Genomic DNA, 144179 nt, shown 5'->3' with positions numbered 1-144179 from the left:
GAAGAGATCATCACACCCCTTCTGTATCCAGAAGGTGCTGTGGCTATGGGCGTCCGCACGGGGGGGCAAGGGGGGCCCCCTCTTGGAATGTTAAGCTCTGCTCTGTACACTGATCACGACGGCTCCTTGCTCTGCCTGTCTTCTCTCCTTCCAACAGCTGCAGGGGGCGGGCCGGACCGAGGATTCCCGCTTGACATCAGTCAAGAGGGGCGGAGCTGCGGCCCGCAGAGGAGAGAGGAGCCTGGTGGAGGAGAGAGTCGGGATACACCAGTGAACAGTGAGTCAGAAGAATTAATTAGAAGTATGATAGGGTAATTGGCGCTGCCAATAATTTTGAAGAATATATATATATATATATATATATATATATATATACAGGGGAGTGGTATATCTAACAAATGCAAGGACGATGTATGAAAATGTGATAACAATAGTATAAATAAAGGTCCTTCTATATACCCAATGGTTTCAATGTAATGCCACAGTATGTATTCTAACCAACACTTGATGAACTTATAGCATTAATAAATAATTAATTAATCATAAACCAATAAAATGAAGCAACATAAATAAATAAAATGTGTGCAGTGCCAACAGGCAATAAATATATCTCAACCGGTGGAAAATAGGTGAATCTTAAAATAAATAAATAATTATGGTGGCTGGTGTAATAAATAATATAAACACTAGGTGGCAGTGTTGATAAAAGATATAAAGTGTGGATATCCAAATAAAACAATTGTAAAGTGATAAACCGTGCCAAGTGGTATATTAATATCAGAAGAAAAATGTCAATGCCAAAAAAGTGAGATAATGGATATCCAAGTGAAAATCAATATGTAAAATAAATATTAAAAATTAAATATCGTGCCAAGTGAAAGTAAAATAGTTTGGGATCTATAAAAACACTTTTAGGAATTCCAAGAATAAATATACACAAATAATTAAATAGTCCGTAATAAAAGTGAAGAAAGTCCACAAATATTGATCAATATAATGATCTTCCAAAGTAGTGCAACAATAGTGTGCTATAAAGTGCCAGAAGAAGTTTTCATGGATGGGGGGGTGCTTCCCAGTGATGGATCAGTTTGTGGGTGTCGGGTGAGGGAATTTCCGTGCTCCCCTTCCTATATAACCCGCACTCACCAGAGAGCGGCACCCCTACAGGGGTAACCAGCGTTGGATTAATGGGGTGTTCCCCGAAAAAACTGCGGTGAGCCTCTCCACTCCTTCTGGGATCAAATGCACTTCCTCCTTCCAGTAATAAGGTAATTAGGCAAGCGATGTGGTATGGGATCTTGGGCAGCGCTCCAGAGTGTTAGGAATGATGTCCGAGATTATATGGATAGAAAACGCTAATATAGTGATGGCCCGTAAAATGTGTCCATTTATTAAACAATTAACATGAAGTACTCACATTTAAAATAAAGATACAGTGTCCGTAAGCAGGTAGGGACCGCGAACCCCTCGTATAGCGGTACTTCCGGACGCCGTGCGTCTCAGCAACCGGATGTGCGTCTCAAAGGGTGGAACTGACGTGCCTACGCTCTACGCGTTTCGTCATCAAGCTGACGTCATCAGGAGCAGCTGAGACGCACGGCGTCCGGAAGTACCGCTATACGAGGGGTTCGCGGTCCCTACCTGCTTACGGACACTGTATCTTTATTTTAAATGTGAGTACTTCATGTTAATTGTTTAATAAATGGACACATTTTACGGTACATCACTATATTAGCGTTTTCTATCCATATAATCTCGGACATCATTCCTAACACTCTGGAGCGCTGCCCAAGATCCCATCCCACATCGCTTGCCTAATTACCTTATGTGTGCAGGAGAGGAGATCCTGCAAGAGAGAGAAAAACTACTAGTTTTTGCTGGACTGTGAAAAATTTATTGTGGAGTTATTGAAGATGGGGCGATCAAAACGCCTGAAAGATGCAAAGATAGCTGAAATGAAAGACCGAATTCTATGGATGGAGGGGATGTTACCGCCTGAACGAGCCCCATCCATGCCTGAACAGAATCTGCTAAAGAGAAAGGTTGTTGTCCCTAGCAACACTGAGGCAAATGCAGCTCAACAGCAGGCAAATGCGGATTTTCAGCGGAGCTTTGCAACTCAACAACAGGCTCACCAAGAGAGCATGGCAGGTTGGAAGCAGAGACGCCAGCAGCAAATGGAGGCCATCGGTTTGGAGGAAACCGAGTATGTGTGCAGAGCTGAGCTGGATGCCTTGAAACGGAAAATGGAAGAAAAGGAACAAGCCCTGGAGTTGCTTAGGATGGAGCATAGAAACTTGCAGGCTCAGGTGTTACAGTAGGAAGAATCCACTGCTCTTCTTTTTTCCGAGTTACAAAAACGTAGAGAGACTATAATGGAGAAAGATACCATCCTCATGGAAAAGCAAAGTGAAATTCAGACTTTGAAGGAGAAATGTGAAATGTTGGAATGTGAAATGTTGGAATTGCGTAATCAGCTGACAAAAAGTCTTCAGTCTTTGGAAGCTACAAAAATAGACCTGCAGGGGGTGCAGGAACAGAATGTCTCTCTGAAAACGACATTGTCTCTCAGCGACAAGGAGAAAACAGAGAGAGGCTAAATTATTGAGTACTGTGTATGAGCTCACCACTTTGAGCAATGTGGTAGATGAATTGCGTACGGACTGTGAAAGTTGGAAAGATGAAGCCCAACGTGTCCAGCAGCAGTTAAAGGAGAAAGAAGCCTGTGTGGTAGAATTACAGTCTCATTCCCAGAAGCTAGCCAATGAGGTGAAAGCTCTTATGCAGGGAAAAGGAGATTCTGAACACAAGAGAAAAAAAGTAGAGGCACAGCTGCAGGAATCGCAAGTCAAGGTGTCAGAAGGTGACCGATTGTGTGCTAAGCTGTCAGAGAAGGCAAACCGACTGCATGTTGAGTTGGACAATGTCACAAATCAGCTTTCTCAAGCAGACAGCAAATCTAGAGAAATTGCCAAAGATTTCTCTATCTTGGAATCGCAGATGCAAGACACTCAGGAACTCTTACAGGAAGAGAGGTGTCAAAGGCTGAGTTTTAGCACAAAGCTCAAACAAATGGAAGATGAGAAAAATAGCTTCCTGGAACAATTAAAAGAGAAGGAGGAAGCAAAGAAAAACCTATCAGAGCAAGTCGCAACATTGCAAGCTCAGATAGCGGATATGAAAAAACGCATGGAAGAAAGCGTTGGTTCATTAGAAAATGTTGAAAATGTGAAAAAGAAGTTGGATCAGATGCTTGGTGAGGAGAAGACTGTGTCTGCAAAATATGCAGAAGAACGCGACCGTGCAGAAGCGGAGGCGCGTGATAAAGAGAGCAAAGCCTTGTTCTTGGCTCGCTCCTTGGAGGAAGCACTAGAGTGTAAGGTTGAACTAGAAAGAGTTAACAAACAGCTGTGTACAGAAATGGAAGATTTGGTCAGCTCCAAGGATGATGTTGTGAAAAGCGTTCAGGAGCTAGAAAAGTCTAAGCGAGCCTTAGAACAGCAAGTAGAAGAGATGAAGATTCAGTTGGAAAAACTTGAAGAGGAATTACAGGCAACAGAGGATCTGTCCCAAAGAGGGGATAGTGTGCCTGATGCAGTTTTTAAAAGGATCAGTGTTTTGGGGTCTGTCCTGAGTGAGCCTCAGAAATGTGATGACATGTGGCTTGAATCACCCCTTTGGAATAAACCGTTCCTTCAAAAACTTCAAGCATTGGAAAATGTATCATTAGAGCTTCAGCAAACAAAGGCGCTGTGTAAGAAATGGGATGATTTCTCAGTTCAGGCTGAAAACCTAGTGGAGAAAACTAAAGCAAGTGATATAAAACTTGGAGAAAAAAGCAAACACCACCTAGTGGAGAAAACTAAGGCTGTTGGTGAAAACGTGAAGCAAATGAATAAGTGCCTTTCAGGGAATATTTCCAAAATGGAACTGGTGAAAGACAGGTGGCAGAAGTTTGATCGTGATCTTGAGATACATTCCATGTGGAGTTCAGATAAAGAAAAGGAGCTACAAGGGAAAAGTAATGCAATAGCAGAAAGTGCAGTGAAGAAACCTGTAATAGACTGTGTTGGTGCCTTTGACCCATATGTTGGTGGAAGGAAAGTTGATGATGTCTCTGGAAAAAGTAACAGGGGTCACTTTGTAGAAATGTGTGACCGCCTGTTGTCGCAAATGGAAGGCCTTCTGCACAGCATCTTAGAGCAAGCTAAGCTCAAGAAGGCATTTCTTGGAACAAAGCCAAGTGAAGCAGAGGTTCTCAAAGTTTTGTGGAAAACATTTATTGATTGCAGAGAAAGGTGGCTCAAGAATGTTGAAGACTTTAAGACTAGCACAATTGAGTTGCCTATGGATCACGGTCCTCCATGGCGGATAGGACAGACGGTTATGAGGGACAAGCTGTCTGACATTTATGAGAAATCTGTCAATGAAGATGACAGAAACGAGAAGGAGCGAAATGATGCCAAAAATGCAGTTGAAGAATGTGTATATGAGATGAGGGACAAGTTGTCTGACATTTATGAGAAATCTGTCAAGGAAGATGACAGAAACAGTTTCACCCTGAAGCTTGAAGATACTAAGAGGCTTATCAGTGAGAGTCAAGAGCAGTGCCTGACACATGCGTGCCTGGAAATCTGTGTCCCAACCCTAGGGTTGAAACAAGAGGGGGGGTATGTGACAGTAAGTCAGGTAAATCTGTGGATGTAGTCACAGACAGGAGATACATTTCCACCTGGTTTAGAAAATTCACCAATTACTATAGGGTGTCGGCTGCAGAGGTGGCCAGAACTGTCTAAGGACGTTGAACAGACTTCAGCTGTTCGGAATGAGGAAGTTAAGGCCTCTATAATTTGTCCAAAGGAAGTCTATTGATTGCTGCCTCCTGACGCTGTGTGAGCTGGGGAGAGGAGGACAGTCAGATGTGTGCCTCCCGACGCTGTGTGGGCATGGGAGAAGGGATGCCCCCTGAAGCTGTGTGAGCATGGGGAAGACCTCCTGGAGCGATGTGCGCTGAGGAGGGTAAAAAGTGTGAAGACTTCTCAAGGTGAGAAAATGAACTATTTCCATGTGAAGAGTGTGAAGAGAAAAACCAATGGATGTTTTCTATGTGAAAAGGAAAGTCCAATGAACATGTGCTGTGTGAAAAGAAACCAAGGGACATTCTCTATGTGAAGAGATAATAAATGGACTATTGATAGTCTGCTGTATGATCAGCCAAGTCTGCCCAACAGTAGGTTGGGGACAGACTTCATTAGATAGGTTCCTGTGTGTGAGAAGGTAGCCGCCCACAGTGGCAAGGATTTATTTTGTGTTTTATTTTATTTTGGATGTTTTTGAGGCTTGCACTTGTGTGAAGAAAATTGCATAAATAAACCAAACTGTTGTTTGCAACCACTTCTTGGCTATCTCCCTGTGTAACGAACCCCCCCAAGGGGTCATCCACGCCCGCCACCGAGCTAATCTCCCACTATATATATATATATATATAAAACATTAGACACACTTAAATTCAAGGTAATTTATATGTTGATATAGTCAGGGTTTTTTTTTCAGCTGAAACCTGGCAGGACCCAGTTTTGGCACCTCTGACAGCCCTCTCCTCTCCAGCCTTGTCACTTAACACAGAAGCCGGTAGAGGAAGTTTTCTCTACTACTCACTTCCTCCACCAGCTTCTGTGGCATTGGCACCCAGGGCAACTGCCCCACCTGCCCCACATCTGTTGATGGGTGCCCCAAGTCCAGAGGGAGCTTCTACCCCAGCCTGGTGCCTGACAGATCTCTAAAGCACGGAGCCGGGTGAAGTGCTATGAAGCTTTTCCTCGGGTCAACGCTACACCAATCTAACAGGCCAAACTGCGGACACAAAAGTGCACTAAGAGCAGAAAAAAAAGCCTGCTCTGCCTAATAGAATGGAGCTGTGGCTGCATAGCTCTAATGCAACTATGAAAAGGTGAGAAAGCTGCAGAGGGAAAGGGTAGGGAAGAGGGGAGCAGTTGTGCAGAGAGACAGCTGTGAAGAAGCTGTGGATGTTATGCAGAGGTCAGAGCTGGGGGAGGAGTGGTAGATTGTTCACAATGAGAGCTGTGGGTGGGGGGATTTGTACAAAGCTAAGACAGCTGTGGGGGGAGCTGAGGTGAAAGTTGGGGGGTTGGGATGAGAAGGTAACATGTTGACTGTCGACAGAAGGTAAAAAGGAGATGCAGGTGGTGCATGCTAAGGTGAACTGTTGATTGTGATGGGAGAAGGTGAGCTGTGGATGGGGGAGGATGACCTGTGGACAGGGAGGGAGACTGGGGTTGGGGGGGGGGGGGGGTTGATTGGGGAGGGCAGGTTCCAGCACATATTGTCTGAGAAAAAAGCCCTGGATATAATACTAATAAATGTAGCAATTAAATATCAGATTAACTAGATGCTAAATAAAAACCATTATTAAGCATCCAAAAAATGTGTAGCTTTTCCTGTTGCAGCAAGGTTTCCAGGCCTATAGCATGATGTGGGTCTGCCATTAGTACCGGTAATCTCTCTGGCCCATGTGAGCTGTGACCCTGGGTTGACAACTGAAGCAGCGACAACGCCCGCATCTTTGTTTGTGGTTTTTATTGGAATAAAGGGGATGGGAGAAGGGAATGAGTGGGATACTCCTTGAGGCTTAAACTAATTACAATTGGGACTTCACTTCTGAAATGCCCGTTGGCACTTCCTTGATGCCAGCCGGCGCCAGCCAACCCTCACTGACACTGAGAACACTCTGTATGACAGAAGAAGTGCTGAATCCTCGACTTATAGTCCAGAATATCCAAGACCTGTAGAACTGTAGAACTCCTGACACTGTTGTACTATGAAAGTCACTGAATACTTTCCCCCGCCTGGCACAGCTTGAGGTAGTATATAGTAGAACTCTGTATAACTGGCACTTTAACTGGCACGCTCTGTGCAATTCAGGGCCCAAACTGCCCAAACTAACCTTGAACTCTTCAGGGTCCACTGACTATGTACCCCCTCTGTAGCTTCAGGGTCCTCAACCTAGGTATCCCCTTTACAGCCAACACTGGATCCCAGAACCTCTTCCAGAGTGGTCCCCTCTAACTTCAGGCAGACCCCCAGGGGCAATCTTCAGTAGTCACGACCTGTGTAGGCTTTCCTAGGACTGGACCCCTCTCTCTCTCTCCGCAGGCTCTCAGCACACCGGATCCCCTCAGCTCAACTCAGCACTCTCTGGACACTCAGGCGACACCCTGAGACATCCAACTTCCTCAGACAGGAGGAGAGACAGCCGCACTCTCCTTCCTGGGACTTTGCTCCCGCCAAAGACACCGTGCCACGCACTTCCCCCCAAACTTATACCCACTCCCAGAATCCTTTGCAGCCTATTCTGCCTTCTGGGGTAGTTACAAGCTGGGATGTGTCCCCTGATTGGGCTTCCAATACTGCCCTATGAGAATCCTCTCACAGGAGCCAGTGGGGATACTTCTCCCCTCAGCAAGCACATCCGGAAGCCCTGACACCCTAACTAAATAAATCACAGCCCTGCTGTTAGGCAGACAAGGCCCACTATACATTTACCTAGCACCTACCTGTAGGGTGCTACATCATATTAAGCATTGCTACAGATGTCACTCATCATCTCCTGTTTAAGATGAAAAAGGTGCTGTCCTTGAGAGCCTATCCTTGCTTTACTACACAGCAAAATCTTTACAAGTATGTATATATAGCAACATATAATTAAAAAATATTAAGGTATCTGTCAATAGTGAAAGGGACATAACACACATCAATCAAGGTACCATACACACACGTGTATATATATATATATATACACACACACTTACAGGACACTTAATTAGGTACACCCATTCAATTGCTTGGTAACACAAATTGCTAATTAGCTAAACTCATGGCAGCAGCTCAACGCATTTAGGCATTTCGACGTTGGGAAGACGACTTGCTGAAGTTCAAACCGAACATCAGAATAGGAAGAAAGGGCATTTAAGTGACTTTGAATGTGGCATGGTTGTTGGTGCAAGATGGGCTGGTCTGAGTATTTCAAAAACTGCTGATCTACTCTGATTTTCATGCACACCCATATCTAGGGTTTACAGAGAATGGTCAGAAAAAGAGAAAATATCCAGTGAGCAGCAGTTGTGTGGATGAAAATAGCTTGTTGATGTCAGAGGTCAGAGGAGAATGGGCAGACTGGTTCCAGATGTTAGAAAGGCAACAGTAGATGAAATAACCAGTCATTACAACCAAGGTATGCAGAATACCATTTCTGAATGCACAAAACATCAAACCTTGAAGCAGATGGGCTACAGCAGCAGAAAACCACACCGGGTACCACTCCTGTCAGCTAAGAACAGGAAACTGAGGCCACAATTCACACAGGCTCACCAAAATTGGACAATAGAAGACTAGAAAAATGTTCCCTGGTCTGATGAGTCTCGATTTCAGATCGTAGGGTCAGAATTCGGTGTAAACAACATGAAAGCATGGAACCATCCTGCCTTATATCAACAGTTCAGGCTGGTGGTGTAATGGTGTGGGATGGGAGATATTTTCTTGGCACACTTTCTTGGCAAGAATTGTTTAAACACCACGGCCTACCTGAGTATTGTTGTTGACCATGTCCATCCCTTTATGAATACAGTGTACCCATTTTCTGATGGCTCCTTCCAGCAGGATAATGCACCATGTCACAAAGCTCAAATCATCTCACCACTGGTTTCTTGAACATGACAATGAGGTCACTGTACTGAAATGGCCTCCACAGTCACCAGATCTCAATCCAATAGAGCACCTTTGGGATGTGGTGGAACAAATCTGCAGCAACTGCATGATGCCATCATATCAATATGAACCAAAATCTCTTAGGAAGGTTTTCAACATCTTGTTGAATCTATGCCACAAAGTATAAAGGCGTTTCTGAAGGCAAAAGGGAGTCCCACCTGGTACCAGCAAGGTGTACCTAATAAAGTGGCCTGTTAGTGTGTATATATATATATATATATATATATATATATATATATATTTTTTTTTTTTTTTTATATAGTATTCTGTTACTATTATGATGCACCTTTGAGGTCTGGTCTCCCTTTTCAGGTTTACACAATGTTGATTCTGGATTGAGTAATTTCTAGGAAAATCATAAATCTACTGTCACCCCTATACAGACACGGAGGATGAATTGACGGTGGCTTATAAGTCTCAGTATGGACCATCAGGGGGTCTAGGTATGACTCATTCTATTAATGCATTATTCTGTATTCTGTAGCAGAATATAAACTATATGGCAGAGATTTTCATTAACCATGCTGCAACATATACTTATTAACTCCCTCTGGGAGAGCCATACCATTCATACTCTGTGCATCTCTACTGCAGGTTCTGGGATGAAACATGTGTTTAACACATGAGCATCATCTTCTCAGCCGTCCCTGGGTCAGGGCAGAGCAGTTAATATCATAAATAAACTGAACATGATCAGTCACTACTTCCTCTCGGCTCTGGCTAAATTAGGGAGCAGTACAGGGGAATTCTTAGACAGTCTTCATTGAGCAGAGGAACAGACAGGATGTCAGTGTAGAGCTCAGGACATGATTCATTAGGGCGATGCAACTCTGATATTGGTGTATCTTTCAGTTATAAGTGAATTAGGGCTCTTTCACACGGGCGTTCCGTATGTCCGTTTTTCATCCCATCCGTTTGCGGATGAAAAACGGACATAATGTATCTCTATGTAAATACGGATGTCATCGGATGATCATCCTCTGACATCCGTTTTTTGTCAGTTCAGTTCAGTTCAGTTTTTTTGAACGGAGGAGAACCCTATTTTTTCTTCCTTTCAAAAAACGGAACTGAAGCAAAAACGGATGTCAGTGGTGTCATTCGCAGACATCCGTATTTACATAGACATGCATTATGTCAGTTTTTCATCCGCAAACGGATGGGATGAAAAACGGACATACGGACACAAGTGTCATCCGTGTCCGTTAGGCTCCTTTCACACGGCCGGCCGCTCCGTGTGAAAGGTCCGCTGCGGGACTTTTTTTTTTTTCTTCCACGGAGCGGATGACATTTCTGTCATCCGCTCCGTGTGCCCGCATATCATCCCATCCGTTTGCGGATGATATGCGGACATAATGTAGGTATATGGCACTGCGGATGTCAGCGGATGACACCGTTGACATCCGATTTTCCTTCCTTTCCGTTTTTTACACGGAAGGAAAAATGGGGTTCTGTTCCATTTGTAAAAACGGAACAGAACTGAAAGGAGGAAAATCGGGTGTCAGCGGATGGTATTCCGCTGACACCCGCAGTGCCATTCACTTACATTATGTCCGCAAATCATCCGCAAACGGATGGGATGATTTGCGGACACACGGAGCGGCCGTGTGAAAGGAGCCTTACAAAAAAAAAAAAAAAAGGACCTGATCGGGCAAAAAAAAAGGAACGCCCGTGTGAAAGAGCCCTAAGTCTTTGTGTTGTACACTAATTCATTAAATCTCAAACACCGAGGGAGTTTAGGGCTCATTTACATTAGTACGGTGACTGGCATTTTCCCTCATCGGACCAATGCCAGTCACTGCAAAATAATTATCTTTGTGCCCTATTTGCACAGCCTGTGTCAGGTACATTGTTGCTGGCATACACTGGTCTGGGGCCACTGGCACTGGTGTGGCAGTGTTTAGGAACACTGTTGCTGGCCTAAACTGGTCTGGTGACACTGGGATTTGTGTAGCAGCCGTCAGGTACATTGCTGCTGGCATACACTGGTCTGGTGACACTTGGATTTGTGTAGCAGCAGTCAGGTACACTGTTGCTGGCATACACTGGTCTGGTGACACTTGGTTTTGTGTAGCAGCAGTCAGGTACACTGTTGCTGGCATACACTGGTCTGGTGACACTTGGTTTTGTGTAGCCGCAGTCAGGTACACTGTTGCTGGCATACACTGGTCTGGTGACACTAGGACTTGTGTAGCAGCAGTCAGGTACACTGTTGCTGGCAGGGCTGGCCCAAGACATTGTGCTGCCTGGGTCCAAGAATGAAATGCTGCCCCCCCCCAAAAAAAATTCACGCCCTCCAAAAGGCCCCCACATTCTATAGGACTATGAAAGCAGTCAGAGGGGTGTGAGTGTGTACGGAGTGATAGCAGGAGCAGAACAGAGCAGTAGACACTGGGCAGATGAGCGCACCAGGCTTTCTACTGTCTATAGTGCCACAGTGCCCTGCAGTGCTGTGGGCATGGTACAGGAGAATGCAGTGCTGCGGGCATAATACAGAAGAATGCAGGGCTGTAAGCATGGTACAGGAAAATGCAGGGGTGCGGGCATGGTACAGGAAAATGCAGGGCTAGGAGCATGGTACAGGAGAATGCAGGGCTGTGGACATGGTACTGGAGAATGCAGAGCTGTGGGCATGGTACAGGAGAATGCAGGGCTGCGGGCATGGTACAGGAGAATGTAGGGCTACGGGCATGGTACAGGAGAATGCAGGGCTGCAGGCATGTACAGGAGAATGCAGGGCTGCGGGCATGGTACAGGAGAATGCAGGGCTGCGGGCATGCAGGGCCGGTGCAAGGATTTTTGGCGCCCTAGGCAAAATAAAAATTGCCGCCCCCCCCCCCCCAAAAGCACAAAAAGCCATAATGTAAAATAATGTCCACCACATATTTACTGCGGGTCTGCGACAGGCTAGCCCTCAAGTGCAAAACGGCGTAGACCTACGATGGTCGCTCACCTGCAGCTATGAGCTGTGAGCGCCTGTAGTCCCGGTTCACATTTGTGTGATGCGGGAATTCTGCGAATATGCAGCGTGATCCCGCATCACATCCGCACCCCTGGCAGTTCACACTGCCATATGCGATACGCAGGGGGGGTGTCAATTAAAAGTTAATGACACCCTCAGATCAGATCGCATCTCGCAGTGCAAACTGCATGGCTGATTTTGCACCGCACAGAGATCGCATGTAATGATGGAGCAGTGCGCTCCGAATTACATGCGATCTCTGTGATCGCACAAATGTGAACCGGCCCTAAGGTCCGGGTCACACTTATGCGATGCGGGAAGGCTGTGAATTCGCAGCCTGTTCCCGCATCGCAAACGCACATCTGGCACTTCACACTGCCATATGTGATATGCTGGGGGTATCAATGAAATGTTAACGACACCCCCAGTTTGATCGCATGTTGCAGTGCGATCTTTACAGTTCGCACAGGCTCGGATTGCACATGTTTGAACCACTGTGCGATCCGATCCTGATGCGGCTGGAAAAAAAGGGTCCTGTGCGTCTTTGCTCTGGGTGCAGTGCGAATTTAGCCATGCAAAGTGTATGGCTGAATTCGCACCGCACAGCCAATCGCATGTAATGAAGGAGCAGTGCGCTCCGATATTACATGCGATCGCCGCAGCCGCAAGAATGTGAACCGGCACTAACAAGCGGTTCACACTGATGCGGCTGCGGCGATCGCATGTAATATTGGAGCGCACTGCTCCTTCATTACATGCGATTGGCTGTGCGGTGCGAATTCAGCCATACACTTTGTATGGCTAAATTCGCACTGCACCCAGAGCAAAGACGCACAGGACCCTTTTTTTCAGCCGCATCAGGATCGGATCACACAGTGGTTCACACTTGTGCGATCCGATCCTGTGCGAACTGCAAGATCGCACTGCGATATGCGATCAAACTGGGGGTGTCGTTAAGATTACATTGACACCCCCAGCGTATCGCATATGGCAGTGTGAAGTTGTGCCAGAAGTGCCAGATGTGCGTTTTGCGATGCGGGAACAGGCTGCGAATTCACAGCCTTCCCGCATCGCATAAGTGTGACCCGGACCTTAGGCAGAATACAAATAGGGAGCACAAGACAAGAGAAGTAGAGAAGATTTTTTTAAAACAGCCACAATAAAACAATTATTCTCCATCCCAGGGATACATGTAATGTTACCCCTCTCCCTCACTGAATATACCAATTTAAAATGCCCATTTTCACTCACGTGAATGGCACCAGCACGGCAGCACCAGGTCGGACATGTCCTCTTCTCCTGGATCTTCTTCCTGGGTCTGGGGGTCTGGGGACTGGTCCTTCTTGCGCTGCTCTGGTTCAAAATCTTCCTTCCCGCTCCTGGATGCGATGCGCCCGCCGGTCTCCTCCCCCCCGCCCGCCCGGTCTCCACCCCCGCCCGGCGTCATCGGCAGGGGGAACCTCCTAGTCCGCATGCGCGGGCAGCGCGGCCACTGATGCAAAGCCTTCAGAGTCAGACGCTGAAGGCTGGAGCCAGCCAGGAGACCTACGCTACGTTACGCGCTGCCTGTCACACACAGTCTGTGTGAGTGACACAGAGACACGATTATTGAGCTGAGCGAGCGAGCCGAGCCGAGGGCGCCGCCGCCCGCCGAGGCCGAGCCGACACAAGTTTTTACAGTGGTGGTTAGCAGCACAGCAAGAGGGGCGCCGCGCCGCCCGGCAGGCAAACAGTCATTGCAGTGCAACAAGTAGGATGCTGGCGCCCCCTGCTGAGTGGCGCCCTAGGCGAGTGCCTGGGTCGCCTTACAGGTGGCGCCGGCCCTGCGGGCATGGTACAGGAGAATGCAGGGCTGTGGGCATTGTACAGAATGCAGGGGCTGGGGGCATGGTACAGAATGCAGGGCTGCAGGCATGGTACAAGAGAATGCAGGGCTGCGGGCATACTACAGGAGATGCAGTGCTGCGGACATTGTACATGGCACTGCATCTTCTGTAGTATGCCCGCAGCCCCGCATAACAGCAGGTAGTGTGGCTGTGGAGGAGTGTCACTTATCTGTTCCTGAGGCTTTAGATTTGAAAATGGCGCCGCCCGGCACCAGCACGTCTCCGCGCATCGTAAAGCCCGTACATGTTCGGCTATTCCCGGAAATAGCCGAACATGTACGGGCTCTCCCGAGCGGCGGCGGCACATGCGCAGTGTGCATGTTGGGCCGGCCGCTGGCCTTTTTTTTTTTTTGACTCGAGCCGAAGAAGAGAAGAGGCGGCGGCCGGGGGCCGCCCCTCTCTAAATGCCGCCTGGGTCCCATGGTCCCACCGGGACCCATGGTAGGGCCAGCCCTGGTTGCTGGCATACACTGGTCTGGTGACACTGGGACTTGTGTAGCAGTGATCAGGCACACTGTTGCTGCAATACACTAGTCTGATGACACTGGGATTTGTGTAGCAGTGATCAGTTACACTGTCGCTGGCATACACTGGTTTGGTGACACTGGGACTGATGTGGTGGTGATCAGGAAAACTGTTTCTGGCATACGCTGGTCTGTTGCCGCTGGCACTTGTGTGGCAGTGATCAGGAACACTATTGCTGGCTTACACTGGTCTGGCGAAACTGGGACTGGTGTGATGGTGATCAGGTGATCAGGAACACTGTTTCTGGCATACGATAGTCTGTTGCCACTGGCACTGATCAGGAACACTATTGCTGGCTTACATTGCTCTGGTGACACTGGGACATGTGTGGCAGTGATAAAGAACACTGTTGCTGGCATAAACGGTTCTGGTTACACCGGGACTGGTTTTGCAGTGATCAGGAACACTGTAGCTGGCTTACACTGGTCTGGTGACACTGGGACATGTGTGATAAAGAACACTGTTGCTGGCTGTACTGTTTGGGCTTGGTCACACGTGAGGTTGGGGGTGGTAAAACCTTACAGTTGAGACGCAGTTTTGTCACCCCCAACCACTAACTTCTTTAGCTGAAGCGGCCAAGGTAGTATACATACGAAGTATCACAGCAATGGCAGAAATTATACCCTTCGTTTCTTTCATTGAGCATATAGTCCGCTCAGTGCAACCCATTCAAGTAAATGTAGGTGCTTGTGCGGGGTCCAAGGAGTTAAAGCAGGCAGTGAGGAGGCGATGCAGAACTTCTTCATCACCACCTGTCATATGCTGTTTGAAGAGTCGTCAGAGAGAACCACACATGTGAAAGAGTCCTTCTACATGTATATGCAGTGATCATAGACCGTCAGCAGAGCAATCAACAATTGTGCTTTTTTTTTTTTTTTTACTGTCATCAGAACAGTGCAGTGTCATAATAGTGACATTATACTGGTGTGGCTATTAATCTGGCATACAGCGTTATTAGTGTAGCTCAATAGACATGACAGTACTATGTCACCATAGTGACACTGTATTGCTGGGGAGGAGTTTTTTTTTTTTTTATACCCTCAGTGCATACTACAGTCCTGATGACTGTAATAGGCACTCAGATTCCTATCACAGATGATCGCTGTGATTGGTCACAGTGATTAAACGGTACAGGGCCATTTTCATTGGCTCAATTCAATTTTGTACAAAGGTTCAAACAATATCCTGCCGATGTTTGGGTTGTCTAACTTTTCCCGATATGTATCAACTTATACAAGAACCACAGTACTCCCCCTGGCAGTGCCTTTATCTGCTTTTACCTCCAGAAAGATAGAACTATCTATATTAAGGTATCATGTGTGTATCGTTTTCAGTCATTTTTTTGGACATTTTTCAGGCGTTTTTTTGGGCGATTTTTGCAGGTGTTTGGAGGCAGGCATTGACATCTAACAAAAACGCTTGTAATCTGCCAAAAAAGAAGCTCATGTACTTTTCTGAGCTGCAGGCATTTTGCTTCAGATGAAAAAACGCTCATATATGAACAGGGCCCATTGAAATGAATAGGATTTTGCTTGTTGGGCGTTTTGAGACTTCAGAGATGAGCATTTTACAACAATGCGCACTCTCACATCCCTCAAATGCTCTACGCATTGCTCAAGCTGTGTTCAGTTTAGTCTACTAAATAACAAAAAACAGGGCAGGTATACATGGGGTTTCTTAGGTCCAGCGACAGGGTCAAACTTGTGTAATAGATGCATTGCGTGTACTCTACTGGGGTGAATGGACAATGAGAGGGGGGGGGGGGGTAATCCAAAGCCTGGAGTTGGGCTTTAATTATCCTTCTGTCAAGGATTGCTCATGCAGTGCTTGTATATTACTGTGGGAAGATTAGGATAGCAAGCTCCTTCATGGGATCAATTAAATCATTTCAATAATCAATATACTCTGCAGTGGCGCCTGGTGCTTGATAATTCAGAGGGGGGGGGAGGGGCAAACCAATTCGGGGGGGGAATTCAGGGGGGGCCCCCCCGTACAGCCAGCCTGCCTGCCTCCTTACCTCCTCCTGTCTGAGCCGGGGAGTGCTGGATGGCTGAGCCGCCTGCTGTGTGTCTCCTCCCTCTTCCTGGACAGTAAGATCGCTTCTCCTTTTGTCCATTCGGGAAAGGGGTCTCACAACCCTCTTCCTGATTGGCTGGGAGGAGAATCAGTGTGACTATAGTTAATATTTATTCGCTATTGCCATACAATTGGGTTGGCTCAGGGCGCAGTGCTCTGCGCCCCGAGCCCATCCTTTTTTGAAGCCTATTAGAGCCTCTGGCTCTAATTGTGTATTTAAAAAAAAAAATAAAAAATCCCCTATTTGAATCCATGCGTCCGGCACCCTGCATGTAGATTAGGGGGGGGGGGGCCCTAATGGACGGGCCGCCACTGATACTCTGTTAAGCCCTGTGGAAAAAGTGTCCATGCTTTAAAAATTTGTTCAGCAGGCCATATATTGTACTAGCCAAATTTAGTTTGAAAATCTTTGTTCTAAGAACAGTCATCCAATTTTCAATCATTAGTGGAGTGAAATCGCCGTTTGTTTTCAAATGCAGTGATGAAAAAATATGAAGGAGCAAGATGGAAGATTTGTTTTCGAAGAAATTTGTAACAATGAATTTGGTTTTTGTCCAGGAAAATCTATTTATTCCTAAAACAATTGTTTAAAGCAAACATATTTTGAAGTACTTTTGAATGACATTTGTCAAGTCATTAAATGTACTGATAAGAATTTTTCCGACAAATGTTCTTTTTCGAAAAACTTTTAGCATGGCTGGCTTTATTATTATAAAGGATTCATATAGCGCCAACAGGTTACGCAGCACTTTACAATATAAAAGGGAGACAGTACAGTTACAATACAATTAAATACAAGAGGGTTAAGAGGGATCTGCTTATAAGAGCTTACAATCTAACAGGGTGGGGCAAGTGGAAGGTTATAACTGTGGGGGATGAGCTGACGGAAGTGATAAAAGATTAGTTGGAGGCATGATATGCTTTAATAAAGAGATGTGTTTTCAGGGATCGCCTAAAGGCAGCCAGAGTAGGAGATAGCAGGACAGATTGAGGTAGAGCGTCCCAGAGGATGGGAGAGGCTCTAGAGAAGTTCTGGAGGTGAGCATGGAAGGAAGTGACTAGGAAGCCTGAAAGCAGGAGGTCTTGAGAGGAGCGGAGAGGACTGTTTGGGTGATATTTGGAGACAAGGGGGGGGGGGGGGGTGCGCAGACACTAAGTAGTTGCATTAGCAGTAAAGCATTCTTGTTATTCTCACTGTGGAATCTAAGGCAATAATCCTCCTCATTGTGTAAAAAGACTGTTTGATCCTGTCTTCTCTGATCCTCCCCTTCTTTTACTGTCCCCAATCTCCTGCCAAATAGCACAGAGCCTTGTAGTGACTCTGCACATGCTCAGTTTGGTGTGTATTGCTAGAGAGTTAATTTTTTTGGGGAGGGTGCATGTGATCAGCACAGGGCCAATGAGCACTGTCCAGACAGAGGGTCAGGGGGTCATGCAGCATCAAAAGACAGTGAGAGGAGAATGGAAACTCCTCCTACAAGCTTTAACCAGTGCTCGGCCGAACACTGGTAGAAGTCACAAGCCTGCTTTTATACTGATAAGAAGAAAAGGTATTTAGCAGTTTATATTTACTAAAATCATTTCAGTTCCATGTTTTGGGTACTGTGGGAGACCAGATATAGTGAATGCAGGGTTCTGGGTTTAGTAACACTTTAAATTAAACACATTTAAGCACAATTAATGAGTTATTTTTTTCGCAGGTATTACAAACGCTTATTTATTAATAAAGAAATCGCCAAATGATAAATATTTACTAGAATGGCTGATTAGAAATAAGATTATAATTACAGCCAGGCTCATTATTCATGAAGACTCTGCTTACATCATACTTTTTGTAATTCTGGTTGTATTTCTTGTTTATTTTTGTATTAGGTTTGCCTAGCTAATTCAGAATACAAAATAATTCTAGAATCTATCTGTTTTGGAAAATTCTTGACTACAGTTTACTTTTCATTTTGTGAAAATCATGTGAACGTTCGGACTCTAAAACCTAAACATGATCCGTCTTTTATTAAACAGATGATAAAAACATTTGGAAATAATAAAAACATATGTGTGTGCCTGTGTTATGGGCCAAATTCATTTTTAGCTTATCAATGTACTAAGTACATCACCATACATCCTCTGGTAGACCTACATATAGATGTATAGGATGTGTTCTTTAATCTATACTTAAATGGTATATGAAACATTAGAATGGTCCAAGGTATACTTTTAGCTTTAGCTCTTTTACCAACAATAACTAATACATTTTATAAAAACCGTCATTTAGCCCCCATTCACAATGGTGCAGTTTGTCATGTTCCAAATCACATGAAAAGTCGTACCCCCATTGTCGACAATGGAACCGTTCAACTTTGAAAAAGGTTTCTGCACTACTTTCCTGTTTTTGTTGTGACTTACATAGACGTCTGTTAAAGTTGCAAGCCGCAATGAAATCGGAGGTGCAAATTGCACTGATCTACATCTTTAAAATCGCGTTGTAGTAGCGCAATTTCAAAGCCACATCAGTGTGAACCAGGGCTTAATCTCCAAATTACAAAAATCAGTCCCTGTTTTAGTGAATCTTACAATCTATTATCTGTATCATAGTCAAACAGTGACAATAGCATCAGCATTTGTAGGTTTTTAAATGTAACGTGGGTTTTAGGTTGCTGTATGGCAACACACATTCTGTGGTTTACTGCTATTCATTTCAAATGGCACCCCACACATATCTGTTGCACTTTCTACACAGCTGCCTTGCAATACATTACAATGAATGATAATGCAATATTGTGCGTGTGTTGTGGTTCACTGTGCCAGAAAAATACATTGTAGAAGGTCTTATACTTGCTGCATTGTGGTGGAAACACAATGCTAATTAACGAGTGGGATAACACCCCACACTGCAGTGTGGACATCTAAATTAGCCCATGAGTGTACAGTTAAGTAGACATTTTCAGGTACTATTGCAGCAGTTACTTATTTTCCCAAATCGTCTTTCAGGACAGGCACCTTGAGAGAACCTGGCTCCTCCCCTCTGAGGAAACACCGCCCCAATTTCTTGGATAGAAGCCCCCTGCCAGCATGCTGCCTCAGTTCTGGTGTTTCCTCCAGAGGGGAGACACCATCCAAGGGACCAAGCTGAGCAGCCAGGGGGCTGAGGCTAAACATCCAAGAGGGAGCCAGGCTCTCTCAAGGCGCAAGCAGGTTACAGGACCAAGCAGCGGAACACTCACCTGCAAAAATTGCCGCATAGCGTCACCACAGGTCCAGCTCAGTGGAGTAGAGGACTGGGGGTCCTGCTCTCCACGCAAAGCTTATTACAGGGAGAAATAATAGTGATCCAGGGTGGCTTCCCAACCTGCCACATTGATGGCTACCTCTGAGATTGGTCAGGCACAGGTTGTGTGTGGAAATCATAGACATGAGATGGTCATATTGCCCAATCAATGACAGCTTGATCCCATGGATATAATCTCATGTCTATGTGGAGGTTAAGGATAGCAAAATAAGATTTCATTGCTGCATGACTGTTCCGTAAAACGATTGTGATCTAAGCAAAACAATTGCATCAGCCAGTGTACGGTCTACTACTGCAATTCTCAAAAAGGAATTGAGCCTTCTGTTAAACAAATACAATGTCAAGTGTAGTTACAGCCTAATTCTAATGAGCATTAATACCCATAGTCGTGCAGGATTTTCCTGTTTTTTGTATGTGGCTTCAGCTGCCAGGTGCTACATTTAGGCAGCCCTTTCATATCTAGGGGGATGCACTGACTGCATGGAAAGTGGTTCCAATTTAACAGGCGTGTGGGTGAGCAGCCCCAAATGCAGACTGTCAACATAAAGTATAAATGTAATAATTATAAATATAAAATATTATAGAAAATATTAATATAACAATTATAAAGTGGAATCGCTGTGCAGAACAAGAAAACACACAAATGTAGAGTGCTAAAAAAAACACTGGCATATGAAGGGTGAATGTAAAACTACCAGACTGGGGAGGGGGAAGGGAAATGGGAGATCTCAAAAAAAAAAAAACAGAAAGGGGACTTCTATATAAAATAAATACCAGTAGATAATGAATAAAAGTCCCAAATCTGTATGTCCAGTGGCACAGCTCCCTGGTGACGTGGTCGCATTCTTCTCTCCATCTCCACACCACAGTTGCCTCCCTGGACGCCCCTAAGAGATAGCTGGCTCTCTTCCTCCCATGTGACAGACAGTGTTTCAGTGTATACTGCCTGTAGTGTGGATAGATGGCACCACCTAGAAGAGCTTCATATCATATTTGATGCAAAAAAGCCTGAATACTGTGGCATCTTGTGAGTCGCTTCAGCTATTGTTCTTATTTTATAATAAATTTGTCTGCACTTAGAGCGCTTTTCTTTTTGTCTTTTTCATTAGCAGGAAGCAGACCTTTATGCAATCATTTGCTTTGCTTATGACTCTATTTTAATATGTTTAATTTTTATTGGTATTTGTGTAGGGGCTGTGTGGGTATACTTTATTGGAAAAAAATGTTAAATCTATTTTGAGATTAATCATTTTTCATTTTTGTACATTAATACATTTTTTCATATGCTTAAGCTCAAGAATCACTATAAGTAAACACTGTGTGAATCCCAGTGTCTTTACCGGGGCTTTCTTTATGCTAGGTTTGTGTGGTTAAAGTGTCCACACTACTATTAATGAGTTGGCAAGAGAATTGGACATTTGTAACCTGTATTGTGTTTTTTACTGTATGCATTTCAGCTATGTGAGTTGTTCCAAGGCACTTCGGTGCCTAGAGTCATATGGCTGTATATCTGCAGTGTGAGATCTAAGACACTGTTGCTACTGACTGTTAGTTATAGGGGATGCATAGTGAGATTTGGTGACATCACTACTTTGCTGCTCAAAGTTGTTTTTGCTGGGGGGGGGGGGGTCTGATATGAAACAAAAGCACTACCTCTACCAAGATGGCTGCCTCCACACAGACAGAATCCAGAATGCAGCATTTTGTGTAATGGCGAAAAGCTCAGCTGCAGGGAGAGTAAAGTCAGTAGTGCTGAGTTGTCATTTGCCTTAAACAGAATGTAGTTCCTCTTTAGAAGGCAGTAAAAGTGTGTGAATCTGTGAGTGTGAAAACACTCACCTGTCTGTATGTGTCGCTCCATCAATGGTTGGATCATCCTCTTCTTTAAAAAAAAAAAAAAAACACTGCAGAATGTAAATCACCAGAAAGACAGCGACACACTGCTTATCCAGCCAACAAAAGCAAGCAAGTTAGTGTTTATCCTCCTTGCTGTGTTCTCTATAGTACTTGCCAACAGGAGAAACTCAAGTGTAACATCAGCCCTACATAAAGCAGTGGATTAGGGCTAGACATTGAGTTAAGATACTGATCTGCACATTTGTTTTGTCTTATGTAGATAGGGAAAAACAGCATGCTTTCTGGTGGAATCAGATTGAGATTCCCCTGGGTTCCTTTATTGCTCCTTCTGACCTTTTAGGCTTACATCAAGCTACTTTGGCATTTCCATTCCAATTCTTTATTTCTGGGGAAAAGCAGCTCTGATGAGAACAAATATTTCTATACACAAGCCTTTAAATTACCTACAGACACTAGATGTTGGATGTCCATGAATGCATGATCTGAACACTGAAACAATGTTTCTTGTTATAGAGTTGCGCAAATTCACATTCTTATTGAGCAAACATGCATGTTTTTGTCTATGGAGAAGGAATAAGTTTTGGAAAGTAGTCATCTGTCAACTGGGACAGTCCATCCAGCTATTCCACTAATTGGTTTATTAATCATCCAAAAATGCTTGGCCGGGAGATGTCAGAAGATATCAGGCAGGGCTTTATGAGGCTGTTCAATATGACCCTCTCTACAAGGTACAGAATACTGTGCTACTCCTCTTTACTTTTCTTGTTTAAATTCAGAATTGATTGAAAGAAATTAAATTGCTTGAAAGTTAAAACAAGATTCATTGAGAAAAGTTTTCTAACCTGTGGAGACTGGATAGGGTCGTGTTGGAGGATCCCATATTGGTAAGGGAAGTAATGTAGAGGATCCTTATTATATTTAGTGGTATTCAGTATGTAAAAAAAGAGACACCTGGAAATGTGCAAAGAAAAAAATGAAAAGAGTGTAATATATAGTTAATATTAGTATATCATTAATATTAGTCAGCTGCAGAAAAACATTAGGCACATTCAGTCAACAAAAATGGTTTATATAAGTCTTTAAGTGGTTAACCATAAGTCTATGGTGCATGTGACCTCATTGTAGCACCTGTCGAGAATTTGGGGTTGATTTACTAAAGGGGAAATAGACTGTCCACTTTGGAAGGGACGTTGTACTGTCCAGGGGATTTTGTCCTCATAGAGTTTATTAAAAGTGAATTTTCACTTTGCAAAGAATACCCAATCACATGACAATTAAAAAAAAATATATATATTACATTATATATGATTTCTTTATGGAAGTCAGAAGAGCTTTACCTCGTTCACTAAGTTCTAGGGAAATTTTCCTTGCAAAGTGAACAGCATATATGCCTTTGGTAAATCAACCCCTATGTTTGTCCCCATGCAGAGGGGGTCAAATCTACTCAAAGGATATCATGATGGTTGATATATATATATATATATATATACACAGGGCTTTTTTTCAGCCGTAATTTGGCGGAACAGAGTTCCGCCACCTCCGGTGCTAGCCCCGTGCTTTCCACTTACTACTGTGACTTCTAAATACAGAAGCCCGGCTTCTGCATTTAGAAATGACAGCACAACTTTCCAAGCGGCTGCCCTGAACCCTCTTTGCCCTGGTGCAGCTGGTGTAATAAGGACATCGCTATTTCCAGGCATCCATCCAGGCTTTGCCAGCTGCAATTGCTGGCACCTGCAGCATCTCCTGCGCAAGCTGTAGCTTGTCAACCCAGTGTAACAATGCTGAGGACGCTTTCCCTAGGCGCTTCCTCGGCTCTGACGTAATTATGACAGACCACACGAGGAGGAGCCAAGGAGAAAAAAAAAATTTTCTGCCCGCATGGATCCTGAGCCTGCGCTGTATCGGAGCTCTGTGTTGGGAGATAAGGAGGAGGAGAGACTCTCCCACTATTTATGCAATTTGGCAACACCCACCATTTGCTGCTGCTTGCTATCCTGCCTCCCTCTTTGGGGAAAGTGGGGGTCGTGGTTGAATTCATGCACCCGTATTCTCTGAGGAAAAAAAGCCCTATATATATATATATATATATATATATATATATATATATATATATACATACACACAGTATGAAAAAGTCCAGAGATTTCTTGTTGTTTAGCAAAAACGTGTAAGAAATATACAAATATAATATGGCTATGTGGGAAGCTAGTAGTCATCTCAACAAAGTATCTTATGTTAACGCATATTAAAAGTCAAGCTTTTTAGTCCAATTGGAGATAAGGAAACCTGTGAGATTAGGTCCTGATCCTATATGGAGTGGACAAGGTAAGATCAAGGAGGAGGAGAGAGTTCATAATGGATAAACTGGAGAGGCAGAGTTGCACCTACTAGGAAGCTCTGCGTGTCATGCAATCAGTGGTGAAGATGTGTGCAAATAGATGAGTAACTGGCATGGCAGCCCAAATAGCTGGCATGTGTTCCATCCATCTTTAGGCAGATACAATTTGCCACCTTGCTGCAGGTGGCGCTGTTCAGATGGCTGCTGTGCAGAAGGGAATCGAGATTGAGAGGAAATTTTTGTTCCTGTGAAGCCTCCGTTGGTGTCATCAGGGGAGCAGTGGTCCCATTGGAAGATGCCAATGCAGTCGCTGTAGATCTGAGGGGAGAATCTGAAATTAGGGGAAGCTCTTCCAATTTCGATCATCCAATCATGTGCAAGAAAAAATGCTGTTTTTTTTTCCTTGTATGTCCCCCTCAGATCTACAGCAACTGCCCTTCCAATTGCACTCGCAGTGCACTTTTAGTTCATAGTGGATTTGCCTTTAGTAAATAAACCCCTATGTCTTGTAGTATATGTCATCATATGATACACTTTGAAGAGATAACTACTGGCTAGCCGCAATGCCATATTGTATTTATATATTACTTACATTTCTTTGGCTCTGCAATGCATTTCTTCAATTATCCCTATAATTTATCAGTATTACTGTGCAACCAATCATTTTATTCTACCAATGTTTATTTACTTCTCAAATCTCCTACATATTAAAAAAAAAAAAAAAAAAAAATCATCATAGAAGATAATGTTAATATAATGACAAGGTTTAACTATACTCACACATTTTTATAGCGATATGTACTGTATATATATATATATATATATTTTTTTTTTTTTAGACATTTATATTTTACATAAATATAATTTTGGGCTTTTTCACTCTACAAAATGTTTTATTTCTGTGTGCTTGTTTAACTATAGAATCTGGGTTACGCCTGTAATTTAACCGGTTGCCGACCGCCGCACGACTATATACTGCGGCGGTCAGCCCCGGCCAGGCAGAGTGACGTATCGATACGTCACTCGCCTGTCACTGACTTGCGAGACCATTGCGGGCGGGCGCCTGCCGAGGCGCGGCCCGCCGCGGCTCGTTCACAGACAAGTCAGTGCGTGTGACCGGCGGACTCGATGTCCGCCAGTCACACTACGATCGCTCCTGTGAAGGGAGAAAGACAGAGCGGCTTGTGTAAACAAGCTGCCTGTCAGTTCTCCCTGTGTAAAAGTGAAGATCTGACCGTTCTACTATGTAGAACTGTTGATCTTTGCTTTTACACCAATAGCAATGTCCCTGCACAGTTAGAATCACGCCCCTAGGACACACTTAACCCCTCCCTGTCCAATAATGTTAACCCCTTCCCTGCCAGTGTCATTTTTGCAGTAACAGTGCATATGTATAGCACTGATTACTGCAGTAATGTCACTGGTACCCCCAAAAGTGTCAAAAATGTCAGTCAGGGGTCCGATCTGTCCACCGCAATGTCGCAGTACTGAAAAAAAAAATCGCAGATCGCCGCCATTACGCGTTAAAAAAAAAAAACACCAAAAATGACAAAAATCTTTCCCTTTGTTAGTAAACGCGATAACTTTTGCGCAAACCAATCAAAATACGCTTTTTGCGATTTTTTTTACCAAACATAGGTAGCATAAAACAAATTGGCCGAAAAATGTTAAAAAATTTTGATTTTTACATTTTTTTTGGGGAATTTCATATAAAAAAATTTTGAAAAATATTGTTATTTTTGCAAAATTTACTCTCTTTTTTTGTTTATAGCGCGTGATCAAAAAATCGCACAGGTGATCAAATACCACCAAAAGAAAGCTCTGTTTGTGGGAAAAAAGGACGTCAAATTCGTTTAGGTACAGCGTCGCACGACCGCGCAATTGTCCGTTAAAGTCACGCAGTAAAAAAATCGCAAAAAAACCCCTGGTCCTTTAGCAGCCAAATCCTCCGGGGCTTAAGTGGTTAAGAAAGGGACAGTTACTCACAAATGGCGTCATTGTTGTTCAATAAATACTACCTTTCAATAGGTACTCTCCATTGGGTCAGAATTGTATTTATGCAAATACCCACAGTTCTCCACATCTGCTACTACACTAACCAAGTGGACACATCTGCTAATGAAGAAATTCTTAGGCTTTTCACACTATCATATCTATTCATGACACCTGATTCCAGTGATATAACCAAAAAATAGTTGTGCCCCATAACAAAGTTTTGATGGCCCTGGAAAGCTTGGCCTTGAATAAAAAAAGAGCCTTGACCTGGAGAGATTGTCATGGACATAATTCCTAACTATCTTTTGTAAAAGTATCTCTGTTTGGAACAAAATCCCTCTGTCCCTCATTCCACCTCAAATGTCAGTTTTTCAGCTCTGCTTTAAAGATCTGTAAAAATACATTTGCTATTTACAGTAACAAAGTTGTTCATGCAATAAAGTTTTCAACCTCAACCATTCTTCACATTATTACATTGGTTACACTAATACAAAACAAAGTAGTGGTGAAAAACCTCCAGAGGGTTTAAGTTTGCATTCTTGCGCTTTAATTTGTAATAGTCCGCATGGGGTGATATGTGTACGTCTTTTACCCAAATATGCTGTGCTAACAGGTGTCCCACTTTCCTGTTTGGAAAGTTAATCTGGCCATAGGGCAGATCCGGTTCTATGACCTCTGGTGTCATTTTATGGAGACCGGATCTCTGCAGGTCAGTATAAATCACTGCAACAATAATGATTTTGTAATTTCATGTTAGTAATGTTAGCCACTCACCTTACATGTACCATTCCCTGCTTGGCCCTCCCACACCTCTGGGGCCATAGCAGCAACATAGGAAGTTAAGGCTATAGTTATTTATTTTCCTAATCTTCACTCTCTTCTCTATCATAAACCTCAACAAAATAAGTTGTCAAAATTAATTATATTTGAAAGATTGACATTTTAAATTTTTTTTACAAATGTTTCGGTATAATAGCATACTGAGGTTTAAAGCGGTAGTATACTCCGCTTTTTAACTTTTACCTACAGGTAAGCCTATAATAAGGCTTACCTGTAGGTAAAATGAATATCTCCTAAACCTACACGGTTTAGGAGACATTCACCCTGCATGCAGCCATTGACACCAGCGGCACATGTGCTCTGAAGGTCCGGCGTATCTTGCCGGACCTTCAGAGCTCCTTGCCGGAAAGTGAACTCCCGCGCGCATGCGTGGGAGTGACATCGCGGCTCCGGCTACTCACAGCGCCGGAGCCGCCGAACCCGGAAGAGACACCGAGGGAACAGGTCAGCTCCCTCAGCGGGTGTCTGGGCGACCGTATGGGGGCTTCATTCCAAGGGAAGTATTTCATAATGTGCTAGTATGCAATGCTTACTAGCACATTATGTCATTGTCCTGCAGGTTTTTGGGTTTTTTTTGGGAATACAACCGCTTTAATGTAACCAATATGAAAGGAATACAAAGAACAAAAAGTGGTCTTATATAGTAGGCACCATAATGTGCCCAATGATACATGCAATAGGCACACCCCCTTCCCCTCTCACAATGCAGTGGTCTGTTATTAGCCCCATCTATGTCACATGGGAGTCTGTAGGCATGCGTGTGGGAGGCCCCTTGGTGTCATGTACATCGCAGAGCTTCTAACCCTGCATTGTATGTGCGGCGATGAGCTTGTGACTGCAGACCAAAGCGCCTTAGAGAGGGGGCTTTGCAGGACCAGTCACACAGCAGGAACCTTGCTGAAATTTATTTTCAATGTACCTTAAACTAAATGAAAATTTAACCTTTGAAGTAATCGGGGGGTTCACTGCAAGGGTAGGTTTTGTCCAGTTCCCAGAGTTCAGCTATAAAAATGTTTAAATGTTCTATATACCATAGCAAATCTTCATTTTTTGAGTTTAGTTCCTCTTTAAGGAGTTAAAGCAACCATTCCTGCACTTCAGCTGCTGACAGTTACTTGAGATTATTCTGATTTTAACAGACATTACAAAGAGCCATATATGAAGAGTGAAGACTTTATTGCAATTATTTCTAATATACAATGCTGATACTATACAGTAGTCAACCATCTCTACAGGCAGGCACAGGTTCACTTAAGGAAAGGAGAACTGATTTTCTCTGCGTCTTAACACTGACAGTGTTTGGCAGTAACCAATTGGTTAAACTTCCTCTTAAGGACGCAAAGAAAAAAAAGAACACAAGAAAAGATACCGTTCCCCTAATTTAACAGAAAGCAGAAGTCTATATTTTTTATTATCTATGACAACATAATGTTATAAATCCAGCTGTTTCCCATTCACAGGTCTATAAATAATAAACATGCTGCCAGTCAGTGGGGCTCTGGAGCAGCAGATAGGACGCCACGCTGGATCACAGCAAAGGCGGCTCACTCATTTGGTTCTGCTTATTCCTCTTCTTCACCAGAGAAATGTGGAACAGACTTCTTGGCTACAACATTGTCCAGTCTCTGTCCCTGCAGGTATGGATTCACCATCTGGAAGTGGGAACAGTGGGTGGTGAGAGGGAAAATAGAAAACACAGTTTAGACTACGTAGATGTTAGGCTTATGATAATATTGTATCTAAATATATAAGATAACAAATATCCAAGAATCCTCAAATAAGTTTCAGAAACAGATATTTCAAGGAGGGGGGGCACATACTAACCCAATAAAAAGTAATGCAGAAGATGTGAGCATTGTTTGTAGATATTAACAAGACAAAAGATAACAAATGATTCTGGGTATTAGATAAAGTAATCATGTGCGCAGATGTTTCCCAGCATACTGGAAAATGTATATTTGTCTCAAAAGTGGCCAATTTTCTCTGGGTTTGGTTTCCAGAGTCAGGGAGAAGATTGCAGTGGGTTTTGGCAGAGCAGTGGCTCCTGTGATGAGAAGATCTCCTAAAAAAAACTCCCTTTAAAGTATCCTTATGGCAGTAGGTGCATAATGTACCCATAAAGAAAAAAATGTATATTTATACTTACCTTATCCCAGAGATGTATAGTAACTAAGTAGAACTACTTCACTACTGTACTTAAGTACCGAAAGGCGGTATCTGTACTTTCCTAGAGTAGAATTGTTTTCTCCTACTTCCACTTTTACTTCACTACATTTTTTCGATGATTTCAATACTTCTACTCCGATATTTTTTTTTTGTGCTGCATAGTTACTCGTTACATTTAAAAAAATTACCACTGCCAGAACAGTAGATGGCAGGTTTCATGAAGCTCAAAACATGTGTATTATCAGCGCATACGAAAATAAATGCTACTGTATGCATAAATAAAAGCTGCATTTGAAATAATAAAAAACAATATGATGTTCAAACTTTTGACTTCTTTCTTTAATAACTACATAACACAGTACTTGTACTTTTACTTTCAGTACTTGAGTAGCAATTTTTTTTCAAAACTACTGGTACTTTTACTTTCAGTACTTGAGTAGTAAAATTTAAAAAAAAAAACTACTTGCAATACTTAAGTACAAAAAATGTTGAATACTTTAGTACTTCTACTCAAGTCACTTTTTGATTGAGCACTTCCACTTCTACTCAAGTCACTTTTTGATCGAGCACTTGTACTTTTACTCAAGTATGGGTTTCGAGTACTTTATACAACTGCCTTATCCCGACCTTTCACCTGCAGTGCCTGAGTGAGAAGGCATCACACTCCACTTGATGAGATCCTGGGGATTACACAGCAGCCAAAATCCCAGAATAGGACATTCTTGCAATAGACTTGAGTGTCTTCTTGCAAGATTTGGCCTGCTCTGCATACCCCAGAAATTTTCCTCGAAGGACAGTGATGAAAGCAGGGTTAAGTATAAATCTAACTTTTTACATTTACAGATACCTCTTACATCAGCTTTTTAGAGAGGGACGGGGTCCAGACATTATATGGGGTGCTTGTGTTGTACCACAGGATCCACTTTAAGCTGCCTATACATGCAGACAATTTTCTAGCAATTTCACCTGTTTTGAACAGGATTTCGACTGCAGTAATGTTTGATTGGATCAAAGCAATCCACAAACACCCATTAATAAAAACAAATACATAACCTGTTAGGAGTCGATCACCATGATTTGTTTGATTATTTTTTTGATTGAAAGCAGGTTGGAAGAGATTGAGATTACATTATTTCCATTATTTCCCATGCTTTCCATTTAGGTTGCTTTCCCTGATCAGTGTTGCCAGCTATAGCCTGTGGCACTAACTGTTCGGGAAAAACCCAACAGGCTGGTTGTACACAAGTCAATCCATCGACTGACTTATGTACAACCAGCATGTCTATATACCTTGTTTACCCCGAAAATAAGCCCGGATCTTATATTAATTTGAGGTACAAAAATGCATTAGGGCTTATTTTCGGGGGATGTCTTATTTGTCCCCTGTCTTCTCTCCCCCTTTCCCTCCCCATCAGCAAAGGAGTCAACATCCCTGTAATCTCCAAAATAAACTAAGTCCTTGTAAAATCATTTAATCTGCTCTATAAATGGATTATATAATGTCCAGTGTGTGTATTTATGTAATGTTATAGAAAATACCTTATTTACAGCGTTGCTGGGCGCTCGCATGACCCGCTGGAGCTCTTCTTTCCCACTCCGAGCACTGACGAGGCAGATGCCAGGATCCCCGCTGACATCAGCCCTGCTCTGAGCACTGCAGGGGGAGGGGCCATTCATGTGGGAGGAGGAGAGCACCAGCGGGTCACACGAGCGCCCAGTGGCGCTGAAAATAAGGTATTATCATGTTCCATATAGCCGGGAGGAGGAGGACTGAACATTATATAATACTTTTACAGCACAGATTACATGATTTTACAAGGATTTTGACTAGGGCTTATTTTTGGGGAAACATGGTATGGATCAAAATTTGTCTGGTCCCTACTGAACCGGCAGAATTCTGATCCAAGTATGGCCAGCTTTAGAGCGCAGCCCTATGCCACAAAGGGCTTCTGATAACATATTTGTACTGTATGTGACCCAGTTATTCTAATATAATGCTACCAACAATATTTTTTATGGTATTTCAGTGATCGTAGAGGGTCCCAGTGCAATATGTGTGAAGATTGTGGTGAAGCCATATTATTAAAGCTGAGCTTTGGGAAAGCAACTTAATACACAGAAGATACACTATACTGTCAAAAGAATTGGGACACCTGCCTTTACACGCACATGAACTCTAATGGCATCCCAGTCTTAGTCCGTAGGATTCAATATTGAGTTGGCCCACCCTTTGCACCTTTGCAGCTATAACAGCTTCAACTCTTCTGGGAAGTCTGTCCGCAAGGTTTAGGAGTGTGTCTATGGGAATGTTTGACCAATCTTCCTAAAGTGCATTTGTGAGGTCAGACCCTGAGGTGGACGAGAAGGCTTGGCTTGCAGTCTTTGCCCTAATTTATCCCAAAGGTGTTCTATCAAGTTGAAGTTAGGACTGTGTGCAAAGCAAGATCCATAAAGACATGGATGAGCGAGTTTGGGGTAGAGGAACTTGACTGGCCTGCACAGAGTCCTGACTTCAACCTGATAGAACATCTTTGGGATGACTTAGTGCGGAGACTGTGAGCCAGGCCTTCTTGTCCACATCAGTGCCTGACCTCACAATTTTACATGTAATTACTGCTGGCAGTATTCATTGTGTTCTTCCAGCTGGGAAGGCTCGCCGAACCCCTCACCTCCTTCTGGCAGAACACAATAGCGCTGTGGGAAGCATTCCCCATCAACACTGGGGGGGGGGGGGGGGATCAAGCGCTATTCTTTCCTTCCACCCATTGTGGAAGGAAAGAAAATGAAGTCATCTAAGGACTGCTTTATAGATTCTGTCCCTCCCCACCCACAAATGGACAGTGAAAGGAAAAGCAGCACATTTAAAGCACATCTTTATGTCTCTCTCATTCTATCAGCATGATTCTTGTTAGCAGATGTGGCACAACTGATTGGCTAATGTACAGCTTCTCCCCTTCATAGCCTGTTCTGCTGTACAGGGACTAAAAGATTGATACCAAGTCAAATTCAGGTACTTCCAATGCTTGCATCTAAAATACATTTCATGGAATAATAATACAGAACTACAAAAATTGTGTCCTTCAGAATAATAAAAAATAGAAAAATATATCCTCTAGGTCTAGGACCTTACATCAGATATTTGACACTATTAACCAGTTCAGCTCTTTGGGCTTACTATGTATGTCCAAAGAGTTAACCTTTGATAAGAAGCTGATGGCTGTGCAAGTTTTTTCGATCTGGCCACTTTCACACAGCCGGCCGCGCGGTGCCCACCTCCCCCTCCCGCTGGCAGCCCACCCATCCCGTAGTTACTGGGCTGTTCCGTGCTTACTAATGCCCAGGAACACATCCGTCGGCAGGAGGAGAGAGACTGCAGTGAGACCGAGGTAAATCTATGCCTCGATCTCAGATGCAAACAATAAAACAGAAAGGGATGTCACTTCCGGTTTCATATGCACACTTTCCATGCCAGTACAGCCTGGGGACACATCTAACCAAGCCAGTCTGTGCTTGGTTAGATGGAGTGAAGGACAGAGGTGACATTGGGGTCTATTAGACCCCTAATGTCTGCAAAAAGAGTACCTGTCATCTGCCCAATGCTACCAAAATAAATGAATAAAATAAAAAAAGTAAAAAGAAAATAAAATGATAATAAAATATATTAAAATAAAAACAATTTGCCAAAACCCCCTGTTGCCCCACATATCTGTGCAAATGCAGCCCAGGGTGTATGAAAAAACATGACATATCGCCGCCAACGTCAGAGTGAAATAAAGTATTCTAGTACAAGTGCTCCTAGTTAGCTCTAAATTGAAAGCATTAAAGCTGTAATGGCTTCTGAAAGAGACACCTATGTCGATTTTTGGGCACAATAGTTTTTCGCGATACGGTGGGCGCACGCAATTTTAAAACATGGAATGTTAGGTTTCTATTTACTCGATGGAACCTCATCTTTTATATTTTAACCATATATGGGTATTATATGGCATGGTTTTTCACTAAAATGTATTTTATTAAATTTTTCCCATAACATTAGCTATTAATAAATAGTTGTGCAAATTTCACGTAAAACAAAAATTTGCAAATATCACCTTTCTACAGGGCTTCTGCATTCAGAAAATATATCATTGTTTATGTAATTTCATTGCCAAAAATTTGGATTTTTACATGTATGCGACAAAGAAAAAAAATTGCTCTGGAGCGGAACTGGTTAGGAAAGGTGCATGTGATAAGTGTCAGTTGCCATTGGCCCCATTTTAAGAAATTGCACCACAAATATTAATTTTGAACTGGCGAACGAGGGGCCACATCATCACCCCAAGAGCTACATTAGTGTCTTTGAAGCTAAAAAAAAGTACTTTTCTTAAAATATTGTTTTTTTTGTCTGTTCCCTACTTCTGTGAGGGTGGAGCTGTCAATGAATTATAGTGCAACAGTTCTATATATTATATTGTTACTAAAAGTATTATATGGGTACTGAAAGCACTACAACCATTTGCATTTTTTTTCACTGCTGGTGTAGATAATATTGCAAAAAAAGTCTGTACTTAGCAATTGTATAATACGTGAATGCAAATTTACAGTGCTGTACCCTTCTGAATATAAAAGGACCATGTCACGAAGAATTCCTTGTATGGTAGAAAATTCCTGGCAAACATATTGATCTTTATCAGTACTAGCATACCAGTGCTTATACAGTAGATTAATGTAAAATAGAGTATTTGACTTTTTTTAAAGGGTAATTTTTATTCACATAGTTATTAGTTATACAAGAAGCAAAGGCACAAATATACACAGTCATGTATACTATATAGTATATATAAAGGAAAAAAAAATCTTCAGTTCACAGCACAATGTATTAAATGACATTTGTGAATCATTGTCCACTACAAATATTGTAACCAGAGCAGGTAATGCGGCTTGTACATCGCATGAAGAAAAAAGAAGAGAGATAAAGAACATATACTAATGATAAGCAGACATCATAAATCACATGTACGTGGTGGCAATCAGCATATAAGCAATACTGCATAAGTGTGAACTCCAATAAGTTGAGAGTGAAAGGACCTTCATAGCACGTGACATGAGAGTTTACTCATAATACAATCAGTTTTAAGGTGTTAATACACATTAAATATATTGTTCCACTATAGCAATGGAAATTGTTGACATCCACCATGACCACATTTTTTTAAATTTCTTTGGGCAACATCTAGACTAATTTTTCACAGGGGTAAGGCCTTGTTTTTTAAGATCTATCCAGAATTGCATGGTGGAAGGATTTACCTCTTTCCATTTCAGAGACAAAGCTTTTTTTTTTTTTTTGCAAAAAGAATAAAAAAACTGTTTGATGTTTTCTGTGAACCACGCAGCTCCTCTTCAGAAAAATCTACTAAAAGACATTGGGTGGGGGTACAAATATCTGGAAGAGACAGCTTCTCCTCCATAAACCTAGTAATATCGAACCAAAAATGTCTCATTTGCAGACATGCCAAAACCATATGGAAGAAACCCCCAGTCATAATGACACCATGGACATTCTGGAGAAGACATTTATCCCATTTTAAATAATCTGCTAGGAGTATAGTAAACGTGATGCAAATATTTGAGTTGGATCAATTTATCTCCAGATGAAATAACTGTTGAAATTTGGTTTTCTATTTTACCAAATATCATCATCTAGTGAGGGCATATTCCTTTGCCACTGGGCCTTTTTTTTTTCTCCATCCTCAAGGAGGACGATGTTAATGAAGCGAAGTAATACAGACCAGTTAGGAGTGATCTTTCCCAATCAAACAATTCTAAAGCTGATGCTGATGTAAGAGAAAACTTCTTGGGCACTCATCAAATTCTCTTGAAGAAAAACACACGTGATGTGAACTCAAGCACTAAAGAGTACAATTAACTATAACAAAGGACATATGTACTGTATATATTGATGCCTATTTGGTTTTTATCGGTCTTTGCTAAAAGTAAAGAAAAAAAATGTTTCTAATGTATAATATATAACAAAGCAAAACAGCCATGGTTGATTAGGATCTTGGAATTAGCAAGGTAAATATTAGTAAAATGTAAATATTTTCTTGCAAATCATGGCATAAGGCTTTGTGCATTAGATGTTTAAAATAACCAGGATGTATTAGAAAAAAATCATTGTTCCAGAAAAGGCTTGTAAGTCTAACCCAGAAAAAAAGACATTGGTTTGTAAAAGAATAGTTTTCACTAACAGCTTTGCTATGTCATTGTTGGATTCCTAAGTACTTAAACAATTTGATTATTCACAAAGTGCTAACAAAAAGATAAATCTTTAATTTGCTCTGCATTTCTGCCCTCGGTAAGTATAGAATATACTGTGACTGCATAAGACACAAATGATAGGAAAGTTTACACTACATCATGGTCCATCTAGCTGACCGCATTGAAAAAAAAGCATAAATGGTCTGTTAACACTATGTTAATGCTCCATGATAATTTACTAAACTAGTTACACCTACAGTGTATGCACTGTATAGCCAAAACATTTTATTTAGTTTTGGATAGATTAGGAAAAGTAAAACCTATACCAGGTGTTTTTTTTACCTATGTCACATTGGCAAGCTTTCTCTTAGCTTCTTGTCCCAGAAATGCAAAAGAAAGTAAGCCTCTACAAACCGAGGGGTGTTCCCCTCCTAAATATTTGTCACAAAAATAGTTGTCCTCATTAGGGATGATCGAACGGTTCGGGTCGACCATTGGTTCGACCCGAACATTGACTGTTCGAGGTTCGGCCGAATTCCAAACTTTTTGCTGAAAAAGTTCGGAATTCGGCAACCAGAACTGACCAAAATGCAATGGGACAGGAACTGGACTTTAAAAGCCCGTGATTGGACCAGAACCAGTAAAAGCCAATTGAGGGGGCAGGAGAATGCTAGGAATGTGATTGGAGTGACTAGGGGGTCCAGAGGCCAATCATTAGTGAATACGCCCCCCAGTATATAGGATAGCCCTGCCAAATCTCTACCATTTTAATACAGGGCTGTGGAAGAGAGTGGAAGCATTTCTGTTACTTCTGCTTCAAAGTGTCATTTAGCAATTATTAGTGTGAGGAAAGGGATATCTAGTGTAGTTAGGGTACTATTTTCCACTATAGTTAGATTTAATAATCTAGTTCACATCATAGGTTGAACTGGATGGACTGATGTCTTTTTTCAACCTCACTAACTATGTAACTATGTAGTTTCTGTAGGGAAAGTGTTAAGTGTAAGGGGATCGTATGTGTATAAATACATAGAAGTGTGTGTTTATATATACCCCTATACAGAAGTTCAGATGTTATGCCTGTCTCCAAAGACCCCCAAAAAATGCCCAAAAAAAACGCCTGCAACAACACACCTGGGCGGTTTTTTTTTTGGCGCAGGCGTTTTTTTTGGGCATTTTTTGGGGGTCTTTGGAGGCAGGCAAAACATCTGAAATTCTTTATAGGGGTATATATACACACACACTTATATGTATTTATACACATACACATATATAGGTGTGATAGGAGCGGAGACATATGCCTGTTAATTATTTCATTAGCGCAAGCATAGGTTTCTGCTGCTTTCACACCTATATATGTGTATGTGTATATATACATACGTGTGTGTGTGTATATACCCCTACACAGAAGTTCTGATGTTATGCCTGCCTCCAAAGACCCCCCCCCCCCCCCAAAATGCCCAAACGCCTGCTACAAAACCGACAAGGTGTAAAAATAGCGGAGCCACTATCCTGTTCTATTGCAATTCTAATACAAACAAACTTTTTTTTCTGGTTCTGGACATGCTACAGTGCTATATACCCCCAGTCATACCCCCAGACACTAAATCCAAAGAAATCTCTTTTTTTTTTTAAATAATTTTTTCAATAATTGGCTCTCTATCAAAAATGACAATTTTTAAGAACTTTTTTTTGTGTGATTAATAGTCCCTGGGGCATGACCCAGAACCCTAGGCACTTTTTAGGGGCATTTATTGGGTTTTAGGGCTTCAAAATTGTGATTTACCGAAGTTCGGGTCCCATTGATTTCAATGGGGTTCTGAAATCCGGGCCGAACTTTCGGGAAGTTTGGGTGTTCTGTCGAACCGAACTTTTCAAAAGTTCGTTAATCCCTAGTCCTCATTGGATAATTAATCCTCACTTCCTGTTCTGGTGACAACAATCCATTTTTGGTTCCTCATACCTCTCTGTTTCAGTAACAGTGGTCAAAAAGACATGGTGGGTTTTTTTATGACAGAAAGAACCCTAATGGGATCCCCCAATCAGAAGACAATAGCACAGAGGGGAGATTTCTGTACTAACATCGCATAGTAGTGTGTACCAGGCTTAAGGCACTGTCTGACCTAAAAGCATTAACGTCCACCAGCTGGTAGACACACACCCTACAGGAGATTGGTGGTCATATGATTGCTTGGAAGAAGATAAAAAAAAAAAAACGGAAAAGGTTTTTTCACTGAGATTTCTTGCTAACTGTATGCAGCATATATAAGAGCAGTGGAGAGGCAACATGGATTATTTTAGCCTTTCCTTCTACAATAGTTTGGCTACATAAAACATTAAGCACATTTTGCTCAGTTTCAGAAATAAGTGTAAATTGTATTACCCTCTTCTTCCTCTGGGATGTCCCTTTAATCTTCTCCAACAATAACTTCTTATTCTGTATAACAAGTAAAAAAATAGCACATTACTAAATTATACAAGGGTGAACACAAAAATAATTAATTCAATAATGCAAAGATTAATCCCATCCAAAAAATGCCATACCATCCTCCCAGGTACTGTTCTGCCCATTCTGATTTTGGCAAACACAGGAGTCACGACTCTTCCCTGTGACTTTTCCATTCAAAACAGTGAAGGAAAGCAATTACCATGTTTGGTTTTAATTTGTTCTTCATAAAGAAGATTTTAGGAAAAATAGCGTGACTGGCAAAGGTGTCAGACCAAACACCATCCAATAATAAATTCTAGTTTTACTTTATTACCGAACTGTGTATTATGTTGTTATGAATAATTTAAATACAAATGCCAGCCCTAGAAAAGGGGAAATTAATGCAACCAGTTCATGAGACTGTGGATGTTTTTTGGGCCATTAAGGTGAAAAGAGCACTGAGTCACTGGTTAGATGTGTCTGTAGTCTTAAAAAGATTTAGAAATGTCTAGCTTACTGTCAAACAATTAAGTATGGTTTACAAGCTTCCAGGAACAGTTCACAATTTCAACAGGAAGAAGTATTGCAGTTATTAATAAATTAGATAACAAATTTCAGAACAAAAATCTAAGTAATGTAACTTATTACACAATTTCTATGACAAGAACACTGTACTAGACAGTAAGCAGACAGGATGGAATTTATATATCCTGCCCCCTAGGCCAACTGTCACCCCATCTTACCCCAGTGGATTAGTTAGATTTCGTATCACATTAACAAGATCAGATATCTTACCCACAATGCTCGCTCTGGCAATACAATTTAAAACAGACAACTAGAGCATTGGTGCTTATTGGCACCCTACTCTGCCAGTAATCTGGCTGTTGCAGAACTCAGAAGGACCCAGAATGTACACAGTACACTATTCCACCAACAAAAATGCATGAATTGCACAGGGGCAGCAACAAAAAAAGACCAGGCTAGATGGCATTGGTGGTTATCTGGAAATGTATTTTTATACATAAGAATACGGTGCTGACCTTCATTTATGTGTTGTGGGGATAATGGTTTGCCACCCTTGGCAGTCCTACCACCTTAGGTCACCACTTATGTTGAAATTTGTCCTCTGAAGTAGAGGTTTATTAAATACATTACAGATTTAAAATTATGCAGTTGCCCTGAAGTCATACAGTGTATTACAAAAGGCAAAGAGTTTCTCTGTAATGATATGCAGAGATCCAAGTATTGGTACTGCTTGTTACACTACTAAATAATGCAAACACTGGAAGAATAAATGAAAACCCCAATGCATGGAATTGTAGGCCACACTCCCGCATAATCTCACTTAACTTAACTAGAATAACTGACCCCAGTTTTGGCAAAGAAAAGGCAGCGGCACTCTTTATTGGTTTAAATAAATAAATTAAATCATAACAATTACTTGAATAGTTGAATCATTCAATTCAATTGAATCATCAATACTTGCTTGTAAAAACACTCAAACTGAAATAACTTATAATTGCTCAGTTATAAAACAACTCGAGCAACAATAAACATAAAATACCATACGAAATACAATGTCCCCCCTAGTATACTAGGGTGACCCAACCACACAAAGGTGCACACGACAAAGGGAGGGGGGGCGGGGAACTTTCTTCTTTGTGCTCTTCGGTGCAAAAGGAAGCACCCCAGCCCAAACCAAGCTTATAAAGCCTCTGCCCCAGCTTACTAGAACCTTCCCTGCACACCGATTGGCCGATACCTGCTGTATGCTCAGGTAAAATTAATCTCCTACTAGCCTAAACCTGTAAACCTATACCCCTATGCTTACCTGACAGAACTGCTAATGGTGGCCACAATCCCACACAAGTGGCCACATAATGTGCCCCCTTTTATATGGAATTGTAGGCCACACTCCCGCATAATCTCACTTAACTTAACTAGAATAATAACACTGACCCCAGTTTTGGCAAAGAAAAGGCCGCGGCACTCTTTATTGGTTTAAATAAATAAATTAAATCATAACAATTACTTGAATAGTTGAATCATTCAATTCAATTGAATCATCAATACTTGCTTGTAAAAACACTCAAACTGAAATAACTTATAATTGCTCAGTTATAAAACAACTCGAGCAACAATAAACATAAAATACCATACGAAATACAATGTCCCCACCAGCCGGGCTTGAGCAACAAGGACGGCCCTACCCCACCACCGCGGCCCTTTCAATGCTACACTGCAGCCCTAGATTCAAAATATCAATCCCCACATCTGAAAGGTGAATGCCATCCTGGCGATAGAGCCCCTGGATGCCACCCTCCAGATCCACATGCCTATAGGACAAGCTGCCAATAGACGGCATAAACTTTTCCATTGCCCTATTTACCCTTTTCCTCATCTTCTCCATGACTTTCCTCTGCGATGAGGAAAGCCAAGGAAGCCGAGGAACTATTTCAGAAAATACCACCACTGTCCCTGGAGACGAGAGGGAAAATAAATGCAAATCTCTCTTAATCTTAAATAGTAAGTCCAAAGTTTTAACATTACCAAGGTCATTACCCCCTGCGTGAATAACCACGATGGACGGAAGAGGCCAAACTTGGAACAATCTAGACAAATGAAAGTACAGCTGGTGCCACTGCAAGCCTCTAATTCCTTTCCAAAATAATTTAAACTCCGGAGGTAGTGCTAAATTTGTACTGTAAATACGCTGTGAAGCTCTTTTCCTCACCCAAAAAATTAATGAGTGGCCCAAGATCCAGACTGTTCGCTGAAAACCTGAAGGATTCAAACAAGTTAGTCCTTACATACACTTTAAAACATTTGGATTTCCACCTTCCCATACTTTGTATTACCCTGTCTGAAAATCCCCTTCTAGCTGCCTCTGATGCTGCCCCTATCCTGAATGAATGTGAGGAAAACCTAAAAATTTTTAAGCCCAGCCGCTCTAAACATTTCCATAAAACAAAATCGAATTGATATTTTGTGAGTGGAGTGGAATCCATGTGGACCAAAAAAACGCCCACCACCAACCGGTCTTACTTCCAAAAATTGATTGACCATGCCCAACGGGCAAACACCCTGATTATGCGGATCCTTAATAGTAATTGCCACACCTCTCCCCAGAGTGTCCGACTTTGAGCGACGTAATCAAATCTGGACATCTTCCCTGCCTACCACTACCTGATCATATAAAAGGCCTCCCTCAGTCTTCTTTGACAAAGGTAGCAGCTCAGAGATGCGGAGCGCCTCAAAAAAGGTCAATACAAAAGCCATTCTGAACAACAGTGCTTCATAGTCAGAATTACACACTAATGAGGTCATACCGCAGATATCACTCCAGAACCAGACATTCCTCCGGTCGACCCTCCATCTTGCCCTTTGCCTCCATGAAAGCCAATCAACTCCTCCAGGCAGCAGAATAACTCGCCCATGTTCTCGGGGCCACTGATCCCTCGATCGACCTCTCGACTAAATCCCAACAACTGTCCAAACTCGGCTCGGAATCTCGGTACCTTTTTCGTCCGCATCCGGCAGCAGCTGGCGAAGACGGTCCATCTGAAACCGAGATAGAGCATCGGCCAGATTATTCAAGACACCCGGTGTGTGTTTCGCCTTAAGCCATACATTGAGCTGTAAACACAAAAGGACAATCCTCCTGAGCACTCTAATCACACAAATGGACTTGGATGAGAGGCAGTTCACCGCGAACAAGACCCCTTTGTTGTCAGTTTCCACCAGAATCCTTCTATTCACGAAACATGCACCCCACAGTTCCAACGCCACTAAGATCGGGAACAGCTCCAACAAAACCACGTTTTTTGTCAGCTTTCCACTTTTCCATGACTCCGGCCATCCTGCACAACACCAATGCGTCTGCCATATGGCCCCAAAGCCTCTAGAGCCCGCTGCATCTATAAACAAATGAAAGTCAGGGGCAAAAATGAAATCCTCCTGAAAAAATGAACGACCATTATACACCTTGAGAAATTCCGCCCAAACAGCCAAATCCTCCCGAATGTCACTAGTCAATCTGATGTGGGAAAAGGGGGCCTTCAAGCCCGAAGTAGACAAGTAAAGGCGCCTTGAAAACACCCTACCCATGGGCATAATTCTGCATGAAACGCTAACAAACCCAAGAAAGACTGCATCTCCTTCAATAGGACCTTCCTCCTCGACAAACAACAGCACCAGAGATTTCAGCTTTGCCACCTTATCCACAGGTAAACAGAACTCCAAACGATCTGTATCAATGTGAATGCCCATAAAAAATATTTTTGTAGTATTCAGGCAAGTTTTTTCCTCCGCCAGAGGAACCCCAAAATCTTCCGCCACTCCCCTAAAGATTTGCAACAAACTAATACAATCCACAGAATCTGGTGGGCCCACGAACAAAAAATCGTCCAGGTAATGCAAAACTCCCACAGTACCCGACTTAGCCGCTACCACCCAGTGCAAAAAAGAAGAGAACGCCTCAAAGTAGGCACATGACACAGAACATCTCATAGGGAGGCTTTTGTCAAAGAAGTACATACCTTCCAGCTTAAAGCCCAAAGAATTAAATGCCACAGGTGATATAGGCAAAAGACGAAACGCGGACTTTATGTCCGCCTTCGCTAACAATGCCCCTTGGCCAAACAGCCTTATCTTAGCAATGGCTTCTTCAAATGTGGCATATGACACTGAAGACAAATCTCCATCAATGTCATTCAGTGAGCTTCCTTTCGGGTAAGAGAGGTGGTGTATGACACGGAATTAATTCAGCTCTTTTTTGGGGACCACTCCAAGTTTAGAAACACGAAAACTATCAAAAGGCGGATGCTCAAAAGGACCTGCCACCCTACCCAGCTTCATTTCCTATAAAAATCTTGTCCCTAACTACCTGTGGGAAGTTTTCCACCGACTTCAGATTGCCAACCTCTGTACATCCTTTCCTTACAAATGGGGGCAAAGGGAAACCCTTCTCAAAACCTTCAATGAGAAAACTGGCCCTCTCCCTGTTTGGGTATCTGTCCAACCACGGAAGCATTCTTTCCAGCCTCACAAGCGTGCAGGCTTTTTGGAAAAAATATCCTTTGGAACTTGCCCCGACCCTACCGTAGCATTTTTTCTAAAGCACTTACTCACTGGATGTGGGCCAGAGCAAAATGAACATTCGTGCTTATAACGGCAAGCCGCATTCCAACGACTGACTTTCGTTGAATGCGAAACAACAACCTTTGCGATAAGCTGCATTTTGAGTGTTCACCACCGGCTGCCTAGCAGGATTCTGCCTCTGCGGGGACATCAAGTTCAGCCAAAGGCCGACATCCTTCATACCCCATCTTAAAGAGGGGTGGACTGACAGCTTCTGAGATTTGTCGTAATAGTACCAGCCCAGCCCCCCAAAGCTCTTGTAAGCTTCCAAGATATAATCGAGGTGCCGAAATAGGCCCCCACACCCCTCAGGGTGCTTCTCAGCCATCACCCCCGCAAATATACAAAACGCCTGCAACCAGTTATGGAATGACCTAGGGGCCCCCCTGCGCTGCTCCTCATCCTGTTTGTCGTCTCTTTTATCAGTCCTAACCGACAGCTCCTTATGGGCAGGTAACAGTGATAAGTCGACAAACTCGCCCTTCCATATTTTTTCCTTAACCCCAACACTCAAGTGGTAGCCCAGAGGTGACATCTCTCATGGCATCGCGCCCTTCATACACACCTCAGGCACACCTCTACCTCCCAGCAATGGTGCATGCACGGACAAAACATTATTTTCCTTAGATAAACTTTGACTAATATTACTATGAGCGAAATCACCACCATAAGGAATGGAGACAGTAGATACTGCAGGTGAGAAATTAAGTTCACAGCTTGGCTGCTGCTGAACAGACACAACAGGCTTAACAGGCACAGGAGAAACAGCAGGGGAGACACGAGAAAAAGATTGCACCAAAGAAGATAAAGAGTTAATTAATATAGACTCTGTACATTGCACAACTCACCAGCTGCTGGGGGGAGAACAAGCTGCTGCTCAGCTTCCTCCAGCAGCACACTGGCAGATGCTCCTGTTGTCTCATGCTGCGCTGTAGCCACTCCCACAGCAGGTGTTCTTGAAACTACAGGGATAATTCTCTGTGGAGATGGCAGACGCCCTCTCTCCCTCTCTGGGTCTGCCTGGCAGTTTTCAGCTCGCCCTCCGCCGCCCCTTCTTGGAGACAGGGAGGCTCGTCTTCTTCTTTTAGATGCTTGGCGCATGTGCGCCTGGGACGTCTTCACCACCATGACAATGCATGGCGGCTCGCCTGCAGGTACACACGCCGGCTTCTCAGGCGTCTTCTCTCTCTCTGCAGGCGCTTCTGCCTGTGAAGGAGCAGGGTGAACTTCAACCGCAACTTGCTCTGTAATTCCAGACAGAAAGACAATGCCGCAGCCAGGCTTCTCCCCCCGCACTCTCTGCCTTCTCAATCAGCTGCTTCAACAAGGCCTCCATGACAGCAGGTAAGAAAAAAACCTCCTGGACTACTTCTGCTCAACTTTCTTCTTTGCGCTCTTCGGTGCAAAAGGAAGCACCCCAGCCCAAACCAAGCTTATGAAGCCTCTGCCCCAGCTTACTAGAACCTTCCCTGCACACCGATTGGCCGATACCTGCTGTATGCTCAGGTAAAATTAACCTCCTACTAGCCTAAACCTGTAAACCTATACCCCTATGCTTACCTGACATAACTGCTAATGGTGGCCACAATCCCACACAAGTGGCCACATAATGTGCCCCCTTTTATATTACTTTGGAAAATGGAAGACTCGGAAACAACTATAACATGAAAAACCCCTTTACAACATTGTGAAAAATGAATGCATATAAAATGTACACCATTTAACCTACAGCTACATCACCTACATAGCAGATAAAACTGCATTTCCAGATAAAAAACAACATATTAACTGAGCACCTCCAAAGGGTGGCTCCACTACTGAAATAAGACATGATTTCTAATTAGTTTCATGAGAATTCCCTTTTGGTAATGGTGTTCACTAACCACCTTCACAAGAGTAAAGAAAGCTAATGATTTACTTTATGTGTGTAGCCATGAGATTGATACTGAATCCCATTGTTGTCCCAATTCTTATACCACATTTCAGATAGATCCACAATGTATTTTTTTTTACAGAAGTTCTTTCTGCAAGTGAGAAACTTTAGCAGCCCAGTTCCAACAATCAGTGGTAATCTAGAGAAGATGGTTGAGGGGGTGGGGGGTCCATTAGGGCAATTATATATTTGAGCATTAGTTCCTAAAGCTGGCCATACAATACATTTGATGACTCGATAAATGTAGTTCGAAAGTACTTCAACATTTCTGATTTTAACATTAGATTTTGGAATTATTGTAGTTTTCTGAATTAAAACCCACATTCACTTATCGAAATGTTTGTTTAGGAAGAATTTTCCATCTTGCACCTTGATTTGACCCCACTAATAATTAGAAAGTCAATAGATGTTCTTAAAACAAAAAAGTTAAGTGAAATTCTACTACTGCATGGCCGACTTTAGTAAAGGGAGTAGGTAATGTACTAGACCAGTGATGGCGAACCTTGGAACCCCAGATGTTTTGGAACTACATTTCCCATGATGCATAAATACACTGCAGAGTGCATAAACATCATGGGAAATGTAGTTCCAAAACATCTGGGGTGCCAAGGTTAACCATCACTGCACTAGACGGTGTGAGACGTCTTGGTAGATTGTAGCGTACATCACAACTTTTTGCAATATGGAAGAGGAGCGACCCTTCAGCATGCCATGCCCTTGCCACACTCTTAAGTCATTATTTAAACATTTCAAATGGACTAGAACAGACGCACCATCAGAAATATCACTAGGTAATATGCAAATTACAATATTGCGAGCAATAATGCACCCACAACATCAGTAATGAAGAGGATACTGCAAAAAAACAGCAATCAATTAAAGAGACCTTGTCACCAGACATTTTTGGGCATGTTATATACCTGTAAAAGCTTCCCCTCTGTAGACATCCAAAAGCCCTGAGCAATGGAACTGCTGAGTGTGATGTCAGCAGTCACAGGAGGCTCAGAGCTGTGAATTAAGTGACACATATAATATTCCCCTTCACTCCTTCCCCAGAAGATACAGTGGGGATTGAAAGTTTGCGCACCCCAGGTAAAAATTTGAATTTATGTGCATAAGAGAAGCCAAGGAAAGATGGAAAAATCTCCAAAAGGCATCAAATTACAGATTAGACATTCTTATAATAGTTCAGCAAAAGTTAGAATTTATTTCCATCATTTACACTTTCAAAATTACAGAAAACAAAAAAAATGGCGTCTGCAAAAGTTTGGGCACCCTGCAGAATTTATAGCATGCACTGCCCCCTTTGCAAGGCCGAGACCTGCCAGTGTCATGGATTGTTTTCAATCATTGTCTGGGAAGACCAGGTGATGTCAATCTCAAAGGTTTTAAATGCCCAGACTCATCTGACCTTGCCCCAACAATCAGCACCATGGGATCTTCTAAGCAGTTGTCTAGAAAACTGAAACTGAAAATAGTTGATGCTCACAAAGCTGGAGAAGGCTATAAGAAGATAGCAAAGTTTTTTTAGATGTCAATATCCTCTGTTCGGAATGTAATTAAGAAATGACAGTCATCAGGAACAGTGAAAGTTAAAGCAAGATCTGGAAGACCAAGAAAAATATCAGACAGAACAGCTCGCAGTATTGTGAGAAAAAATTCAAAACCCACGTTTGACTGCACGATCCCTCCAGAAAGATCTGGCAGACACTGGAATTGTGGTACACTATTCCACTATAAAGAGATACTTGTACAAATATGGTCTTCATGGAAGAGTCATCAGAAGAAAACCTCTTCTACGTCCTCACCACAAAAATCAGTGTTTGAACTTTGAAAATGAACATATAGACAAGCCTGATGCATTTTGGAAACAAGTTCTGTGGACCGATGAGGTTAAAATTTAACTTTTTGGCCGGAATGCGCAAAGGTACGTTTGGAGAAGAGGGGACACAGAATTTAATGAAAAGAACCTCTGTCCAACTGTTAAGCATGGGGGTGGATCAATCATGCTTTGGGGTTGTATTGCAGCCATTGGCACAGGGAACATATCACGAGTAGAAGGAAAAATTGATTCAATAAAATTTCAGCAAATTTTGGATGGTAACTTGATGCAATCTGTGACAAACCTGAAGTTAAAGAGAGGATGGCTTCTACAAATAAATAATGATCCTAAACACACCTCGAAATCCACGGGGGATTACATCAAGAGGAGTAAACTGAAGGTTTTGCCATGGCCTTCACAATCTCCTGATCTCAACATAATTGAAAATCTATGGATAGACCTTAAAAGAGCAGTGTGTGACAGACAGCCCAGAAATCTCAAAGAACTGGAAGACTTTTGTAAGGAAGAATGGGCAAAGATACCTCAAAAAAGAATTGAAAGACTCTTGGCTGGCTACAAAAAGCGTTTACAAGCTGTGATACTTGCCAAAGGGGGCAGTACAAGATATTAACTCTGCAGGGTGCCCAAACTTTTGCAGACCCCATTTTTTTGTTTTCTGTTATTTTGAAAGTGTAAATGATGGAAATAAAATCTAACTTTTGTTGACATATTATAAGAATGTCTAATCTGTAATTTGATGCCTTTTGGAGATTTTTCCATCTTTCCTTGGCTTCTTTATGCACATTAATACAAATTTTTACCTGGGGTGCCCAAACTTTCGATCCCCACTGTACATGAAAGGTAATCTAGGGCGATGAAGGGAGGGGCAGAGGAGCTGGTGCAGCACACTATCTTAAGAGAGGAAGTCTATGATGATCAATGGAGGGAGGAGACAATTTTTTAGAAATCATTTTACCTTTTTTAAGTTGCTAACAGGTTCACTTTATAGTGAACTGGTAATTTCTCTTTACCATGTACAGTGGCCCCAGATCCATAAAGTTGACACCTCCAGGACCAGTGTGCATTGGGCCTTGCCCCCCCCCCCCCCTACATAACCCTATCACTGTATTGACAGACCGTAGTCTGCCAACCTACCACTATGCACTCCCTCTACATCGATTACTAAACAAATGCCAGGAAGTTTTGTGGCAACCTATAAATGAAATGCATGTAGCATCTAGAGGACAGTTTCTCCTACTTCTCAGCAATATGGCAACTAAACTTTCAGGGACCACAAGGGCTGTTCCATTTTATTAAAATATACTGCGTGATTCTGATTAGGAGAGGACAAGGAACCAGCCCATGTCTTTGATAGCTAATAGAAACAATATACAACTGATGTATGTTTAAATAGTTTAATAGCAGTATTTTATCAGGCAAATGGATTTCAGATATTAATTGACAGAGTGTTTTGATGATAGAATTTTCTCTCATTATACCCAAGAGAACAGAATGATCTGGAGACAGTCACACTGATCTCATCGCTCATGTTGTGTCTGATCTCGATCTCGGTCTAAATCTGGGGATACTTTCAATAATTTAGGACCATTAGAAGGGGCTCAAAACAATTTTCCTTTTAAAGATACAAGTATTTTTCTCCTTAGGGATTCCGATCTTTGCAATGCTCTCTGTCATGTCTGGACTGGAAGATTATTGCATAGAAACTAGTAGAAAAATAAGCTCCACACAAGGAATAAATAGAACATTGACATTTATTCTTTTTCAATAAGTAACTGTTACATACTTTTAAGTTATGTTGTGACTATGTGGGGGATTAGTGCTGTGCTTTATTAATTCTAATATTTGTAAAATGCATTTTCATCCACTTAAATCCCAGAGCCCTTTTCTCCCTATACCCCCAGTAAGTACAGGATCATTTTCTTTGTTATAGAGATGTCTTCCTTTCTTGCCTTATACCTTTTATAGCTACCGCCAACATACTGTAAATTATCATTGGGACAGATTGGATTTTAAATAGTTATCAGATTTAAATGTAATAAAATAAAAAAATTAAAAGAAAATTGCATTTTCCTGTAATTTCTTCCACAGATAGTTTACAAAACTTGTTCAACCCCAAATAGCTACCACAAAATACATATGACAATGGTTTTCTTATTACAAGGATATCACATATTGTGTAGGGTTTACATAACGCAGCAGAATGAGAATGCTCACAGTGAATGGCTGAGGTTTATTTAAGAACATCTTTTCCCTCCTGGTGAGACATCATAATGCATGCAGAAAAAAAATTCTTACAATGTTAGCGTAACAATACGGCTGCATTCACAGCATTGCACTGTGGAAACACAACATTAGTGAAGGAGGCCCATTGAAACGTGTAGCCACGCCCACTACTCATCCAGGAGATCCCCTGCAACACACGGTGCCTATTTACAAAGCTCTAGTCTGTCCTCTAGCAGCAGCTATTCATCCATCGGACAGTGCTGCTTTCCAGGACTACAAGTGTGAATTCAGAGAGGTGCCCATGCTGGCAGGGTTGAGCAAATGCTTTTTCTATTTTCATTTTGTGAGAGGCCAGTTTGCATTTGATTTGAACATTAAAGACTTTAAAGTGTTACTATAACCAAGGACCCTGCATTCACTATATCTGGTCTCCTACAGTACACAGAACATGGAAATGCTAAATATCTTTTCTCGGGAGCAGTATATAGCGGTCTTGTGACTTCTATTAGTGTCTGGTAAAGCCTTGTAGGAGTTTTATTCTCCTCTGACTGTCCTTTGAGGCTGCAGGACCCTTGACCCTCTGTCTGGACAGTGCTGATTGGCCCTGTGCTGATCATATGCACCCTTCCAAGAAAAAACAACTCATTAGCAATACACACCACACTGAGCATGTGCAGAGTGACTCCTAAGGCTCTGTCTTATCAGGAGATGGATTGGGGACTGTAGGAGGGGAGGATCAGAGAAGACACAATCAAACAGCCAGATTATCCCCTTAGGTTGCACAGTGAGTATAATAGGCATATATAGACTGATTTCCCCAATCTTGTGAGGAGCAGGGCTAAAGGTAACAAGAGAGGTTTTCTTTTTTTATTATTATTATTTCAGTGCCTTGACTAAGTTCTTTTATTTACATTTTTATAGTCACAAGTATTTTGAGTGCGGTAAAAAAAATATTTTTGGTTTTATTTTAACCCAAAAAAATGGAAGTAAACAGTGTGAATCAGGTGAAAAAAATTCCCCCAAACCCAATTAGTTTTACCTTATACAAAAAAAGCTTTGTGTGTGCAAAAATTGTGTAGTGTCACATAATAAAGTGTCCAGCAAAGCATGCCGTTTTGATGCCATGTGCTTTGCTGAACATTTTATTGTCTCCAATTTTATTTCTAACATCATAACTGCCTTTATATGGTCGTGGCACTGCTCTATAAGGAGTATTGACAGTAATCTAATTTTAATTTGTGATAGGTTTTATTTTTGTAGCACCCTACATGTAGGTGCTAGGTAAACGTATAGTGAGCCTTGTCTGCCTAACAGCAGGGCTGTGATTTATTTAGCTAGGGTGTCAGGGCTTCCAGATGTGCCAGCTGAGGGAAGAAGTATGTCCGCTGGCTCCAGTGAGAGGATTCTCATAGGGCAGTGTGGGAAGCCCAATCAGGGGACACATCCCAGCTTGTAACTACCCCAGAAGGCAGATTAAGCTGCAAATGATTCTGGCAGTGGGTAAAAGTTTGGGGGGAAGTGTGTGGCACAGTGTCTTTGGCGGGAGCAGAGTCCCAGGAAGGAGAGTGCGGCTGTCTCTCCTCCTGTCTGAGGAAGGTGGATGTCTCTGGGTGTCACCTGAGTGTCCAGGGAGAGCTGAGTTGAGGTGAGGGGATCCGGTGTGCCGAGAGCCTGCGGAGGGAGAGAGGGGTCCAGTCCCAGGAAAGCCTACACAGCTTGTGAGTACTGAGGATTGCCCCTGGGGGTCTGCCTAAAGTTAGAGGGGACCACTCCGGAAGAGGTTCTGGGATCCAGTGTCAGCTGTAAAGGGGGTTCCTAGGTTGAGGACCCTGAAGCTACAGAGGGGGTACATAGTCAGTGGACCCTGAAGAGTTCAAGGTTAAAGGGGGCACCTGCAGTTTGGGCCCTGAATTGTACAAAGCGTGCCAGTTAAAGTGACAGTTATACAGAGTTCTACAATATACTACATCAAGCTGTGCCAGGCTGGGGAAAGTATTCAGTGACTTTCATAGTACAACAGTGTCAGGAGTTCTACAGTTCTCAGTGTTGGATCTTCTGAACTATAAGTCGAGGACTCAGCCCTTCTTCTGTTATACAGAGTGTTCTCAGTGTCAGTGAGTGTTGGCTGGCGCCGGCTGGCGTCACAGCAGCGCCAATGGGCATTTCAAGAGTAAAAGTCCCAATTGTAATTAGTTTAAGCCTCAAGGAATATCCCACTCATTCCCTTCCCCCATCCCCTTTATTCCAATAAAAAAAACATAAACAAAGATGCCGGAGTTGTCGCTGCTTCAGTTGTCACACACAGGGACTCAGCTCACATGGGCTGGAGGGATTACCGGTATTAATGGCAGACCCACATCAGGCCACAGGCCTGGAAACCTTGCTACATTTTAAATAAAAGATATATAGATATACAGTGAGGGAAAAATAAGTATTTGATCCACTGCTGATTTTGTACATTTGCCCACTGACAAAGAAATAATCAGTCTATAATTTTAATGGTAGGTTTAGATAGAATAACAAAAAAAAAAAAAATCCAGGAAAAAGCATTTTAAAAAAGTTATAAATTGATTTGCATTTTAATGAGTGAAATATGTATTTGACCCCTCTGCAAAACATGACTTAGTACTTTGTGGCAAAACTCTTGTTGGCAATCACAGAGGTCAGATGTTTCTTTTAGTTGGCCACCAGCTTTGCACACATCACAGGAGGGATTTTGTCCCACTCCTCTTTGCAGATCCTCTCCAAGTCATTAAGGTTTCAAGGCTGACGTTTGGTAACTCGAACCTTCACCCCCCCCCCCATTCCAGGACCTTAATGTGCTTCTCCTTGAGCCTCTTCTTTGCTGCCTTGGCCTTGTGTTTTGGGTCATTGTCATGCTGGAATACCCAGAATTGACCCATTTTCAATGCCCTGGCAGAGGGAAGGAGGTTCTCACCCAAGATTTAATGGTACATGGCCCCGTCCATCGTTCTTTTGATGCTGTGAAGCTGTCCTGTCCCCTTAGCAGAAAAACACCCTCAAAGCATAATGTTATCACCTCCATTTTTGATGGTGGGGATAATGTTCTTGGGGGTTATAGGCAGCATTCATCCTCCTCCAAACACGACGAGTTGAGGAGATTGTTGGTTTTTGGTCTCCTTTGACCAAAACACTTTCACCCAGTTCTCCTCTGAATCATTCAGATGTTCACTAGCAAACTCCAGATAGGTCTGTACATAGGCTTTCTTGAACAGGGGGACCTTGCAGGCACTGCAGGATTTTAGTGCTTTATGGCTTAGTGTGTTACCAATTGTTTTCTTGGCGATTATGGTCCCAGCTGCCTTGAGATCATGGACAGATTCTCCCATGTAGTCCTGGGCTGATTCCTTACCATTCTCATGATCATTGAAACTCCACGAGGTGAGATCTTGCATGGAGCCCCAGACTGAGGGAGATTGACAGTTATTTTGTATTTCTTTCATTTGCGAATAATCGCACAGACTGTTGTCACCCTCTCACCAAGCTGCTTGGCAATGGCTTTGTAGCCCATTCCAGCCCTTGGTAGGTCTATAATCTTGTCCCTGACATCCTTGGACAGCTCTTAGGTCTTGGCCATGGTGGAGAGAATAGAATCTGATTGATTGCAGCTGTGGATAGGTGTCCTTTATACAGGTAACAAGCGGAGATCAGGAGCACTCTCTTAAAGAGGCTGTCAGGGACAAGATTATAGACCCACCAAGGGCTGGAATGGGCTACAAGGCCATCGCCAAGCAGCTTGGTGAGAGGGTGACAACAGTCTGTGTGATTATTCGCAAATGAAAGAAATAAAAAATAACTGTCAATCTTCCTCAGTCTGGGGCTCCATGCAAGATCTCACCTCGTGGAGTCTTTAAGAGAGTGCTCCTGATCTCAGCTTGTTACCTGTATAAAAGACACCTGGAAGCCAGAAATCTTGCTGATTGATAGGGGATCAAATACTTATTTAACTAATTAAAATGCAAATCAATTTATAACTTTTTTGAAATCCGTTTTTCTGCATATTTTTGTTGTTATTCTGTCTCTAACTTAAAATAAACCTACCATTAAAATTATAGACTGATCATTTTTTTGTCAGTGGGCAAACGTACAAAATCAGCAGAGGATCAAATACATTTTTCCCTTACTGTAAATAAAAGTTAAAATTTAGGCCTGAGTGGGTTTTGATGCTTTGCTGCAGCGCATCTTTGTTCTTCAGGAATTTTAAAGTCATGGGCTAACAAGCAATAGCAAACGGATATGCAGCTCAATTTTTTGAAGCAAAGGTATTTGGCTAAATTCACAAAGCTTCAACACAAAATAAAGATCTTTAAGTATAGCTGTGTGACTATTTTTTAAAAGAAAACAAATGTCACTTTAAAAAAAGAAAAAAATAAGGCCCTTTATTCTGGTGTTGTTTGCTTTGTGAATTGGGTTTAGCATACGAGCCCATTTATGCACAGACACAGCATATAACAGACAACACTGTTTAAAATCCTGTCATATCCAACTTTTTAAATGTCTGCATAACATTGCAGTCATCTGTGTAGATATCCACGAGTGTGTGAAGAGCATAGTACATTTATTGGCAGAGACTATGTTCACCTGCTGTGCTACTAAGAAACCTGATATGGCAATCAATGTTCAATATAAAGTACAGATTGTCTCTGAACAGTCTTGTGCCTGGAAATGACACAGCTCTGTTTAACCCTTCAATATTTTAGAACTGTAAATCATATCCATGACATATACTCCCTACTCATGGCTTAAGCCTGTATTGTTTATCTCTACTAAATTTGTGGCTAGCCTTGCTATTTAAAACTGTCCTGCTGGTGGCCAATTTTACACTGCTGTATCCTCTGCAGTATCATATTTTTATATAGTAAAACACCTGCCTGTATTCTTTTTTTCTTGTACAATTTGACCAACCTTTTAATTTGTTAAAACTTGGACAGTAGCTGGATAGTCTTGCATCAGCGAGAACAGGGACAGCGTCAGTAAACTAATGGCCAATTTATGTCCACCGATCAAAATGGGCTATGGCCGTCTGATAGAAAAAGCATGTGCCGGTGACCCCCTCCCACGGTGATTAAACACAGCGGGAGCCAATAAGTGGGCCCGGCAGATGTGACCCCCATCTGGACCCGCTGATCGATCACAGGAGAAGCAGAACGGCGGTCTGCTTATGTAAACAAGGCAGACCGCCATTCTGTCAGAGATGAAGATGGAGATCTTGTGTTTAAGCAGAATCACGAATCTCTGTCTTCCTCCAGTTAAGCCACCTCCCACACAGTTAGCAAGCACTCCCTAGGAGCACACTTAACCCTTTGATCGCCCCTGATGTTAACTCCTTCCCTGTCAGTGTCATTAGTACAATGACAGTGCATTTTTTAGCACTGATCACTGGTATTAGTATCACTGGTCCCCAAAAAAGTGTCACAAGTGTTAGGTGTCTAATTTGTCTGCAGCAATGTTGTAGTCCTGCTAAAAATCACTAATTGCCGCCTTTACTAGTTAAAAAATAAATAAAAATTCCATAAAAATATTCCATAGTTTGTAAAAACTTTTGCGCAAACCAATCAATATACAATTATGGGATTTTTTTTACCAAAAATATGTAGCAGAATACATATTGGCCTAAATTGATGAATAAATGTGATTTTTTTTTTACATTCTTGGGTTCATTTTATAGAGAAAAAGTAAAAAATATTTTTTTTTCCAAAATTGAATTTTTTTTGCTTATAGCACAAAAAGTAAAAACAGCAGAGGTGATCAAATGCCACCAAAAGAAAGCTCTATTTGTGGGTAAAAAAAGGACATACATTTTATTTGGGTAAGTAATGGATATAGAAAAAACTGCGCCGAGATTCCGACTTCCGGGTTCAGCGCGAGTCAGCGGGCACAGCTAGCGTCCTATGTGTTACTCTAGCCGCGAGGCACCATAGGAGCTCTAAGAGCGGCTTCCATTTCACATTGACCCTGCAGTCATTTTTTGGGTCGACCTTGTTTGTTTTTTGCTGTGTCACCTACGTTTACATCTGGAGTGATTTTACCACATTTGGAGTGCTTTTAAAGTCTGCAGTACCGATCGGGGTTTTTTTTTTTATGGATTTGTTCTTTGGATGCTGTATATGAAGATTGATGTGATTTTATGAAGTTGAAGTTTAATAAAAGGAAAACCTTTTACACTATGAGGAGCTTCTACCTTCTTTCTTCCATGCTGAATGCTCATCCATATCCATAAGGAGATTGTATACCCACCTATCCAGACACAGGAGCAGCAGACAAAAGCGTTTTCGATTCCTTTTGGCGTACGCCATTGGAATCCACACCTTCCGGTAAGTGCGCTACCTTACCCCTGGGCACAGAGTGTGAGAACCCAAGGATCACCGGCACGCAGCACTTTACCCTCGCACTGAGAGTCTCTGAGCACGTTTTTGCACCTACTATTTTGTATTCACTTTTTGTATTCACTTTATGGACTCATTTTTACTGGACTTTCACATATTTATTATATTTATCATATTCATTTAATATATTGTAATTTTTGTGTGGTAAATTTATATGTAAAGCAATTTCATATAGTTTATTTATCACTCAAGCACGTGCACTTTTAGAGTCATCACGTTATCCCACAGTCATTATTTATTGATTATTTATTGCTTTATTATTTTGTACATTCAGCAATAAGGTATTACATGAGCATTGTTTACAAGATTGCACTTGCACTTTTATTTTATACTGTCACAGAATATTACCAGGGTAGCGCAGTTTTTTCTATATCCATTACTTACCCATGAGATCACTACTATAGTAGTGTTCTTGAATTACTTGCTGCTTCCCAATATACTATATCAAAAAATTCCTAGGCGCGAGTATATCACCGTTCTTCATTTTATTTGGGTACAGCGTCGCACGTCTGCGCAATTGTCAGTTAAAGTAAGGTAGGGTCATATCACAAAAAATGGCCTGGTCATGAACGGGGGGTAAACCTTCTGGGGCTGAAGTGGTTAAGGAGGAACTCCTTATCTTGGGTACTGCACACATGTAGCTCATCTCTGAGTTGGAAGATCGCCTAAGGGTCCTTTCACACGGGCGATCCGATCCGCCTGTCAGTTTTTCAGGCAGACCAGATTGGATGCTCCATGCATCCCTATGGGGCAGCGGATGTCAGCAGAGACATCTCCGCTGACACCCGCTGCTATCCGATTCCGATCCTGTCCATGAAATCTGGATGGATGTAAACCCTATTTTCCATCTGTCCAGCGGATCAGATGGGATCGGATGAGAACGGACAGGCGGTCCGTTCTCATCCCATCTCCCTATAGAGGACAGCGGAGAATCTGACAGCACACACAGAGATGGAGCTGTCATCCGCCTGCTCAGAGGGGATCGGCGGATCGATCCCCCGCTTAGCAGAGAACGGAACGCACCGTGTGAAAGGACCCTTAATGTTTGAATCCTTACATGTCTCCGGGCAATGGTGAGCATGCCTTTGGGGGAAGTATTACCCCGCATGCAAGGGTTAGTGACTCTGTTCAAAGCCTGGCATAGCCCAAATAACCAACCCAGAGGGGAAGCCTCTCATCTGATCCTCGCTTGGCACCCAGTGAGGGACGGAAACATGGAGTACGTGACGGACAACCTGTTCACCCCCTTACATGCCACTGTTAAAGTACCTGAACAAAAGTTTTTTTTTTTAGCTAGAAATTTATTAAAAGTGGTGTGCTAATGCTGTTTGTAAGCAAAAATAATAATTTAGGAAAAAACAACTCCACAGCCAAATATGTGCTGCCAATGCATGCTTGTTGCTGTGGTTGTCCATGAAAATCCTACTGTTCTGTAACACCACATACAAATTTAAGGCATTCCCAAACACGTTTTTTTAAATAAAATATTTAAATTGCGCTACACTGTGTAAAAATCAATGCATTAATCAGTGGAAACAGCAAATGTGTAAAAATCACACACAGTTTGTGCCTCATAAACTAAATAAGACATTTTGCAATAAAAATATACAATCCAATGAGATTCCCAAATGTTCCAAAAATTTATATAGGTTCACTGTGAAAATATCAGTGAACGCAGCACATGTGTCAGGGTGCCAGGAAACCAGACCACATGGAGATGCAGGTAAAATAAGGCAGTTTATTGGAGCAAACAAGAAATGCACAGCAAGAGAAAGGAGCGAGATCAGGAACAGCCTGGGTCAAGTCCAGAAGCGGGTGGTCATCCAAGCCGGGGTCGAGTTTCGAAGCGGGTAGTCATCCAAGCCGGGGTCGAGTCCAGCAGCAGGTAGTCATCTAAGCCGGGGTCGAGTCCAGCAGTGGGTAGGAGTCTGCCAATGCAGGGTTGAGAGCCAGGAGAGTCATTAGCCAAGCCTGGTCAGACACGGAGGAACGTGGAGCACAGAAGACTGCTAGCAGTAATGCACCTTGGAGCAAAAACGCAAGGGCAAGGACTGCAACCCATCAGGTGGTTGATATAGTCAGGTGTGCATCATCATCACTGTGCGATGCCCAAGCTGCAGACAAGTAATGATGCAATCAGAGTTTATAAGAGGCAGAAGTCCGTACATGTCCAAGATGGCTGCCAACAGGAGGCCAAGGTAAGACCTTGTCAACATAATCGCTGCTTCCTTCCAAAATTTTGTGTCAAACGCAATCCTTTTAACAAAGTGTAAAAACCCACTAATTAGTGCTTTTCACTCCTAAATGCTTACCTCACAGTTAAGACCTCTAAATCATAGGCAGCCTGTAAGCGCCTAATCATAGCCCCATCAATGGTGTCATACATGATAAAATATTCTTGCAATCACAATCTGAGAATTGATTTCTAATTTCCTGGTTTACTTCACAGTTCACCAGATGAATTATCCAGTGAGGAACCAGGGGAAGGTTGGGGCCAACTCCTAGATTAAAGTTGTGCTTTTTGATCCTTTTGTGCTGTTGATCCTTCACACCTTGACAAACCGATTCAACATACCCAACAATCCTGCATTTATTTACAATTGTAACAATTGTTAAAGGATTAATGCATTTTCAAGGTTTCCCTCAAAGCTGCATGGAAAAGACCCTCTTCCCATTGTACAGTACTTAAAAAAACCTTTTGCAATATTAGGTGTCCCTCATAGTAGTGCCCAGCATCCCATACATTGTAATTTGCCGATTAGCCCTAAAAAGGGTAGAATTTAATACCCGCATTTTCCCCTCATACACATTAATTGGATTCGCCAATAGGTTTGGGTTTGCTAAATTTGAAACAGGATTTGCAGCACCCTTGGAGGCTAACAACGGGCTTTACTGTTCTAAACCAAAAATAAATAAATAACTGGCGCACAACGAGGAATAGATATCACCAGGGGCTATACCAATGTCGCTGGACATACAACTAACCAGTTAAATGACAATTAATGACAATCAATAGAAGGGGCAGATTAAAAAATCCATATATGGCAATGTCCATAAAAAAGTCCATAAAAGTCCATAAAAAGCTCAAGGTGCACTCCTGAGGCAGCTCTAGTGACAAGTAGAAGATATGCTTGGGGCCAACTAGAAGAAAACACAGGCGCCACTCTAAGTGCAGTAACTTGAAACTTTTATTGGGATAAATCCCTATATAGGGGGGTACTCACAAAGGGGATGATTAAAACAGCTCATAAAACACACTCCGGTATGGATCAGGATGGCTCGAGCGGTGACAAGTAGACAGGCTGTAGCGGTAGCTGCCGCACTTCCTCGTCCCGGGGACACTCAGATGATCGTCCGTCGTCACTTCCGCAAGCGTGATTACGTCATGGCGCCGGCGACGCGTTCTCGGAGCATGCGCTCCTTCTTCAGGCCGAAGAAGGAGCGCATGCTCCGAGAACGCGTCGCCGGCGCCATGACGTAATCACGCTTGCGGAAGTGACGACGGACGATCATCTGAGTGTCCCCGGGACGAGGAAGTGCGGCAGCTACCGCTACAGCCTGTCTACTTGTCACCGCTCGAGCCATCCTGATCCATACCGGAGTGTGTTTTATGAGCTGTTTTAATCATCCCCTTTGTGAGTACCCCCCTATATAGGGGTTTATCCCAATAAAAGTTTCAAGTTACTGCACTTAGAGTGGCGCCTGTGTTTTCTTCTCTTTACTGTTCTAAGCCTAGGGCTGAGAGCACAGGTGGACTTAAAAATGCCACACAGGTCTGTCTAGAACTTTTTTCGGTTAGGTATAATAAACAGGGTTTTAGAAAGTCACACTTACCCACTTATTTACTCCAGGATAGTTGTGTTCTGGATCATATAGGTTCTGGTGCAGCTGGTATTCTTTGCTGAACTGGGCTGTGTCTGGTGTATTCTCCAAACAACCATCACCTGTTGTCATAAAAGCAATATAAAACAAAATTTCAATACAGCCTATATTCACTGTGCTCCACTCTTTTTTTTTTTTTTTTTGTAAATTCGTTAACTCCACTCTTTTTTAACCACCTCTGACCCGGTCTATAATAATAATATGGCTGGGTGTGCTCACTGTTATCCCAGGTGGATGTCCTATGATATGAACACAAATCGTTGCACCGGGTCAGCCCTTGTACCATGTGATCGCTGTGACTAATCACAGCGATCACGTCAGTTGTACACAATGGCTTTCTTTTACAACCATTTATTGTGTACTAATGTGATCACTGTGATTGATCATAGTGAACCTGTACAATGTGATAGCTGTGGTCAATCACACCTATCACAATGTTTACACATTGGCACATAAATGAATGCCTTTCATAAAGTAGAAATAATTGCTTATACAGTTGATCATCACTGTAATAAGGAATCCTAGTGTAAAAAAACAAAAAAAAAACGTTAAAAAAAAGTAAAAAAAAATTATATATATATGTATATATATATATATATATATCTCCCCGATTACTACCACACCAGTCACAAGGTGATGCTATGCTGCTCTGGTGAAAGTAAAAACAAAATGTGAAAACTTTGTTTTTATTAAATTAAATTTATTAAATTCACCATGGCTCCTAATAAATACCTTGAAGTGTCTGTTTTCCAAAAAAGGGGTTATTTTGGGGGTATTATACTGTCCTGGCATTTTAGGACCTAAAGAATTGAGAAAGGCAGTCAGTACATCAGGACTGATCAATTTTCAAATAGATTTCAAATAGATTGTATATACCATAGTTTGTACACTCTATAACTTTCATACAAACTAAATAATATACACTGATTTGGTTTATTTTTTTTTTAGCAAAGAAATGTAACAGAATACATTTTGGCCTAAATTTATGAAGAAAGATTATTCATATGCACAATTTTATAACAGAAACTAAGAAAAATGTGTTTCAAAACTTTCTGTATTTTTTCATTTATATAGCAAAAAAATAAAAAACCCAATAGTTATTAAAATACTACCAAAAGAAAGCTCGGTTTCAAGAAAGGATACAAAATTTCACCCGGGTACAGTGTTGCATGAGTAATTGGCATTCAAAATGCGACAGCGCTGAAAGCTGAATATTGGCCTGAGAAGGAAGGGGGCGAAGATGTCTAGTACTGAAGTGGTTAAAGAAAAAGGGGTGTAAAATATAAATTTTTAGGCACCTCTCTGTTCATACCTGGGAATGACTTTGAAGATGTCCCAGCAGAGTTAGATACTTAAGCAAACGAGGGAATGTCAAACGTTATCTAGAACTAAATGATATCTATTATAAAATAAATCCTGCGCTATTTGATCTTTGATTTGTTGAAGGCATACCTCTGTAGGTAGCTGTTCAGTAGGTAGACAAGTGGATATAGTCACAGGATGGATGCATTTATCTATGTATGGAGTGATTTCGCTTCTACGGTCCTCTGGTAGAGCTAAAAACTACCCTTTAGATTTAGGACATTTTGCCATATGTATGTTAACAGAAAACACCGGGCACTCAATTATACATACAGTAGACAGAGAGAGAAGTGGGTCAGAGCTTGGTTTTAACCCCATATTTCAGGTTTACTCACTAAAAAAATTGAATGTACCTGCTTTACATTGCTGCTGATAGTTTACAAAGTTTGAGGTTGCCACATATTTACTTTTAGTAATCATAAAAAGGTGAGTGGGTCACCCACTCAGCATATTTATTCTGAGATGAACGGTTTGCATGGTATGAAGTTTTCTTTATAGTGGTACAGTGTCTCTTACACAGAAAAAGTTCCGGGTAACTTATTTACCAGGAACAGTTCCACTTTTGTGCCTTTGGCAAAAAAAAAAAGAAATTACCAGCCAGCCAGGTCCCTAATGACTCGCACTAATTCTCATTTACTTATAGACTGATGGACGCCACTTAATGAGCATGGGAGGAGGCAATCAGCTGGACAGAATTGATGGAACAGGTAGATGCAAGACCAAGAAAAGGTTAATATTTTCTAAAGTATATGCATTTTTGTTAGTAAATGGATTCTATTCACACAGAACTAAGTCAGTATACATCCGTGGATGGTTTTAAAGGATAAGTTCACCTTTCTGCAAGAAATATTAAATGCACATGCAATATTTTTGCAGGCAAAAATAAAAAAGCATTTATGATTTCTTGCACAGAAGCCTGCAGAGCACTGCACCTGAAATCAGTGGATTGCAGATGCAATGTCAGACATATCCTGAAGCTTTCTTGGCGGTACCTCTGTATGGGCTTTCCATTAGAAAGTTGAGGGACAGGTCAATGGACTACAAAGGTTCTCTCATCAGCGTCCTCACAGTCCATTGAGAACTACAAGCAGTCTGCCACGGTGGCAGATGGGACTTGTATTTTTCTTATTCACAGAATCCTGTAAATGACTTGACTATGTGGGGAAAGCAACAAACAGCCACACTGTTTACAAATGTGGCTGTGGGTGTGGGGAGAGGAACCTCCGCCTGCTGTCAGAGGGAGGGGGAGGTCATGGGGTTGCAGGGACTGTTGCTGGAGCATGTCACATGTTAAACCCTAAATACGGGTGTAACATATAACATGCGCCAAAAGGAGCCTTGATTCAAGTTTGTTCCTTAAAGCGGTTGTAAACTGCTGCAGTGAAAAAAAAAAAAAAAAAACTTTCCCCTGTAAGACAATTGCATAATGTGATCGTATGCATTGCATACTAGTACATTATGTAATACTTACCTTAGAACTAAGCACTCCAGCGGCACGCTGTCACTGCTGACAAGGCTTCCATCTTCCCCCAGTCTTCCTCTAGGGTTTCCGGACTCTGGCTGTATGAGTGTCTGGAGCCGCGATGATGTCACTCCCGCTCATGTGCACAGGAGCCCTCAGTTCTGACACGGTGCTCTGAAGTCATGCTGGACTTTCAGAGCGCATGCGCTGGGGACGTCACTGGCTGCATCCAACATGAAAATCTCTTAATCCCTTAAACTGTGCCTGTTCAGGAGATATATATTTTACTTACAGGTAAGGCTTATTATAGGCTTACCTGTAAGTAAAAATAACAAAGCGGACTTTACTACCGCTTTAAAATGTATCTGTTGCTAGTCAAAAAAAAAAAAAAAAAAAAAAACAAAGAATTTCCTGTAAAAGAACGATATTACCTCTTCCACTTTCTATGCCACCAATCTTTGATTTGGTAAAGGCATACCTCTGCCTGAAAGATCTTCTTTATATTCCTCTAGGAATGTCAGATTCCTATTTTCCCCTGTGCTCTGTGGTTTCAACAATAGTGATGTAAGGGGTGGTGGAAGTACCCACAGCATGCAATGAAAAAGCAGGCATCTGACAAACCTGGAGGATGGAAAAGATTCTTTGACAGTGTCAGATAATGTAGATTTGTGGTGTGGGCAGGTGCAGGAGTGTGGAGAGGTTTGTTTTTTTTATGGGTTTTTTTTTTTTTTTACAGGGACATATTTTATCAACGAGCAGAGTGACGAAGTTGATAACCATTCTATATTCAGGGCCGGATTAACATAGGGGCTATTGGAGCTGCAGCACCAGGCCCCCTCCCTTAAGATAGGCCCACCCAGCCAGCAGCATGAGCCTGATTTCTCCTGTCCATAAACGTCTATGGGACAGGAGAAGCGGTTGGTAAATGTAGGGGTGGCTGGCTGCACCTGTGTTGGCTCAGTGTGAATATTACAGTGTCACAGAGCACAGTTCCCCCTGCACAAATGGAAGAGGAGAGAGGCTGGATTGGCTCTGCCTTCTCCCGCCCCTCTCCCACACTGTGAAGTCCGTACAGTGAAGTGAAGGAGCCGTGTGGGCAGGAATTTATACACAGACAGAGCAGCCGACAGATACAACATGAATAAGATATGTGTGAGTGATAAGCCTCCAAGAACCATCCATATGTGAGCTCAGTCACTGGACTCTCCCCCCTGCCTCCTTTTTTCTCTCCCTCACTCTCTTTTTAACTTTTTCCTCCAGCTTTAGCTGTTAAAACTGCAGCCAAAGTGTTTAGAATTGTGTCATCAGCCTATGGTAGTGCTTACTCCTTTGTGCTCTTATGTGGGTTCACACTGGTTTGCTATGGTTTGTCCCATTGCATGTGTATCCACAGTTTTCCTTTGTTTAAGCCAAAGTCTTATTGATTTCTATTAGGTTGGATGTTTTTTCTGTATTTTCTGAAAGCGCAACAAAATTCCTGCATGCTGCATCTTTGGTTCACTTTCAGAAAATGCAGCAAAAACTTGCAACCTAATAGAAATCAATAGGATTGCAGGTAGCTAAAACTGCAGGTAAAACGCAGGAAAACTGCGGATACACAATCAATGCGGCCAAACTGCAGCACACTAGTGTGAACCCAAAAGCTTGTACACACTTGCAGCAGGCACTGTCACTAAACTAAAAAGTGACAGGCAGTGAGGAGGTGATATCATACCTCTTCACTGCATGTTTTTACCCCCAAAATGCCAATTCCTGCAGGTAATAGTATGGTTCACTTTGAACTCCACCTTATTTCTGTCGCTCTCTTTAGGTATTCAATCTGCTCTCATTTTACTTTCTATACATCCAATACCTAAAAAAAGGAATTGAAATAAGGTGCAAAGTGAATTTCTACACTTAAGCGGAGCACTTCACACAGAACATTTTAGGACATTGTTAAAGTATAACTAAATGCAATTTTTTTTTCTAGTTTTTTGATAGAGTGGAGAGGGATTAGATCCTCTGTCAGGTTTCCATCACTGCCTATGTCCCTGTTAGAGAGATTTACCCTCTCTGTTTGTCTCTATTTGTCCTGTTTACTGTTATCATCAAATGTGGAAGTAAATGAAAACCCTAAATTTTGGGTGTCCCCAGAGCAGAAATAGAGGGGAAATCATCCAATGGTGACACTAGTTCTGGTGACAACCAGATATTCCCTTACTTTGGAGGGATTTTCTCTCACTTCCTGTTTGGCTATGGGACAGGAAGTGAAGAGAAATCTCCTCAATTGAACACAGATTGGAAAAAAAGCTGACAGGGGTATGAGCCTTGTTTCAGACTATTGCAAACACAGACATTGCATGCGATTTGCACCACATTTCTATGCAGATCACATGGGATGTCTGTGCAATGCAAATTCAGCCATACATATTGTATGGCTAAACTTCCATTGCATTCCCAAGAAAATGCTGCAGGAACCTTTTTTTCCCCCGCACTGGAATCGGATCCCATGCGATCCAATTCCTGTCCGAATTCACAGTTTGCACTGCGATCTGCAAACCAATCTGGGGGTGTCACCTTTGTTTTGACACCGGCAGCTGTTCGCAGAGTGGAGTGTGAACTGCCTGCGGGGAGATGCAATGCGGGAACTCGCACAGGAATGGCGGTAGCTCCCGCATCACAGTAGTGTGAACCCAGGCTAACCCCTCCTTACTCTATCCAAAATAAAATAAAAATAAAAGCGTTCTCTTTGGTTACACTTTAAACCCAGATACTGGTGGCCTTTTAATATTAGTAGGAATAGTATTGCACATAATATCAGAGATATACAGAACTTCAGTTTTGGGTGGAGAAATATTTTCTTTTTGGTGCCACACTATAATGCATTATTGTTTGATACACAGGATTTAAAATGTCCTTTTATTAGGGTTTAAATCTCCCCTTCTTCCCCTCCCTTCCCCCTCCCTGTCTCTCTCCCATCTTCTCCCTTATGGCACAATAATAATGACTATTATGTGGGTACAACAACTTTGGCATGAGTGTGCAGTGTATATAGTGACTAAGATTCTGTTTAAAGTGGAGTTTCACCCAAAAGTGGAACTTCTGCTTTAAGGCCTCCTGACCCCCTGACATGCCACATTTGGCATGTCCTTTTTTTGGAGGAAGCGGGTACCTAGATTTGACAGGTACCCACTCTCACTTCCTTAGCAAAAAATTGTTTGCTTTTTTATTCTATTAAGGCCCCTTTCACACGGGAGTTCCGTATGTCGATATATCACCCCATCCGTTTGCAGGTGATATACAGACATAATGCATGTCAATGGGATTGCGGATGTCAGCGGATGACCATCCTCTGACATCCGATTTGAGTCCTTTCAGTTCGGTTACGTTTTTGGAACAGAACAGAACCCTATTTTTCTTCCGTTTAAAAAACGGAAAGGAAGCAAAAAGGAAAAGACATGCATTATGTCCGTATATCATCCGCAAACGGATGGCATGATATGTGGACATACGGACCGGATGACACAAATGTCATCCGTGTCCGTGAAAAAAAAAAAGTGCCGGAGCGGATCGCAATACGGTCCACTCCGTGTGAAAGGGGCCTTATTTCCATAAAAAGGCCCACCAAAATCTTCAGCACCAGGCCCATGATGCTCTTAATCCGGCCCTGTCTATATTCTAGTATGTATCCAGGATGCTTTTTCTGATACCGAATGTTCCCCATATGTCATTTTGCAAACTATTATGTTGAGTTTTTAATGCATACTTCAATCCAAGTTAGCTTACCAGTCTTTCCAACAGGGCATGGATTAGGAGGGTTTGGATATCCTTTATCTTCCCTGAAGTCTTTAGGAATGTTGTCCCCTGTAAGTTCAGCTACAATATTTGGGATGTTGCCATATGGACCCAAGTGCTGAAGACCTTCATGAGCACCACCTGTGGATGCGAACAGAAAGTTTGTGAAAATGGTGAAAACAAAAGTACAGAGCACACACATTGAATCTGGCATTAATGGTTAATCTTGTGGAGTAGGACAGTCACAAACAACAGATATTGGAAAAAAAAAAAAAATGAATGTGACTGATGTACCATAGGGGAAAATTTAATTAAAATGAAGCACTCGGAATCTGGTGCAGCTGTGCATGGCAGCCACTCAGCTTCCAACTTCCGATTGAGCTTTGAAAATAAAACTGGGAAGCTGATTGGGTTCTATGCAGAGCTGCACCAGAGTTTGCACCATGCAGTTTTAGTAAATAACCCCCATAATGACTTCTGGTAGTCACTAAAGCTCTGCTTAGGTTGGTCTATTGCAACCTGAAAATGAAAATAAGCTTTACAAAACACCTGCAGTATTCACAGGCTTTATTTACTGAAACCATCAGCTTGTATTGTATATTACTCTGGGACCTTGTTAGTAGCAACATTTTGAACACCAGCTTAAGACTTGCTATCATGGTCTTAATCATATGATCATTTAATCAAAGGCCGCCCGTGAGCACTCTCGCACGACCATGCCGGCGTCAGCCTTGCACAGGTGACCACGCCAAACAGCTCAGCATCGAACATGTTGAACCTAGCAAATGTTCTTGCCCATGACAGAACCCATGAGGCCACCATTGCACCCGCCAGAGGGTCCCGGGAGCGGACCATGACCTCTGCACTATCCTGTAAATGCGATGCCAACAGGCCCATGTCCGGTGTGCCCCCAAACGAAGGCACAACTGCTGGAACGACTCGGATGAAGGGCCTGTCAACTGAGGCAAACCGCCTACCAATTGTGTTGTTTCCCCCCTGGAAAGGGAACAGCGGATAGAGCCGGAACAAGGCGCACTGCCCAACGAAAAAACATCACTTCCAAGGCAGCAAGGACACTTTTGGTGCCCCCTTGGTGAATGACAAGCCACGGTCACGGTGTAGTCGATTGAAAGTGTACCGGACAGCTGCAGGTACCCGATCCAGTGAACTAGACAAGCTGGATCGCTCTCAGCCCTAGGACAATAAGCGGTAACCTGGATCCTCCAGGGACCATACTCCGGAAGCAGCAAACCTGCCGAGGACTCCTCCCCACCCAGTCAAGCTTGCATAATCATTTGGAGGGACGGTCTCTCTTTTAGGGCCAAATCCTTTTGTCTCTTTCCTCCTCAGTTGTCTCTCTTTTTAGTTTATTTTACAGAGTTCTATTAAAATATATTGATGTACTGTACTAAACCTTTCACCAAATTGCTAAATAATTTAATTTGGTGGCAGTACAAGTTCTCATCCAGTCGTGTGACACCTATGAATCTGTGACATTTGGGATGCTGCCAGCCAGAACAGTAAAATAGCTTAGAGGAAGACTAGAGAGTGTGATTCCCACTCTTAGAAAGACTTCTGTATTTACCACCTAAGCAAAGCAGCACATGCCAAGGTCAGCACAGAATTGCGCATGATATCATAATTGAGGATTTTGTTATCATTTGCAGTATTTTTTTCAATTCTTTATCTTTCATGACTTACTAAAAATATTGGATACAATCTTGCTCCGTAAAACATTGTCTTAACATAGATTCTATAAGCAGATGAAAAAGAACAGTATTCAGCAATATGATTACAATCATATGGCTATTCCAATGAAATAAACTACAGTGCCTTGCAAAAGTATCCCCCCCCCCCCCCCAACTTTGGCATTTTTTGTGTTTTGTTGCCTCACAACCTGGAATTAGCATGGATTGTTTGAGGATTTGCATCATTTAATTTACAGAACATGCCCACAACTTTGAAGATGTTGTTTTTTTTTCCATTGGGAAGTAAACAACAAATAGGACAACATAACAGGAAAAGTCAATGTGCATAACTATTCACCCTCTAAAGTCAATACTTTGTAGAGCCACCTTTTGCAGCAATCACAGCTCCAAGTCGCTTTGGATAAGTCTCTATGAGCTTGCCACATCTTACCACTGGGATTTTTGCCCATTGCTTCTTGCAAAACTGCTTCAGTTCCTTCAAGTTGGATGGTTTGCGCTTGTGAACAGCAATCTTTAAGTCTGACCACAGATTTTCTATTGGATTAAGGTCTGGGCTTTGACTAGGCCATTCCAACACATTTACATGTTTCCCCTTAAACCACTCAAGGTGTTGCTTTTGCAGTGTGTTTGGGGTCATTGTCCTGCTGGAAGGTGAACCTCCAACGTAGCTTCAAATCACGCACAGAGTGATACAGGTTTTGCTCAAGAATATCCCTGTATTTAGTACCATCCACCTTTCCCTCAACTCTGACCAGTTTCCCAGTCCCAGCTGCTGAAAAACTTTCCCACAGCATGATGCTGCCACCACCATGTTTCACTGTGGGGATGGTGTTCTTTGGGTGATGTGCTGGGTTTGCGCCAGACATGGCGTTTTCTTTGATGGCCGAAAAGTTCAATTTTAGTCTCATCAGACCAGAGCACCTTCCTCCATACATTTTGGGAGTCTCCCATATGCCTTTTCGCAAACTCATAACATGCCGTTTTTTTTTTTTGCTTAAAGTAATGGGTTACTTCTGGCCACTCTGCCATAAAGGCCAACTGTATGGAGCGTTCGGCCTATTGTCGTCCTATGTACAGATACTCCAGTATCTGCTGTGGAACTCTCCAGCTCCTCCAGGGTTACCTTAGGTCTCTGTGCTGCCTCTCGGATCAATGCCCTCCTTGCCTGGTCCGTGAGTTTTGGTTGGCGGCCGTCTCTTGGCAGGTTTGCTGTTGAGCCATGTTCTTTCCATTTGGCTATGCTAGATTTGATGGTGCTCTCGGGCATCATCAAAAATTTGGATATTTTTTTTATAACCTAACCCGGACTTGTACTTCTCAACAACATTGTCCGTTACTTATTTGGAGAGTTACTTGGGCTTCATGGCAGTGTTTGGTTAGTGGTGCCTCTTGCTTAGGTGTTTCAGCCTCTGGGGCCTTTCAAAAAAGGGGTGTATATGTAATGACAGATCACGTGACACTTAGATTGCACACAGGTGGACATCATTTCACTAATTATGTGACTTCTGAAGGTAACAAAGGGGTTGAATACATACGCACATGCCAATTTTCTGTTTTCTATTTCTAAAAAATAGTTTTATGTATATATTTTTCTCATTTCACAGTTGACCAGATCAAGAACACTCTCCAGGAGGTAGGTGTATGTGTGTCAAAGTCAACAATCAAGAGAAGACTTCACCAGAGTGAATACAGAGGGTTCACCACAAGATGTAAATCATTGGTGAGCCTCAAAAACAGGAAGGCCAGATTAGAGTTTGCCAAACAACTTTAAAAAAGCCTTCACAGTTCTGGAACAACATCCTATGGACAGATGAAACCAAGATCAACTTGTACCAGAGTAATGGGAAGAGAAGAGTACGGAGAAGGAAAGGAACTGCTCATGATCCAAAGCATACCACCTCATCAGTGAAGCATGGTGGTGGTAGTGTCATGGCGTGGGCATGTATGGCTGCCAATGAAACTGGTTTTCTTGTATTTGATTATTGTGACTGCTGACAAAAGCAGCAGGATGAATTCTGAATTTTTTTTTTTCGGGCAATATTATCCGCTCATATTCAGCCAAATGCTTCAGAACTCATTGGACGGCGCTTCACAGTGCAGATGGACAATGACCCGAAGCATACTGCGAAAGCAACCAGTTTTTTAAGGGAAAGAAGTGGAATGTTATGCAATGGCCAAGTCAATCACCTGACCTGAATCGGATTGAGCATGCATTTCACTTGCTAAAGACAAAACTGAAGGGAAAATGCCCCAAGAACAAGCAGGAACTGAAGACAGTTGCCGTAGAGGACTGGCAGAGTATCACCAGGCATGAAACCCAGCGTCTGGTGATGTCTATGCGTTCCAGACTTCAGGCTGTAATTGACTGCAAAGGATTTGAAACCAAGTATTAAAAAGTGAAAGTTTGATTTATGATTGCTAATCTGTCCCATTACTTTTGGTCCCTTAAAAATTGGGAGGCACATATACAAACTGTTGTAATTCCTACACCGTTCACCTGATTTGGACGTACAGTGGGGATCGAAAGTTTGGGCACCCCAGGTAAAAAAATGGATTTTTGTAAAATCTTACCGTAAAATCCTTTTCTCTTAGCTCATTGACAGACGTAGTCCTCGGTGATACAGCACCTTCGGGTTTATGTTGCCTCCACAGGAGTAGGACTAGACAGGAAATAAAATGCTCTGGCCACACCTTAGGGGCAGTCCCAGAGGGTATATCCTCCCTCTCTCTGCCTCAGCAAATCAGTTATGTCACAAAAGCAGTCTTTAGAGAATTTAACCCAACCCAACTCAAAAACAGAGGGGCGGGTACTACGTCTGTCAATGAGCTAAGAGAAAAGGATTTTACGGTAAGATTTTACAAAAATCCATTTTTCTCTATCGCTCATTGACAGACGTAGTCCTCGGTGATACAGCACCTTCGGGAAGTCCCAGAGCAGTATCACAAATGAGGGGTGGGAAAATGGAAATCAAATCCAATCTAGAAGGCCCAACCGGTGCCAACTAGAAGTTTACAATGCTCATCCTTAATGATGAGACTCAACAAAAAAATTTTCAAACAGAAAAAAACCCTCGAGGTAGACCACCGGTCTCCTCAAATAGCGGCCTACAAAACCTTGCGGCCAAATGAGGCATCCGCCGATGCCATCACATCAATTTTATAAAATTTTGTAAAGGTATGTACCGACGACCAGGTGGCCGCCTTACATACCTGGACCACTGACGCCTGATGGCGAAAGGCCCAGGAAGTACTGAGCGCTCGAGTGGAGTGCGCCCTAACAGGGAACGGAGGACTCTGACCCTTAATAGAATAAGCCTGTACCACCGTCTGTCTAATCCATTTGGCAATAGTCGCGGCAGATGCAGGCAACCCCTTTCTGAGGCCATCCGTGATCACAAAAAGTGAATCCGTCTTACGGAACGATTCCGTAGCTTTCAGGTATACCCTGATTGCCCGAACCACATCCAAGGAATGCAACGCATGTTCCCGATGATGATTGGGCTGAGGACACAAGGAAGGTAGTACAATATCTTCATTCAGATGAAAATCTGAAACCACCTTTGGAAGAAAGGATGGCTTAGGATGAAGCACTACCTTATCCCTATGAATCACTAAGTATGGGGACTGGCATGATAAAGCAGCCAGTTCTGACACCCTGCGTGCAGAAGTGATAGCCACCAAGAAGGCCACCTTCTGGGATAATGTAAGCAAGGGAATCTCCCTGATGTTTTCAAAAGGAGGTTTCTGTAGAACCGACAAAACCAAATTAAGATCCCAGGGCGGTAAGGGCGCGCAGACTGGTGGAGCCAGGTGCCGCACCCCCTGGATGAAATTCCGCAGCAAGGACTTGGTAGCTAAAGGTTTCTGAAAGAAGATTGCTAATGCTGAAACTTGACCCTTGATGGTGCTCAAGGCTAGCTTCTGCTCAACCCCTTTCTGCAGAAAGGCCAATATTCGAGTCACCGAATAGGTACGTGGAGGAAATCGTAAAGATTCGCACCACGCGATATAAGTCTTCCATGTGTGATAATAGACTCTGCTGGAAGTCGCTTTCCTTGCTTTAATAAGGGTAGGAATGACTGAAGCTGACAACCCTCTGTCCTTCAGTACTTGGGTCTCAATGGCCAGGCCATTAAACCCAGCGACTGTAAAGCACAATGGTAGATTGGTCCTCGAGACCGCAGACACTCCCTGAGACGCAGTTCCCACGGAACGTCCGCGACTAGCAAGTCCAAGTCGGCCAGGCCGGCTTGGGGAGGCCAGCCTAGAATTTCTAGGACCACTGGCACTGACGGGATCTGAACCAGGCGTCCCTAGAGCTATCTGGCCCTGACCATCCGAGAAAGTCTGGTCGTTCTCTGTTCCCACACATTTATCCGACACCTGATTCCTATCAGGAACGGTGATCTCTCCTGGTTGAATCTCCGGGACCGAAGTCACCCGGCTAGAGGCTTCTTGGTCTGTCTGGTCAACCAGATCCGATTCCTGTGGGGAATTGAAACTAATCTTAGGAAAAGGTAAAGTAAAAGATCTGTTCAGGGAACGGTGACTACCGCTCCCTGTAGTACTTAAATGTTGGAAGGGAAGAATCGCACCGGTAGTAGTAGTCGATGCTCGATCTAATGTCCTGAATACCGGTGAAAACATCCCCCCACCCTCAAACCGGGTGGGGGCGCACCTTCAGGCTGTGTAATCCTTTGCTTCGGGTTTGGCTGAGTCGGTCCTCTGTTTGTCCGACCAGCCTTTCTTGAACCCTCCTGGAGGAGTCTTGCCTTTCCCGCTTGTTCCAGCCGGGCGTGCGAACCCTTTATGGGCGGTAAAGAAAGGTCCTCGCTTGTTGCGAGGTCCCTTAGCTTTAGCAGCCTGTGGCAAGAAAGTGCTCTTGCCCCCAGTGGCATCTTTAATGATTTCATCTAGGGTGGCCCCAAATAGGCGATTCCCCTGAAAAGGGAGATTCGTCAAGGTCTTTTTGGAACCTAGGTCAGCTGACCAGCATTTAAACCACAGCACACGTCTGAGGATTACCGCTGACATAGATGCATGCCCTAATAGGGGAGTAGTGTCCAAGGCTGCGTCACAGATAAACTGTAGCCCTTGTATAATCTGTTCCATCAAATCAGAGGTTTCCTGGGGAATATCTTTTCCCCTAAGGTCTTGGCGTACCAATCTCGCCCATTCCGTAAGTGTCTGGGAAACTAGACCAATAACAATTACTGGTCTAAATGCTGACCCTATCAGAGAGAAGATAGTGCGGGACTCTGCTTCCATCTTCCGATCCACCGGATCCTTAAAGGACGAAGTGTCCTCCACTGGGATAACCGTGGCTTTATTCAGCCTGGAAATAGGTGGATCCACCACTGGTGGTACCGTCCATTTTTTAATGAGGGATTCCTCAAACGGATAGCGTCTAGCAATACGCTTGGAAATAGTAAAGGTACGTTTAGAATGCTCCCATTCTCCTTTAATTTTATTACCAAAACACTTGGGTACAGGAAAAACCTTCACCGTTTTGATGGGCTTGTTAGTACCAAAGGGAAAACCTCAAGTCTTAAGGTTTCCCGCACCGCCACAACTAGTGCGTCCACCAATGCTTCTTCCTGAATTATGGCGGAAGAATGCACGTCCTCCTCACTGTCTGAGGGAGCTTTACCTGAGATAACAGCCCTTGCAGAGGGACCTGCATCTGCAGTGACCATCTCTGAATCTGAGTCAGAGGTGTCAGATATTATAGGGGTAGGCGGGGGTCGCTTTCTTGACCCCCGTCCCTGACAGGCCGCCTCCACCCGAGCCACCATAGACTCCAAAACTGCTGTAAATGCATCCATGCTCTGTGCACCAGCGGGTCCCGAGGCCCCCTCGAGGGAAACAGGTGGGGGTACTTGTGTGGCAGGGTCCATGATTATTCCAGTAACTACCCGGAAACTACAATCCAACTTAAATAAAAAACTTTTTTTTTTTTTTTTCCAGACCCCCAGCGCCACAAAAGCCCCTCAGTGTTACCTGCTAGGAATCCCTATCGAGCGAGAGAGAGAGATAGACCCCCAGGCTCACCACTTGATGCTCAGAGTTCACTTGCAACAGGTTACAGCGCTGTGTCCACAAACAGGAAGTCTTTTGGCTGGCTGCCCAGGAAGAAAGGAGGCGGCTCCGCCCCTCTGCACGCCTTCCGGCGCCTCCCCTAGCTCCACGAGGTGTTGGAGTCACCTCAAACATGGCCGCCCCCATGCTGCAGACACGAGGCTACGCCAAAATGGCGGCCTCGTGCGATCTACAGCGGTTTGCACAGCATAGCGGCGTCCTGCAGTAACTAGGCATCGCAAAACCTCTCTCTCATGGAGATCAGCTTGACCGGCGGTACCGAACCCTGGCGGAACCGCATGGCCGTCGGGAGACCTGCTTCAGCTGGAGGAATGACCTGGCAAGCCGCATACCTGTCCTGTGGCTTCTGACAGGTAGGATACTTCTAGTAACACAGTAAGATTCCAGTGCTGCCACATATTACAATCATTTAAACATACTTTGTAATTAGATTGTCAGCTCCCAAACCAAGCCTGCAGGCTTTTTGTACACAAAAATCACACTCAATTAGGGGGATCTGTGACATGTTATAGGATAGAGGGGAACCCATCCTTACCATTACAGAGAGGGGCCCGCGTTCACCACAAGACCCGTCAGGGGGAACAGGGGAACATACTACTCACCATACCGGAACCAGGCGGGCGCCATTCCTGACAGTACCCCTCTCCACCGAAGTTGGAGGGCTGTCGACCAATACGGACGCCGTGACTCATGGTCCTTGGCGTTTCAGCGAGACGTTTAACTCGCAGGGTCAGTCCCTCCAGTGGGACAATGTCGCGGCCGACCCAGCGCGGAGCTATGGCCTGCACGCGCTCGTAGGCTGAACTGGGGTGACCACTGGATCTCAACATCCCGCCCGTCGCCCAGTTCAGCTTTCTTGCTTGAAGATCTCACAGGAACACTGGAGAAAAAAAGCTGTCTAAAAAATCTTTTCTAAGAAAAAAATCCTGCCAGGACCGAAGATCCCAGCAAGGTATCTAGGTCCTTACTCCTGACTAGACAGAAAAAAACTGATTTGCTGAGGCAGAGAGAGAGAGAGAGGATATACCCTCTGGGACTGCCCCTAAGGTGTGGCCAGAGCATTTTATTTCCTGTCTAGTCCTACTCCTGTGGAGGCAACATAAACCCGAAGGTGCTGTATCACCGAGGACTACGTCTGTCAATGAGCGATAGAGAAATTTGTATTAATGTGCATAAAGAAGCCAAGGAAAGATGGAAAAATCTCCAAAAGGCATCAAATTACAGATTAGACATTCTTATAAAATAGGTCAACAAAAGTTAGATTTTATTTCCATCATTTACACTTTCAAAATAACAGAAAAACAAAAAATGGTGTCTGCAAAAGTTTGGGAACCCTGCAGAGTGAATATCTTGTACTGCCCCCTTTGGCAAGTATCACAGCTTGTAAACGCTTTTTGTAGCCAGCCAAGAGTCTTTCAATTCTTGTTTGAGGTATCTTTGCCCATTCTTCCTTACAACAGTCTTCCAGTTCTTTAAGCTTTCTGGGCTGTCTGTCACGCACTGCTCTTTTAAGGTCTATCCATAGATTTTCAATTATATTGAGGTCAGGAGATTGTGAAGGCCATGGCAAAACCTTCAGTTTACGCCTCTTGATGTAATCCCCCCGTGGATTTTGAGGTGTGTTTAGGATCATTATCCATTTGTAGAAGCCATCCTCTCTTTAACTTCAGCTTTTTCACAGATGGCATCAAGTTACCATCCAAAATTTGCTGACATTGTATTGAATCCATTTTTCCTTCTACTCGTGAGATGTTCCCTGTGCCAATGGCTGCAATACAACCCCATGCTTAACAGTTGGACAGAGGTTCTTTTCATTAAATTCTGTGCCCCTTCTTCTCCAAACGTACCTTTGCTCATTCCGGCCAAAAAGTTAAATTTTAACTTCATCGGTCAGAACTTGTTTCCAAAATGCATTAGGCTTGTCTATATGTTCATTTGCAAAGTTCAAATGCAGATTTTTGTGGTGAGGACGTAGAAGAGGTTTTCTTCTGATGACTCTTCCATGAAGACCATATTTGTACAAGTATCTCTTTATAGTGGAATAGTGTACCACAACTCCATTGTCTGCCAGCTCTTTCTGGAGGGATCGTGCAGTCAAACGTGGGTTTTGAATTGTTTTTCTCACAATCCTGCGAGCTGTTCTGTCTGATATTTTTCTTGGTCTTCTAGATCTTGCTTTAACTTCCACTGTTCCTGATGACTGCCATTTCTTAATTACATTCCGAACAGAGAATATTGACATCTGAAAACGCTTTGCTATCTTCTTATAGCCTTCTCCAGCTTTGGGAGCGTCAACTATTTTCAGTTTTCTAGACAACTGCTTAGAAGATCCCATGGTGCTGATTGTTGGGGCAAGGTCAGATGAGTCTGGGCATTTAAAACCTTTGAGATTGACATCACCTGGTATTCACAGATGATGATTGAGATCAATCCATGACACTGGCAGGTCTCAGCCTTGCAAAGGGGGCAGTGCATGCTATAAATTCTGCAGGGTGCCCAAACTTTTGCAGACGCCATTTTTTTTTGTTTTCTGTAATTTTGAAAGTGTCAATGATGGAAATAAAATCTAACTTTTGGTGACATATTATAAGAATGTCTAATCTGTAACTTGATGCCTTTTGGAGATTTTTCCATCTTTCCTTGGCTTCTTTATGCACATTAATACAAATTTTTACCTGGGGTGCCCAAACTTTCGATCCCCACTGTAAATACCTTCAAATTAAAGCTGAAAGTCTACAGTTAAATCACATCTTGTTTGTTTCATTTCAAATCCATTGTGGTGGTTTATAGAGCCAAAAAGATTAGAATTGTGTCGATGTCCCAATATTTATGGACCTGACTGTATATCACAAATGTAAAACATGCTTTCAGTTAACTTTACAACTTACAAGCATAATAACTTGCTAAAGAGTTATATAGATTCAAACTGCTGGAAAATGCTATAGTGGGTCAACCCTTCTGAAAATACTAGTTCTCTGGCTGTAATTCTTGCCCACAAATCCAGCTCTTAGAATTCCTGATCAGCATACTTGCTTTGAATCAGTGATTCAGACTTTACCCTGACTTTCCTGATCTAAATGCCTGTTTTTGGTCAGTGCCTTGGAAAGTATTAAAGCAAACAGGCAGCCAAACAACTTGCATTTTAAGAAGGAGACTTTGCATACTTCTGTGAGTACAAGTACAGATCTAGACAACCATCTGAGACCATCCAAGAACCGTCTGCTTATATTATGGCATCGCTGCCAATTGTACATATAAATAGCTTACTCTTGATTTTATCAGCTCAAATTTAAGAGTGAGAGTTAGCGACATATTTGACTATATAATGATTTTTTACAAGGACTATAGCAAGCAGGCAGCACCTGGCAATAAAGCGAGTCTGTCTGGGTGTCCATGGCTGTTCATGGGATGAAGAGTCAGGATTCCATAAATAGAAAAGCAGCAGCCTTCTTGTATGAGTGATGCTCGCTGATCAATATGCAGCGCGCCACTTGTAAGCAGTTTGTTCTACCATGTGTCACTCCTGATACATGGACCCCCACCATGAACACATCACAGACCCTGTGGCACCGTGAGCTGCCCATAAAGAAAACAGAGGTACTTAGCAGGCTCCAGGGTGCTAACACATATCCAGTTAAAGATTAACCAAGTGACAGCATTCCTTCCACTGAGAAAACACATCTCTGCCTCTGAAGCTTTTAGATACAAGACACCATGGCTAAGCTCAAGCAATTCTAGCAATACAGAAAAGATACATAATTATATTATATAGTATTTATATCTAATTGCATTGTCTGCCTATGGAAGATGCATATAGTATGCAAATACCCTGTGTCCAGTGATTGTACACTAATTCAATTTTCCCATAATATATTAACTTCAAACATACATATCCATCTTTATTGGTTTTCCTTTTACCAAGTGTGAGTAAATTGGAAAACAAGATGATGGGAGCAGTTTACAAACTAAATTATGTAGAGATTAAGACCACTTTTTTCCCCAGAAAATAGCCTATGCAGTCATGGGACCCCAGTAGGTATTAAAAAACTGTGCAGCTTTATAAATGTTTATTAATATTAATGTCATACCTGTAAGCTATTTGGGCGCCCCCAGAAGCCTGGCTAAAAAACTTCGTTACAAAACCCCACATTCAGCCTTGTTGCTAGGATGTAAAAGGGGTTGATTTTCAGTTTTGTATTTCTTGGAGTTAGTGTTTAACCACTTAAGCCCGGGAAGATTTTACCCCCTTCCTGACCAGGGCCTATTTTGCGATTCGGCACTGCGTGACTTTAACGGACAATTGCGAGGTCGTGCGATGCTATACCTAAAAGATTTTGACTTCATTTTTTTCCCCACAAACAGAGCTTTCTTTTGATGGTATTTGATCACCTGTGCGATTTTTTGATCATGCGTTATAAACAAAAAAAGAGCGTCAATTTTGCAAAAATAACAATATTTTTCACATTTTTTTATATGAAATTCACCCCCAAAAAATGTAAAAATCAAAATTTTTTAACATTTTCGGCCAATTTGTTTTATGCTACATATGTTTGGTAAAAAAAAAAAAAATAAATAAAAAAATCGCAAAAAGCGTATTTTGATTGGTTTGCGCAAAAGTTATCGCGTTTACTAACAAAGGGAAAGATTTTTGTAATTTTTGTTTTTTTTTTAACGCGTAATGGCGACGATCTGCGATTTTTTTTGTGGTACTGCGACATTGCGGCGGACAGATCGGACCTTTGACTGACATTTTAGACACTTTTGGGGTTACCAGTGACATTTCTACAGTAATCAGTGCTATACATATGCACTGCTACTGTAAAATTACACTGGGAGTGAAGGGGTTAACTTTTTGAGAGGGAGGGGTTATGTGTGTCCCTAGGGGCGTGATTCTAACTGTGATTGGCTGTGGCTTGAGGTGTATCAACGGTCCTACATAGTAGAACCGTATAATCACTATTCCTACACAGGGGAGAATGACAGGGGGCTTGTTTACATCAGCCGCCTGCCTTTCTCCCTCTGCACCGACGATCGCCGAGTGACCGGTGGGGGGGGGGGCGGGGGCGCGCGCTCGCTCCCTAGACCCTCACAGGCTAGCGACGTATTACTACGTCGCTTTGCCTGTGAGGGGCTGACCGCCGTAGTAAATAGTCGTGCGGCGGTCGGCAAGCGGTTAATGGTTTTCATGTGCAACAAAACAGGACATTGAGGGGGGGGTGCTAACTGGGAGTTTTTTAGCCAGGCTTCTGGGGGACCCAAGAGGCCTACAGGTATGACAGTAAAATGAATGAACATTTTTTAAAGCTGAACATTGTTTTATCTTCTGGGGCACCTTGACTATTTTCTGGCGAAGATTAACTTCAAAAAATTATTAAGCCCATATTAATATTTACTATTAACTATAATTTAGAACAGTTTAAAATCTGTGAAAAAAGTGCCACTTATTTAGTAAGAACAGTGTGAAAAACAGTGATGTTTTATAAGCATTAGCAGCAATTAGAAATATGAGAGGCCGAATACCAATCGAGCAGCATACAAAGAAATCAGTTTTCAGAGAATTTGAATGTCCTCAACATGGTTTTAGAATAAATTATAATATACTAAAATACTTTTAAATTCACCCAACCTGCAATTGCATACTCAAACTGTGTATCTTGTTTTCAAAGATCTTAAAACAGAAATCACAAAGTACAAATGTGTCATGTTTGCTCAGTATGTACAATACAAGATCATATTTTTGTAAATTAAGACCTACAGTACATCATCACTTCGTCATACTGGAAATAGAAACTGCAAATGAGTTCCCCTGCAATAATCAGTTGTCCTACATGAGTCACAGGTTGTTGGTACATTTCTACATCCTAAACACCTGAAAAAAATGTTCTATTAGTGCTGCAGACCCACTAAATCAGTGATGGCAAACCTTGGCACCCCAGATATTTTGGAACTACATTTCCCATGATGCTCATGCACTCTGTAGTTGAGCATCATGGAAAATGTATATAGAAAAAATATACTATGTATATTAGCGCGCCAAGGAGGTTGTTACAGAAACCTGGTATGAATAAATAATGTGTAGATAAATAAATTCTGTGATTAATAAATTAATAGCAGCTGCTATATAAAGTGCGGGTACTAGTGATGAAAGAAAAGTAATCACAATAGTGATACCTATAGCGCTTGCTGTGTATTCCCTAGTGGAAATTAATATATCACACTAATGCTAAAAATACAATGCCCAAAATGAATATATCAAACGCACTGATAAATATAAATAGTGTATAAATAAATTAATAAATTAATAAACCACTCATAAATAAATGTCCATCCAGTGTATAGTGATAAATAATCAATTAGTAAATTAAGTCCAAACACAACTTAGATGACTAAGACTTCCTTGACTTCCTTCACCGTGAAAAATAAATGAAATGCCCACTCACCAGATACTGTGGGTCCTATATGTCTTACGACATTAGAACCATACGTGCTTATTAGAAGATCCTTTCCAGGTTCGGATTCACTCTCCCTGGGTTTAGACAGCCACTCCGGTTAGACTTCCACCATAGGATGTGTCTCCTCCAACCACGATCCAATTCCTGGGATGTGCTTCCCCTGTAAATCACCTCCAATCACAAGCCTGTGCCTGCTGAATTCTGTCTGCATCTATAGAAACAGCTGGCCCCGACTCCCTATTTACAGAGTTTGACTGACAGCATCCCGCTGCTCCCGTTGCTTTCAATCTGCCCAGTGAGGAGAGAAAGTAGAGAGCCACTGCTTTTGTACACAGCACCGGATCGAGAATGGGCTAAGGTAAGTATAAGGAGTGGCTGGGAGGGTCATCCGGCACAGGTGATTTTTTTACCTTAATGCAGAGAATGCATTAAGGTAAAAATATTAAAGCTTTAGAACCATTTTAAGATCGCAGACAGGTAAAATGAATAACATTGATTTTCTCTTTACAATGGCATCTGAAAATCAGCAGGATAGATTAGGAAACAAGTAAACATGTTGTCCATGAAATTGATGAGTTGAAAGCAGAAAAAATGGGCGTCACAGTTTGCTACATATGAAGCGATTTAGCTGAAGACAGGTCAGGGTGCCAATCCTGACCTGTGCCCAGAGCCAAAAGTGCCTACAATGGGCATGTGAGCATCAGAACTGGGTCATGGAGCAATAGAAGAAGGTGGTCTGGTCTGATGAGACATGTTTTCTTTTACATCATGTGGATGCATGTGCATTGCTTACTTAGGGAAGAGATGGCACAGGATGCAGTATGTGAAGAAAGCAAACTGTTGAGGCAGTGTAAAGCCTGGTACACACTACTAGTTTTTTTTTTTCTTTTTTTTCCATTTAACCCAGTGGACTGCACGAATAAAAACTGACAGTTTAGGTCAGGTTCACTGTTACAAACAATCCAAAGCTAGTACAGTGATCTCCCCCACTGTTCTATTGTATTCTGACAGGGGGATGGCCCCTACTCCAGAACACTCCGGTCAGCGCTCTCAGCCATTGGCTGAAAGCACTAACTCTCTCCAGATCTCAATCCATTGAGCATCTGTGGGATGTGCTGTAAAAATGTGTCAGAACTATGAAGGCCCCACCTTGCAACTTAACCACTTAAGCCCCGGAAGATTTTACCCCCTTCCTGACCAGGGCCTATTTTGCGATTCGGCACTGCGTGACTTTAACAGACAATTGCGCGGTCGTGCGACGCTGTACCTAAACAAATTTGACGTCCTTTTTTTCCCACAAACAGAGCTTTCTTTTGGTGGTATTTGATCACCTGTGCGATTTTTTGATCATGCGCTATAAACAAAAAAAGAGCGTAAATTTTGCAAAAATAACAATATTTTCCACATTTTTTTATATGAAATTCCCCCCCCCCCAAAAAAAAGTAAAAATCAAAATTTAACATTTTAGGCCATATGTTTGGTAAAAAAAAAAAAAAAAAAGCGTATTTTGATTGGTTTGCGCAAAAGTTATTGCGTTTACTAACAAAGGGAAAGATTTTTGTAATTTTTGTTGTTTTTTTTTTTTTTAACGCGTAAAGCGGCGATCTGCGATTTTTTTTGCGGGACTGCGACATTGGGGCGGACAGATCGGACAGATCGGACCCTTGGCTGACATTTTTTACACTTTTGGGGTTACCAGTGACATTACTACAGTAATCAGTGCTATACATATGGCACTGTTACTGTAAAAATGACACTGGCAGTGAAGCGGTTAACTTTTTGATAGGGAGGGGTTAAGTGTGTCCCTAGAGGCGTGTTTCTAACTGTGATTGGCTGTGGCTTGATGTGTAAGAACAGTGATCAACGGTCCTACATAGCAGAACCGTATGATCACCATTCTTACACAGGGGAGACTGACAGGCGGCTTTGTTTACATTAGCCGCCTGCCTTTCTCCCGGTGTAACGGACGATCGCGAGTGCCCGGTGGACATCGGGTCTGCCGGGCACACGCGTGGGAGCGTGCCTCCGGCGACACGCCCTCGCTCCCTAGAGCCTCACAGCCTTTGCCTGTGAGGGGCTGACCGCCGCCGTAAATAGTCGTGCGGCGGTCGGCAAGTGGTTAAAGGATATACTACTGACAGCTTGGTGCCAGACACCACAGCATATCTACAAAGGTCTAGTGGAGTCCATGACCCAATGGGTAAGGGCTGTTTTGGTGGCAAAAGGGGAACCTACTCAGTATTACCTTGGTCATCATAATGTTTCGGCTGATCAGTGTATACAACACTTCATGGGGAGTGACAGAGAACAACAGGTTGTTCATGCTGGAAAGGTGGCGATAAATGTTTAAATATTTTTGCATAAATCATACCTGCCAGAAATGACATGCAATGGTATAAAATATTTTACCCAAAAATGCCAGATTGTTTAAAAATGCTTAGATCACTATTAGCCTCTCAAATGTAAAACCTCACTTTTGGGTTGACTAAGTCAATGGTTCTTAACCTTTTTGGAGTTTGTGAAATATCAGATAACACATCAATGTTTCATGAAAAACAGCATTATACCATGAAGTGTTTTTGTAGAATTTTGGATTCTACATTTGAAAACCAGTAAACCGATGGAGAATAAGATATCAAGTATTTTGATATTTCTAGGAAACCATTCACCCCTGGAAGTCCTGGTTTATGGATAATTTGCATTACCTGTGGAATATGGACCCTTTACATCACCTGGAGCATAATAGAATACAATGCAGCAAATACCCCAAGGTGCAACTCATAGAAGCTTCAGTGATGATAATATACATGTCTTTTGGTTCATAGCTGCACCAGCTTTAGAAATACATGGGTATGCTCCCCCAAATTTTTTGCTTGTTCATTATGTATTCGGTCTGACCAGACTACCGAGGTTGAGCAACCCACCCCACCCCCCACACACACCTGTACTCTATCAGTGTCCACTATCAAGTGGATATAGGAGGAGTCCCCTGTAGTGCATTTGCACATCTTTCCCAGCAAGGAGTATTATCTCCAAGGGTTAGAAAGGCTGGATTCATCTCTTTTTCATGGATAGTGTAGGACCCACTAAAAATTGGGTACTTTGACGTAGTGGTGGGCTTGAGCACTATATGGCCATATGGTGGGACCAAATCCCCATTTTTATTTATGGATTGTATTCAAATTTGGTAGTAATTTCTTTTGCATGTGTGCGCTATTCTTTTTTAATATACATGTCTTTTGGTTCATAGCTGCACCAGCTTTAGAAATACATGGGTATGCTCCCCCAAATTTTTTGCTTCAGTGATGATCGCCAAAAGCAGGCGCCAGATGGGTATCACATTAAGCAGGAAGACGACTAGAGCAGAAGTAGAAGGGTAAGAAAGACTGGAGCAAACAGGCCAGACTCAAGCAGAACCAGTAGCTCAGACACAGTCTTGGCATGGTAACTAGGTTAGCTGTTAGAACTTACAGAATGGTCTCTCCACAGTACAGAAGGGTGCTTGAATGCATTAGTTGTCTCAGGTCAGTGAGTACACTGTAGTTGTGCACATGGCGTTACACTGCAGCCAATTTTTTTACTTCTATGGAACCGATTAGAATTCAACACAAGACAAGAACAACTTTCAGACAAAAGTAGAATCATTTGAGACTTTGGAATTTAATAAATGCAGAAGGAAGTAGATAAAATGTTGCAGACTGTCATTGGCTGCAGCAATGAAAGCCTAGGACCCATGGTGATCAGGGCATACTAGCAGTTTTAAGGAGAACACAACGCTGTAAATAAAACAATTTGTCCACCATCTCAATTCATCCAATAACTAGGACCACAAATTATACCTTTAGTTTCAGACACATGTAATCTATACACAAGTTATAACTGACTGTATCCCTATGTTACCTGGTTTTAATTAGTCCTACAGTGTAATTTACCTCTCTGTAATTAAAGAGATGACAGATAAATGTAGCAATGACAGTACTGTTATTTTAACAGCAGGAATTGTCTAATAGGATGTGCTTTGTGAAGACAAAAAAAAGATTTAATGTTCAAAATTATAAACAATATGCATTGCCCATAATACACATTTACTGCCAATATTTAGAGATGTTAAAACCCCAAGCAGATAGGCTGCAGATGATGGCTGAATTGTGCATGCGTGATCTGATTGGATAAAAAAATCTTATATTCAATAACCTGTGCATAAGCATGCAAGCTCATATTGCTTAAGCACATGCCAGTGTAGCAAGAAGAGAACCCTAATGCCATCTTTTTCTTATGTGAGCCAGGAAAATCCAAACCAGATAAACTATTTTTCTTTCTGGTCACTAATAACAATTGGCAGGATGTATGTGGTGTGATCCAAAAAGGTACCTATAGCCACTTGCCACAAAATCATGTACCTGTATGTCATTTGGCTTCAAATGGTTGTCCAGCAGTGCATTTGCAGGCATCACTCCGAACCATTTTTTAGAATTGGCGGTCGGCTCTCTTTTTTTTTTTTTAGAGTTGATGCTCAGCTATCACAAGCAGCGGTAGGGGACGTTCCCTCCCCCACCCCCCCTCCCTCCACTTGCCGGGATCTTCTGTCCCACCGGGAGACCAAAGTGACCAGCTGGCACAACCGTCGGCTGGCCAGAGACCCAAACAAAGGCACAACCGGCTTTGATTGGGTCTCGGATGCAGTAACCTGGAAGCAACGTCATGAAATCATTCCGATCTTGGCGTTTTGGATACTTTCAAGGGCAGAGGAGGGGTTTGGGATCTTAAAGACTCCAGATCCCTCCATAAAGAGTACCCGTCACTGTCTATCACTGTCACAAGGGATGTTTACATTCCTTGTGATAGGAATAAAAATGATAAAAAAAATTTAAAAGGACAGTGTAAAAATAAAAAAATTCAAAAATAAATAGGAAAATGTTTTTTTTTAAAGCGCCCCATCTCTCTGTGCTCGTGCACAGAAGTGAACGCATATGTAAGTCCCACCTGCAAATGTAAAACAGCATTCAAACCACACGTTAGGTATAGCCAGGATCGTTCTAGTGAGAGCAATAATTCTAGCAAAAGACCTCCCCTGTAACTCTAAACAGGGAACCGATAAAAATTTTTAAAGAGTGGCCTATGGAGATTTTTAAATACTGTTTGTCACCATTCCAGGAGTTTGGGCAATTTTACAGCATGACATGTTAGGTATACATTTACTCGGCGTAACACCATCTTTTACATGATAAAAAAACTGGGCTAACTTTACTGTTTTTTTTTTTTTTTTTATTCATTTGTTTTTCAAAAAAAAAAAAATAATGCGTTTGAAAGACCACTGTGCGAATACAGTGTGACATAAAAAATTTCAACGACCGCCATTTTATTCTCTAGGGTCTCTGCTAAAATAATATAATGTTTTGGGGTTCTAAGTAAATTTTCCAGCCAAAAATCCTTATTTAACTTGTAAGCAAAAAATGTCAGAAAAAGGCCTGGTCTTCAAGTGGATAGACAAAAACAACCACTGATTGTATCATTTTTTTTTTTGCACTACGACTCACCATTGGTAGTTCTTGGCACATAACTTTTGGCACTGAAAACATCTTAAAACGAATAACTAACTTCCAAGTGTTCACAACATAACTATAACCAACCCCTTAACCTAATACTAACAGTCAACCTTAAACTCACCTAGCCCTCGAAATATAATATTATCAATATACAGGATTTAGATAGTGCCAACAGTTTGTGCAGCACTTTACAACGTGAAGGCAAACAATTTATTTACAATACAATCCAATACGTGAGAAACGCACAGGTGTGCAGGGAAAGAAATTTCTGTATTTAGGAGGCGCACACAAGAGTTAAGAGTTCAGCTTTAAGCTGTTTACATGAAAAAGCCATGTCCTATACTCAAATTAACTACACCCTTAATTCAAATTGTTCATGCCCACTTTTTGCTTCCACCACGCTATATGTGCCACAACTGTTTAAGCCTAGTAATCCTCACATTAAGGTTAACATCTCTGTTAAGCCTTTAGTTCTTTATGGCTTAGCAGCAACAAGAGGGACACAATGGCTCAAAGTATGTAGACAAAGGAAACACCCCTGCCATGCCCCTGTTACATAGTCCACAAAGAGTTATGAAAACAGTGATTACTGAAAATGACAATTGCTTTTCCCTCTAAGGTCCCATGCATACTGGGCATTTATTCACGGGCGGAGGGGACAGGTGCCCCTCCCAAGCCCACTGCCAGAGACCTATTAAAATCTATGAGCGTCTGACAACTGCTACAACCGGATGGTGTTTCGGGCAATGTACACCTAGGAATAAATGCCCAGAACACAGACTCCTTGCATTCCAGGCATTCATTCCTGGGCACACACTAAGTTAAAGTGGTTCCAAAGGCTCAAGATTCCTTCCCTAATGCATTCAATGAAATAAGGTTAAAAAAACCTTCCTCTGTTTGTGTCTCTCCCCCTCCCTAAACCCTTACCTGACCCTACTCTTGATCCAATGCAGTGTCGGTTAGCAGCCCCACTCTGCTCTCTCTTCTTGAAGCCCGCTGTCGGCTGATGTCACAGAGCCGGTTCAGGTTCGGGGAAAGATTGCAACCATACGTTCCGAGACTTGCCCACATGCCTAGACCGCCACCTGGCTGACAGCCTGAGCTGGGCGCTCCCGCCGTCTCCACAGCCTAGTGCTCCAGTGGGTGCGCGGGGGGGTGGAAGAGCAGAGAGCCTGGCAGCTCAGCAGTGCTGGGGGATCCCTGAGAACTGAGCGATTAGAGGTATTTGATCGCTCGCTTCTCAGTTTTAGAGCCGGTGCGGGACAGGTGCAGCATCAGACTGATGCTGCATCCACCTGGGTATGTACGATTAAAAAAACAAACAAAAACATTCCCATACTTCTCTTTTATTTGAAAAAATGGCTTTACAATCACTTTAACCACTTGCCGACCATTCACATTGAGGGTACTGCGGCAAAGTGGCTCGATTCCGTCCAGCGACGTAGACCTACATCGCTGGACTCCTCCTCTTCTGGGCGGCGCGCGCTGCTGGAGGCTCACTTCCGCTGTATTCAGACACAGCGGGAGTGGGGAAAGGGGAGGAGAGGCGGTGATCACCGCCGCTCTTCCCCGATCATCGGGGATCGAGTGTGGAGATCCGCCTGCTTGTGTAAGCAAAGCGGGCGGATCTCCTATGTGACAGGCAGGGACAGATTACAGGATTCAGCATAGCTGAACCTGCGATCTGTGCCTGTGTCACACAACCCCCGCCCCCCACACACGTCAGTAAGCACCAGGCATACATTTAACCCCTTGATCACCAAGTTAACCCCTTCCCTGCCAGTGTCATTATTACAGTAACAGTGCATATTTATAGCACTGATTACTGTAGTAATGTCACTGGTCCCCCAAAAGTGTCAAAAATGTCAGTCAAGGCTCCGATCTGTCCGCCGCAATGTCGCAGTCCCGCTCAAAAATCGCAGATCGCCGCCATTACTAGTTAAAAAAAAAAAAAAAAAAACAATAAAAAGGACATAAATCTTTCCCGTAGTTAGTAGCTGCGATAACTTTTGCACAAACCAATCAAAATACGCTTATTGCGATTTTTTTTTAAAAAACATATGTAGCAGAAAACAAATTGGCCTAAAATGTTAAAAAATTTAGATTTTTACATTTTTTTGGGGGGGGAATTTCATATAAAAAAAATGTGAAAAATAGTTATTTTTTCAAAATTGTCGCTCTTTTTTTGTTTATAGCGCAAAAAGTAAAAATCGCACAGGTGATCAAATACCACCAAAAGAAAGCTCTATTTGTGGGAAAAAAGGCCATAAATTTAATTTGGGTACAGCGTTGCACGACCGTGCAATTGTCCGTTAAAATAACGCAGTGCCGAATCGCAAAATATGGCCTGGTCAGGAATGGGGTAAAATCTTCCGGTCTTAAAACGGTTAAAAATACACTCATTGAGAATTTTTTGTCAAAGACATGTAGTTAAATACATTTTGGCCTAAATATATGACAAAAATTGAATATAATGGATATTTTTTAACTGTCAAAGTAGAAAAATATTGTTTCTTTTTCAAAATTGTCGCTCTTTTTTTTATTAATATCGCAAAAAATTAAAAGCGCAGAGGTGATCAAATACCACCAAATGAAAGCTCTGTTTGTGGGGAAAAAAAGGACGTAAATTTGGTTTGGGTACGGCGTTGCATGACCGCGCAATTGTCAGTTAAAGTCGCACAGTGCCAAGTTGCAAAAAGTGGCCTGGACGTAAAGCAGGAAAATCCTCCGGTGGTAAAATGGTTAAATGTATGTACCATTTGGTGTATTGCCCAGCTCTGTCCAGCCTCAGAAGCGGTTAAACTAACCAAGGAGTTTAGCAGACTGCTGGCAGCAGGGCTTTATGGCGCACCTCTACCCTCTGCTTGCAGCTAAGGCTGGAGGCGAGGGTGCATACTGCTTTGCTTTTATTCTGGCTATTCACTATAACATATAACCTAAAGGTGCGATGAAAGGTTAGGTGGAATAAACTTTTTTTAAATACATTTGTTCATAAAGGTTTATACATTGGACCTAAAATGTAGACAAACAGTAAACATTTACCTGTAAATTATTTTAAATCCGGTTAGTTCTATGATGCAAACTAATTGTTTTAGTTTCTGTATATCTTATGAATCCATTACGGTCTTTAATTTTTCTGATATATAGCTATATACTTCTAGAATTTGAATACGTAAAATAGAGCCTGGTGTGATCCAAGCCATAATATACTTATTGAGACCCAATATTATGAAGGTGATGCGTCGCCACCTTTTGTCCAAAATCAAACACTGCAACCTGTGCAATGCATATGATAACAGTTAATGAGATATTCATGCTGATCATATGCAAATGTGTTCCCTGCGTGATGGTGAATAATACAAAGCAGACGGGTTCCTATTTCTACGCATTTCATCAAAACACTATGTCATGTGAGAAGTGTGTATATAAACCTTTTCTCCTATGTCTGCAATGATTTGCAGACCCCAGGAGATAAGAAGGGATCAGAGGGTCCCTCACGCACTGGATTCTTTAGTGTGGAGTCAAGGTCGCCTGGTTTCCAGGAATCCTATTCATCATCAGGTCCTCTTGATTTTAGTCTTTAGATCACAGCAAAAAAAAAAAAAAAAAAAAAAAAAAAAAGCACAGTATTGCCAACTTTTAAAAGTTAATAGTAGTTAAACATTCATGAGCTTCATGGATCGTTCTACAACAGTGGTCTTGTGGCGCAATAAATAGAATAATCAAAACAAACATTATCATTTTTGGTTATCTTTTAGCCACTTGAGTACCAGCTGGTTATATATATATCACATACATACATACATACATACATACATACATACATACATACATACATATATACACACACTTTCATTACCATGACATTTTTCAGTTTTAGTATTGTGATAGTTTGGCAATTACTTGGTCACACAAGACTATCCTAAAATGAATTTGAAACCTTTTTTTTTTTAGATAGAGGCTTCTCTTGATAGTATTAACCACTTTTTTCCGCATAAAGGAAAAAAAGACCAGAAAGTTTGGATCGCTTATATTTACCTTTCAAATATTTACCATTAAAAAAAATGATCCCACAACCATTGGTAGCGAGTGGCACCTTATCCACCTCCCACTCCCTCCTTTAAAAAAAAAACTAAAAACCCACGCTCATTTCTGCTAAGTGGTACTTTACCTACCTACCTGGCATTTTCTACTTTGACAGTTAAAAAATATCCAATATATTAAATTTTTGTCATATATTTAGGCCAAAATGTATTTAGCTACATGTCTTTGACAAAAAAATTCTCAATGAGCGTATTTTTAACCACTTTAAGACCGTCCTTTTTTTTCCCCACAAATAGAGCTTTCTTTTGGTGGTATTTGATCACCTGTGCGATTTTATATTTTTGAAAAAAAGAGCGACAATTTTGAAAAAAAAAAAAAAACAATATTTTTTTACATTCTGATATATAACATTCCCCCCAAAAAAATATAAAATTTTAGGCCAATTTGTTTTCTGCTACATATTTTTGGAAAAAAAAAATCGCAATAAGCGTATTTTGATTAGTTTGCGCAAAAGTTACTAACTACGGGAAAGATTTATCATTTTTATTGTTTTTTATTTTTTTATTAGTAATGGTGGCGATCTGTGATTTTTTTTGTGGGACTGTGACATTGCAGCAGACAGATTGGACCCCTAACTGACATTGACACTTTTGGGGGGACCAGTGACATTACTACAGTAATCAGTGCTATAAATATGCACTGTTACTGTAATGACGACTCTGGTAGGGAAGGGGTTAACACTGTTGGTGAGCAAGGGGTTAAATGTGTGCCTCATGCTTACTGATGTGTGTGGGGGGAGGGGGTTGTGTGACACAGACACAGATCGCAGGTTCAGCTATGCTGAATCCTGTGATCTGTCCCTGCCTGTCAAGGAGGAGATCCGCCCGCTTTGTTTACACAAGCGGCGGATTTTCTCACTCTTTTCTTGACGATCGGGGGAACAGAGATGGCGATCGCCGTCTCTCCTCCTCCTGCCCGACTCCCGCTGTGTCTAAACACAGTGCGGCCGAGACAGGTCTACGTCGCTGGACCCAGGGCTGCCACCTTGCTGCAGTAGCCGCAACGTGAGCAGTCTTAAAGTGGTTAAGGCTAGGTTTACACTAGTGGTAATCACTACCCTCCTCTGAAAAGCTATCCATGGTGTATCACTTTTCAAAGGGAAGTAGAGCAGCAACTTCCATGCATTAAGGAAGCAATACTGCTGCCTTCTGAATCATTTTTTTTTCCAGAACAGTGACTTTGCAATGAAGTACCATGCTGCAACTGCAAAACAAGAGTTTAGCTCATGGTTGTGGTGCAAGGGCATGTTTGACAGTTTAAAGGATTGTAAAGGCAGAAGGTTTTTTATCTTAATGCATTCTATGCATTAGGATAAAGAAAACCTTCTGTGTGCAGCAGCCCCCTCAGCCCCTCTAATACTTACCTGAGCCCATCTCAATCCAGCAATGCTGCAGGAGCTTCTCAGCTGTCCGGGACTCCCCTCCTCATTGGCTAAGACAGCAGCACGGCGCAATCGGCTCCCGCTGCTGTCAAAGTCAGTCAGCCAATCAGGAGAGAGAGAAGGGGGTCGCAGCTCTGTCTGAATTTAGATGGGTCGCAGCTCTGTGTCTGAACTCAGCTTAGGTGCCCCCACAGCAAACTGCTTGCTGTGGAGGCACTCAACAGGAGGGAGGAGGGAGGAGCCAAGATCACATAAGAGGGACCCGAGAAGAGGAGCCCCTCTGTGCAAAACCACTTCACAGAGCAGGTAAGTATGGCATGTTTGTTATTTAACCACTTTAAGAGCGGAAGAATTTGCCCCCTTCCTGACCAGGCCCTATTTTGCGATTCGGCACTGCGTTACTTTAACTGACAATTGCACGGTCGTGCGACGCTGTACCCAAACAGAATTGATGTCCTTTTTTTCCCCACAAATAGAGCTTTCTTTTGGTGGTATTAGATCACCTGTGTGATTTTTAATTTTTGAAAAAAAGAGCAACAATTTTGAAAAAAAAAAAAAAAAAACAATTTTTTTCACATTCTGCTATATGACATCCTCAAAAAAAAAAAAATAAAAAAAATCTAAAAATCAAAATTTTAACATTTTAGGCCAATTTGTTTTCTGATACATATATTTGGTAAAAAAAAAAAAAAAAAAAAAAAATCGCAATAAGCGTATTTTGATTGGTTTGCGCAAAAGTTATCGCGTTTACTAACTACGGGAAAGATTTATGTAATCTTTATTGTTTTTTTTTTTTTTTACTAGTAATGGCGGCAATCTGCGATTTTTTGCGGGACTGTGACATTGCGGCGGACAGATCGGACCCCTAACTGACATTTTTGACACTTTTGGGGAGACCAGTAACATTACTACAGTAATTAGTGCTAAAAATATGCGTGTACATGTACGGGAATTTGCCTGGGAGCGGCTGCCTGCGCAGTACATCTGCGGCGGGTGGTCGTAAACTGGTTAAAAAAAACATTAAAAAAAAACATGACTTTACAATCACTAAGCTAGATTTCTCAAGACGTGTACAATACCCTCTGGCTGCTATATTAGGCTTTCAGTGGGTGGTAAAAATGCGACTGAAACACCTGTTTTTACCCCCTGGGAGAACAAGACTGAACTGTGCCCCCCTACACCGCCTTCACTATTGATCCAGTGTAATCCTCCTTCATATTGTGTTTACAAACATTCAGTGCTCCCCTTCCTCCATTGTGAATAAAGTGAAGGCTTCTAATCATTGGTGGTGTTTACACATTTGATAACGCTTTTTTACAATATGGCAGTATTGAGGTGGTTGAATTAAATGAAAGCTATTTCTTCTGTAAATTGCAGTTTTGTTCTATATAAAATATGACCTAAAGTAAAGCTATGATCAGGGTAGCTCCCTCGTCAACTCCTCCCATACTCACCTCCAGGACTTTCCCAGAGCCTCTCCAATCCTATGGAACTTCTTACCCCAATCTGTCCTATTATCTCTGACTCTATTAGCTTTTAGACGATCCCTGAAAACCCTCCCCTTCAGAGAAGCCTATTCTACCCACATCTAACAACTATACTTCCATTATCTCCATTAGTTCACCCCCCCCCCCCATAGGTATTGCCTTTTGTTTCACTTGACCCTCCCTTCTAGATTGTAAGCTCTAACGAGCAGGGCCATCTAAATCCTCCTGTATTGAATTGTATTGTAACTGTATTGTCTTCCCTCATATTGTAAAGCGCGGCGCAAACTGTTGGCTCTATATAAATCCTGTATAATAATAATAATAAAAAAGGAAGAAAGGGGAAAAAACAGGGGAGTAAAGGGGAAAGTTAGCAAGCATGAGAGCCTGGAGACCTGGTATTTTCATAAATAGAAATGAGTTTTGGCATTTGGTAGGTTGCGTACAGGTTATCCAGAGTTGCCAAACTTTCAGAAGTTGTAGATGGAGATCAATTAAGAGAGACGTTAATTTCTTATTGACTATTCAGCTGTTAATCCAATTTTAAAGTATATGTGAATCTTCACCTTGTAAAACAACCCGTTCAGTCAAAAATAGAAGTTCAAGGTAAAACATTATAAATATTTTTTTATTTTTTAGAAGAGATAAACTCTGTTCTCAACTGCATAAAGGTCCTGGAGAGGTGGGGTGGAGACTGCAGGGGAGTATGTCAGCAGAGAAACAGCAGTACACTGATCTTCCAAGTTAATATCTGTTCCTCAAAGTTCAAGGAGGGAGTCTTCCAAGCTCCAACATTGGTCATTTTGGTGGCCCTAAAAATATCAGTAACAGGTTTTTTTTTTTCAGCCCAAAAGAGTGCTGGGATAGGCTTAAAGTGGTTGTTAAGCCACTTATTTAAAATCATGCCATGCCTTCCACTCTAATTTAACAAAAAATGTCCTTGTGCCTGTGTTATAGAACAAATATGCCGATCTGTACCTAATTCAGAGCGGCTCCTGAGCTCTCTTTTCTGCCCAGTTGACAGCTCCAGCGGGTGGGGCAGAGCACTGCGGTCAGCTGGAGAGGAAGGGAAGAAAGGAGAGAGACGAGCGGTCACGTGATTGCCGGAAGCCACTCTGATTTAGGTGCAGGTCAGCATATTTTTTCTATAACACAGGCACAGGGACACTTATTAATATATTAAAAAGGTGATGGCATGATTTTAAATGTAATATAAGAGCAGCAGAAGGGGAGGGGGCAGGCACTGAAACGAGCAGACAGGCAGGGAGGGGGGAAAGAGGACAGTGCAGGGCTGAGGATGACAGAGGGACATAAAGTGACCACAGTGTCAGGGCTCAGCAGCCATGATATACCGTGGTCAGTTTACACCGGGGAGGGTAGAAACTGGCAGGATCAGCCAGGTTTTTTTTTAGGTGTTACAGGGGGCCAAATGACACAGTACAAGCACTGTGCTGTATAACATGCTTTAACGACTTGCCGACCACTGACAGTAATATTACTGCGGCAGGGCGACTCCTCTGGGTCCAGCGATGTAGACCTACGTCGCTGGACTCCTAGTGGTCTTGGCGGTGCGTGCGCGCCGCCCGAGGCTCGCTCCCGCTGTGTTTGGACACAGAGGAAGTCGGGCCGGGGGAGGAGAGGCGGCGATTGCCGCCTCTCTTCCCCGATTGTCGGGGAAAGTGTGAGAAGATCCGCCCACTTGTGTAAACAAAGCAGGCGGATCTTCTCTGTGACAGACAGGGTGAGATCACAGGATTCAGCATAATATATAACATGTATCTGATCCAAATTATCTTAGGGGTTTAAGATATTAGGAAGTTGTGATTTGAGGTGAGGACACCATATTTTTGCTACACAAAGCTTTAGAATTACATTGAAGCAGATGCTGGTGTAGCACCCTCTATTGCGCTACTTCTGTGAGAGTAGGCAAAACATAGTCTGGCTCATGGTTAAACATGGGCCATGGAATCTGGGTCGACAGTTTATTGCAGGTCAGGGCAGGTGACTCATGCAGGCAAGTCTCTGGTGCCTCCTCCTGGGTCTGGAAGCTTGAAGAAACATCTAGAAGCTGGGAGGAGGTCAGGAGGATTAATCTGCATACTTAGGGGAGTTTAGCCAATCCCCAGGCAGTGTGCCTGGCATAGGGCTAAGCCAACCCTTAAATATGTCATGCTCGGGGAGTCGGGTGGAAGATAGCGATGGATTGTGAGGGGCTGTCAGTGGCCCTTGATGCGAACCCCCTAGTCTTGGGGGGGGGGAGGGGTGTGTTCTGCCTGGACTAGAGCTCGGGCTGGCCTGGGAGGATCCTGACAACAGGAGCAGTTTGGAAGAAGTCTTCCCTGAGAGGCAGCGGAAGCAAGGACAGTGCTAGTACTACAGCATGGTCAGGGACTGGTAAGGGGAGAGACTGCCACACGGAGCAGGTCTCCCTGGAAGATAGGGGTGTGCTTAAATCTTTCTTAACCTTGCCCTGGCAGATCTCTGGAGCACTCAAACTGGTGAAGAGATAGTCACATAGGCCAGTGAAGAAGTAGTGAGGTGGGCTGGTATTTTCTGCAGTTGGTAGAGCTGGAACCAGTGTCTACAGGGGAGTTGGAGATACTCCAGGATGCAACTTACAAACACTTTGTGCTACTTTCTAAAGGGACTGAGAGTTCCTAGTCTTTAAGGGGTTTTTGCATCTTTTCACCTATAAATTGTCAGGCAGTCGGGAGTGAAATCAGAGCGCTGCAGAGAGATGAGGAGGAGTCAATCTGAGTTGTACACAGTAATGGAGAGGAATCAATCGGAGCTGTACATTGGGGGAAATTTGTCCCTGGTTTTGTTGCCATCAAGTTGGGCATCCCATAATTCTTATTCTCCATCCAAGTTATTACCCCTAATAAAACAAATACTAAGCTCAGTTTTGGCAGATTCTTAGAATTCTAACCCCGTATTTAGACTTCAGTAATGTTCAAAAGCTAGTAAGTCATTAGGTAGATTAGTAAGGTTCACTTTACATAATAATACATCTTCCCAAGCTGTAATTAGGGTTTGGAGAACCTAACAACCATTGTTATGGGAAAAGTAATATTTTCCATTATGCATTAGCGGAGCACATTTGCTATAATGTAAACAGTTGGGGAAAGTACAGAATTCAGTTCCCCTCAGGTCTTCTGATTAGTGAACATAGTAATGGCTGATTATCCCAAGTAATTAGTTGAGCTAGTTGATGAGTATTTATGGCAGACATGGCGTGAATGACAATTCACATCAACATCCCTTGGCTACAGACCTTTCCCGTAAGTGGAATTGATGGTTGGTTTATCATGAGTGAGTCACAAATAGAGAAAGGAAATTACGGTTTTCTGAAATGACTGAAAACCTGATTGTTTTTTTTTTTTCTAGTAAAAGGACAACCTATTAGCAAAGATCACTTATGGTCACACTTAAGTCTGCCTGTACATTCAATTTAATGCTCATGAGGTCACTGCATTCTTCAACTGAGAAGACAAGAGCAGGGATAGGCAAATCTGCCTGGGTTCAATTCGCCAAGGATTTGAAGAATCCGATTTAAATTCGGCAAACCCTTAGGCTCCATTCACACCTGAGCGTAATATTTTTAGGCGTCTTTTTTGGCGTTTTTCAGGCGTTTTTTCAGACATTCAGAGGCAGGCATTGACATCTAACAAAAACTCTTGTATTCTTCCAAAAAAGAAGCTTATGTACTTTTTTGAGCTTCGGGCGTTTTGCTTCAGGCAATAAAGTGCTCATATGTGAACAGGGGCCATTGAAATAAATTAGATTTTGCTTGTTGGGCGTTTTGAGACTTCAGAGATTAGCGTTTTATGAGCTGAATAACACTCAGGTGTGAACAGGGCCTTACTTACCAAGGAATCCCCAACAGCCCAAACAGCAGCAATGAGGACTGCACACTTGAAGATTTGGCATAACTTACTACCCTTTTGCAATAAATAGAAATATCCTGAGGGTTACCAACTTCATGTGTGCAAAGCTATAAGTCAGTGATGGCGAACCCTTTTGAACCCGAGTGCCCAAACTGCAACACAAACCTTCCTAAATACCCAAAATTGCTATTCTGGAGACCCTTCTTTTTCCGTAGACACAACCTCTGTATATCTAGAGACACAGCTGATGTAAATATCAGTACAGACCCCCCCTCTCCACTAACTATAGACCCTGTTCCTCAGTCCAGACCCCACCTCCACTAATTACAGTCCCCCATTCCTCAGTACAAACCCCCCTCCACTAAGTAAAGATCCCCCTCCATCAGTACACACACTCCTCTCCTGGGGGGGTCTGTTATGTGCTAGGGGGGCATTTTGAGAGAGGGTAGGACTTGTGCTAGTAGGGAAGTGTGGGGGGTCGGATATGTGCTGGTGTTGCTTTGGGAGGTGAGAGGGCTTATGCTCTTGTGGGGGGGGGGGGGCAGATTTTAAATCAAACCCCCACTTCTAGCATAGGTTCTTTCCCCCCTCAAAGTGCCCCCCAGCACATATCCTCTTAACCACCTCACAATCACTCCTCCGTCATTTTAACTTACACCCCCCCCCCTTCTGGTCACTGTTCACCACCTGTATCCATCTACAATAAAATAAACGTAGTACAGACCTTAGATCGGTGTGGGTATCCTTCCTCTGGCCTGTGTAGAAGTACACATCCGAGGAGGGGGAGGTGGCTTCAGTCCACATCCAATCTGCTGTGCGAGACAGCAGAGACAGCCCACGAGAGATGTGGCATTCAACCTGTCAGCACCACTTCGTCTTATCCAGACCCACCCCAGACAAGTCACCCCTAGCCCCAGAGCCCTGTGGGAGATGTAGTTCTATGGGGCAGGGTGCGGTGTGGAGGAGATACACCTTGTATCTCGTCCACAGCGAAAGGGGTCCATGTACCATGGGTTCACATCACAGCTATAAGCAATCCCTTACAGCCATGGCCTGTGTAAGCTACAAAAAATCCAGTCCAGCCTATATTGTATAATCTATGGACTGCTATAAACTGAGTATATTAGTAAATGTGTCTTTTGGCTGTTGCATTTATACTTATTGCTCTGCCTAATTCCTCTATTATATGATAGAGAGGGAGATATATTAGATAAGTCAATTATGAAAAATATCTGGGTATCCTGGTAGATTACACTTTTATTAGCATGCAATTCCAATCTGCAGCTTTGAGAGTAAGCGAGGAAAGCATAATCCTGCAGATGACACATTAGATTAGTGAGACCTCGTTTAGAATATGAAGTTCTGTTTTGGGCACCAGTTTACAGAAAGAATATGGGGATATTTGAAAGGGGACAGAAAAGACCAACTAAATTATTAGGGGGCATCACCCTTGAGAAGATGAGATTCAATTGGTAATATGAGCCCAATGTTCTAATACAGACATGGTGTATATAGTAAAATGAGTGAAAATTTGTAAACTTTTAGCCCACAGCCAAAGACATTGGAGTTAAGCATTTACCAGGAATATGACAAAATATGGTGCTCAGAAGAGAGCCCCATAAATCTATGTGAAACATAACTACAGATGCATAATCAGCCTCCCCTTGGTGAAAGGCTGAATGAAACTTAAAGACAAATTACCTGGAGAAAAATAAATTAAAGATACTTACCTTACCTGGCTTCTGCACAGGGGGTCCCAGTGAGGTTGACGTCATCGTTCTTCCAGCAAGATCCTGGGGAATGCTGAGGAGCTCAAATCTTGTGGCAAATACGATCCTGCACGGTGCTGTAGTATCTTAAGGCAATTTTGGAGTATTCAGCATTCCCCTAGATCTTGTCAGCAAGATGATATCACCCCCTGCACTACAAAGCCAGGAGAAAGGCAAGTACCACGTTGTATATTAACTAACTTTTGTTCCTCTGCAGGTGTTTTCTATGCTTTTTCAGCAAGGGGGAAGGGAGCCATATTTGAAAAGGGGGTCTTGCATGGCATGCAAAATCCACTTTTGGGTGTGTTTTTATCTGAAGTCTGCATTACTAAGTATAAATAGGCTAAGCGGGTCGAGGGACAATAAAATAAAGCTTTTTACTTGAACGTGCACTTCTTTTAAGCTATTTTAAGTTTTGTTAGGATGGATAGTGATTAACAGAAGGACTAAAATACTTCTGTTTCTCAAAAAATGTTATGCTCCAGGCTCCCTGGAAATCTGTCAAACATAAGTATGTCCATAAAACAAATAGCTCTAAATACTTTAGGAAATAAATGGTATATTCAAATATAGTCATATCTGCAAAAAGGTAAATGGAGCTTCGGCTTGCCCCATCACACACCTTCTAGTCCACCCTATTGGTTAAACAAGCTGCCCATCACATTATGGAACCAATAGAAAAAAAATTAGGCACAGGTTCAAAAGTAATTTTTAGCAAAAAAAGAAAAAATTGAATTTTTGTAAAATCTTACCTGTAAAATTCCTTTCTCTGAGTCCTCCGACAGTCGCCGCCATCTTCATATTCGTCACAATGGGGTATTAGACTTTGCTCCGTAGGAGTAGCTAGGCAACAGAATATGTCAATATTAAAGCTTTTAACATATCCCCACCCCAGGGGGTGGTCCCCTCAGTCTATACCCTCCTGCTTCCTGTTTCATACTTCAGTTTCAGTGGAATAGCAGTAGAGTACCTAAACCCCAAAAGAGGGGCGGGGGCGGCGACTGTCGGAGGACTCAGAGAAAGGAATTTTACAGGTAAGATTTTACAAAAATTCAGTTTTCTCTTACGTCCTCCGACAGTCGCCGCCATCTTCATATTCGTCACAATGGGGACGTCCCAAAGCAGTGCAAACATGAGGGGTGGGAAACGCAGCCGTGCCTAAAGGCAACGCAGTCTCCACATCAAAGAAAGTAACCTTACCAAAGGAAGGAAACCAGCTGGGCAACATGAGAAAAAACTTGCTCAACGGGAGCAATAACCCAGGAAAAAACCAAAAACCCAGGGATAAAAAGAAATCCCAAACAGCCAAAAGGTCCAAAACAAGGGACCCTAAGGAACCGCCGCACTAAGAACCTTGCGGCCAAAGGAAGCATCTGCCGATGCTTGAAACTCCACTCTGTAGAATAGAGTGAAGGTGTGCACGGTCGACCAAATCGTCGCCCTACACACCTGGGCCACAGAAGCCCCATGACGACAGGCCCAAGACGTACTCAGAGATCTGGCAGAGTGCGCCTTCACAGGGATAGGGGAAACTTTTCACTGCAAAGCATAGGCCCGTTCAATGGCCTGTCTGAACCAATTGGCGACGGCAGACGCCGCTACGCCCTTCCGAGGACCCCCGGAATGACAAACAAAGAATCCGACTTTCGAAACGATTCAGACGATTTTAGGTAAACCCTAATCGCCCGAACAACATCCAAGGAGTGCAACTCCACCTCCTTCGGATATTTAGACTTCGCGCAAGGCGAAGGCAAGACAATGTCCTCAATGAGGTGAAATACCGAAACCCTCTTCAGAAAAAAAGAAGGGTTAGGTCGCAAGACCACCTTATCTAAGTGAATGACCAGATACGGAGACTTGCAGGACAAGCTGCCAGCTCCGACACACTGCGAGCCGAAGTGATCGCCACCAAAAAAGTTGACCTTCTTGGACAACATAGACAACGAGATCTACCTGATCCGTTCAAAAGGACCATGGAGTAACACGGACAGAACAAGATTCCAGTCCCAAGGAGGCAGAGGCACCCTCCAAGGAGGGACCAGATGCCCCTGAACAAAAGTGCCAACCAAGGAGTTAGATGCCAGAGGACGTTGAAAGATAACGGCCATCGCAGACACCTGACCCTCGATCGTAGCCAGCGCCAAACGCTGGCAACACCCTTTCGAAGGAAGGACAACACCCTAGACACCGAGTACGGGCGAGGTGAAAACCCCCTGGACTCACACCAGGCAAAATAGGCCTTCCAAGTACGGTAATAGACCTTCCCCGAGGAAAATTTCCTCGCGTCGATCAAAGTGCGAATGACCTCAGGGGAGAGACCCCTATCCCTCAGGACCTCGGTCTCAACAGCCAGGCCGTCAAAGCCAGCGACTGTAAAGCAGGATGGAATATCCGCCCTTGAGACCGGAGATCTTCTCGAAGAGGCAGACGCCACAGGGCGTCGACCGCCAAATGCACGAAGTCTGCGTACCAGGACCGGCGAGGCCAGTCCGGTGCCACAAAAAACACTGTGTTCTGGTTCCGAGTTCAACCTGCGAAGGAACCTGGACAGCCATTGAAACGGTGAAAACGCATACATCAGTCGGTATCGATGCCACGGAGCTACCAACACGTCTAACGCGTCTGCCCGAGGATCGCGCGGCCTTGCCACGAAGCCTTTTCCCCTTGCTGTTTAGACGAGACGCGAACAGGTCTACCTACGGAAGACCCCACTTCGCGCACCACATCTGGAAGACATCCGGGTGGAAGGACCATTCCCCCTGGTCCGGGGACTGTCGGCTTCAGATAATCTGCCTGCCAGTTCTCCACCGCCGATATCGCCGGGACGTGTGTCTCGGCCCAAGACAGAATGTCGGCCACTTCCCGAGCCGCTCGGGCTCTCTCGGTGCCCCCTTGGCGATTGACGCAAGCCACCGCCGTGGCATTGTCCGTCTGCACCCGAACCGGACAGCCCTGCAGCCCGTCCGGCCAACGTTGAAGGCAGAGATTCACCGCACGCAATTCCAGAATGTTGATCGGAAGGGAGGAAACCCCCTCCGACCAAGTTCCCTGGGCGGACAGAACGCCCAGAACACCACCCCAGCCCGACAGGCTGGCATCCGAGGTGACCACCGTCCATGAGAGAGGACGAAAAGACTTGCCCCCCGACACCGCCGGGGACTGGAGCCACCACAGAAGATCCCTTCTGGTGCGATGGCCCAACGAAATCTGGAGATCCAGAGATTGCGGTCGCCCGTCCCACCTGGACAGGATCTCCGCTTGGAGACCCCGCGTGTGAAACTGGGCGAAGGGAATCGTCTCGAAAGCCAAGACCATCAATCCCAGACATCTCAAGCGCGTCCGGAGTGACGAGCACGGAACGTCCCTAAGGGACCTGACTTCTTCCTGAAGAGTCCTGAGTTTGTCGTCTGGTAGGAAGATCTTCGCCCGGACCGAGTCCAGAATCATTCCCAGGTAGGGAAGACGAATCGACGGACACAGCGACGACTTTGGAAAACCATCGTCCAACCAAACTCCTGTAGAGTCAGCATTGTGATGGACAGGTCCTCCTCCAGACCCTGGCTGGTCGCAGACCGAACCAGAGTATCTTCCAGATACCCCAGGACAGGGATGCCCTGGGCTCTCAACAAACCAGAAACCAGTGCAAGCACCTTGGCGAAAAACCGTGGAGCCGAAGCGAGACCAAAAGGTAACGCCACGAATTGGCAGTGATCCTCCGCAATGGCGAATCGAAGGTACCTCTGGCGACCCTCGAAAAAACGGGATGTGAAGGCACGCATCCTTCAAGTCGATGGAAGCCATGAATTCACCTGGAACCAGGGCAGCCACCACCGACCGCAGGGATGCCATGCGGAACTAGCGAACCCGCACAAAGTGGGTCAGAGCCTGTAAGTCCAGAATTGGACGTACCCTGCCCTCCTTCCTGGGCACAGTGAACAGATTGGAAGATAAAAACCCCCGAAATCTGTCCTGATGAGGCACCGGAACCTCCTGAGGGAAAAAAACCCTGCTCTCCGGCCGAGAGAGAAAACTCGATCTTGTAGCCAGAACTAACGATTTCCTGAACCCACCTGTCCCGAACACGGGCCAACCAGGGTTGAAGAAAAACCGAGCAAGCGTCCCCCCACCCCAGAATTGGGTGAGGGCGCCCCTGCAGGCCGCATTGCTATGGGCAGCGGGTCCGGACTGGCTGGACTTCTGGTAACCTGACCACGGCTTCGTTTGGGAGCCTTGACCTTTGAACGGCTTGCCCTTATAGTGCGACCGAAAGGCACGAAAGGACCCCCGAGAGGGCCTAAAAGAAGCATGCTTCTTACCATGAGCAACCTTAGCCTTGCGGGATTGGGGCAAGAGCGTGCTCTTACCACCCGTGATCCCCTTTATCAGTGTGTCCAAGGATTCTCCAAAAAAGGCGAGATCCATCATAGGACAGATTGGCTAAGGTCTTGCGCGAAGATTGGTCCACAGACCAACACTGCAACCAAACCAGGCGGCGAGACAATATAGCCACACTGTGAACACGTGCAGCCAACGGTACTATATCCAAGTCCACATCACACAAATACATGATGGATTTGATCCACCCTATCCAATGTCGCCAGTGAGGCTGAATCAGCCACCAAGACGCGCCTGAGTACCTGCGTTCAATTCGTGACAGCCTGGGCTGTCATAAGCGAAGCAAATAGAGCCTTTAGCATAGAACCCGTAATAGAGTAAGTATGACGGGCAAGAGACTCCAGCCTCCTGTCCGTAGCATCCCGGAACACCGGGGTGTCCTCTGCAGGAATCGCAGTGGACTTATTCAAAACCGCCACCGCGTGATCCACCGGAGGTTGCACACACCACCGCTCATCAGTAGCGGGCGTGAAAGATACCGCAGCCTGAACCTACTTGGTACAGCAAAGGGCTCGCGCATATTGCGCCATTGTTCCTTAACAGCGCGCTGAAAAACATCAGTGCAAGGAAAGACCTGCGATGTCATGCGTCTTTTCTGCGTCCCATAAGCTGCCAGGGCAGCAGGAGGACATGGTTCATCCTGTAAACGCAGTGTTTGCTTGATAAAAGCAATCAATTCATCCATGAGTGCAAGCTCTTCAGGCGAGCCAGGGGGAGAATTATCCACCCCTTCTACCTCAGCCTCCACCTCGGACCACCAAGATCCAGGGAGGAACGGGACCCCGATAAGGAGACCCCAGCTATAGCAGCCCCATCACCATCACCCTCTGAATCAGAGGAGATTGAAACTCTGGGCCGTTTTGTGGATCGAGCAGCCACAAGCATTTGCACCTGAGCAGCAATGTTAGCCACAACCGCAGCCAAAACCCCCCCCCTGGGGGGGGAAACAGCAGTCCCTTGGTCACCCACCAAGTGGTAGGAAATTTGCTTTCCTGAGAATCCATTGCCCCACTACCATGCCGGAGAATAAAGGGTTAACAGCCCCTTAAACAAGCGTGGCGAGCGCTGCCCACCGCACACACACACTAGCACAAGTTTGACCCCCACAGGGAGAAAAAACTCAACTCAGGCAAGGAAATAGGGACAGGGAGGTAAAAACCTGTAAAGACCACCGCTGCCGCTGCTGCCTCGATCGGTGCGCCCAGGGAAAGGAAGCTATGCAACACAGGGCGCTCTATGAAAGCCTATGGAAGGCTACAAGAAAATGGCCGCCCGCAGTGAGACCATGCGGCCGGAGTGAGCGCTGCCAAAATGGCGCCGTTTGGCGCCGAAAACGCCGCTCCTCCACCTCAGTGAAGTGGAGAAAACACACCACATGTATTAAAACATGGCGGACTGCCGCAGCGGTCGCTGTAATGTGCCCCAAACATGATAAAAACATGCCCCACAGCACACAGCCGTTCACACATTCACAGTCTGACACAGATAGTGCAGCACATCCCCCCCTCCTCGCAGCCCACAGCATGCAGCCAGAGAGATAGGGAGCTTAACAGTGTGAACACAGGCAGGGTGACACAGTCCCAGACTGACACCCCCCAGACAGACAGGTCCCCACACAGATACACTTACCTCCTAGATGGCGTGGGGAACCCGCACAGGCGAACAAGCCACTGCACATGTGACAGGGAGAGTCGCATCCAGGACGCAGCAAAAATGGGATTGAGAAACCGCACAGCGTCCAGTGAGGTAGCCACCTCACCATAGCATCCCTGCACCGAACAGGGATGGGTCGTTCATTGCGCCAGGAGCGTTACCTGGCTGAACGCTCGATGGCAGGCTGGGAAGCCACTGACCCACAACCTGCTAACAGGGGGATCAGCCCGAGACCCAGCCCGCATGATCCTCTTCATCAGAAGAACTAATGCTGACAAAAATAACAGCTAAGTAAAGAGAGAGAAAAAACTCAAACAAAAATCAAAAAAGAATAGAGAAAGGCTGAGACAAAATGCCCCAGCACAGAGACATCCAGCTACTCCTGACAAGCTAGACATTGAAACTGGAGTATGAAACTGGAAGCAGGAGGGTATAGACTGAGGGGACCACCCCCTGGGGTGGGGATATGTTAAAAGCTTTAATATTGACATATTCTGTTGCCTAGCTACTCCTACGGAGCAAAGTCTAATACCCCATTGTGACGAATATGAAGATGGCGGCGACTGTCGGAGGACGTAAGAGAAATATGATTTGCATGCAATTGCAGCAGCTTATAGGTATGGACTGACTGATAGTTTTGATGTGCAATTTTTACTAAATGTAGCCTCAATACATGTATTTTCCTGTTAGATGTATGATTTGAATAAGGTTTGTGGAGGGTTTAAGGATTTAATCACACGATTAAATAAGCTGACCCATTCAGCAGAGATTACGGCTGCAAATGCCTACACTTTTGAACAAGCAAGGAGCAATAGAGGAAATGTGGAACAACACTTTCTCCTGGGAAATGTAAGTATTTAATTTCCTGAATTACTTTTTATATACAGTATCTCACAAAAGTGAGTATACCTGTCACATTTTTGTAAATATTTTTTATTTCTTTTCATGTGACACCACGGAAGAAATTATACTTTTCTACAATGTAAAGTAGTGAGTGTACAGCTTGTATAACAGTGTACATCTGCTGTCCCCTCAAAATAACTCAACCCAGCCATTATTGTCTAAATCGCTTGCAACAAAAGGGAGTACAACTAAGTGAAAATGTCCAAATTGGGACCATTTTCCCTCCCTGGTGTCATGTGACTCTGTTCCAAGGTCTCAGGTGTGAATTGGGAGCAGGTATGTTAAATTTTGTGTTATCGCTCTCACTCTCTCATACTGGTCACCGGACATTCAACATGGCACCTCATGGCAAAGAACTCTATGAGGATCTGAAAAAAATAATTGTTGCTCTACGTAAAGATGGTCTAAGCTATAAGAAGATTGCCAAGACCCTGAAACTGAGTTGCAGCACGTTGGCCAAGACCATACAGCGGTTTAACAGGGCAGGTTCCACTCAGAACAGGCCTCGCCATGGTGAACCAAAGAAGTTGAGTGCACATGCTCAGCATCATATCCAAAGGTTGTCTTTGGGAAATAAACATATGAGTGCTGCCAGCATTGCTGCAGAGGTTGAAGGGGAGGGGGTCAGCCTATCAGTGCTCAGACCATACGCCCCACATTGCATGAAATTGGTCTGCATGGCTGTCGTCCCAGAAGGAAGCCTCTTCAAAAGATGATGCACAAGAAAGCCCGCAAACAGTTTGCTGAAGACAAGACGACTAAAGGCCCATACACACGATAAGAAAATCTGTAGGGAAAATTCGTCCGACGACCGATCTGCCGATTTTCGGATTGTTAGTATGGTGCTTTCGACAGCCAACTCCGACTTTTCGGCTGACAAAATCCTGATGTGCATGCTATATAATTTTTGTCGTCCGTAATACAACGTCCGATTTTCGTCTGATTAGTGCAGATTGACGAAAAAAAATCTTAAGAGCAAGACTAGGCATGCTCAGAGACGAAAGAACACATACAAAGCAATCCAACACGACACCACTTCTGAAGTAGAATTCGGTCGTACGGGAAAATTCGTATGGAAATAACCTCTTCACTTTCCACATCAGACTAGCATGCCACAAAAAACGGACGACAGATCGTTCGATAATCTGATCGTGTGTACGGGGCTTAAGGACATGGATTACTGGAACCTGCGGTCTGATGAGACCAAGATAAACTTATTTGGTTCAGATGGTGTCAAGCGTGGGGCAGCAACCAAGTGAAGAGTACAAAGACAAGTCTGTCTTGTCTACAGTCAAGCATGGTGGTAGGAGTGTCATGGTCTGGGGCTGCATGAGTGCTGCCGGCACTGGGGAGCTACAGTTTATGGAGGGAACCATGAATGCCAACATGCACTGACATACTGAAGCAGAGCATGATCCCCTCCCATCGGTGACTGGGCAGTATTCCAACATGATAACGACCCCAAACACACCTCTGAGGGTAAAGGTGATGGATTGGCCAAGCTGAGGGTAAAGGTGATGGATTGGCAAAGGATGTCTCCAGACCTAAACCCTATTGAGCATTTGTGGGGCATCCTCAAATGGAAGGTGGGGGGAGCACAAGGTCTCTAACACCCAGCAGCTCAGTGATGTCATCATGGAGGTGTGGAAGAGGACCCCAGTGGCAACCTGTGAAGCCCTGGTGAACTCAATGCCAAGAGGGTTAAGGCAGTGCTGGATAATAATGGTGGCCACACAAAATATTGACACTTTGGGCCCAATTTGGACATTTTCACTTAGGGGTGTACTCACTTTTGTTACCAGCGATTTAGACATTAATGGCTGTGTGTTGAGATATTTTGAGGGGACAGCAAATTTACACTGTTATACAAGCTGTACACTCACTACTTTATATTTTCATTGTTGTCACATGAAAAGATATAATGAAATATTTACAAAAATGTGAGGGGTGTACTCATTTTTGTGAGACACTGTACCTATCTATACCAACAAGGATATAAATTAGCTTTAAATAGGATTCTCAATGATGCATGTCCTTTTTAAAAATAGTTGGTCATACATAGCACAATTTTTGCAAACCCTATTTGAGATTTAACCACTTCCATACTGGGCCATTGTAAAATGACGCCGGCAGGAAGGGCTCGCCGATCCGAGCAGACGTCATATGACGGCTGCCCGCTCTCGCTGCTACTGCGCGCCCCCAGGGCGTGCAGCGCGGCTATAAGGGATGAGGCTCGTCCCTCGGACTGAGCCCATCCCCGATCAAGGTAAACAGCCAATGAAATTACCTTGAATTGGCTCATGTGATCAGCTGTGTCAATCACAGCCGATCACATGAGCGGCTCCAGTGCGAGCCGCAGTGCGAGCCGCTCGTTCTCTCCTCAATGCGCGGTGATCGGGGACAGGGCTCGTCCCTCGGACAAAGCCCATCCCTGATCTAGGTAAAGAGCCAATGAAATTGGCTTTTTACCACATGACCGGCCATCAAATCACAGCCGGTCACAGAATGTCAACAGAGTACACAGTACAAGGTTCTCTGTTGAAGTCGTTTTACGACAAAACGCATCAGCACGCCGCTATCGTGGAGACGCCTGAAGTCAGATGTCCGTGCCGAGAAGCCGTGGTTTCCATAGCAGAGGTGGGAGATCTGCGGGGAGCTGACTGATTGGCCGGATTGGGTTGCATACTCACGGTATTCCATTAACTTATATGCTGAATATCCTACATTTGAATGTAAGCATGTTTAACAGGGGGGGCGGATTGATTGTGTTTTTAGCAATAAACAGTTGAAAACGATATCACACTATCCGAGCCCTACTCTTGTCTTTTTCCATTGGTCACATGGTACTGGAGAGTCTGAGCACAGGAAACAGGAAGCTACAGCACACAGCGATCTGTATCTAATAACCAGAGATGTGGAGAGACAACTGAAAGGCAATAACATAGAGGTTTTTGATCCTTATTGGTCTGGTGAGTGTTTTATCTAGAGGGGAGCACTGGAGGTGTGGTGGTGGACCCATTTAATTTTTATCCTGATTGAAGTGGCACTATTTATTCGATCTGGGATTATGGACTCCATGTCACTATCAGTAGAAGACCTCACTGGGGAGCTATAGAGACTGCTCTATGTATTGGACACTTACATTCATATGATGGTCCTGTGCATTTTGTTTTATATTTGACATTTTTGATACTCAGAGCGGATGACTTAGAGTATAGCGCTGCTTAGTGTGATTGATTTTGTGTATTGACATGATATTAACTGCACTTTATTTAGAGTACACAGTAACTAGCGGTCACCGTGTTCTCCTCCTCACACACTGATCCTGTGTGAGAAAGATTGTGGTAACAGCTAGTTACCGACCATAGTGCACCGCAAAACACACTGATTGCCCCCCCCAATAAAGAGGACCTGTCACTGGCCCATCAAAGTACCTGTCGCAAGCCCATCAGAGTACCTGAGTACCTGTCACCAGCCCATCAGGTACTCTGATGACAGGTACTCGGGTACTCTGATGACGGGTACTCGGGTACACTGATGACAGTTACTCTGATGACAGGTACTCGGGTACTCTGATGACGGGTACTCCGTCATCAGAGTACCCGTCATCAGCGTACCCGTCATCAGAGTACCCGTCATCAGAGTACCCAAGTACCTTTCTGAAGCTGATCAGTGTACCTGAGTACCTGTCTTCAGCCCATCAGAGTACCTGAGTACCTATCTTCAGCCCATGCCTCCTAGATTATGTGTTGGGGTGTTTGCTTTCCAAAATGGGGTCATTTTGTATGGGTTTCCATTGTCCCGATGTTCCAGGGCCTTCAAAAGTGTGATTGGTTGTAATGAAATTATATGTGTAATTTATGCTCCTAGAACACCTGACAGTGCTCCGTGCATGTTGGGCCTCTGTATGTGGTTATGCTGTGACAAAGTCCTACATATGTGGTATCACCATATTCAGGAGGAGTAGCAGAATGTATTTTAGGGTGTCATTTTTGCTATGTACATGCTGTGTGTTAGAAATATCCTATAAATTGACAACTTTGTATAAATAAAAAAAAAAAGTGTTTTCATTTTCTTTCCACATTTTCCAAAAACTTGTGGGAAAAAATAACATGTTCAAAACACTCACTATGCCTCATAGAATATATTTTGGGGTGTTTGCTTTCCAAAATGGGGTCATTTTGTGGGTAATTCCCTTGTCCTGGTGCTCCAGGGCCTTCATAAGTGTTATAGGTAGTTAGGAAATGATATGTGTAATTTATGCTCCTAGAACACCTGACGGTGCTCCTTGCATGTTGGGCCTCTGTATGTGGCTATGCTGTGACTAAGTCCCACATGTGTGGTATCGCCATACTCCAGAGGAGTAGCAGAATGTATTTTGGGGTGTAATTGCAAGTATGCATATACTATGTGTGAGAAATAACATGACAATTTTGTGTAATAAAAAAACAAAATATATTTCTTAATATTCCCAAGAATTGTGGGAAAAAATTACAACTTCAAAAAACTCACCATGCCTCTTACTAAATACCCTAGAATGTCTACTTTCCAAAAAGGGGTCATTTGGGGGATATTTGTACTGTCCTGACATTTCAGGGCCTCAAGAAATGAGTTAGGCCGTCGGTACATCAGGTGTGATCAATTTTCAATGATTGGCACCATAGCTTGTAGACTCTAACTTTCACACAGACTAAATAATAACCACTAATTTGGGTTATTTTTACCAAAGATATGTAGAAGTACAAATTTTGGCCCAAATTTATGAAAAAAATTGCTTATTTTCAAAATTTTATAATAGAAATTTTTTTCAAAATTTTCGCATTTTTTTCACTTATATCGCAAAAAATAAAAAACTCAGTGGTGATTAAATACTACCAAAAGAAAGCTTTATTTGTGTGAAAAAAATGATAGAAAAATTTGATTGGGTACAGCGTTGTATGACTGAGTAATTATCGTTCAAAGTGTGAGGGTCTGGGCAGGAAGGGGGTGTAACTGCTCTGTATCGAAGTGGTTAATGGTACTAACTAGACAAAATATTTTGACTAGTTGTGGGCATGATATTGATGAATGAGATTTTCCACTTTTCTATTCCTTTGTATCAGAAAGTTTAATGGTCCTTTCACTGCACAGGCAATTTACAGGATGAAAACATTTCATGGCAGGTACGGGTAGAGTGTGATCTCTTTTCAAATGCAGAGCTCTTGTAGTCAGCCTAAGGCCGGCTTTAGGTGAGAAGCATGATTGACATTACATCTTAAATAGGGCTGGAGAGGAGCTCTCCATCAACTTTTAGCTTACTAGACTCACTCAGTTTAGACGGGGCTCAGCTGTATGCCTAACTGGAGCCTTATTCTGTCCCTGGCTTATAAATGTATGATTTACCTTCAATGCTTTGTGGACCAACAAGGTTCATGGCTTGATGTGCAGGGTACTCCACTCTAGGCCTGGCAATGCCTAGCTCTTCCATTACTCCATGAAGCAAGCGTTGAATATCTGCTTCTGACACACGATCGGGGCTTCGTGGGCTGTGACCAAACGATGGATTCAGCCCACACACCAGCAATACCACCAAGGGATAGACCAAAGAGAGGATGGCATTTTGTTTCATCATCACCTGCAAGAACAGGAAATCTGCTTTGTTAGCATAGAGAACATGGACAGTGTAATAGTCTTGCATACTGGGCATACAACTAGCTGTGTGTGTGTGTGTGTGGCAGCCATTTTATTCATGTCTCAGCTTATCTCAGCCATGTGAAGGGAATAGGCACAGTGACCTTTTCCTCTCTGCCCTCTCCTTTCAGTTCATACAATCCACAACCCTGAGCGGCATGGCAGACATCTCTTATCAATCTCTCAAAACTCATCTTAGGGGCCATAAAACTGTCGAGCTTGCCTGCTTGAGGGATGAGAGAGCTAACAGATGTTGGCTCATAAATACCTCAGTTGGAATCCGTACAATACACATATCTGCCTCTCTGTAGAATCCATCATCCCAGTATATTCCAAAAATTCTAAAATAACAATAGTACAGCCAGAACATAGACATATTTACTTTCCTTAGTTAATATGTAACATTTCAAGCCCAAACACCCCTATAGTAGGCGTTATGGGGAACCAAGGGAATCCCTTAGCCTCCTAGGTAAAGCAGACGTCTGAGACCTGTCATTTATATTTTAGAGCAAATTTTACGCAGGACAATAATCTGCAAGTTAACAAACTGTAAACTGTAAGTATTCAGAGATACGAATACTTATACAAAACTTTATCTGGGACATGGTCATAAACGTGGTGACATCCCAGCAACCACCCCTTAGACCAGATGATAGGTCAGATGGACAGTTCTCATGTTCCCTCAAACAAGGAACATCTGTCAAGTTTGAGAACCAACACCTTGCTCATTGACTGAACTCTGCTGAAACCAGGACGTTGCAAGTATCCTTCCTTTTTAACTTTTTTTTTTTTTCTCTGTTAGTAGACAGCTCAGACTGATTGTACAGTTTAGATCTGGTCTTTCACGAAGCTCAATCAAGTTGTACATTTTTCACTGTTGCCAGTAGGTGTCACTGGTACCACAGGCCATAGTATGAGACTGTACAGCTAGGTTGAACTAGCTGTACAGCTAGAATATTTATATTTATTTTTCTTCCAGCCAGCCTAGTAGGTGGTTTTTGACCATTGGTACATTCTGGGAAAGGATGTATATTTTGTACGGGGCCATGTTCTCGCTCTCTCACCTCAGGCCCCCCTGTCCTGAGAAGGTGCTGCTGAAGTGAGCTCTGCATATAGGCCCAGAAGCCTGTCTGGGGCCTACTGATTCTAAAAGGTGGTACTTAGGCTGTCTTGCCCAGTGTGGAAGAAGCCAAGCCAAATTGAGAAGACCCAGGGGGAGGACCCTTGCTGGGAAGAGCCAGGATGAAGGCTAAGCAATAGCATGCAATGTCAAGCTGCAGCTATCAAAGCCAGCAGAATATTTAGCATGCAAAAAAAAAAGGGGATATACTCCAGAGATAAAAACTATAATCCTGCCTCCTTATAAAAACGTATGGTTAATCATAAATGTTGGTTGCAGTAGTTCCTCTTCTGTCAAGTACTTTAATTAGATTACTGGTCAATTTCCCAGGAAGGGAATACCCTCTGGTCACAGACAGTGGTGTCACTGAGGGGGGGGCAGAGGGGCCATGCCCCCCCAACATTATGCTGTGCCCCCCCCCATGTGCTCCTCCAACATGAGCTCACCTCCTGCTCTAGGATAGCAGGTCAGTAAGCACAGATTGCGGGATTCCGACCCGCCATCCCCAAGCATTATTGTGGTGAACAGAGCCCGGACTAGAGGAAGCAGAGCCGATGCTTCCTGTATAGTTCTGGCTCCTGTCACAGGCGGAGTGATACCAAATGCACTCTGCCTCTGCCTGTGAGAGGAGAGATACAGGAAGCATTGGCTTTGCTCTCTACTGCAGCCGCATGCTTCCTCCAGCGCTGCTCCTGTCACACTCAGTAGGTAGGTATCTCAGAGGAGCCAGCAGTACCCGCTAGCAGTACTGTCAGTACCCACCAGCAGTACCAGCCGCCAGTACCCGCCAGCAGTACCAGCCGCCAGTACCCGCCAGCAGTAACAGCCGCCAGTACCCGCCAGCAGTAACAGCCGCCAGGACCCGCCAGCAGTAACAGCCAGCAGTACCTAAAAGCAGTACCCGCCAGCAGTACCCACCAGTACCTGCTGTCAGTACCCACCAGCAGTATCAGCCGTCAGTACCCACCAGCAGTATCAGCCGTCGGTACCCACCAGCAGTATCAGCCGTCGGTACCCACCAGCAGTATCAGCCGTCGGTACCCACCAGCAGTATCAGCCGTCGGTACCCACCAGCAGTATCAGCCAACAGTACCCACCAGCAGTACCCGCCAGCAGTACCAGCTGTCAGTTCCCGCCAGCAGTATCAGCCAGCAGTACCAGCCAGAAGTACCCACCAGCAGTACCAGCCAGAAGTACCTAAAAGCAGTACCAGCCAGAAGTACCCACCAGCCAGAAGTACCTAAAAGCAGTACCCGCCAGCAGTACCCACCAGCAGTATCAGCCGTCGGTACCCGCCAGCAGTACCAGCCGTCGGTACCCGCCAGCAGTACCAGCCGTCGGTACCCGCCAGCAGTACCAGCCGTCGGTACCCGCCAGCAGTACCAGCCAACAGTACTCACCAGCAGTACCAGCCAACAGTACCCGCCAGCAGTACCAGCTGTCAGTTCCCACCAGCAGTATCAGCCAGCAGTACCCACCAGCAGTACCAGCCAGCAGTACCCACCAGCAGTACCTGCCATTAGTACCAGCCAGCAGTACCTGCTGTCAGTACCCACCAGCAGTACCTGCTGTCAGTACCTACCAGCAGTACCAGCTGTTAGTACCCACCAGCAGTACCAGCTGTTAGTACCCACCAGCAGTATAAGCCAGCAGTACCCACCAGCAGTACCAGCTCTGGAGGACAACCAGCAGAAGCCACCAGCTATACCCGCCAGGGGGACAGCAGCAGCCAGTGATACCTGCAGGAATACAGAGGAGGAAGTGAAGATTAAGGTCAGTTGAGGTGCAGGTAAACTGCAGTGCAGCCGTGTAAAAGCAGCCTTAGGCCCCTTTAACACGATCAGTTACACCTGTGTTTTTCAGGTGGACCCAATAGGACCCTCCATTCAGCTCTACAGATCGTCAGATGTAAACGGACTTCTGTCTGTTTACACCCGTCTATCTCCAGTCCGATCTACCTCAAAAAACAGAAGGGGATCTGTCCCCTTCTGTCTGGGCTGATAGGATCAGAGGGCCCATAGAGTAGAGCAGGCTGTGTTCATGTCTGCTCTGCATATGCTGAGTGGACACGGACCGGTCATCTGCCCACTCCACTCATTGTGGCCAGCGGTTACCAAGTTGCTAAAGTGGCCCTCGCTCCTCAAAAGGTTGGGCACCCCTGCTGTAGGGGTTCAAGTCCTGGATTGACAGGTGCGCTGTATAAGCCTTCCCCCTTAGTTTCACCATGGTGTGTGGCAGAGGGAAGGAGTCCCAGATGGAGAGGTGCGCTGTACTGTAGTGTATCAGAAGACCCACGGGGAAATCATAAAGATCACCCATGAAGTTGATAAAAGTGTTAAGACCGCCGCCACTGTCATCACTGTAGTTGGCAGGTCTCACTATTCTTCTCTACCTCCTCCGCTCTGAAAGCATGGCATCAATACTAGACTTTATTACTGCATAAATTGGCACCAATACTGGGGGTTATTACTGAGTAAACTTGCACCAATACTAGGCTTTTTTATTGCCTAACCTGGCTCCAATACTAGGGGTTATTACTGCATAAACTGGCACCAATACTAAGGGTTATTACTGTGTAAATTGGCACCAATACTAGGTGCTATTATTGCGTAACCTGGCATCAATACTAGGCTTTATTACTGCTTAATCTGGCATCAATACTAGGCTTTATTACTGTGTAAACTGGCACCATTACTAGGAGGTTATTACTGCATAAACTGGCCTCATTACTAGGGATTATTACTGCACAAACTGTGACAAATACTAGGGGCTATTACTGCGTAAACTGGCACCATTACTAGGGGCTATTACTGCATAAACTGGCACCATTACTAGGGTCTATTACTGCGTAAACTGCCACCAATACTAGTGGCTATTACTGAGTAATGTGGCACCAATAACAAAAGGCTAATACTGCGTAAACTGCCACCATTACTAGGGGTTATTACTGCATAAATTGGCACCAATACTAGGGGCTATTACTGCGTAAATCGGCACCAATACTACAATACTAAGGGCCATTACTGCATAAACCGCCAACATTACTAGGGGTTAATCCTTCATAAACTGGCACCATTACTAGGGGATATTACTGCGTAAACTGCCACCATTACTAGGGGTTATTACTGCATAAACTGGCACCAATAGTAGGAGCTATTACAGCATAAACTGGCACCAATACTAGGGGCTATTACTGCATAAGCTGGCACCAATACCCGGGCATATTACTGCATAAACTGGCACCATTACTAGGGGTAATTACTGTGTAAACTAGCACCAATACTAGGGGTAATTACTGCGTAAACTGGTACCAATACCAGGGGCTATTACTGCATAAACTGACACCAATACTAGGGGCTAATACTGTGAAGGCCCAAGAAGTAGTGCCAGCTTATGCAGTAAATAGGTGCGTTGGCATAGACTTTGAGAAAAATGGCCTGTTATCCACTTCACTCTGAAAGATTTACCCCCCTTCATGACCCGGCCATTATTTGCCATGTGGCATTGCCTAATTTACCTGACAATTACGCGTTTATTCAACGCTTGACCTAAACAAAATTTATATCTGCTCAGCAGGGAATGAAAACCAAACTAGACCCCCTTTCACTGAACACAGCTCTGGTGCTGTTTACACTCACAAAGCTGTGTTCCGTGAGTCTGTGCCAATCGCTGGGTGCTGGCGTTCAAATCATTGGCCGGGACCCAGTGATTGGCATGTGCGGTAAAAATCACAGCACAGCCAGGCGGCCGGTGCGCACGCACCTCCTACCTGTAAGTGCAGAATCACTTATAAATACAGGATTCTGCGCAGAGCAGCCGCCCTGTAGCAGTAAAGTTACATGGGCCGGTCTGCAAGTGGTTAATGTCAAACGGTACTTGAAATTGCTTGCAATAACAGGGCTTTTTCTGTTGCATCAGGAAATGATAGAGGGGAAAAAAAAGCCGGAAATCTCTGAAATCTACTGTGGAGAAGAGTTAATGATCAACAATGCTAATCATGTGCCCATCAAACAAGTCTCATCACTCTGACAACTTGTTTGGGGAAAACTAATTTTTGGGAAATATCTGCTGTCAATGGATTTACTGTTACGCAAACTAATTTTAATGCGTCAACAAAAGTCTAGATCGCCCTTTCTCAACAGATTCCGTGTAACCTTACAGTTCCTCTATAGGCTACTAGGGGCTCCTTGAGTTGTGGCTGACTAACCTTCTAATTGATGGTGCCTGCATAGTTCTAGGTCAACATCACTTAGCCAATTATGTGATGCCAAAAATCTTTTTAGCTGTCTGTAGGGGTTGCATTTTTCCCACCGACCACCAAAGTAAGGAGAATTTTTCTCATTGACCACCAATGAATTGGTTTTAGTAGGGATTCTATGAGACCTGAAAATTATTTCAAGGGTTGCTCTGTGGAAAAAAGGTTAAAAACGAATGGTCTAGTTGGAGCGAGTCCAGAACTGCAGCAGTTGTACCTGGACTCCACTGGAGAGCAGAGTTCAATGAAGAAGACATAAAAGGAAATACAGAGAACCAATACATACATGCATGCAATATATGCATACTGCAGTTTGAATGTATATTGTAGAAGCGTTACATTCTTGGAAAAAAAAAAGCGTTACAGTGACTATGCAACATCTTTTTCTTTTACAGTACCACCAACAGCTCCAGTTTTGTCCAGTGAGAGGACAGAAGCAAAGCAACATACTGCATTCTATTCCACAGTTCTAGCATAAAAAGTGACTGCATTTCTACCAATTATTCATTAGACAGATTTTAGTGCATAAGAACAATAGACATTAAGAACCTAGCTCGCATCTGTGCTTGTAAAAATGCTTTGTTCTGTGTGCAGACATCAGAAATCAACCTCCTGCAGCAGAATAAAAAACAAATCTGACCCTATAGCTTTGATATTGTCAGCGACACAGAGCTTCTAGGAAAACAATATCTAGCTAAATATGAAGAAAAACAACATGCATAGGGAACCAGTGCAGAGACTTACAAACATGGAGGATGACAGCTGCGAGATGCAGAATGAAGTGAAAGCAGCTGGGAGGAGGGAGAGGATGGAGAGGATGGATGCAGATGGAACAGGGATGTGGGCGGAGAGCTATGACAGGTGAAGAGGAAGGATGGAGAGCAACGCACAATGTAGCAGATCTTACCCTTCTCTATGGGGCTTTCTGCTCGTGGCCTCCTCTGTTTCAGTCAATTACTATGACCTCTCTTGATAGCGTCCATAAATATTAATGCGAATGGTCGAGCAAACAAAACCACTCTGCTTTGTGCCTACAGTGCTGTTAAAAGATGTACAAATGTGTTTGCTGTATTGCAGACACCATAGCTAATACATGCACAGAGATGGGATTTATTTAGAAAACACATGGAATGGGGTGCTGAACTCCAAAATACCAGTCCTGAGTCTAACAGATATCTAAAGCTGGATGGCTATACATGTAACAATAATTTTAATACAATGACTGTATCAAAGAAAGATGTGTTCCTTTCAGAAATCACTCACACTAGGGGCTCATTTACACCACATGCAATCAAATGTGTTTGTAAATGTAGTAGGAACGCATGTGCAAGAAAAAATGAATGTATTCCAATGAGCCCAGTGCACACCATTGCCCCCGCTTCTTGGGCATTTAAAAAAAAAAAAAGTACAGCATGCAGCCTTTTGTTGCATTTAAACATGTCAGAACACAGATAACTGAACATGAAAATACCACAAAAACTGAAATCAAAAATGCTCCCCCCCCCCAAATCCCTGCTGCTTTTATCTCTGTGGGCAATTGGCTAAAACTGCCCATGCAGCCAGTGCAACAGTCTGGGGATTTGAAAGCCCCAGTGTTTTTCCTAGTGGTGCATGAAAAATTGATTTTTGTAAGATCTTACCGTAAAATCCTTTTCTCTTAAGCTCATTGACAGACGTAGTCCTCGTTGATTCAACACACTCGGGTTATTCTGCCCTCTACAGGAGTAGGACTAGACAGGAAAGAAAACACTCTGGCCACACCTTAGGGGCAGTCCCAGAGGGTATATCCTCGCTCTCTCTGCTACAGCAAATCAGTTATGACACAAAGCAGTGCAGGGGCGTAACTACAGGGGTTGCAATCGCTACCGGGCCCCATGCTCCAGGGGGCCCGGTAGCAAACCAGTGGGTGAACTTCCAGGATCGCAAAGGTCACACTTGCGACCGGACCCTGGCATTGCACCACTCTGGGGAGGCCCCAAGATTGCAGGAAGGGGGCCCACAAGATTGCAGGAAGGGGGCCCACTGCAGAACCTGTGAAAGAATCCTGCTGCGGGACCGTAATAAAAGGCCATGCAACGAGTGTAAAGAGCCCCAGGATTAGTGGGAAGAGCCCTGGGCTTGAAGGTAAGGGCCCCGGCCAGGGGTCTGGGGGGCCCTTCATGGTTTCTTGCATCAGGGCCCTGAAGGTTCTAGTTACGCCTCTGAAGCAGTGTTTAGAGAATTTAACCCAACCCAACTCAAAATAGAGGGGCGGGTACTACGTCTGTCAATGAGCTTAAGAGAAAAGGATTTCTTCAATGCTCATCAATCAAAGATGAGACTCAACAGAAAATTCCAACAGAAAAAAACCCTCGAGGTAGACCACTGGTCTCCTCAAATTGCGGCCTGCAAAACCTTGCGGCCATATGAGGCATCCGCCGATGCCATCACATCAATCTTATAAAATTTTGTAAAGGTATGTACCGACGACCAGGTGGCCGCCTTACATACCTGGACCACTGACGCCTGATGGCGGAAGGCCCAGGAAGTATTGAGCGCTCGAGTGGAGTGCGCCCTAACAGGGAACGGAGGACTCCGACCCTTAATAGAATAAGCCTGTACCACCGTCTGTCTAATCCATTTGGAGATAGTCGCGGCAGATGCAGGCAACCCCTTTCTGGGGCCATCCGTGATCACAAAAAGTGAATCCGTCTTACGGAACGATTCCGTGGCTTTCAGGTATACCCTGATTGCCCGAACCACATCCAAGGAATGCAACGCATGTTCCCGATGATGATTGGGCTGAGGACACAAGGAAGGTAGTACAATATCTTCATTCAGATGAAAGTCTGAAACCACCTTTGGAAGAAAGGATGGCTTAGGATGAAGAACTACCTTATCCCTATGAATCACTAAGTATGGGGACTGGCATGACAATGCAGCCAGTTCTGACACCCTGCGTGCAGAAGTGATAGCCACTAAGAAGGCTACCTTCTGATATAAAGTCAGCAAGGGAATCTCCCTGATGTTTTCAAAGGGAGGTTTCTGCAGAACCGACAAAACCAAATTAAGATCCCAAGGTGGTAAGGGCGCGCGGACTGGTGGAGCCAGGTGCAGCACCCCCTGGATGAAATTCCGCACCAAGGATTTTGTAGCCAAAGGCTTCTGAAAGAAGATTGCTAATGCTGAAACCTGACCCTTGATGGTGCTCAAGGCTAGTTTCTGCTCAACCCCCTTTTGCAGAAAGGCCAATATTCGGGTCACCGAATAGGTACGTGGAGGAATTCCTAACGATTCGCACCACGCGATATAAGTCTTCCATGTGCGATAATAGACCTTGCTGGAAGTCGCTTTCCTTGCCTTAATTAGAGTAGGAATAACTGAAGCTGACAAACCTCTGTCCTTCAGTACCTGGGTCTCAATGGCCAGGCCATTAAAACCAGCGACTGTAAAGCACGATGGAAGATCGGTCCTTGAGACCGCAGACACTCTCTGAGAAGAAGTTCCCAAGGAACGTCCGCGACTAGCATGTCCAAGTCGGCCAGACCGGCTTGAAGAGGCCATCCTAGAATTTCCAGGACAACTGGCGCTGACTGGATCCGAACCAGGCTGCCCTAGAGCTATGCTAGAGGCTCCTTGGTCTGTCTGTTCAACCGGGTCCGATTCTTGTGGGGAACTGAGGCTAATCTTTGGAAAAGGTAAAGAAAATGATCTGTTCAGGGAACGGTAACTACCGCTCCCTGTAGTACTTAGATGTTGGAAGGGAAGAATCGCACCGGTAGCAGTGGTTGATGCTCGATCTAATGCCCTGAATACCGGTGAAGACGTCCCCCCACCCTCAAGCCGGGTGGGGGCGCACCTTCAGGCTGTGTAATCCTTTGCTTCAGGTTTGGCTGAGTCGGTCTTTTGTCTGTCCGACCAGCCCTACTTGAACCCTCCTGAAGGAGTCTTGCCCTTCCCGCTTGCTCCAGCTGAGCGAACGAACCCTTTATGGGCGGTAAAGAAAGGTCCCCGCTTGTTACGAGGTCTTTTAGCTTTAGCAGCCTGTGGCAAAAAAAGTGCTTTTGCCCCCAGTGGCATCCTTAATGATCTCATCTAGGGTGGCCCCAAATAGGCGATTCCCCTGAAAGGGGAGATTCGTCAAGGTCTTTTTGGAACCTAGGTCCGCTGACCAGCATTTAAACCACAGCACACGTCTGAGGATTACCGCTGACATAGATGCATGCCCTAATAGGGGGGTAGCATCCAAGGCTGCGTCACAGATAAACTGTAGTCCTTGTATAATCTGTTCCATCAAATCAGATGTTGCCTGGGGGATATCTTTCCCCTTCAGGTCCTGGCGCACCAATCTCGCCCATTCCGTTAATGTCTGAGACACTAAACCAATGACAATTACTGGTCTAAAGGCTGACCCTATCAGGGAAAAGATAGTGCGGGACTCCGCTTCTACTTTCCGATCCACCGGATCCTTAAAGGAAGAAGCGTCCTCCACCGGAATAACTGTGGCTTTATTCAGTCTGGAAATAGGTGGATCCACCACTGGTGGTACCGTCCATTTCTTAATGAGGGATTCCTCAAACGGATAGCGTCTAGCAATGTGCTTGGAAATAGTAAAGGTACGCTTAGAATGCTCCCATTCTTCTTTAATTTTATTACCAAAACACTTGGGTACAGGAAAAACCTTCACCGTTTTGGTGGGTTTGTTAGTACCAAAGGGAATCTCTGTTTCAGTTGCCTCTGCCGGTAAAACCTCAAGTCTTAAGGTTTCCCGAACCGCCACAACTAGTGCGTCCACCAATGCTTCTTCCTGAATTATGGCGGAAGCATGAACGTCCTCCTCACTGTCTGAGGGAACTTTACCTGAGACAACAGCCCCTGCAGAGGGACCTGCAGCTGCAATGACCATCTCAGAATCTGAATCTGAAGTATCAGATGATATAGGGGTAGGCGGGGGTCGCTTTCCTGACCCCCGTTCCTGACAGGCCGTCTCCACCCGAGCCACCAAAGACTCCAAAACTGCTGTAAATGCATCCATACTCTGTGCACCGGCGGGTCCCACGGCCCCCTCGAGGGAAACAGGTGGGGGTACTTGTGTGGCAGGGTCCATGATAATTCCAGATGCTACCCGGAAAAAATCAATTTGCCAAAAAAAAATAAAACCACTTTTTTCTTTTTTTTTTAGACCCCCAATGCCACAAAGCCCCTCAGTGTACCTGCTTAGGGACCCCTATAGAGCGAGAGAGAGAGATAGACCCCAGGGCTCACCACTTGATGCTCAGAGTTTCAACTGCAACTTGTCTCAGCACTGTCTAGAGCAGACAGGAAGTCTCTTGGCTGGCTTCCCAGGAAGAAAGGAGGCGGCTCCGCCCCTCTGCACGCCTTCCGGCGCCTCCCCTAGCTCCACGAGGTGTTTGAGTCACCTCAAACATGGCCGCCCCCACGCTGGAGACACGAGGCTACGCAAAAATGGCGGCCTCGTGCGATCTACCAGACAATGGCGGCGGCCTGCACAGAATAGCGGCATGTCTGCAGAAGGATCTCGGCCTCACAACCCTTCACCCTCATGGTGGTCAGTGTGGTCGGCGTTACCGGACACAGGCAGCACTCACAACATGAAAGGAAAAACTGGATTTTTGTAAAAACTTACTGTAAAATCCTTTTCTCTGAAGTCCATTGACAGACACAGATCTTATGCTTCTTCACTATTGGGTTATGCTCTATCTACAGGCGTAGTCTAGGCAGTGAAAAGTTTTCACTCGACATGCCTATAGGGGCTCTCCCTCACAACATAACCCCAGACACACTGTGCTCTCATATCAGTTTCAGAGCAAGCAGTGAAAAGACACAACCAGCCCCAAAAAAAGAGGGACGGGTGCTGCGTCTGTCAATGGACTTCAGAGAAAAGGATTTTACGGTAAGTTCTTACAAAGATCAAGTTTTTTCTATTGTCCATTGACAGACCCAGATCTTATGCTTCTTAACTATTGGGACGTCCCAAAGCAGTATAGGCATGAGGGGTGGGAAGAATGCAACCAAAACTGTTAATGTATTTCCAAGGCTAAAAACGTAGCCAACTGGGTAACAAAAAGCTCAACCCATACCAACAGGAGCTTACCCCCAAAACAAAAATTCAACCCCGTAAAAGAGAAAAAAACCAAGTCTCTTAAAAACATCAGCCTGCAAAACCTTGCGGCCAAAGATGCCAATAAATCTACTTTGTAGAATCTTGTAAAAGTATGTACGGACGACGAATTTGCCGCTTTACACATTTAAGTAACCGATGCCTGATGGCGAAAAGCCCAAGAGGCACTCAGCGCTCTAGTAGAATGCGCCTTCACAGGGAAAGGAGGAACCTGACCCTTCAATGAATAGGCCTGAACAACTGTCTGCCTGATGCATTTGGATATGGTCGCAGCAGACACAGACGAACCCTTACGAGATCCCTCAGTAAGGACAAACAGAGAATCAGATGTCCTAAAAGGCTCTTTGGCCGACAGGGAAACCCCGATCGCCCGAAACACATTCAGAGAATGTAAGGTAAAATCCTTGGGATGCTTAGGCTCAGGACAGAGCAAAAAGTAAAACAAAATCTTTGTTGAGTTGGAAAGTAGACACCACCTTAAAAAGGAAAGATTGATTAGGTCGGAGAACAAACTTATCTCAATGAACGACCAAATAAGGCGGAAAGGAAAGCGCCGCCAACTCAGACACTCTGCGGGCAGAATTGATAGCCACCAGAAAGGCGACCTTCTGAGACAACAAAGGCAGAGATATATGCCTAATATTTCCGTAAACCAGGATGGAAGATCGGCCCTGGAGACAGCAGATCCTCTCACAGAGGCAGCCGCCAAGGAGGCTCAACGACCATCTTTACCAGGTCTGCATACCAAGACCGGTGAGGCCAGCCTGGGCCCACCAGATTCACTGACACCTTTTCCACCGCCAACCTGCGGAGGAACCTCGACAACAGCTGTATCAGAGGAAAGGCATAAAATCAGCCAATATTGGCAATAGGGCACCACCAATGCGTCTGTGGCGTCGGCCAGAGGGTCTCGAGCCCTGGCCACAAACCACTGTACCTTTTTGGTCAGGCGAGACGCAAACAGATCCACATCGGGCACACAGGAGATGAAAAACTTCCGGATGCAGGGACCATTCCCACTGATCCAGAACCTGACTCCGCCTACCAATTCTCCACATTGGGAATGTGAACTGTGGAGAGTCAGAATTTCGGCCACCTCTCTTGCCGCCCAGACACTCTTGGCGCCCCCTTGAGGACTGATGTAAACCACAGCCGTGGCATTGTCGGATTGTACCCAAACCGGAAAACCGTGCAGCCGAGTCACCCAATGGAGCAGGCAGAGCTGGATCGCCCTGAGCTCCTGGACATCGGTAAAGAGGATTCCTCCTTTGACCAGCTTCCCTGGGTACAGAGATTGTCCAGCACTCCACCCCAGCCCGACAGGCTGGCATCCGTGGTGACCACTGTCCACAACAGTGGTAGAAAAGACCTGCCCCGGCACAGAGCAAGCGACAGAAGCCACCACGAGAGCTCCGACCTCGTGAAACGGCTTAGAAATATTCTGTTAAGGACTGTAGATCCTTGTTCCACTTGACAAGAATCTTTTTGTAGAGGTCTTGTGTGAAATTGAGCAAACAGGACCGCCTCGAAGGTCGACACCTTCAGCCCCAGAGACTTCATACAAGTTTGCAGGGAGGAGAGATCGATGTCCATCAGCAACCTGATCTCCCTCTGCAAAGTCTGAAGTTTTTTCTCCGGGGGGAAAGACCCTCGCCAGAGAGGAGTCTAAAATCATACCCAGGTAATGTAAGCGCACTGACGGGGTCAGCGCAGACTTCATGAAGTTGATGGTCCACCCAAACTCCTGAAGGGTCTGAACCGTGATTGACAGATCGCCCAACAGGGTTGGATTTGAACTTGCTCACAACAGGAGATCGTCCAGATATCCGAGGATCGCAATCCCCTCCACCGACCGAATGGATTCCATCCGAAACATCTGCACCCGCACAAAGTGGTTCAGTGATTTGAGGTCCCGAATTGGACGCACCTTGCCCTCCTTTCTGGTCACTGTGAACAGGTTTGAATAAAAACCTTGAAACCTTTCCTGCTGAGTAACCGACACAATCACTCCCTGTGCAAGGAGATTCTGCACTGCCTCCCTGGGATCCTTCAATCGATTCGGAGACAGAGATTTGATGGAAAGAACCTGTCTGCTGGGCGAGACCGAAAATTGTATCTTGTACCTTGAACGAATTAGTTTGTGAACCCATTTGTCCTGAATCAGAGACGTCCAGGGTTCTTGAAAGCAACGCAGACGTCCCCCCATCCCCGAATCATGTGAGGGCTTCTCTTCATGCAGAGGAGGATTAGTCCCCCGAACTGGACTGGCTAGTCTTGGGCTTACCCGACCAAGCATTCTTGTTCCCTCCAGAGGCTCCGAACGGTTTACCTTTTCCTTGTGCCCGAGGCACGAAAAATCCGCTCGTGAGCCGTGAAAGAAGGCCCCTGCTTACTGCAAGGTACCTTGCCTTTTGAGGATTGGGGGGGGGGGGAAGAGTACTCTTACCCCCTGTTAGGCCCTTGATTAACTCACCCAAGAGGTCACCAAACAGGTGTTCACCCAAAAATGGGAGATCAGTTCAGGCCTTCTTAGAAGCCTGGTCCGCCGACCAGCTCTTCAGCCACACCATGTGGTGTATGGCAATCCCCACCGCAGGCACTCTTGGCAACCAGAGGAGCTGCGTCCAGGGCCGCATCACATAAGTACACCATGGCCTGGGCCATTTGGTCCGTGAGCTCAGAGAGGGGGGGGGGGGGAACTGCCTCAGCGTTCAAGTTACCCCTAAGCACCTTAACCCATTCAGTAACCGTCTGAGAAACCAGGATGGACGTGAATACGGGTTTAAGTATCGAGCCCAACAAATGTAGGTGGCGGGAAAGGGATTCCAATCATCTGTCCACCGGGTCCGTAAACGCTGGGGAGTCTTCCACAGGTACCACAGTAGATTTTGTTCAACCAGGAAACAGGGTGATCCACCTTAGGCAACACTGTCCAATGATTTAAGACTGAGTCAGCAATGGGGTAACGGCGTTTAAAGCGCTTTGGCACCACCAGCACGTGTTTAACCACTTGCCGACCGCCGCACGACTATCTACGGCGGCGGTCAGCCCCTCCCAGGCAAAGTGACGTAGAGCTACGTCACTAGCTTGTGAGGGTCTAGGGAGCGAGCGCGCGTGTCCGCCGGCCACTCTGCGATCGGCGGGGGAGAGGGAGAAAGTCAGGCAGCTTGTGTAAACAAGCTGCCTGTCATTCTCCCCTCTGTATGAGAGATGATCATATGGATCATCCGTTGATCACTCTGCATACAGCTGAAGCCACAGCCAATCACAGTTAGAATCACGCCCCTAGGGACACACACAGCCCCTCCCTCTCAAATAAAGTTAACCCCTTCACTACCAGTGTATTTTTACAGTAACAGTGCATATATATAGCACTGATTACTGTAGAAATGTCACTGGTAACCCCAAAAGTGTCAAAAATGTCAGTCAAGGGTCCGATCTGTCCGCCGCAATGTCGCAGTACCGCAAAAAAAAAAAAAAAAAAAAAAAAAAAAAAAATCGCAGATCGCCACCATTACGCGTTAAAAAAAAAACAACAAAAATGACAAAAATCTTTCCCTTAGTTAGTAAACGCAATAACTTTTGTGCAAACCAATCAAAATACGCTTTTTGCGATTTTTTTTACCAAACATAGGTAGCATAAAACAAATTGGCCGAAAATGTTAAAAAATTTTGATTTTTACATTTTTTTTGGGGGGAATTTCATATAAAAAAAAAAGGGAAAAATATTGCTATTTTTGCAAAATTTACGCTCTTTTTTTGTTTATAGCGCGTGATCAAAAAAATCGCACAGGTGATCAAATACCCCCAAAAGAAAGCTCTGTTTGTGGGAAAAAAAGACGCCAAATTCGTTTAGGTACAGCGTCGCACGACCGCGCAATTGTCCGTTAAAGTCACGCAGTGCCGAATCGCAAAATACCCCCTGGTCAGGAAGGGGGTAAAATCTTCCGGGGCTTAAGTGGTTAATGCGCCGCCATTGCTCATTCTCAATATCGTGAAAGTCTTTGGGACAAGGGAATACTTGACCTGACTTCTGGGCTTTGCGGGAGCCAAAAACTACCCGCTTTCCTGACTGTGTGGGCTCATCATCCAGTTGCAATATTTCCCTTACTGAACGAATCAGTGCTTCCACCATAGCGCATTCCCGCGCTGCAGCCGAGGACACATCTTCCTCACCAACTGACTGCGAAGACAGATCTCTCAGGGATGGTATTGTCCGTGGCGACCAGATCAGGCTCTGAATCAGAAGACTGAGAAGGCATAGGCCGTTTTTGGGTAGCGACTTGTTTCATCACAAGGTCCACCTTTGACACCAGAGTTTCTAAAGCTGCAGAGACATGAGAGATTGCAATCCTGATGGTCCGGCATGCACACACAAAGTCTTAGGGGGAATTTTCACCTTGGGACTCCACTTTGTAATTGTAGAAAAAAAAATAAAATGAGTGCACTGCCCCTTTAAAATTGCGATCTGCACCGCTATACCGCGCTATATCCAGAGTCCCCCTTTAGGGTTGGCAGGAGCAAAGTGTGCCCGAGGAATGCCCAAAGGAACAAAACCCCTTACTTTACCACCACTGAGAAGAAGCTGCTCTGTAGTCAATCTCCAGCATGAAAAACGTCTGACAGAAGAGACATATCATCACTAGAGGCCGCACACAGTGCCTGTGTAGCCTCAGGCTACAATAAAATGGTGCCAATAGTAAAGTTTAGGAAGCTAAGGGAAAAATGGCCGCTGCCCTTACACAGAGAGAGTCTATGCCCACACTTAAAATGGCGGCCAAAAGGCATGAGGCATTAAACCCCCCCCCCCCAGGCTTTAGACGCCGACTATAGCCCCCCCAGCGGGAGCAGGGCCGGTCCTGATAGACCTGGGGGATCTTTCAGAGAAAACACAGCCCTGTTATCCCCAAGAGTGGGCCCACATCTCCCCCTCAGAGGTCTGCTTCAGGGACATGGGGGCGTTGCATCACTCACCATACCATGGAGTGGGTGGGTGGGCTCCACTCCAAAAAAGCTCACCTCCCACCCTGAGTGGGGGTGCTGTCAACCAAAAGAGGTATGCTGCGTCCCAGCGAGGCATCCGCTCGCAGGCTCATCCCCATCCACCGGGGCTCCATCGTGGCGAGGCCTGGGCAGACCACAGCCTGCTCACGCTCATTGGCCAGGCTGGGAGACCGTAAGGATCTAGATTATCCAGTGCGAAACCGCACCCAGCTGTCACTTGTAGTTCACCAGAAGGATCCCCCTGACACTAGCTAGCGATAGTGAGTAAAGAGAAATAAACAAACATTCTTAAAAGAATATAAAAACTGAGACCAAAGTCCCAGCAGGAAACCTAAGTCCTACTACTTCACTAGGCAGCAAGAAACTGATATGAGAGCACAGTGTGTCTGGGGTTATGTTGTGAGGGACAGCCCCTATAGGCGTGTCGAGTGAAAACTTTTCACTGCCTAGTCTACTCCTGTAGATGGTGCATAACCCAATAGTGAAGAAGCATAAGATCTGCGTCTGTCAATGGACGATAGACACATTTTTTAAGCATGTTTATTTTGAATTGATAAAAATAACTATTGTTTGTATTATTACAATGTTGATGTATGCCACTTCTTCACCTCCAGCATGTTTGATGGAAATAAAAACATAAAAAACAGCACACTGGTGTACACGTAAAATAATTTAATAAATCCTATAAAAAAGAATGCACTTCCATATACACTGTGAAGATAGGCTATCCTGTACTGTATATTACATGTTCTTTTTTAATATCCTGTAATACCTAGGGTATCTTTAGGTGGAATTGGTCCTCTATAGCCAACTTGAGGGGAGTACAGCATCATGTGGGAAGGATATAGTAATCACAAGAAATGACACTCAATTGTTAGCTGTAGTGTGTCGGTGCTGCCTGTATTCCTTCTTGCCATTAGGGTCAGCTTAAGGTATGGTGACTAGGTTTTTAAAATTAAATCTGGAGGACATTTTTTTTTTTTTTTTACTAGTAATGGTGGCAATCTGCATCCTATAGTGAGACAGTGATAATGCAGCGGACAAATCGGACACTAAAGCCCCGTACACACGTCCCGAATGTCGGCCGAACGATCGGCCGTCTTTTGTCCGGTGCTGTCCTGTCGGCTGAAAACTGCAAAAGACTGCACATGAATTTTGTCGGCGAACAACAGCTGACTGCAGAAGTGATGTCATGTGATGGTTAACTTTCCGTGTCTTTTTTCTTTTCTGAGCATGCCCAGTCTTGCTAATCGGCTGTTTGTCGGCCAAATTCTGTACTGACTGGCGAACAATCGGCCGTTCTGGTGTTGGCCAACAAAAATTTTAATGCCTGCACAACAGATTCTGTTCGGCCAAAAAGTCGTTGTCGGTAGCATCATACTAACAAGCCGACAATCGGCCGAATATTTACGGCCGACAATCGGCCGAATATTTACGGCCGACAATCGCTACGTGTGTACGGGGCTTAAGTGACACTTTGTGGGAACCAGTGACACTAATACAGTGATCAGTGCTAAAAATATGGACTGTCACTGTACTGACACTGGCTGGGAAGAGGTTAACATCTAGAGCATTCAAAGGTTTAAATGCCCCTAACAAGTGTTTTCTCACTGTGGGGGAGGTGCTTTTACTAAGGGAAGGTATAGATTCCTGTCCCTTTGCAGGAACACAGGATCAACATCTTCAATACTGGCAGAACAACGATCTACCCTGTTTACATAGACAGACCGCTGCTCTGCCTGTGTACGGAACCCATCGACAGGTAATGGCAGACATGGAGTCCGCCAGATCCGCTGATCGGCTCCAATACACAATACCCAGAAACCTGGCCACAGACCCCCCTGCCCCCCCCGTCGCTTCCGAGTCCAGTCCACACCATAACCCCCCCCCCCCCCCAGGCGCCAGTTCACGGGCAGCAACGGCTTCCCCCTCAGTCTCCTCCCTGCCCCCTCTCGGCGGCCGTCTCCTCCTCCGCCAATAGGATGCCTTCTCCTTTGGCCAATCGGGAAACGGATCTCAGATCCCGCTTCCTGATTGGCCAGGAGGAGAATCAGTGTGGCAATAGCAAATATTTGTTCGCTATTGTCACGCAACTGGGTGGGCTCAGGGCGCAGTGCTCTTTGCCCCGAGCCAACCCTTTTTTTGAAGCCCATTAGAGCCTCTAGTTCTAATCACGTGCTTCAAAAAAAAAAAAAAAAAAAAAAACCCTCATTGGAATCTATGCATCTGATGCCCTGCATGAAGATTAGGGGGCCGGACGCATGGATAGGGCGGGCAGCTCCCCTGCGCCGCTAATTGATGGGGTGCCACTGGTTGAGACAGGTACTGTTTAGAAATAGTACAGTTAAAAACAATTCTAAAAAATGCTGAACAAAGAAGATCCCCTGAACAGCAAATTCAAGCTGAATTACTTCTGCATACAGCAAGACTAATTGCAAAAAAACATCAGCACAGAGGACAGATGGTCCAGTCACACATTAACCATGTCTATGAACAGTATTACGTTACTAGAGCCAATCTGTTAGAAGAAAATGATAGCTTACAGGTTAAGCTGCTGTTCGGTAGCAGAAAAAGCTCCACTTAAGTCAAAATTGTAAAGTAGCTAAACAATAGATTTAACCAATTTCTTTATCCTGAATTTTCCCTTCCAATGTGTCTCACATTTTATATTCCAAAAATGTGCAAGATTGGACAGAGACGGTTAACAGTACACCATAGTTCAGGTGCACTGACTCATGTTGGCATGCATATAAATAGAATCCATATTTCCACCAGTCAAGATAAAGGAAAAGCCAGCAGAGCTAATTTGATACCAAAAAAACCCAGGCATAATTCTAAGCAGTGGCAGCTGGTGCTCCGGGGGGGGGGGGGGGGGGGTGACTGGGCGGCAGACGGACCACCCCATACCCCCCCAGACCACACACCATAACCACCCAGGGGCGGCCTGTCCATTGGGGGCGCAGCCCCCCCATGCGTCTGGCCCCCTAATCTACATGCAGGGCGTCGTACGCATGGATTCCAATGGGTTTTTTTTAAGCACGTGATTAGAGTCAGAGGCTCTAAAAGGCTTCAAAAAAGGGTGGGCTCGGGGGGCAGACAATATTGTAGGGGGTCGCAGAGTCAGAAAGACCCCCATCTCTCAACACCTGACTTTCAACAGCCAAGCTGTTAAAGCCTGCGACTAAATCAGGATAGAAGTTCGGCCCTTTAGATAGCAGATCCTCCTTGCGAGGAAGTCTCCCAGGAGCATCGGCGACCAACCTTACTAGGTCTGTGTACCAAGACCGACGAGGCCAGTCTGGGACCACCAGAATAACCGTAATCCCTTCCACCTCTATCCTGCGTAGAAGCCTCGGAGGAAAGGCATAAATCAGCCGATACTGACCCCAAGGACCCACCAGTGCATCTGTGGCATCGGCCAGAGGATCCCAAAACTTGGCTATGAACCTCTGAACCTTCTCATTGAGACGAGAAACAAAAACAGATAGACTTCAGGTGTCCCCCACCGGACACACAAGAGATGGAACATCTCCGGGTGAAGAGACCATTTCCCTTGATCCAACACCTGACAACTCTTCCGCCTAAACCAGAATCTCGGCCACGTCCTTGGCCGCCAAGACATTCCTGGTGCCCCCCTGATGATTGATGTAAGCCACAGCAGTGGCATTGTCCGATTTATTCTGAACCTGACAATCTCGCAGACGAGTCACCCAGTGGATCAGACAAAGCTTTATTTGCTCTGAGCTCTAAAACATTGATAGGTAGTTTTGATTTTTCTACTGTCCAGGTTCCCTGGGCACAGAGCTGCCCCATCACGACAGGGTGGAGTACGTGGTCACCACTGTTCAGCACAATGGCAGGTCAGCACAATGGCAGGAAAGACTTGCCCTGGCACAGTGCTGGTGACTGAAGCGACCACAACAGAGCAGACTGTTGTGGCTCAACCTTTGGATCCTTGTTCCATTTGACAATAATCTCCCTTTGTAAAGGTCTCGTGTGAAACTGAGCAAATGGAGCCACCTCGAAGGTTGATACCATTAGATCCAAGGCCCGTATGCAAATCCACAGGGGACAGAATGTTTGCCAACAGTAACCAAATCGCCCCCTGCAACTTCTGCAGCTTGACCAGGGGGAAGAAAAACCCTCGCCAAAGCGGTATACAGAGTCAGGCCCAGATAATCCAGCCTCAAAGAAGATACCAGGGTGGATTTCTTGAAATTGATATTCCACCTGAACTCTTGCAGGGTTCTGACAGTGATCGACAGATCGCCAAACAGGGCTGCACAAGAGTCTGCTCTTAAAAGAAGATCGTCCAGGTACCCCAGTACCACAATCCCCCACTGGCGCAGCAATGCCAACACCGGGGCCAGTACCTTGGTAAAAACCATGGGAGCGGAGGCGAGACCAAAAGGGTAATGCCACAAATTGATAATGCTCCTCTGCTACGGCAAAGCGGAGAAACCGCTGATACCCAGCGTAGATAGGAATGTGTAGATATGTGTCCTTGATAACTATGGAGGCCAAGAAGTCTCCCTGGTGTAGGGAGGCCACTACCATGCAGATGGATTCCATCTGAAACTTCGGTACCCGCACAAAGCGGTTCAGAGTCTTGAGATCCAGAATTGGACGCACCTTGCCCTCTTTTCTGGGCACAGTAAACAGGTTTGAATAAAACCCTTGAAAGCAGTCCTGAGAGGGAACTGGCACAATCACTCTTTGTGCAAACAGATCTTGAGACCGGAATTCGATCTTGTACTCTGACCAGATCAGTTCGTGAACCTATTTGTCCTGAATCAGGGAAGTCCATAGTTCCGGAAAGAAGAAAAGACGTCCCCCCCCACCCCAGAAGCGGGTGAGGGCGCCCCTTCATGCAGACGAGGATTAGTCTGCAGAACCGGAGTGGCTGGTTTTGGATTTACTTGGCCATGGCTTCCTGGAACCCCCAGAGGACCTGAATGGCTTTCCTTTTTCTTGCAACCCAGAGGTACGAGAAGGCCGCCTATGAGCAGTGATGGAAGGCCGCCCACTTAGGACGTGGTGCCTTGCCCTTAGAGGATTAAGGGAAAAAAAGAGTACTCTTCCCACCCTCAAGCCCTTTGATCAGTTTATCCAGAGAAGATCCAAACAACCTCTCTCCCGTAAAGGGAAGGTCCGTCGAAGTCTTCTTTGATGCCTGGTCCGCCGTCCAGCTTTTTAACCACACCATGCGTCTAATGGCAATTCCCACTACAGACACCCTGGCCACTAGGGAGACCGCATCCAAGGACTCATCACATGAACACAGCGACAGAGGAATCTGTTCAGATTCCAAGTTCCCCTTAAGTAACTTTGACCATCTGAGACACCAGAACTTTCACAAAAATTTTTTTACTATGGAACCCGTCAACATGTGTAGATGGCGGGACAGAGACTCCACCAGTCTATCCACAGTGTATGTAAAATCCGGGGATTCCACCACCGGAACCACAGTAGACTTATGGAAACCAGGTGATGCACCTTTAGTGGCACAGTCCAGCGAGCGGAAACAGCTTCCGCAAAGGGGTAACTGCGTTTCAAGTGCTTGGGCACCACTAGCATATGCTTGATGCGCTGTCATTGTTTATTTACAATATCATCAAAAAGCTCTGGACAAGAAAACACCTTGCCTGACTTCTGGGCTTTGCCCGAGCCAAAAGACACCAGCGTACCTGATGCTGTAGATTCATCTACCATTTTTAAAGTTTCCCACACGGAAACAGTGCTTCCACCAATGCGCTTTCCCACGTGGTGGCTGAAGAGGACAGGTCTTCTTTGCCATCAGAATGCGAGGATACCGATCCATCAGGATGGGGGGCATCCGTGGCGGCCATATCTGCCTCAGAATCTGAGGATACCACCGATGGGGGTAAAAGCAGTGGACGTATGCAGCTATCAATAGGTTTGAACACAAAATCGACCTTTGACAGCAGGCTTTCCAGGACTGCCATAAAAGCAGACAGACTGCAACCCAGAGGGTCCAACAGCCGCACTGAGGGGGTCTGTAGGTGAAACACTGTCCCGGAAGTACATTTTTCACTGAATAAAAATAATGCAGGGTCACTTTAAAAAGATCGCAAATCGCGATCCCACCGCCACACTAGCGGTATCACAAATCCAGTACAATCTCAGAGTGAGGAAGGAAAACCTACAGGGGACCCCAAATACATTACCCAACCGCTCAGGGGGCTTGCTGGAATGTTCTGTGAAACAAAGTAAAAACGTTCTGACACAGGAAATAAAAACAGAAAAAAATGCCTAAGAAAATGCCTGTGTAATTGCTAGATTAAATGTGCCATGCCTGCTGCCTGTCCAGCGATCTGGACTACAAGAAAATGGCCACCCCAAGCATTCTTATGGGGAACGAACTGAAAATGGCTGCCCATACATTGTCAATGGAAAATGAGAACAATTCCACAGCAAAATGGCGGCCCCCACGGGAAGAGAGGCAATGGTGTGGACTGTAAATAAGGATATGAGACTGTCTCAAAGGAGGACCCCCATTAGACCCAAGACACTAACTAAAAATACATGGTCACTTTGTTCTCAGGCTGCAGAGTCTGAATTTGGAAATTAAGAGAGTCTAGGACTTTAACAAGGCTGAAACTAGGTTAAGACTCAGATACTCAAAGCAAAAATGATGGCTCCAGTGCAGCATTTTTTTTAAAGATTTTGGATCCTCCTGGATCACAGTAGGGTCTATACAGTCTGATGTATGTTGGCTGATGAAACCTGCTAGACAGGATATTTTTGTTGGTTGCAGGCTTGTTGGTAAGTTGAGCTGGGAATTTGCTTTGGATTTGTTTGACATGCATCGCTTTTCCATGTGCTCCTTGCTGCCCAGGCAAGTTATGGGGGCAGTGGCCATTTGTTTGAACTACTGGTGAGGGGACGTGCTGGACACCTTTGCTGCCATTGTGCTATATCCTGGGTATCCAGTACGCCCCTGTGCCTTTAAGGAGGGGTTAGTTTCCTCCAGACTTCCCTGCCCTCTTATCTATTTATTACTATGCATGTGCCTCTAGGAGTTAGGACTGCAGATAATACTTGGATGCCGTGAAGTGGCTCTGCATCTTACGCATGTATTTGGAAAAGTGTGCAAATTTAACCTATTTTAAACACAAACTGTTAGACAGGACAACTCGGTTGATTGCAGGCTGGTTGGTAAGCTGAGCTGGGAATTTTCTTTGGTTTTGCTTGACATGCACTTCCATGCACTCCTTGCTGTGAAAGCCAGTTATAGGTGGGGCAGGGGCCATTTGTTTGTAATGCTGACTGACCAAACCCGAGTTGGACACGCCTTCCGAAGGTTCCACAGTGCATTTTAACCAAAGTATCCCCTGCATGTGCATGGAGAGGGGATACATGTTGGAGATGAGACAGGAAATCTACTGCAGTCCATCACAACTGTAGCTTAAAGGTGTAATGATTTGGCCCAAAATGTTCCATGGCTAATTGATGAACAGCAGTAATGGCAAGATTTCTTAATTTACTTTGACAAGACAGCCAGAGTTTGGTAAAGCAAAGTCACAGTCAAGAAAAAAAAAAAAAAAAAAGTGCAGAGAAGGGCTTGTCTGCGATAAAAGAGCTGCAGTAGACTGAGACATTTATTGATAAACAAAAGGGGGTGTGGGAGTTGGATGTATTAGAAGGGGTGCTGAGTTGTTTGTACCCTCATCCCTTAGCTAATAGAAAGCATGTACATGGAAAGGATCCCCCTAATTGGGACTATAGCGGGTAACGACACAGGTAAATATCAAAAAGGATTATTTATTTTATATAAACGGTGTGTACAGAAATTGGCAAGAGAGCAAAATTATACACAAATGCACAATTGAAAAATGTTAAAAATATAGGCGACTCTTTGCAGTATCAGATTAAAAGTGACCATTTCAACATGGAGGAACCTGAGGTATGGTGCTGGAGACCCTACGCGTTTCAATATCAATCTTCCTCAGGAGTCGTTTGACCGTGGTCCCAATTTTTTATATACAGTTTTTTAGCAATATTCTATAACGGGATGAGAACAAAAAATTAGTTTTGCATTACAGTACACATTGTATTGCATATCATCTATTATCCTTTAAGTATCATTTAGTATATCTCACCATTCACATACCATGTATTTTTTGTCACTCAATCTGAAAGAGTCGTCTTGATTAAAAGATCGATCAGGACGTTCAGTGTGGCTTTCGGAGACACCTCACAGTATGCTCTCCTTGGTGGTGCCTAAACGATCGATCTTTTAATCAAGACGACTCTTTCAGATCCGGTTATGTGAGGAGGGGAACTGTGATGTAAGGGAAATAACGAAATGTGTAGGAGCAGGAACTGCTGGTGCCAAAACTTCCACTAGTTAGAGCGCACACGCTGGCTCCTGATTGGAGCAGCGGTGCTATTAAACAACTTAGTTGGCAAGTCATCCGGGTGCCAGGAGACACCATAACTTGTGAGTGAAATATATTTTTTTCTGGTTTGGAATGATTTTACCTAAAGCATACTGCACCTTCTCTTTGGTACATACATAGGTATTGAACATCAGTGACCGGTGGAAATGCAGATCAGAGAATATAAGCTCGATTAGAGCACTCTAGGTGTATGCCTAGGTGGTCAACAGCATTTGCTGAGTGCAGTTCCTAGTAGGGGCATCAGTGGTGTGGATACTGGAGCACATTGATCACACAGCACAAGAATTTTATAACAGAAAATAAGCAGTAAGATTTTGTTGAAGCACTTGTTTTCTTTGTTGGGACACTTTTGAAGTGGACTTGATCACTTTGATTATTTCATTGTTTTTGCATTAGCACTTTAAATTTAGAATAATGGGATTTTTGTCTTGCAGTAAAATCCTTTTCTCTGTAGTTCATTGACAGACGCAGTCTTCTGTTTTCAATAGCAGTAGGGTTATGCTGCCCCCTCCAGGCGTAGGACACTAGGTAGAAAAAAATTATGCCTACGCCTATGGACAGTCCCAGGGGGTATACACTCTCCCTGCTATAGGATGTCAGTTTTGTATCAAAGCAGTGTCAGAAAATACCAACCCAACAATAGAGGGGCAGATACTGCGTCAGTCAATGAACTTCAGAGAAAAGGATTTTGCGGCAAGACAAAAATCCAATTTTCTCTATCGTTCATTGACGGACGCAGTCTTCTGTTCTCAATAGCAGTAGGGATGTCCCAAAAGCAGTGCCATATAACATGAGGGGTGGGAACAGCAGAAAATAATTCCCCAAGGCTGAACCACAGTCAACATAGGACTCATCAGAACAACAAGATTAGACCCACCCTCAAGGGAGACTAAGAACATCCTTAAACGGCAGCCTGCAAAACTTTGCTGCCAAAAGGAATCATCTGCAGATGCTAGCACATCCACCTTCTAAAATTCGTGAAAGTATGAACAGACAACCAGGTAGCCGCATTGCAAACCTGAACCACAGATGCCTGATGGCAAAAAGCCCAGGAAGCACTAAGCGCCTGAGTAGAGTGCGCCTTAACAAGGGAAAGGTGGAACCTGACCTTTAATTGAATAAGCCTGCACAACAGTCTGTCTGATCCATCTGGAAATAGTCGCAGCAGACGCAGGCAGCCCTTTCTTTGGGCCATCCGTGAGGACAAAGAGCGAATCTGACTTTCGAAAAGACTCCGTAGTCGCCAAGTACACCCTGATTGCCAAAACCATATCCAAAGTATGCAAAATGCAAATTCCTTAGGATGTTTAGGCTTAGGAAACAAGGAGGGTAACACAATGTCCTCATTTAAATGGAAACTAGAAACCACCTTCATACGCACCAGGGAATGGGTGGCTAATGAACTTTGGAAAAAAATTGCCAAGGCCGAAACCTGACCCTTGATAGTACTCAAGGCCAAATTTTGATCAACCCCCTGTTGAAGGAAGGCCAAGATCCGAGCCACCAAGTAAGAGCGAGGGGGAACCCCAAGAGACTTACACCACGTAATATATGACTTCCAAGTGTGATGATAGATCTTTCTAGAAGTCGCTTTTCCTGCTTTAAGCAGAGTGGGAATCACAGAAGCAGACAATCCCCTATCCTTCAGTACCTGGCTTTCAACATCAAAGCCAGTGACCATAAAGCAGGATGGAAGATTGGTCCTTGAGACAGCAGATCCTCCCTGAGAGGAAGTCTCCAAGGAATGTCTGCGACTAACCTGACCAGGACGGCATACCAAGTACAGCGAGGCCATTCCAGAGCCACAAGGATGACCGGAATCCCTTCCGCCATCCTGCAAAGAAGTTTCGGCAGCAACTTGAGCGGAGGAAAAGCATACATAAGCCGATACTGACCCCACGGATCCCGAGAGCGGGCCACAAACCTCTGCACTTTTAAGGGGCCTTATCTGCAGGTCTGGAGAGTGGAGAAACCGGATTTCTGTTTTCCAGACCAGGGTCGCTTGGAGCCACCAGAGGCCTACCTTGAAAGACTTATCCTTTATAACTCGTCCCTGAGGGACGAAAAGACTGTGCTGAAAAGGAGGGACCCCGTCTGCGACGAGGGTCCTTACCCTTGTTAGCATGTACGAGAAAGGTACTCCCCCCCCCCCTCCCCTGTAAGACCTTTAATAATGTCTCCCCCCCCCCGTAAGACCTTTAATAATGTCATCAAGGGTAGCCCAGAACAGGCGATCACCCTGAAAGGGTAGATCAGTCAAAGTCTTTTTAGAAGTCTGATCCGCAGACCAGCATTTTAGCCAAAGTATATGCCAAAGGACCACTGCAGACACCGACAGTCGCGCCAATATTGGAGCCGCATCCAGTGAGGCATTGCAAACAAAATGTAGCCCCTGCATCAACTGGTCCGTCAGCTCCTGAAAGGCAGGGGGAAGTTGTACCCCCTCCCGGTCACAGTGTAGTAACTTAGCCCATTCAGTCCAAGTTTGTGACACAAGGCCAATAGTAAACACCGGCCTGAGTGCAGACCCCGCCAGGGAGCACATATTACGGGCCACAGACTCCGCCTTTTTATCCGCCGGATCCTTAAAGGACGGGGAACCCTCCTCTAGAATCATGGTAGCTTTATTCAGTCTGGAGACCGGAGGGTCCACCGTAGGTGGCAGAGTCCACTTTTTAACAATGGATTCTTCAAAGGGGTAGCACCTAGCAATCCGCTTAGGCACCCCAGGTCTTTTTTGACCATGTTGTCAAAATCCGCGGGAATGGGGGGGGAACCTTAACCGCTCTAGATGGCTTGCGAGTTCCAAAAGTAACTTGCGCCTCAGTCGCAGCTGCTTCCTCCTCACACACAGATACAACCAGTGCGTCCACTAGCGCCTTTTCTTGCGTGGTGGCGGAGGGAGAGGTCTCATCCTCACTATCAGAGTAGACAGCGTGCGAGGTAGTAGACCCGGCAGGGAGATCCACGTCTTTGATGACTGAATCAGATTCCGAATCGGACACATCAGATGAGGCAGGGGTAGGAGGGGGGTGTTTTTTTAGCACCCCGTCCTTTACAGGCCACCTCCACCTGGGACACAAAGGATTCCAAGACCGCCGACAGTGCATCTATGGATACTCCAAAACAAATTTGCGATGAATAGCACCTTGCTCCTGCAAACAAAAAAACAAAGAAAAGGCGCACCGGCCTGGCGCATTATCCTCAGTAAGGCTTTATTAGTACAAGATAAAAATGGCTACTCACAAACGTTGTAAACCAGCATATCAAATTCAAACATCGGAGTCCATTGTTGCAATGTCCACTATCTTTTATAGAATGATTTTTTTGACGCGTCTCGACTCAGGGCGCTGAGGAAGAGCCGAAGCCTCGAGATGCATCAGCCATCATTTCTTTGTTTTTGTTTGTTTGTTTGCAGTGCATCTATGGCTGGGATCCGGTGGGTCCTGCGGCCTATTTGAGGGGGTGAGATGGGGAAAAATGTTCCACAGGGTCCATGTTGCACCAGGGGAACCCCACAGCAAAAAGTTGGACATTTATTTATTTTTGTTTTTTAAAGCGTCCCACCGCGTTATAGAGCCCCCCAAGAGGTCAGGCAGAAAGCACAGAGGCCCCCCAGCAGAGAGAGAAGATGCACCAGGAAGGCCCAGAACATCTGCACAACATGTGTCTTCAGCGAGTGTCAGCACTAGGGTATAGGAAGGGGCTCCACCACTACAAAAAAAAAAAAAAATGCCTCCAGGGACTCCAAGAACATGGCCGCCACTGATTTACAATGGGATGCATCGCAAAATGGCTGTGTCCAGTGTACCAAGAAAATGGCGGCCTATGGAGCTTCTAGGGGCCCGCGAGGGGAACCCCCAACCTCCTGGACGGGATCGGTAGGAAGGGGGCCCTGGGAGAAACAGGTAAATCCCTCCACCCCCCCCCCCCTGCAGGATCGAACTAACGTCTGGTCGCCGGCGGCGCACCCCCCCGGCCCCACCATTGGCCTATGCCCAGTCCCAGGAGTAGCTCCAATCTCCCCTTAGCCCCAGAAGTGAGTAGGTGGGGAAAAGGGCAGAGGGCGAGGGTCCGACTGTCCCAAGGAGGGGCCCGCATCCACCCCAAAACCCACCAGGGGGAGAGGAGGAGGGGGGGGGGGGGACAGCTAACTCACCATACCAGGAACAAGCGGGCACCTTCCCCTGACAGAACCCCTCGCCGCCGAAGTGGGGGGGCTGTCGGCCAATAGGAACGCTGTGACTTGGGCCTAGACCTGGTTGTATGTGACCTAACGAGAGGTTTAACTCGCAGGGCCAGTCCATGTCCGGTGGGACTATGTCGCGGCCGACCTAGTGCGGAGCTGGAGTCTGCAAGCGCTCGCTGGATGGCTGGGGTGACCACTGGATCTATTTATCCAGCCCGTCCCCCGGATCCAGTATAATTGCTTGTAGATCTCACAGGAAAAAAATCCGGTGAAAAACCTAACTAGAAAAAAAAAACAACACTAACCAGGACCAGAGATCCCAGCAAGGAACTATGTTCTTACTCCTATAGGAATTAAATAAGGGCATTCTCCTCAAGGTGGGATTTTGTCGGCAAACAATACAAAATATGTGGAAAATATATGATAAAATCATTCGTTTTATTAAATAGTTTGCCGACAAAATCCCACCTTGAGGAGAATGCCCTTATTTAATTCCTATATGTAACTCGGGATGGTGGCAAACCTTACCAACCTCAATCTGTATAGTTTTTCTATGTTCTTACTCCTGACTAGGCAGATTAAAACTGACATCCTATAGCAGGGAGAGAGGGTATACCCCCTGGGACTGCCCATAGGCGTAGCCAGACCTTTTTTCTGCCTAGTGTCCTACTCCTGTAGGGGGCAGCATAACCCTACTGCTATTGAGAACAGAAGACTGCATCAGTCAATGAACACTAAAGCATTAAGATAAGAAACCTTCAGCATGCAGCAGCCCCCCTAATACTTACCTGGGCCCATCTTTATCCAGCATTGTTGCACAAGAGACTCGGCAGTACGGGACTTTTACGATTGGCTGAGACAGCAGCAGGGCGCTATTAGCTTCTGCTATTACACTCAGTGAGCCAATGAGGAGAGGGAGAAGGCAGGGCCTAGCCACAGCTCCGTGTCTGAAGCGGCTTGCTGAGGGGGGGCACTCTACAGGAGGGAGGGGCCTGAAAAGTCGAAGAGGGACCCCAAAACCACTGCACAGAGAAGGCAAGTAGAACATTTGTTATTTAATAAAAATAAAGACTGGATTTTTGACTTACCGTAAAATCCTTCTCTCAAGTTCATTGATGGACGCAGTCCAGGTGCATATCAGGAGGGTTATACTGCCCCCTACAGTAGGACACAAGGCAGAAAAAAATGTTTCTGGCTACGCCTATGGGGAGTCCCAGGGGGTATACCCTCTCTTCCTTCATAGGATGTCAGTTTTGTATCAAAAGTAGTGTCAGAAAATAATGCCAACCCAAATAGAGGGACGGGTACTGCGTTAGTCAAGGAAATTAAGAGAAAAGGATTTTACGTTAAGTCAAAAATCCAGTTCATCATTCATTGACGGACGTAGTCTCTGATACACATCAGTAGGGACGTCCCAAAGCAGTGCCATAAAATGAGGGGTGGGAACAACAAAAAATTCCCCAAAGCTAAACCATAGCCAACTAGGCAACACAGGACAAACCGTAAACATCCCCTCAAGGAAGACCAAAAGGCCCCCTAAACAGCAGCCTGCAAAACTCTGCGGCCAAAAGAGGCATGTGCAGATGCCAGCACATCCACCTTATAAAATTCGGTAAAGGTGTGAACAGATGACCAGGTAGTCACCTTGCAAACCTGAAGCACAGATACGATGGCGAAAAGCCCAGAAAGCACTAAGCGCACATGTGGTACCAAGTGTCCCACACCCTTGATTGAAGTTACGCAGCAGGGAATGGGTGGCCAAGATCCGAGCCACCAAGAGGGAGGGGGAACCCTAAGAGAGACTCACACCACGCAATATACGACTTCCATGTACGTAAATCTTCCTAGAAGTCGCTTTTCTCGCTGTAAGCAGAGTGGGATTCACTGAAGCAGACAAACCCCTGTCCTTCAGCACCTGGCTTTCAAACAGCCAAGTCATCAAAGTCAGCGACTGTAAATCAGGATGGAAGATTGGCCATGGATACAGTAGATCCTCCCTGAGAGGAAGTCTCCAAGGAGAATCTGCGACTAGTCTGACCAGGTCGGCATACCAAGCTCGGCGAGGCCAGTCCGGAGCCACATGAATGACCGGAATCCCTTCCGCCTCAATCCTGTGAAGTCTTGGAGGCAACTAGAGGGGAAGAAAAGCATACATTAGCCAATACTGACACCACGGGGCCACCAGGGTGTCTGGGGGGTCTGCCAGATGATCCCAGGAGCGGGCCACAAACCTCTGTACTTTTTTGTTGACCCGAGACGCCAACAGATCTACATCTGGAGTGCCCCAATGAAGGCACAACTGCTGGAACACCTCCGGATGGAGAGACCATTCCCTCGCCTCCAAAGCTTGTCGACTGAGGTAATCCGCCTGCCAATTTTCCACTCCTGGAATGTGAACAACGGAGAGAGATGGAACAAAGTGTTCCGCCCAACGAAGGATGCCCGCCACTTCCAAGGTCACAAGGGCACTTTTGGTGCCCCCTTGGTGATTGACATAAGCCACCGGACAACCCTGCAGGTGCTTGGTCCATGGTGCTATGCAAAGCTGGATCGCTCTCAGCTCCAGAACATTGATTGGTAACCTGGATTCTTCCAGGTTCCAGACTCCTTGAGCAGACAACCTGCCGAGAACTCCCCCCCCCCCCCCACTCCGGACAGACTTGCATCCATGGTGAAAAATGTTCAACATATAGGGAGGAAGGATTTCCCTTGCTTCAGCATCGGGGACCGAAGCCACCAGATCAGGGACTCCTTGGTCACCTGGCTCAGCTGGATCTGAATGTCCAGGGAATTTGGATTCTTGTTTCATTTGAGAAGGATTTCCTTCTGGAGGATCCTCGCGTGGAATTGAGCGAAGGGAACCGATTCGAAGGATGACACCATCAGTCCCAGAACTCTCATGCTGAACACTCAGGTTAAAATACAAAACCAGTTAAGAAATCACAGCAATCAGTGCAGCGCTAAAAGATAAAACAATACAAGCAATATAAAATAGGTATATCACACTAAAACAGTGCTTATGGTGATAAGAGCATGTTTTTGATTTTATCATTATATATTTATATTATCACCATAAGCACTGTTTGTTCGTGATATATATGCATTTATTTTTGTTTATATTTTTATGTGTATCACATGCTATATTATGATTTTATACATCGATCAACATTATTAATAGATTGTTTATATGATTTATACACTAGTGGCATTATTTATCACTAAGTTACTTTATATCACCCATAACCTTTGAAGCGCAGTACTCCCCCCCCCCCCCCCAACCCCCCTTATTTTATTCTTTATCTTATTATCTCTGTGTGATTAACAGCAACAGTACCTGCAGCATTGAGGGGATAATTTTTTCATACACCTACAGGACAGCGCGAGAACCTAATATAAAATAGGAATAAATATAGTCCATGCATAGAAGCCTGTGATTCAGAAGTGTGTAGACTCCTAAAATGAGGACATATGTGCTCTCTGTGCGACCTCCATCACCACACAAATTGGCCTCTCACCTGAAAGCTAAAGACACAAGCATATATCTCCACTAGAATGCCTCACAGCATAGGTGTATGTTTCCAACAGGAATCACACTCAGGAGTCTGTAATGAGCCCGATAAGGATCCTTCTCTTGGGAACCATTAAAGCCTTTTCCTCGCAGTGCTTCTGTGCGGTCACATGGTTTTCTCGGGTCTTACTCCCAAGCAGAGGGATTCCTATTTTATATTGCTTGTATTGTTTTATCTTTTAGCGCTGCACTGATTGCTGTGATAGGTCCAAAGGGACGACCATTTGCTGGACAGCAACAGCTGAACTGTAGCCTGAACTTTGGTGTTTTTCCTGAGGAAGAAACACCCTGGCTGAGGATGAGTCCAAAGTCAGGCCCAGGTAATCCAGTCTCATGGAAGGGACCAAGGACGACTTTTGAAGGTTCAGAATCCACCTGAACTCCTCCGAGATCTCATGGGGATTGCCAGATTTGTTTCCAGCACCGTAGGAGACTGCGCACGGAGTAGCAGATCGTCCAGTTAATCCAGGATCGATATCCCTGCTGCCGCAGATCGGAGCCAATGCCTTTGTGAAGACCCGAGGAGCAGAGGCGAGACCAAAGGGCAACGCCATCAACTAATAGTGATACTCCCCCACGACAAAACCGTTGGGTGTCCTGCACAGATTGGGATGTGAATGTAGGATCTTTGATGTCTATGGAGGCCAGGAAATCCCCCTGATGTAGGGAGGCCACCACCGTGCAAACCGATTCCAACTTGAATTTTTGAACTCGCACAAAGCAATTTAGTGCTTCCAGGTCCAGGATTGGACGCACCTTACCTTCCTTCCTGGGAACCATGAACAGGTTTGAATAAAAGCCCTGAAAATTTTCTGCACACGGAATTATTCCTCCCTGTTGTACCAGGTCCTGAACTGCCCCAGAGTGCCAGCAAGCGATCCGGGGGCAGTCGCACATTGGAAGGGAAAAACTTTACCGGAGGGACGGATCGAAACTCGATCTTGAAACCGGACCGTATGACTTCTTGAACCCATTTGTCTGGTATCTGGGATAGCCACAGGTCCGGAAACCGGCAAAGACGTCCCCCCCCACCCCAGATCCG

The 144179-nt window shown here is 44.3% G+C and overlaps 1 protein-coding gene across 1 annotated transcript; it reads right to left on the bottom strand.

The window, feature by feature from the left end:
* Positions 1–27708: 27708 nt before the first annotated feature.
* On the bottom strand, positions 27709–116718 carry SCG5 (secretogranin V). The gene is made up of 6 exons (XM_082275490.1): positions 116577–116718; positions 110170–110401; positions 65397–65546; positions 58760–58869; positions 37336–37389; positions 27709–28201 (listed from the first exon to the last, which is right to left on the bottom strand). The coding sequence occupies exons 1-6, from the start codon at positions 116580–116582 to the stop codon at positions 28112–28114; spliced, it is 642 nt and encodes a 213-aa protein (XP_082131616.1). The 5' UTR covers positions 116583–116718; the 3' UTR covers positions 27709–28111.
* Positions 116719–144179: the final 27461 nt, after the last annotated feature.

This window comes from Pelophylax lessonae, assembly GCF_965119305.1.
Source record: "Pelophylax lessonae genome assembly, chromosome: 13".
Taxonomy (NCBI): Eukaryota; Metazoa; Chordata; class Amphibia; order Anura; family Ranidae; genus Pelophylax; species Pelophylax lessonae.
This window is presented reverse-complemented; position numbering and strand designations above follow the sequence as displayed.

Excerpts from the sequence above, each read along its gene's own strand:
- SCG5 (XM_082275490.1), bottom strand. Across the intron at positions 37,390-58,759 it reads ATCCTGGAGTAAATAAGTGG|AATAAGAAGTTATTGTTGGA; the intron begins GTAAGTGTGACT and ends CTTGTTATACAG. Across the intron at positions 28,202-37,335 it reads CATCCCAGAGGAAGAAGAGG|ATGGTGAATCCATACCTGCA; the intron begins GTAATACAATTT and ends TCCCACTTCCAG.